The 144,179-nt window shown below is 36.7% G+C and overlaps 1 protein-coding gene across 1 annotated transcript; it reads left to right on the forward strand.

The window, feature by feature from the left end:
- The first annotated feature begins 5,250 nt into the window (after positions 1–5,250).
- On the forward strand, positions 5,251–119,494 carry adamts3.L (ADAM metallopeptidase with thrombospondin type 1 motif 3 L homeolog). The gene is made up of 22 exons (XM_041591049.1): positions 5,251–6,006; positions 12,055–12,082; positions 25,740–26,146; positions 49,537–49,687; positions 75,024–75,223; positions 77,797–77,880; positions 79,028–79,184; positions 81,204–81,309; positions 85,865–86,008; positions 87,162–87,294; positions 91,480–91,593; positions 96,538–96,683; positions 97,912–98,087; positions 98,514–98,647; positions 98,804–98,927; positions 102,934–103,014; positions 107,655–107,818; positions 110,902–111,067; positions 111,651–111,783; positions 112,199–112,406; positions 114,830–114,947; positions 117,723–119,494. The coding sequence occupies exons 1-22, from the start codon at positions 5,935–5,937 to the stop codon at positions 118,274–118,276; spliced, it is 3,600 nt and encodes a 1,199-aa protein (XP_041446983.1). The 5' UTR covers positions 5,251–5,934; the 3' UTR covers positions 118,277–119,494.
- Positions 119,495–144,179: the final 24,685 nt, after the last annotated feature.

Below are 144,179 nucleotides of genomic sequence, written 5' to 3' on the forward strand. Positions count from 1 at the left end.
GCGCTATGGCAAATGGGACTAATTACACTAATTCACTAACTTGTGCATTTTACTGAACGTTACCTCTTGTGCCAGGCTTGCCTTCGCCACCTCAGACCAGGCAATAGAGTAGATAGGGATTGCTTCAAAAATAGTCTAAATTTTTTCTAAGTCCCAAAAAACTATGGCGTTCGTTCGCCTACCGTTCGCCTCCCTGAGCGCAACTTTGGATTTTAGTGAATTAGCGGCGCCCTGGCGAAAATTCGCCTGGCTAAGTGCGGCGAAGGCGTCGCTAACGTATTTTCGCCGCTTAGTGAATTTCCCCCAAAGCCTCTGTGGTAGCAAGGAAAGAGGAAATCGTTCCTACTGGTGCAAGCGTAAGTTAATGCTTTAAATCTGCTGTATAGTAGAAATGCAAGTAGCCACTTGAACACCCATATACTCTCTAAATGCAATTAGCCCGGTTCAGCAACCTCAAAATGCCTAGAGTAAAAGAATTTAATGGCACACAGAGCTGCTACAAGCAAGGTGAAACCCTTTACACATTTAATGCAGAAAAGCACTTCTGCATTAAACGTGCAAAGATTTTCATCGTAAAACACACTTGCAGGCTGCTAGGTATTTTACCTCAGTAATAGCTGGTAAACTACTGTCTGCTGCTACAACCAGTGCTACTATCAATTCTACTATGGGAAACCACTTTCTTCTGAATAGGGAATTCCATTCCTGTTTCCTTCATATGAATCTTTAGCTACTGAAACATATTAACTGATTTATATACCGTTGCATATTTTATCTTCTTGTAAATTTAACCCTAAGTTTTCAGATATGGTAAGCTATTTTCATAGACAAATAATACATTTTTAACTTTTAATTATTCAGTCATTCAGTGGTGTTTCTGCCATAAGGATGGGTGAGAGACTTGCTTCAAGTGGAAAATGGCAAAGTTTTCTGAGCGTCTAAAGGGAGAAGTTTGTTAAAAGTCAAAACTTGTTTTATAATAGTTTATCTCTTTCTCTTTTATTGTAAACAAGCACAGCAGCATTCTGTACACAGATGATCTGTCCCTATCTCAGAAGAATGGTTCTGTCACTTTATATGCCATTATGGCCTTATGCAGTCCCCCACATAATGCCCGACAGAAATAATTTTAGACCAACTTATTTCAGTCACTGGAAGAGTGCAGTGATGGTCTCGTGTGGAGCATGTTCCTTTGAATGAGGAACAACAGACAGTGTAGGTGTCAACCAGAAAAAAAATAACCTGAGTATTTCCAGGATGAAAAGTACTCAAACTATCACTGCCAGGCATTTTCCATTGCCATATCCCCTCTCAAGGGAAGCAATCACAGCTGCTTTACAGCTAACAGAAATATGCTGGGCTAAAAATGCCCTGTGTGATGTCTACTATAAATATATGCAATGAGGGAAAGGACAATTTGAAGCTGAACAAATATGTGCGGTACTTTTCATTTACTGCTGCAAAATAATTCCTCACAAAATTAATTAATTTTTTAAATTTATCTTAAGATGCCACATGAGAAAAATAAGCACACCTAATTAAATCAAGCCCAACATCTCCTGAAATGTTTTATAATAGAAGACAATGGCATATAATTATACAGTCAGTCTTTCAATATTTAAATAAAGAAAGTTAGTGGATGGATTAACATGTTTAGTATTTCATTGTTAACATCATTTCACAGCTGATCTGGAAAGACTGCCAGCTCATGAAGAATTTTACTGACTATAAATAATTTAAACGCAGGAAACTAAACACAAAAATTGCCCACTGAATACATTAAAAGAAAGGAATTTATGAGCATGTCAATAGAAGTCATACTGTATTCCTCTTCAACCGGCTCTGTTTCTTAGAATGAATCACAAGGATCAAGTACAGCAAAAAACTAGCACAGTAGAGAATAAGTGATGTATTAACTTGGTGCTCTGGGTGACTAACACAGGGAACAGTGACCTCCCATTAATAACCCATAACCCAAAGACTGAGAAACCCTCAAATCCAAACAGTCTAAACTTGTGCCCAGTCTGCTGTGTTCTCTGCCAATACATGGATTCAATATAGGTAAATTTGGTGGTAAATAAATAAAAAGTGCAGTTTGCTCCAGGTCAGGTAACTCATAGAAAGATCAGAGGGCTCATTTATGAGCACAGTGCACTTTTGAGGTGGCAGTAACTCCAGAATCCTCCTGTCCTGTCAGTAGTCACACTTGCACACTATTTTTGCAACGAAAGAATCTATGTGCTGTAGTGAAATGCACTGTTTACACACATGGGGGCATATTCATCAAAATGTGAAGTTAGAGATCACCACAGTCCACTAGTGTGAAATTCTGTCACTCTCCATTAATTTCTATGGTTTAAACGTGTATTTATAAATGGATGAAAGTGGATTGTGGTGATCTCTAACTTCACTCTTTGATAAATATACCCCAAGGAAGCAAGTTGGGTGGATGTATCACTGCCCCCATCCCCCTAGCGGCCAATCAACAGAGCAATAGGCAGGTAACATAATAACATCTCTCCCTGAAGAATTCAACTGTCTGAACTGATAGCACCTCCATGTTTCTATGCTACCACTGTTCTGCTTTGAGCTTTTAGCACATGTTGATAAAGAAACCATCCTGTAGTTTAGCAAGTGAAGAAACGGGCAAAACTGTCCAAGCTGCCTCCAATTCACTTTAAAAGAGAACTAAACCCTAAAAGTGAATTTGGGTAGAAATGCCATATTTTATATACTGAACTTATTTCTAAAGCCTGAAGGTTCAGCATCTCTATAGTATTAATTATGAAGGCCTTCAAAGTAGTCACGGGAGTTTCTCATCTTGGATTTTGTTAAAAGTTTCTCTGACAAGCACATACTCAGCGTGCTTTGAGCAGCCATTGAGAAACCACATTTATTCTGCCTGTCATATGATCTAATGCTACACGGGTGATTATTAAATTCTGATGCTAATTTTGCTGGTTTCTGAGCTGTCATGTATTAATGATCTGAATTATATGCTAATCAAGACATATTATGACATTTAAATTATATTTATTCAGTATTAACTGAATTGGCCGAAAAGAAGATGGGGAGCTAAAGGGGCATCTTTGGAGGCATAGATCTCAACTGCTAAGAGCTGTGGTTGCCATGGCCTGGAACAGAAGCCCAAAACATAATGTGCATTTCTACCCCTCTTCTTTAGTTAAGCTTTAGTTCTCCTTTAAAGGGATTTTCCAAACACGTTTTCAGGTCAGTTGTTTTCAGATTGTTCACTAGAAATAAAGACTTGTTTCAATTACTTTCAATGTTCTATTTTTTTTTACCATTTTTCCAAAATTGAAGTCTCAAGTTTAATGTTTCTGTCTCTGGCTTTTCAGTTTGGCAGCTCAGTAATCCAGGAGCAGATTCTGAACTGTTACAATTTGCCATATTACAAGAATCCTACAGAATCTCACACAGTGAGAGACAGAGAGTAGTGATACTCCAAATACACTATATACAGTGAGAGACAATAGGAAATTTATCCCCAAAAATATTATGAGTAAACACAATAATAATATTAAATATTATAATAATAAACAGTTAGAGGCAATAATCCTGACATCCCAGATCAACCCTTATCCCTCAAAAAATCAGGTTAAATGACGCTTGGAGAAGGTTTCATAATTATATAGATCAAAATGAATAGCAACCAAGCAGGAGAGATATTAGCAAAAGCTGAGTCCTTCAAGACTGGGCGATAAGGGATGAATAGGTGAGGCAACAGCTGCATTAAAGAACTTGCATTGTGTTGTACTGGCTCTTTCTGAAACCACGGGATCATGCATAATGAATTGAGATAGCTGCCTGCACACTATTATTAAAATAAAACAATTTATTGATTCAAGATATTTTATATGGTAGAATGAATAATTTGCACAGTACACTGTAATATAGTTTTAAAAAACACCATACAAATATTCTAAGAACAATCCTGCTCATTTCACCATAACACACAAAGTGCAGTTTGAGTTGTTATAGAAAAAGGTTGGCCAGTAAAGATGAGTGCCCAACCATAACCCAGGGTAGGGTATCAGCGAATACTAGGGTTGCCACCTGTCCTAAGACAGCCAGACTTTCGGGAGGGCTGTCAGGAAATCCGGACAGGTCTCTGATATGAACGATGCAGTCATTAGCCAACTGCTGTATCATAGCCATGCCCCTGATGTCACCAAACTGCCAATGAATCATTACCATTTGCCATTTTACCTGCTCCGCACATGGTCACCTGCCAAACCCCCTGCTCGGAGTTGACTTTAAGATGCCAACCCTAGTGGGTACATCACAGGACCAGTGGGTTATGAATAGTAATATCAACAGTGGAAAGGGGTACACATGGATTTTAGCCCTTTGACCCAAATAAACCTGCACCTGGTGGTTTGTCAAACATTTATCACAAGTTTCTATGCATGGTACATACATTTTGTGTTATAGATACTACACTGTTTATTTAATAAGGGAAATGAAAAGTCATCGTTAATGTGTATTACTGGACTGGGCAATGTAGAAAATTCTCCTCATCTTTATTGAGGTCTTGGTTCCTGTAGAAAATTCTCCTCATCTTCATTGAGGTCTTGGTTCCTGTAGACAATTCTCCTCATCTTCATTGAGGTCTTGGTTCCTGTAGAAAATTCTCCTTATCTTCATTGAGGTCTTGGTTCCTGTAGAAAATTCTCCTTATCTTCATTGAGGTCTTGGTTCCTGTTAGTTGGGAACTGCAGGAGATGCTATTACTTGTTGGATATTGTCTGAGGTCCTTGCACGTCAATAATGTATGTATCTGCCCTTGCAAATATGTGGATTTTTGTTGATTTGGGGCAGCTGGGAAATTGACAATATGTTTAGCCCCATGTCAGATTTCAAAATGGAATATAAAAAAATCTGTTTTCTCTTTTGAGAAATGGATTTCAGTGCAGAATTCTGCTGGAGCAGCACTATTAACTGATTCATTTTGAAAAATTATTTTTTTCCCATGACAGTATCCCTTTAAAGGTGAACCACCCATTGAATGATGGCTCAAGTTGATAAAGTAGCATAGTGTTTATAAGCTCCACTGAAACTGATTGGAACCCCAAATGTTAAGTCATAAAAATGGCTTAGTCTTAGTGTAAAGATACTCTGTACTCAGAGTCTATGTGAGTTCTAATTGCCGGTTTCTATAATGGAAGCCCCTGTGCCCCTTCTCTCCCTTACTTCGGGCAGGATAGAGGGAGGAGGATGCTGACGTGTGAGTAGGAGGTGACTGAGCGTCAGGCCAGTATTAGATGAGTGTGAGGCTTCCCAGGGAAAGCAGATAGCTCTCTGAGCAGAGGGGAGTCACAGGCGACTCTCTTTCCCTCTCTCTCTCCTCCCTGCTACAGGCTTTGCTTCCTTTTGCTTTTTTTTTACCAATTCACTTTTAGTTCCTGCTTCTCCCTAATCACGGCTAATCCCATACTCCCGTTTAGACTTCTTTATAAACAACCTTTTTAATTGAATTGGGCTAAAGAGATCCTGTCAGAAGAAAAGCAGCAGGTTTACAAAAGTAGCTGCCTGTCTTTTATCTTAAAGGGCTAGCGCAGTTCTACTTCACACTAACCCATTGACAAGAAATCTTCCTACTGAAGATTTCCACTTTCTTTTCCTTCGGTGCCGAGAGCATGTTTCGCTAACACGGCACTCGTTTTTCCTTAAATCCGAACTAAAGAGCTAAAGGAACCCCCCCCTCCATTCAATCGTTTGCTCCTGTTTCACCAAGACTGGTCCTTAGGGACCTAAACCGGAGAGAGAGAGCGCAAAAGAGAGGAAGAAACGACAGTAACAGAGAAATCTGCCAGACTGACCTGTGTAGGGAAGTTAAGGGCACTTTTGTGCGTGTAGTGAGCGAATTTTTCCGTGCGGAACCCTAGTTTGTAGGAACTGACTGGACTCGTGATGGTTCTCCCGTCACTTTGCCTTGTAGTAGCGGCGGCGCTGGTGGCAGCGTGTGAGACTGCGGCTGAGCAAGTAAGTGACTATGTCCAACCAATACCTAACTGCCTGCTGATCAATGCTCTGCTCATTGACTTCTATGAATTTGAATAGAGATAGAAATATACATTGGGCTTTAGCAGCGGTACAGTAACTGCCATGCCCGAACCTTTTTAAATGATCCTTTAGTAAATCAATTCTAAAAACAATTATATAAATCAATTGTCTCATAATAAAATGAGTGGTTGGTGATGCTTTTGGTAAACTCATGAGTGCCAATTATGTTCCCTCAGCATAAGTATGGGACCTGATGTCCAGGATGCTTGGGACCTTGGGTTATCCGGATAAGGGATCTTTCTGTAATTAGGATTTCCATACCTTTAGTCCATTAAAATTAATTTAAACATGAATTAAACCCAATAGGATTGTTTTGCTTTCAGTAAGCATTAATTATAGCCTAGTTGGGAACAAGTACAAGGTACTGTTTAATTATTACAGGGGAAAAGGGAAATCATTTTTAAAAAAATTGATTTAAAATGAAATCTAGGAGAGATGGCCTTCCCGTAATTCCGAGCTTTCTGGATAATGGGGTTCTGGATAACAGATCCCATACCTGTACTTGCATACACAGACACAGGGCTATCCTTAGCGGGTTGATGGACCACAGCTAGTTGGGCCCTGAGTGGATGTAAACATAGAAATACATATTATGTATATATAATAGACAAAAGCCATGAATATCCTGTAAATGTTATCCTTATAAACTGTGCTTAGTGATGTCATTGGTTATAATCGGAGCTTAGTGATGTCATTTCTGTCACATGACTCACTGAGACTTGTGTATTATATAGTGGATAATGTACCCCTACTGTAATTTATAAAGATATTATAAGTCACCGAGGAGTTATGTGATCATATAAAAGCACAAGGCCGCAGGCCGAGTGCTTTTATACAGGTCACATAACTCCGAGGTGACTTCTGATATCTTTATAAATTTCTAGTAGGGGGTACATTATGCATTCTAATCTACATTTTGTGGGGGGGTCGGCGTTGAAATTTTGGTCGCCGCCGTCCGTTTTGGGCACACCGGCGTCCGTTTCCGACGTGCTGCGTCAAAATTCGGCGGCCTGGGGGCCCCTGTTATAAACGGCGCATTCTGACGTCTATAAGGATATAATTTACAGTCTGGTCCCATAGGGAAATGACCAGACTGTAGATTATATAATAAATAAAGTACCCCCTATTGCACAATATGAGGATATTAGAAGTCACCTTGGAGTTCCATGACCTGTATAAAAGCAATATGTTTTTATGTGGTCATGGAACTCCTTGGTAACTTATAAAATCCTTATATTTTACAATAGGGGTACTTAATTCACTATATAGAGAGAGAGAGAGAGAGAGAGAGAGAGAGGGGGGGGGGCAAACAAGGTCCAAACAACTGCCTCTAGGAAGGCTCTGCACAGTCACAAATATTTCACCTTTGATGTGAACCCTAGTCAGTGTTATAGCAAAGACTAGAGAGTTAATGGAAATCATGGCTTATTCCTGTAACCTGTGTATTGGTAGCATTATGCCAAGTAATATCCACATATAAAAGTGTATGTGTCACTTCCCTATTTAAGAGATATAACTGCAAAGACAGCATCTTTAGAGTTAAATGGTACATTAGAATTCAATGTCGGAGCGGTAGCTTTCTCTTATTTTTGAGATTACTGCCCCTGAACAGTGCAGCCCAGTGGTATTTCAGGGGTTAAACAATGACATTTCCCTCACTCTGTTTAAATGTATGTTTTGTCTACCACAAAGCCGGAATTCCATCCATTTGCTGTGTAATGACTTTGCTGCAGCACAGAATTTTTAAGGGTTAGCAGATGATAGGACCTTAATGTTAGGGAAAGATTAGCCCATTGCTACGCTCATGTGTAAATACAAAGGAGGAGAGCAGCGATTGTTACAAGTGTCAGGGTTAGGATGTGTTGGCGTTAGCTTGACAGACTGGAGGAAAATTCTGACAGTTATGGCTGGATTCTGTTACTGGTGTAGGGAGAAAAATCTCTGGGTTTTATCTTAAACTCTCCTTGCAGTTGGATGGGAAAACTGAAGAAAGACCCAATGATAAACGAAGTCGAGGTAATAGAATCCAGACCAGATTCTCCAGTATTAGACTTACACCTGATTCTAATTTTCCTGCCTAAATGCTTTTGTGACATTCTTTATTACTCCCCAACTGCTATCAACATTCACTGGCTCTCCACAGAGTACAGTCTTCTTTCCTCTATAACTGAATGCCTTGTTCCCCTGTTTAACAAAAATAGACACAGGCCTGCTCTTAAAAAAAACTGAGGCTTTACAGGCCTTTTTGGAAATGAAATTGAAGTTCTGTCTTAGTATTGATATAGAAATAGGTAAGGAGTGGTAAAAAGAAGGGTGCTGGATCCCGGAGCTATTCAGAGGTTGCTGTACTGCAACTCCCAGCATCTAACTATGCAGTGATTCAACAGGTCCCTTTCTTTCTGGGGTTCTCTGGTTTTCGGAGGATTTGGGTTCAGGCCTCCCTTAAATTGGTAAAGGCCCCCTACTCCATAACTAAATAACCATCTTGATAACAGTCATTGTGCTATAATTCCAAGAAGATCTGGAACAACACATAGGGGCCGATTCATGAAGCTCGAGTGAAGGATTCGAATTAAAAAAACTTCGAATTTCGAAGTATTTTTTGGGTACTTCGACCATCGAATTGGTTAAATTCGATCGAATTCGAACGATTCGAACGTTTCGAAGTAAAAATCGTTCGACTATTCGACCATTCGATAATCGAAGTACTGTCTCTTTAAAAAATACTTTGACCACCTACTTCGGTAGATAAAACCTACCAAAGTCAATGTTAGCCTATGGGGAAGGTCCCCATAGGCTTGCCTGTGATTTTTTGATCGAAGGATTTTCCTTCGATCGTTGGATTAAAATCCTTCGAATCGTTCGATTCGAAGGATTTAATCGTTCGATCGAACGAAAAATCCTTCGATCGATCGCAGGATTTGCGCAAAATCGTTCGACTTCGATATTCGAAGTCGAACGATTTTAGTTCCCAGTCGAATATCGAGGGTTAATTAACCCTCGATATTCGACTCTTGATGAATTGGCCCCATAATGTATCAATGCAGCTCACATCCTAACTGACCCTTAGGTTTGTCTTCCAGAAATTACTAGGGCAGTAAAGAAGCATTCGACCCTTAATCACCCTATTTGACTTCTCTCCGGGCCTCATGTGAACAGCGTTGGCTATAGCTCATCCACATTAGGAAGTTCGAATTACAGTTAACTTTCAATACTTTGTGGACAAAGCCATTATAACATAATTTATGGTTTGTCTCTGTTTTCAATTTTTTAATAAAAACTTTTTGATTTTAAAACTTTCATGTTTTAATATTGATTGCTCTTTTTTTTCTAGATTCATTAAGCTGCATGCAAATGCAGAGCATTGTGCAAATTGCAATTTTTGGACACAAGTTGCTTTTGTTTTCTCCCAGAATCTCAGCGTATTTGTGGCAACCCCTTAACTTGTGTCCACTGCAACCTGCTCATATGCAGCAATACAGATGCAAAATAGCTGCTCCACATAAGTGTTCTTAAGATCCTCAGTATGAACGCAGTTTCGCATACAAACTAGAGTAACACCTGTAACAGCCAGTCTGCTTTTATTGTGTGTGGTCAGTGTCCCTAAGTATTAGATTACATTATATATTTCATTTTCTAACACTGTGAAATAAGTAAGACACAAAAAAGGTTATTTGTAAGCCTATTGTGTTAACTTCATCTGAATCATACTAAAATGTAAGTTAAAGTTTAATGTACCCTTCAATGTTACAATGAATATAGCAGAGAAGACTACCCTTTGCCTGCATCCCAAAGGTATAATGCTGATAGTTAGAACTTGAGAAATCATCAGGGGCAATTCTATACCAGGATGCCTGAGGCAGACGCCCCTTTCCCCGTAGCATTTACCTTTCCTGTGCCGGGAGGGGGGAGCTGAATTTCCAGGTTAAAAATCAGAAATTGGCTCCAATTGTTTCCAGGAACGGCACCTGAGGTGAGTTGGCGCTGCCACCTGAGGTGAGTTGCTCAACTTGCTTCATTGGTGCAGCGCCCCTGACTATCACCATTATATATTCATGGCCTTGGCATTCTATCAGTGATAAAAAGTTATGTGATTAACCTTTAGGTAGGGACTGTATGAGGAAATGTTAATTTGGGGGGTTATTTATCAAAGGTCGAATGTTAGAGTTTTTTTATACCTCGAATGAACTTGAATGAACTTTAATGAACTCACAACTCAAATGGTTTCTTATTTAAAGGAGAAGGAAAGCAACCAAAGCAGTTTATTGCCAATAGATTAGCCACAATAGTGCAAGCTATAACACTATATTTATTCTGCAGAATGCTTTACCAAACCTTAGTAAACAGCTCTATAAGCTCTCTCTGTTTGTTTAGAATAGCAGCTGCCATATTAGCTTGGTGTTGCATCACTTCCTGCTCACTCATAGCTCTGGGATCAGATTACAGCAGGGAGGGGAGGAGGGAGAGGGAGAGGAGCAAGCTGAGCATGCTCATGCCCTAGCCATGGACGCTTATGCTGAAAACAGGAAGTCTGATACAGAAGCTCATGTGTACACAATAGAAGGAAAGAAATGTGGTGTTTCTTTCGACAGAGGATTACAGCATTACTTTCCTGGTGTATTTATATAGACCTTTCTGATAAAGCTTACTTAATTTTAGCCTTTCTTTCTCCTTTTAAAAAACTTTGAAAAAACTTGAATGGAAAAAACTTGAATCAGCGAGTTCGAGTTGCGAAACCCTAAAACTCGACATGACCAAGTTTTTGGGCAAATCCCTCTGAAAAAAACTCGAACATCCTGAAGGCTATTAACATCTTCAAATGGTTCAAGGAACCTCTGCCATTGACTCCTATGTTACCTCGACAGGTTTTATACGGTATTTTTTCGGTTTTCCTGGGTTGGGGTATAATAAATCTCAAAAAATTCTAGTTTTTTTTAACCCAAAAATGGTTTTGACCAAAAAAAATAACCTCGAAATTTTGTGGGAAAACACAACTTGAACTTTCATAAATAACTCCCTTAATAACATCCCATGCAAAGGAACTGCAACTGATTGCGTTCCTGTCAAGGAAATAGGTTGCTAAAACTTCACTGCAAAACAGGATTTTCATTGGCATATTACACTCATGTGCCTTGAGACATAAGTGAGTCATTTGCCAAATATAAAAGTAATACGTAGACATGATGACTTTTCCTGCTGCTGTATTTTCAGGCCTACATCAACTGAAAATACAGCACCAACTCTTCATGGAGCCCTGGAAGTCAGGTTGCTTCCACAGAGAATAATGAGCAGTAACTCAACTTCCAATGTTCAGTGAAGAATTGGGGCTGAAATTTTAGGCTGCCATAGGTCAGAAAAGACAAATTTCAACAAAACAATATGCCATCCACAGAACATCAGCTGCTTGGGGTAGCGCTTTTGCATTACATAAAAATTCAATATTGCCTTGCCTTGTCATTGTTGCTTTAAATGTGACATTTGCCTAAGATATACTACATGTACCAATCTCTATACAGTTCAGTGTCATTTATATCTTTTGATTCAACCTGTTCCTTCATACAAAAACCATCAGTATTTTAACATCAGTGTCTAAAAACTTTGTCAGAGCCTATTTTCTGTGATCGCTTTAAATTTGTTATAAAATTATCTTTGAACCAACAGGATATTATTTTTATGCAGAATCTGTAGCACCCACAGGAAAAGTTGCTTAATTAATTGTAGGGTGTTTGACTGCTGGATTTGTTGGCACAACCTTGGCTTTTACTCCTTTATCGTTTAAGCTTTTGGACTATTGGATGGTAATATATGTTTATTTAGCTATGGAAAAACCGTGCCAATAAACTTAAAAGTTACTTGAAGCAATTTTGGTTTTCTACTAAGCACAGACCATACAATGTGCGTCACTGTAAAGTACATGAACCCATTACACTGAGAAAAACTAACTGTCTGCTGTGTTTTTTTTTTCAGGCTGGAAATGTAGGACTCACCCATTTAGGTAAGATCATTACATTTTTAAAAAACCTGAGTTTAAATGAAACTAACAGTTTTGTGCAAGAAAAGTAATACATATAAATCATAAAAGGACTTTCACAATTCTGTGGCTAAAGTAACTGTAGAGAAATGCAATATACTGTATATTAATGTAAATATAGAAAAAGACATACAACAAGGCCTTTCATGAGCAGGGTTCATTCGCTATGAACGAAGCATTTACCTTTTATTAAATGACTTAATATATTTACAAGTACTGTGAGTGAATGTCTATACATTTTCCATAGTTATATATTAGCCATGAACTTGTTCCTCTATGCCATGTAATGCTATTGCTAACAGTGGGCCCAGTAAAACCCCTAAGAATTTGGGGTCCTTGTGGTTATAATCCTTTTAGTTATCTGTGGTGTTGCACACATCTAGTAGTACAGCAATTTTGTAGACCACTCTCAACTGGGTGAGTTTAGGAGCTAACTTTTTAACCTGTAGGTACAAATTAGCTTTCTGTGTAGCATGTCGTCCAAAGAAAGCTTTTTTGGGTACTCTTCGGTGTACTGAGAAAATGTTCCCATGCCCCACTGTAAGGTCTAGCAGTTGATCATGCCCCCCTTAATTTATAACATACATTCTGTAATAGATGTAAGTTTATTTAGGCCAGCAAAAAATGATCACCAAATTTCAACCTAAATCAACTTCCTTGATTACCTAGGGGTGAGAATGTGCATTCTCTACAAATTTTAATCTAACAGATTGGGCCTCTGGGCCACTTCTATAGGTCTTACTGTTCAACAGAGTTTTGGAATCTCTGTTCTATGGTCTCCTGTCCTCTCAGAAATGCCTAGTAACTGGCCAACGCTAGCTTGCAGGAAGTCTGCTGAACTGGAGAGACATCAGTATGAGTGGCTTTTACTTCTCAACTACAACTGTCTTACAAATACCTTTTAGTGATGAGAAAAACTGGCTTGTTGTACATTGGAGTCAAGACACTTCTAGTGATGTCATTGGTGTTTTTTTCCTTGCAGTTCACCAGGTTTTTCTTCCCAGTAAAACAAATCACAATGTTATTCTAGCACAGATTCACAAAAATATTCTCCCCTGTACCAGGTGAAAAAGTTTGCTTATCCCTAGTGCTTTACCAATATAAACAGCAATGACAATGCATATAAAATGACATTTTTTTTCAGTTAAAAAGCGAAATCTTATTTACACAAGCACTATTTAAAGTTGGTAGGGTCAAGCCCTTGTTTACTAAATTACTTTACTGAATGTGGTCACTCTGAGATTTGAAATCAGATTTACTAATTGCATAACTAAACACTGAACCAATAGCAGATGATGGATAAAAACAGCTGATACATAAAAGGCTGGAGGTCTGCAGAACAAAAAGTTAAATAATTTAAAAAATCATAATAAAGAATAAAGAAAATGCCTAATATAAATTGCTTCAAAATAACACTTTCTACGTCATACCAAGGGGGTCATTTACTAAAACTCTAATTTATCTAATCTTTTTATTAAACCAAGCTTGACCAAACTCCTGTCCACTATTTTATCTTGGTTATCGTTAAAATAACTTTAAAAAGTCAGGTCCGGAAAAGATTAGGCATGGGCGGTCACCTGCTCATAGGAATCTCCTGTTTCAGTTGTCTACGTGTTTGAATGATTGGGCGTGGAGTGTTATCGGGGAATTATGCAAGGCATTTAAGAATATTAAAGGAACCCCATTTTGATTAGGTTTAGAAATAGGTAGAGTGAGAATAGTTGTGCCCGTATGTCAGGATAAAGACCTGGTTATTGGAGTGAGTTTTTTATCCTCAAATTTTTTGCATTCCCTGGTAATCCCCAGATATCTAAAGGACTGTACCACCTGAAGTAGGCCAGTACCTAGCATGTGCTGGGGGGGTCTAAGGGCAAGATTACGGACTTGCCTTGATTCACCCATAATCCTGAGTAATTGCTGAATTCTTTGATCAGGACCAGTTCAGAGTCCGGCCCCCCTCTAGAATTGGCAAAATACAATAGCATATCATCTGTGTAGAGTGATATCTTTTCTGTTATTCTGCCTACCTGCAGGCCTAGTACATTTATTAAGTCTCGGATTAGGATAGCTAGGGGTTCTATAGCTAGAGAAAAGAGCAGAGGGGGGCCACAGTTGTATGATTTACGAGATCATGCTGTTGATTAGTACTCTAATTTGGGGGTTGATGTATAAAGCTTTCACCCACGTCACAAAGCGAGGTCCGAACCAGAAGCATCTAAGGACCTCCTATAGGTAAGGCCAGGAAACTGTATTGAATGCTTTAGTGGTGTCCAGTGACACTACTATTCTATTCCCCATATTATCATGGTTGAGCTCAAGGTTGTTGAACAACATTCTAATGTTTATGTTGGAGGCATTGTTAGCCATGAAGGCCATCTGATCGGGGTGGACAACCTCTCTCACTGCCAATCTAAGCCCATTAATCAGGGCTTTAGCGAAGATTTATGAATTGCAGTTGGGCCATGAAGCACATTTCATGGCATGGATATGCGTTTGATACTTTGTTGAGAATGGATCCAAGCTTAGAGGACAGCAGTTGGGAGTGGGTTTAGTGACCGGCCGGTATTGCTGCTATAGCATCTCCTATTTCCTCATCAGTTATATCACTTTCTAGGTACATTCTCATGTCTAGGGGAATGGAGGAGAAGTCAGTCTTGCCAAGGTAGTCTGAAGCTAGCCATAGATGCAAAGATCCGATCGTACGAATCAACGTACGATCGGACTTTCCCATCTCCCGACCCTCCACTAATAATTCAGATCAAAGTCTTACCATTTCGATCAAATAAAGTAGTTAAAGAACAGATCAGCCAATGTTCTGCCCCTGACAGCAATCGTACGATAATTATGTCTGACAAAGCTAGTGACAGTCTCCCACTGAAAATCGTACGATCGGCAATACATGCAGAGATATCGGCAGGCGACAGAAATTTTCTAACCTGTCCGATCGACCAAACGACTGATCTCCGCTGGGCGAAAAATGTCGGGGACTCTCCACACATGGTCTGAAAATCGTACGAATCCACGATTCGTACGATCGGATTGTTGAGTCTATGGCCAGCTTTAGAGCTGGTGGTGGGGAATTGGGGATATATGTGCATAAATGCTTTGGAAGTACCTCCTAAAACACTCCACCATTTGCTCGATGTCTGTAGTTAGAGCCCCCGTTTCATCTTTTACATCAGCTATAGCTGTGCAGAGAGTATCGTTCTTAGCTAATATAGCTGGTGGTTTCCCATTCTTATCCCCCCTATAAAACCATGCGGCTGAGCGGTACAGTTCCTTTTGGGAGAATTTTACTAGGTACAGTAGGTCTAAGTTCGTCTGTGCCACAGTCATTACCTCTCTAGTGCTATCATTAGGGTTGTCAGGAAGTTTTTGTTCTGCTTTCCCTAGGGCACATTTAGCTTTGTCTAATTTGGACTCAATTTCCCTTCTCGCTGCTGTGATTAATGAGGTGTAGAGGCCCCTAGTGTGTCCTTTGCTGGCATCCCAAACTGTTTACTCAGTTGCAATGTTTGAGTTCAGCTCCCAGTACCCCTCAAGCTGTGCTACATAGGTGTCTTCCATCTTGGGGTTAGAGATCCATTTTAACGGAAGACTCCATTTAAGAGGGGGGGGGGGTTCTCATTTAGTTTTCAAGGGTCAACAGTATAAGACCATGGTTGGAACAAACCTGGGTGCCATAGTGAACTTTGGTGATCACTCGGAGAAGCTCTGAAGTGGTTAGTATCAAATCAATTCTGGACAAGGCTGAGGTAGCTGTAGTGTAGCAGGAGTACGGTCTGAGATGTGGGTTTTTTCCATCTCCAGACATTTGTATAGTTTGTGGATTCTAGCCAATTGTGGAAGGCAATTGAGTCAATCGCACATAGCAGGGTCTGGAACCATATTGAAATCTCCACCCCATTTCGTTGGAAATGTACCTAGTGTAGCTACTGTTTGAAGTATTTCAGGGTTAGTAGCTCAGCAGGAGGCGTTCGTAAACATTGAATAGAATATGCAAAGTCCCCTTGATCCTACATTTCAGGATAATATATTTCCCCATCCTATCAGTGACAAGGTTTTCTGAGCTGAAATGGGGAAAAGGTTTTTCCTGATTAGGATTGCTACCGCCTCTAGAGTATGTGGAGAATTCGGCATAATACACTGATGACACCCAATAGCGTTTCAGGGCACGCTGCTTGAAAAGGTGATTTTCCTGGAGCATAATCAGTTCGCACCGGATTTTCTAAGTTGACCCATAACTACTGAGCTTTTGATTTTGTCATTTAGATCTAGGTGTTCTAATATATTACTGTCAATCATTTCTGACAATCACAGTAATAATACTATCGGTGAGGAATGGTGCCCAGGGGCCACCATCCTTGGGTTTGATTACTTCTGAGAGTGTGTGGTGCATGAAGGCAAGTATCAGGCCCAGAGCGGCATATCCCCTCCAACATGTGCAAATAGCATACCATAATAACAAAGAGTATGAACTTTTGCCCTCCTCCAATTCCAGTGGAAAGGAAAGAAAGAAGAAAAAGAAGTGAAAATAATCCCCCAACAAAATTTCCTCCCACCCCAAACCCCCCGAACATGGAGATACATTTATCCAGAAACGTAACCTTTAATAACCATAGTGGTTGGAACAACACCAGTCTATGCACCAATTAGCGGGTGCGCAGAAAAATATAGATCAGTCTGGGTGTGCGATCTATAAGTAGACTTTTGGCTTCGTAATCGAAAGTGAGTGTCAGGCACTGCTGATAGCACGCGGAGGGGAGTATTTCCCTGCACTAGAGGGGAGTATTTCCCTGCATTAGTTGTTGCAGGGAAAGGGATTTCGCCTGCTTACATGCCGTTGTGTTCAAAACAAAACACAAAACCAGGTATGCCAGGCTCCCCTGGCCCCATCATTGCATCACTGTGAAGTTGCTGGCTGTGGCATGGATTAAAAGATTGCCATTCACAGCTTGCATTCAGCAGGAACCCTGGTTATGGATGACCTGGATCTGAGGGTGCCTGATGCGGTATGAGTTCGTGTTTGTGGTGCTGTTCCAGCCTTACCAGTTGGTGCCTGTGTAGCTATATTGTGTAGTGAAGAGGTAGCTCAGTGTTCGGGATGGTGAGGGTGACAATTCACCAGACACTTAGGCTCCTCTGGTACAGTGCTGAATTGGCTAGTAGTGAGCAAATGTGCAGTGGATGGGCTGAGTGTAAAAGGGCTTTAGGGTTAGTGTGCGTGAGACCAACAGTGTTATGTCCCTTAGGCCATTCTAGGTTGTCCACAGCTCTGCCCTAACCAACTGTGCAACCATGTAATGGTGATATACTCATAGGTTGTAAGGAAAGTGGTTCTCTCTGGGTCTGCGTTCAGGCCACTCCAGCGCATCCTCCAGCTTGTTGAAGAAGAGAGACCTGTCGCCCTCTATAACTCTTAGTTTAGCAGGGAATAGCATGGCATATTTGATGCCTAGGTCTCTGTTTCCTCTTGACGACTGTTTAGGATCCTCTCCGCTTTTGTACTGCCGCCAAATAGTCAGGGCACAGCAAGACTTTGGATCCAGAGTATTTGGGGTCACCTTTATTTCAGACTTCCCTTAAAGGGGTACTGTCATGGGAAAAAACATTTTTTTCAAAATGAATCAGTTAATAGTGCTGCTCCAACATAATTCTGCACTGAAATCCATTTCTCAAAAGAGCAAACAGTTTTTTTTATATTCAATTTTGAAATCTTTCATGGGGCTAGACATATTGTCAATTTCCCAGCTGCCCTAAGTCATGTGACTTGTGCTCTGATAAACTTCAATCACTCTTTACTGCTGTACTGCAAGTTGGAGTGATTTCACCCCCCCTCCCTTTCCCCCCCAGTAGCCAAACAAAAGAACAATGGGAAGGTAACCAGATAACAGCTCCCTAACACAAGATAACAGCTGCCTGGTAGATCTAAGAACAGCACTCAATAGTGAAAATCCATGTCCCACTGAGACACATTCAGTTACATTGAGAAGGAAAAACAGCAGCCTGCCAGAAAGCATTTATCTCCTAAAGTGCAGGCACATGACCAGGGGCAGCTGGGAAATTGACAAAATGTCTAGCCCCATGTCTCATTTCAAAATTGAATATAAAAAAATCTGTTTGCTCTTTTGAGAAAGAGTGCAGAATTCTGCTGGAGCAGCGCTATTAACTGATTCATTTTGAATTTTTTTTTTTTCCCCATGACAGTATCCCTTTAAGGACGGATTGCGGTCCCTATATTGGTAGCCTGATCAGGAAGGGGGCGCGGCGGTGCACTCAGGGGACCGGGTCTAGTGAGGACTCATTGCGGCAATCTAATAGTTTAGTAGGTGGTATCACTTGATAGAAAGATAGGAAGATAGAAATAGCCTGAAAAGTTACCTGGATAACAAAATTAGAACATGAGGTACATTTATACTGTGTGCATGAGTGCAGATATATAGGAATGGTTCACTTTTCAAAACAAAAAAAACTATTAGTCCACTCAAGGTTAAGCATAAAGAAAATCCCAGATCTTTTGTCCACTGGATCTGTATTTAACACTCTATTAAACAAATGGAACTTTCCATCCTTGTACCTTATATATTATTGCAACACATTTGCTTTGTTAAAAGGGTTTCATAAACGTTCAATGGTTGCTGTAGTTGTTGCTGAATCTTGGACAATTGATTAAGGTGACCTTACATGTGTTTTAGCTAGATCCACAATCCTCCATTACTTTCACTATACATATTTATTTTAAAAATAAATAGGGACTTAACTCTATCTAGAGACATGCAAGGAGATAATAGGGCTTACGGTTTGGTAGGCAAGGTGATAAGCTATCCATGTAATGCTGACAGGAGCTTATCCTTAAGGACAAAAAACATAAGCTCAGAACACTGGATGGCCGCCACATAGTCTTTTGCTGTCACTGGGTTTTCTATACTTCGTAAGAGACCTATTATCCTATTATTAGTATTTATATTTTGCAGCAAAAATGTGATTAGAACCTTTTTTTTGTGGGGAGGCCAATGTCCAGGGAGTCAGTTCTAGTGTTCTTTTTATTGTAATGTTATAAGAAAATGAAACAATAATTGTTTTTTCTTTATTTATTTTACTTTACTTTCTTTTGTGCTTCTCTGTAATCTTCAAAAAGCAGAGTATGAAAGAATAAGATTTAAATAATAAAGAAGGAATATATTTTTATATTGTAATTAAAAGTAATTAAAAGATATTGTAAGCAAAATTTTAATTTTGCTTTAAAATGTAGAATAAGGGAGTATTTTCTTTAGCACTGTATATTACCAATAAATGCCATGTTTGGTCATCAACAACAAGCTGCATTTATGTAGCGGCCTTAATCCAAACATCCTTGAACTTTGGTTATGCATCAAAAAGTAAAAAGAGCCAACCCAAGCAGATAATCCTTGTTTTTAAACTGTTTTCTCTCAGTACCAATGCAAATTATGTTACCCAGCCTAGAAGCATGGCACCAGTAAAAGCAGAGTTTGCCAGGATGTTATAAATCACCTTTGGAAATGTTCATGAACATTTGAAGTGGAAAGGAAAATTAAATGCCATTATTTGTGATGTCTAGTTTGCTCAGTTGTCAGTGAGTTAAAAATGTAGGGCTTCTTGCCACATAGGGGCAAATTCACTAAGATTCGTAGTTGCGCCAGGCGTAACTTTGCCGCACTTCACCACACTTCGCCAGGCGTAGTTTCGCCAGCGCTCCGCAAATTCACTAAAATCCGAAGTTGCACTCAGGGGTAGCGTAAGGTTGTGAAGTTGTGCTAGCGTTGATTCGCTAAGCGAAGCGAAGTTACGCTAGCGATGGTTAATTTGGATATGGCGCCAAATTTAAATTTCAATGGAGGAATACGTACAATCACTACAAATGCCTGGGAAACCTTCAAAACATCAAATAAAATTTTTATTTTGCCCTACACATGTGCCCACTGTATAGTTAAGTTGCCATGAGTTAGGAAATGTAGGGGGGAAGTTTTCGATCTTTTTCAGCCTATCACCCATAATATAGAAAAAACGCCAGCGTTTTTTGGGACTTAGAAAAAATTTTAACTTTTTTTGAAGAAATCCCTATCTACTCTATTGCGCTTCGCCTGGTCTGAGGTGGCGAAGGAAGTCTAGCGTAAAAGGTAGCGTTCAGAACAATGCATCCGCTAGTGAATTTGCGAAGTAACGAAAATGGCCAACGCTAGCGAATTGACGCTAGCGTTAGGCGTTTCGGCGCATAGTGAATTTGCCCCATAATGTTACTAATACCAGTAGAAAATTGCAGTATATTAGTGCCATATAAAATCTGAGCATTTATATATATACACACACACACACACACACACACACACTCCTGCAGAGTCACACACCATATTTGTAAATATGTTAAAAAGTAGTGTTTATTGTTCGTCATAAAAGATATATAGCTTAGATCAAATACTCATCGGTACAGAAGTATTGTGATGTATCCGCACCCTTTTTCAGCTTATCTTCGTGTGAGTAACGGTAGAATCGTCTTTAAGCTTCTCGTGTTTGCAAGCGGCATAGCCAACTTGACCGGTCACCAAGGCGACACAACGTGCAACCCTATGTCACATCATCTGTGATCTCGGCACCTCCGCCAGTCACAACAGTATGAGCCATATTGTAGAAGGGCATTGTACCTCTTCCTTTTATAACAACATTACAATATCTCCTCCTCTTCGGGGTTGTGGAATATGCTGAATAACCCTTAATCTGTGATCCTCAACAGAGTGACCTTTTTTAAGACAGTATTTAGAAACAGGAAGTGTATAATTACGAGTATTTACTATAGATCTCTGTTGGGAGAATCTATCTCAAATTTTTTGGACCCTTTCGCCAACATAGATGAAGTTACACAGGCAAACCAGCATACATACAATGAAGTTGGTATAGCAACAAAGGTGTCCTCTAATCTTGAAAGTCCTGTGAGTAACAGGACTTTCAAATGAATCTCCTGTTAAAACAAATCTACATTATGCACAACCTCTACACCTGAACATACCATCCGTGGGAGGACCCAAGAAAGTATATTGTGTATTTCATGTGTATGTGGGGGGGGGGGGGGGAAGCACAGCACTGGCAGTTTTTAATTTCTATGCAGTCAGTAAATAGTAAAAATTATCCATATAATTAATATTGTGCTTACAAAAATGAACAGTATTCTAAATAATGATATGTAAAAATCTTCAAATGATCTTTAATATATTAAAAAAACTTTATATCTTAATATGTGTCTGTGGATAGACTAGAGCTCTAAAACTTAATTTAAATGAATAGGCTAAGCCTGTAAAAAACTAACAGGCTGGAACAATGGGCATCGCAGGTTTATGCAATACTTTACATTTATTTGCTTTTTAAACTTCTTAACTTAAATCTTTTGTGGTGTGAAAAATGCCAAAGTGTATCCTAGTTAAATTTCTTAATGTGTGTGTTAAGGTTTGCTTTCAGCAGTGGAAGTATATTAATTTATTGCTTTCAGACAATATTTAACTATTTACGAAGAAGGTTTGAAAGATCCTCCAAAGAAGGTCTGGAAACAACCAAACAACCCTTGACTGGAATTCTATAAGAAGAAAGGTTTACTGGCACACTTTTGTCACGCTATTTAGGTCACATGACAGAACAGAATGCATAGGTTAAATGATCATTGCAAACATATGTTGAACAGTCACGCATAATATAAACTGAAGCAAAAATGTTCTTTTCCCAAACTGTAAACAAGCTACAACACATCTATTTTTCATTGATGATTCTTTTTCCACACATTTTAGTCTGACTGTACACATGTAAATGTAAAAATACAGAAAATACCTAGCCATTTACTTAGTCACATTGGTAAAGTAAAGGAAAAATTGCTGTAAAAGAGAATACTGTACGAGAACACTGCGAGCTATTCACCGAATATTACATTTGGTGTTTGCTATGTAAATATGGGTCAGCTAATTTTAAAATATAATAATAGTGTAATAATACTTTTGCTACAAGAATTAATGCACACATTAGCAAATGAAAATAATGCCCATTGGAGTTTTTAGTTTGTCTCTTCTGTACTTAAAGCAGTTTCAGATCTAGGCAGAGGTAAATTGTTAATCTGCCTCTCTTCACATGTTTGGTCAATTTCAGAAATGAATGGGCCACACTTCTCCTAGGTGATCTAATGTTGATCTGTCTAATTTGTGCATTATTGTAATCTATGCATGGTCAACTTGCACTGATATTTGGCTGGTCCTACCCTAGAACAATTGGTTTAGGAACCTGGCAAGTGTGTGACCAACAATATCTCTTATTTGTCACAATGTGCTTTGTCACAGTGTGCCACATACATTTGTTCTCATAATGTTGCTATGTAGGGTTAGATAACTGTTGGTCTGTTTATAAATTTAACATCAGAGGCAGGTGAGTGACTTGCTTGCATTGCTGTAATATAGGTGTAAATGTCTGACATAGACTCCTTGCTGATACAGCAAAAATGCTGAAATGTTAAGGTGCCATATCTGTTATACAATAGGTTGTCTCTGAAAATGGATCATAATAACCAGTAAGAACAACTGCTATATTTGCAGCCTCTAACCCTTATAAGGACAACACATGGTATATCCTTGTGGGATCATCTTCCATCATTGGTTGTAAAATTAAATATACAACCACCAGTATGCTGGCAAATTAAGCATAATTGTATCTTGCATCTCATCAAGGCATTATTAACAGATTGGCCTGTATTTGGCTGCTAAATCTATTCCCTGTTTTCAGGCTTAAGGAAGCTGTTCAAATTTTAGGGAATAATAGAAATATATATCATTCCAGGTTCCAAAAAAGAAAGCCTGTCTTTTACCTGGAAAACATTCATTTGAAGGTGAACTTTACCTTTCTTACCTAAAACAATGGCATTCCTGGTAAACACTGGCTTCCTGTCATACCAGTATCTTAAAACTCTGAAATCCGTTTATATTGTAAGGAGCCAACTTCTAGTAAAATAGCAATCAAAAGAGCTATCCACTTGCACCAATCCTAGTGCAATCCTCAATAATCTATGTGCTTAATAGCCAAAATACCCTAGGCTCACTTACCAGTTCTGGGCAAATTTGTACCTGGGCAGTAACTGTAGCAACCAATCAACACTTTGTTCAGCCAGCTGCAAGTAAAGCAATAAAAACAAACAATCAAATTGGCTGCCTTGGTTTACTGTCCTGAAAGTTGTCCAGTGTTAATGAATAAGCCCTACATTGTGTAGCTATGTGTCCATTGTGACTGCAGTCACTGGCTACACATTGATCTGTTTCTAAGGGCAATGACACATGGTGCTATTTGTCAGTCCATATATTGTTGTGGCAACACAACACCAGAAAATACCCTGCCTTAGATAATACTGAAAACTTGTCTCTGCTAAAATACTCATATTGCAGGATTTTTTGAGTTTTTAGCCAATTTTTAGCCAATTTTCAGTATTGCAAGGTACTACTGGCAGTATATTTTCTAGCATTATGTAGCAATGACAAAACATGGGCAACATATAGGACCTTGTGCAATTGCCTTTATCATTTGCTCTATCAGTTTCCACCAATAATTATGGTGTTAGCTTGAACAAGCCCCATCTATCCTTCCCTCACACATTTGCCAACAAAGTATTGTGAGTACCATGCTCAGTTGGAATGTACAGCCATTACACTCCAGCAGAATCTTCAATTGACTTATAAATTGGATGTTTTCATGTTACCTTATTAGTGGTTTCTTCATGTTTCTTTTAATTTCTCTAATAGATATTATTTTATCAGACACTCAGGGCACATTTACTTAGGGTCAAAGTGAATTCAAAGTGAATTTTCGAATTCAAAAACTTCGAATTTCTAAGTAATTTTTGGGTACTTCGACCATCAAATAGGACAAAATTCTATTCGAATTGAAAAAACTTTGAATATATGACCATTCAAAAATCAAAGTACTGTCTCTTTCAAAAACGTCGAATTCGACACTTCGCCACCTTAAACCTGCCGAATTGCTACGTTAGCCTATGAGGACCTCCTAGAACCTATAGCCAATATTTGGCTACGTTTTTAGAAGTCAAAGTTTTTTTTTAAAATCGTTCAATTCGAACGATTTCTACGATCGATCGAACGATTTTAATTAGATTGAAAACAGCTAAATTTAATCAAAAAAAGAAACTTCGACTATCGATTTTTTTTCTTTAGTAAATGTGTCCCATACTGTACAGTATAATTAACAAGAGTATGCTCTGGCATTGGAAAGTTTGTATTTCCCTACCAGATATTTCTCTTCTCTTTTTTATTTAAACATAATTGTGGAATTACACATAGAGACCTTTTCCTTCAGAGGTCCCTGTCACTGAATAGACTTCATTGTAACTTGGGACTCTCATTTTTTCTCACTTTCTTCACATTCATGTTTATTTATAAGTATGTTAGACATAAATGATGCTTATTGGCCTTAGGTAACCTACCAATTCCCACTGTGAAGCCAGATGTGGTTTACTCAAGTCCAAGATGGAAAATGTTGAATTTCTCATCTATAGTTTAATTCATATATTTATTCTACAGTTTGAAAATGGAAGATGCAGCTACAGCAACATGTCGTATATGTGTCAGAGCCATGTCATGTTGTAGATAGGTCCCCTGAGGGACCAAAACTAAATAAACCTTATTATGCAGTCCCATGAGTGTGCCATTTATTTTTCTTTATTCAAAATTTATTTCATGGCAGTAACAGGGCCATCAAATTTGAATGATTTGACATTCATTATAATTTTCATGATTAATACATAAATATGTTGTGTCACAGGTTTTTCTGTGGATTATCAACAAGCCTATAGTACTTGCTGACTTAATTTACTTGCTGATATTTGGGTGTCCCTGTAAAAAAGTTCCATTGTGCTCAGGCAATGTGTTTATTGCAAGTTTCTTTGGCAAAAAATCAACAGGATTCCTCCTTCTTAACATAAAGTTAAAGCATGATAAGTAATTCTGTATTGTTTTCATTTGCCTTCCGTTGTTCACTTCAGTATAAATTTGAATTCAGTTGTATTTAATTTAAATATGCAGTATATTGTGGACAATGTGGCAAAAAGTTAACTTTTAGTACAATTCATTATGGGTAGGAAATGTTATTTGCCTCTATAAATTAGAGGTCCTTTAAAACTTAAAGATACTGAGACCTGCCTGTTGGACTTAACAGATGCAATGGTAAGATTATTGGCCAAATTGACCGCTACAGTTTTGAATCTGATTGTTTGATTGGAGACGAAAACAATCATATTAGGCAGGATGCCCTATCTCCACTTTCCAAATAAATCATATGTGAACAGCTTTGCCTATGTGTCATAATCAGATTTTATTGTCATCTCAACGGCGTCTAAACATACACAGTGGGAAAAAAATTAGCAATTTGTCCAATTAGAATTTGGTTAATTTTGACACACAGGTAAAATTAAAGGTTCTTTTGGCATAAATTAGTTTTTTTTGTTCTACATTGCTATTTGAAGCACACGATATGTTGATGTTTAGTAGATATATGTGCGAGCATTAACCAGATCAGAAATTTGGAACGCAAGCTAACGAATAAGCATTTGTATTAATTTTTTCGCCCTCAGACTTATTAAAAAGAAAAATAGGAGAACATGAACTTACAACACCCATGAGCACTGATGCTGAGGGATGTCATATGTCAAACATTGTTTCAGTCAACCACAAGAAAAGGTTTACAAGAGATGCTTCCCAAGTGCAACACGCCATTTATTTCAATGTCACTGCTTTTGGAAGAGAATTTCACCTTAAACTGAGACCAAATACAAAACTCATAGCCCCAGGAGCTGTTGTAGAATGGCATGAAGACCCAGCAAATCTCGGTAATGGATCCCATTTTGGGAATCAGAACCCTGATGATGATACCACTCAGCAAATATGGAGAAAGGAATCTTTATGGACTAATTGTGCTTACGTAGGAGAAATAACTGACAGTCCGGGTGCTTTAGTTGCTCTTAGCAACTGTGATGGTCTGGTAAGATGTTTTCATTACACTAATTTTTAATGTTTGATTTTCTTTCTTTACCTGTACTTACATATATATGAACAGTATTGTTATTGTTAAATGCACACTGAATATTTCAGCACAACAAAAGCAGACGTGACTAAATGGATTTATTAATCTAATGGTGTCACTAATGAGCAAATTATGCATCGATATAGTGAACCCAACCCATGCAAAAGTCTCTTTCTCTGTAAAATTGTGGGTACTCTCATCTGCTTGTTTTATCAGATATTCATGTTAGTACTATTAGGAGGACACATATCTGAGAAAAACCTTAACAAAATCAAATAATGGTTTGCTTTCTATCATTTAGCTTTGATTATTCTTTAGTAAATTAGAGTAGAGAAGATAAGCTTTTAATTTTACCTAATGACACAGATGGTGTTGATAAAATTCACAAAGTATTATATGAGAGGTAGTTGCTCTAGTTCCCAACATACAAGGTTAAAACTTGAAGCACTATTCTAGAATTGCCAATGCTGCGTTATTAAAGCAGCAACTTTATTAAGTGTATTCACAACTAAAGTTTTCTTTTGATGCTAAGATAATTTGCAAGCTTTAGGCTTTATATATGTGCAGCATTGCAGTTGAAGGGTTCCAGCAGCTTGCCACTTCAGTTGAACAGGGTGCAGTAAATTCAGCACCACATCCTGCTTAAATGCTAATATTTGAAACTTTTAAGACTGGCTTTTAGGAGGAGGAGGTTAGATGAAATTGGCAGGTACAGATATGGGATCCATCATCAGGTTGTCTCCCATAGACCAATTTTATCCAAATAATCAACATCTATAAAAATGATTTACTTTTTCTATGTAATAATTAAACAGTATCTTGCACTTGATCCAAACTAAGATATTATTAATCCTTATTGAAGGCAAAACAAGCCTATTGGGTTTATTTAGGGGCAGATTCATTAAGGGTCGAATTTCGAAGTTAAAAATACTTCGAAATTCGACCCTCGAATTGAAATCCTTCGACTTCGAATATCGAAGTCGAAGGATTTAGCGCTAATCCTGCGATCGATCGATCGAAGGATTTTTCGTTCGATCGAACGATTAAATCCTTCGAATCGAACGATTCGAAGGATTTTAATCCAACGATCGAAGGAAAATCCTTCGATCAAAAAAAGGTTAGCAAACCTATGGGGACCTTCCCCATAGCCTAACATTGACTTCGGTAGGTTTTATCTGCCGAAGTAGGGGGTCGAAGTTTTTTTTAAAGGGAAAGTACTTCGACTATCGAATGGTCGAATAGTCGAACGATTTTTACTTCGATTCGTTCGATTTCATTCGAATTCGAACGAATTTAACCAATTCGATGGTCGAAGTACCCAAAAAATACTTCGAAAATTCGAATTTTTTTCATTCGAATCCTTCACTCGAAGTTAGTGAATCTGCCCCTTAATGTCTACAAGATTTTCTAGTAAACTTAAGGTACGGAAATTACGGAAATATCCTTTATCCTGAAAACTCCAGGTCCTGAGCCTTTTGGCTACCTGTACTACCTGTACAACACCTAAAGAGCACTTATTTTCCTTCTGATTGTTTATATTTTAGTAATAATGGCAAGCAATAATTGTAACCTAAGATGTTAAATAACAACAAAGTGACTAACATGGTACTGAGATGAGTCTCACAGAAAAATCCTTTTGCATAATAAATTGAATTTGGACTGCCTAGTTTGGATAGCTAGGGAGTGGAAATGAGTTTTAGGGAAGTTTTACTTCTTTTAAGTGATGGGCGAATTTATTCGCTAGGCATGTATTCGCCGTGAAAAATTTGCTGCGACAATAAAAAGTCCGACACTGGTGCTGAAGTTAGTTAATAGTAATGTTAACTTATGTTTGTAATCATCAACATCTACTGAATAGCAGACCCAAACCTTTATTATGTATACACGATATAAGGTCAATTTGAATTGTGGAATGCTGCAAAAAAAAAAAAAAGAGAACATTTTATTTCACTATAGTGTGCAGCCAGCTTCTCTAAAACTCTGTAACAATCTGTCCTCAAAATACAAAAAAAAAAGTACAGAAATAAAAAAAATATGCACTTAATTTTAGACATTAACATTAGTGCATTCAATCAACTTGAAATCATTTTTTAATTGAAGTTTAAAGTTTAATGTTCCTGTGCTAAGTATCCAGGTGCAGATTCTGAACTGTTTCAATTAGCTACATTAATTAATACATTTCTCACCAGCTTCTGTGCAACATTAGCAATTATTGTATCAATTATAACAACTGCCTGGATAAGAAATGTATCAACTAATGTATCAATTTAGAACAGTTTACAGAATTGGTGACTCCCCCCCTCCCTGAGCTGCTTTAGAAAGATATAAGAAGGTGAAAAATTTAATTTTACACTTCAATATTAGAAAAGTGATCACAAATAGAAAACAGAAAGTAATTGAAAAAAACTAAACTGAAAAAGGTGAAGAAAGGAAATTGGAAGGTGAACAGCCCCTCTCATTATCTATCTATCTATCTATCTATCTATCTATCTATCTATCTATCTATCTATCTATCTATCTATCTATCTATCTATCTATCTATCTATCTATCTATCCTCTGTACATTTCAATGTCTCTTTTATAATTAAGTAAATAGGATCATTCAGAGACCAAAAGACTCCATAGGAAAAACGCCATCAGTTAGCATTACATGCCCTCTTTTTCAAAAAGCAGACCAAAGCTTAGAAGCACAGGCAGAAAAAATGTTTTATTGATGATAATTTCCTTCTCAACAGCAATATTTAAAAATATGCTCAGTGGAATTTCCATGGGAGACAAATGGGGGCCCTTTAAATTACAAAAAGGTTCTGTCTAGCTCAAGGTTTTTGGGATAAAATCAAATGTAAATCAGTGCCAAGTATCCTGGAAGACACTTTGGCCTGAATTTGTATGCCACACTAAACAGTATGTCTGCACAACAGCAGGGGCAGGCAAGTATTTACTGTGGTAACCCTGTGGTCTACCAGGATAAACACTTTGCATTCCTAGATACACACTGCTTGAAAACCCACATATGCTACAAATACTAATTCAATCAGTGCTGTAGAAAAAGTAACACAACAACAGCTGTTTTGTGTTCATTTAGTTACAGTAGAAACTCCCTTTCCTACAGGACCACATCTGGAAACTGAACTTCTTCACTGGCTCTTTCTTCTTAAAGAAGACTTTATGTGAAACATGCCCATGCTCTTTTTTTGCTTCTCAACCTTTCAATTAGAACAAATCTTATTACTATTTCAGTGTGACAGTATATTTACAGTAATTTGCTTTTCCCTGTAAACCTATCATTATTTGCTTTATGTAATTTTCCTATGGATTGCATGACCTGTAGTGGTCACTGTAACATAACAACAAATACAGAAATGTATAAAATTATACCGAAAAGGCAGGCACCTCTATGTCAAGTACCAGCCTGTATAAGTTTAAGGTTCCACAAGAAAGACTTTGCCTTATACATACATACATTTTTACATATTCTACAAATGTGATACATTGCTGAGGGTATAGTTACATTTATTATTATTATTTGTATTATTATATATGGCATACAGCCATTCTGTAATTCTGAGCTTTCTGGATAACAGATCCCATACCGGTATATATATATATATATATATATATATATATATATATATATATATATATATATATATATATAGTTTGTGTGTGTGTGTATATATATATATATATATATATATATATATATATATATATATATATATATATATATATATATATATATATATATACCGGTATGGGATCTGTTATCCAGAAAGCTCAGAATTACAGAATGGCTGTCTCCCATAGACTCCATTTTATCCAAATAATCCAAAGGATTCATCTTTTCTTTGTAATAATACAACAGTACCTTGTACTTGATCCAAACTAACATATAATTAATCCTTATTGGAAACAACCCCAGCCTATTGGGGTTTATTTAATGTTTACATGATTTTCTAGTGATTTTCTAGTAGACTTAAGGTATGAAGATCCAATTTATGGAAAGATCTGTTATCCCAAATCCCAAGCATTCTGGATAACAGGTCCCATACCTGTATACACAATCCTATGTCTGTGTCGTCTACACCAAGTGGGTAAGACTTCATCACAGATTAGGACATGTATATCACAACATTGGTCTACTAATAGGAAGGGTAATACCAAATTAAGAGTCTCTAAACATTTTGTGGAGAAGGGACACTTGGAAACTGATTTAAGATTTTTGGTATTAGAATACTTATGAATACCCAGTCGAGGGTCCAGGAGAGGACAGTGAGGCATTGTTGCAAAGGCAAGAGTTATAGTGGATGCACCACCTGCAAACATTGTGGCTCTGTACAAGCTTAATAAAGATTATTATTTCTTTTTATATTATGTAGTTCCCTGTTTATGCTGGTTTGCTTTTTGAGCCACAATAGCTCACTCCTAGATCTCCCAACGAGCTCAATCCTGAGATTCCTATACAGTAAAATTGTCATTGTATAACAGATTTGGTCTGTAATGAAAAGCTAAGGTGATTCAGTGGATAGTAGGGAATGATGGGAGATGTAGTCACTAGGAGGTTTTTTTATGATTGGTGAATTGATCATGGACATGCCTACTCTTATGATTTTAGAAGGGAAGTTCTAATATGGGCTTGGAGTATCTTGAGAAAGGCTCTAGACAAGAGCAGAAACATTGATACTATATATATATATATATATATATATATATATATATATATATATATATATATATATATATATATATATATATATATATATATATATATATATATATATAGTACAATCCTAGGTCATGTACTTGAATCTTAGTAGTTTGCATGTACCCTAATCCTTCCATTACTGTCCTATATGTGTAAAAGAGCAAGGTCTATCTCTACTCATTCACATCTCAATCACTCAGCCAACAGTTCACTGTTAATGAATGACGGGTGAATAAATTCATCAAGCATGCATTTGAAGCATATTTCCTTGTTTTGCTGCCCATAAATAAATCCACGAAACTGCGCCAAAACGGCGTAACAAAAAAAAAAATTCAGCTTGTCAAAATAATCCAGACACCCATTGATTTTAATGCATTTGGACCAAATAGTCACGCGTTTAAAAATCTTTACTCACGCATCAAAATTATTTTGATGCCCATTTACTTCAATGCATTCCACTCTATACCACCAAATGTAAATTTTGTGATTATCTGTATATCTTGAATATAAAATTAGCTCTGTGCCTGCCTGGTAGAAAGGGTATTTGTGTAGGGTACTAAATGCACATCCACATCACAGCCCGGCATACAATTTTATTCCAATTAGGATACTGGAGATAAAAATGAGATTTCAAAGGGCTTAATACTGACTGCTGTATGTGCAGTTTAAGATCATTTAGTAAATGAATATAAACCTTATACAGGTATGTAATGTCCTTATTGGAAGCAAACCCATTCAACTTAATGTTTGCATAAGACTTAAGGTATGAAGATCCAAATCAGGGAAAGATCCGTTATCCTGAAAACCCCATGTCCCGAACATTCTGGATAACAGGTCCCATATCTGTACTGCAATTTTTAACATTAAATTCATAGGATACATGTCATTCAGTCATACAAAAGAGCTAGCAAAAAAGATTCAGATTATATGTCAAATTCTTATTCAAACCAGCTGTGAGTTTCTACTGATGGCTAGACTCTTTTCTATATTATATAGAAGATTCAATTATATCTAGAAACTGTGCCTTTGTAGCAGGGAACTTTGTCCCACATTTTAACACAAGATAATACCTTTTTCATTACAAACTTGTTTTCATTTATGCTAATGTTCTAATCACATTTTACATAGCAACACAGCACCAATTTGTGTTGTATCCAGTAAATATTTTACAGACATTTGATGCACGTTTTTTCCAGCGAACTGATAAATGTGTAATTAAATGGATTAATGTGTCACCGACTTATTGTGGCCTTAGTAAAATACCACAAGAAGGGAAAAGTTCTGTGGGCCAGGTATCTATTTTTTATTCGGTAACCCATTTGACGCATTTTATCAGCAATGAGTGAAAGCTCTTTTCTGTATACATTTTCAGTGAGTTTTAAAATCATTTAGTTTATTATTAAGTCAGCTCATTTACAGACTGTGAAAAAGCATGCACAACATTGTGAGAAATGGAGTTTTGGCTAGAGTCAGAGGGGTATATTTGTCAAAGAGTGAAGTTAATAGTGAAGTTCCGCCACTAGAGTGAAATTCTGCCACTTCCTTTTCATTTCTATGGGGTTTTTAAAGGCGTATTTATCAAAGGGTGAAATTTCACTTTCACCCATTGATAAATACGCCTTTCAAAATCCTATAGAAATGAATGGAGAGCTGCGGAATTTCACTCTAGTGGCGGAACTTCACTCTTTGATAAATCTACCCCAGAGACTTGGCTTCTTCTATATTATTGACCCTAAAATGCTTCCACTGAAAAGCACACTAATTGCACATGTAAATGGTTGAAACATATCATAAATTTTTTTTTATCAAATCAAGTATACAGTGACATTTTTTAAATAATGTACTTCGGAAAGTTGCTTGCATTTTCTTAAATTTGGCAGAAGTGACTTTTTGGGTTTAATTAAATGCTGTTTAGTATACACAGTTCTGCAGACCCAAATGAATCCCTGTTACAATCTATGCAGAATTACATTACTAGATTTTGCATTACAAGAGATCTAGCATAATGGAACTTGCCCAGCTTCAGAAGCCAAGGGGAAAGAGGTACTGACACAGGTAAGTAACATGGGAGCATTAGATTAGTTAGCAAAGCAAATCTACTAGGTTTTTGTACATTTTTTAGTACCATTACGGTTTGGTGATCCAAATTAGAAAACTCCATAAAACCGCTGTTCCGAAGCATTGAATAGATAGATCCCATAACAAAATGTTGCTATATGTCTTAATTTAAGAGTTCTTGTAATATCAAAATAGTGCCATAATTAGATCAAGAAAACCAGAATGAGCAAGCTTAAGTATTTCATCCTTAATAATAACTACTGTATTGCTATAGAAACGCCTTTGCTAATTAAGGATTTGGCAATTATTGGACAAATGTTGAGAGTTGTGCCAATGTAATAATGTTTGGTATTCTCATAGAATGTAATGAGAAGTTAATCTCTATTAATAAGCCCCTCTTTGCTTCATATTAATGACTAGGATCTTGCCAACAGGGTACTGGCTCAGCACTTAATTAAAATATACTTATAGCTCTTACTTTATTATACCTTGATTTGCTTTAGTGCCAGTGAGACATAAATAGTTAACCAGCACTGCAAAACTATTTCTTACAATTATTTTGTATTACAAGAACCCCTTTAGGACTGCAACTTTCAGAGTGAAGAGAGAACTTTTTTGTTATAAGAAAAATCAAAAGTTTTGTTAATTTGTCCCAGTTTAAACCAGAAAGTTTTCTAGGGAAAGTAAAACTAAGGAATATACCTGGAAATAGCGAACACTGACTTTACTGGCAATTAGGAATATAAAATATGACATATGTATTGGCTAAAGTTGTAAATAGTGTAAAACAATTTATTTTTTTAATGCTTCATGCCGGAAGTGACCCCATTCCAATATAAATACAGGAGAAATAATGTGAGCTGAAATATCAAAAATGTTTCATTTTTCAGCACTTGGTTTCATGGATTTTTTTGCATGATTTGCTGAATGCAAGTCTGCTCTGTGTGTTGACGCATCCTGCATAGGAAAGACTGGAACAACAGGATGCATCAATAGGTTCATTTCAGAAGAATTAGGCAGGATGTGTGGTGCACAACTATAGGGAAGTGCAAGGAACATCTTGAGACACAAGTAAATGAATGGTGTGAATACTGTATGCACACAACAGGTTGCATCAATTGCAGCTGCCGTCATAAATTAATGTAAATGAGTGTCTGCATGAAAAAAGCATGATCTTCAAAAACAGTAGTATCTGTAAGAATTTAAGGTCCACGATACCTGAAAATATTGAGGTGAATTTATAATTATGTTTTATTCTATAAAGGTAAGCTTCCATCCTGACCACATTGTCTTTATGACCCATTATCTATTGTAAAATTACACTATAACTATACTGTAACTATACATCAAGGCTATATATTGGCCAGCCTTAGGGTTATTAAACTGAATGGGACTTGGTGGGTGATTTGGCATACAGATGGCCTTAATGCATTGATCCAAATGTGTGTATTTCAAGTTTGATAACGCCCCCGAAACCAAATGGACAACATTTCTGCCACACCTTTATATTTAAGATTTGTTTGTTTTTTAACAAAGCATAATAATGAGTATAGAGTATGAAATCAATTATTGTATGCGTTGCAATGATTTGTGTTTGTTTGAAGGATAAATATGGTGAAAATATAGCATTTTCTCTTTGCTTTCGTGGAAATTCCAAATAGCTTGGGAAAACATATATTAAATTCCAGAAGGAAGCTATATAGAAGCTAAATGGACAGTGGCTACTAAGAAAATTTGTGTCCCACAGTAGCAAATTAAAGGGAAAATATACCCCTTTTATTGATGAGCTCATTCAGTTGGGCTTATGTTAAAAAGAACACTGGCTGAACTTCCAGAAATAATGTTTTTTTTCAACACAGACAAACCAAATTCCACAGACTGAAAGCCAACTATGATCCTCATAGGAACAATTTACCAACTCCCCCTTTGGCTTACAGTGTCATGCAACTCCTCCCTCACCTTGTTCCAATGGAAAGGGATTGGTTTTGGCAATTACTTTCAATAGTGCATGATGCACAGATTAGCTGGAAAGTAGAGGGAATTCAAGGCCCACAGTAAATCACTTCTGTTATATATATTATAATTATAATATAATATATAATTATGATATTAAAAAAAAATGTTTTTTTTCTTTGGGAGTTCAGATAATATGCACAATTTCCAGCTGAATGAATTAAGTTTTTCTTTTAAAGACCTAAGCAGGTGGTGTACTTTCTACTAGCAGAAGTCCTTATGCCTTATCTTGACAACTTCAGTTTCATGGTTAACCCTCGGTTGTTGACAAGTGGGTTAACAGAATGCTGGTAATGTTTTGTATAATTCAAATTAGGGATGCACCGAATCCACTATTTTGGATTCGGCCGAACCCCAGAATCCTTTGCAAAAGATTCGGCCGAATACGGAACCAAATCCTAATTTGCATATGCAAATTATGGATGGGAAGCGGAAAACATTTTTTATTTCCTTGTTTTGTGACAGAAAGTCACGCATTTTCCCTCCCGCCCCTAATTTGCATATGCGAATTAGGATTCAGATTTGATTTGGCCAGGCAGAAGGATTTGGCCGAATCTTGGCCGAATCCCGAACCGATTCGGTGCATCCTTAATTCAAATTAATGAGAAAATTGTGTTATTTAGCAATGCTCTTTTTGACAGAGTGTCTGCTGGCAGCAAAATAATTAATAGCAACTACAGATATGTATACAAATTGTGGGTATATACTGTAGAATAAGCATTTCTTTAAGCTATCATAAAAAAAAATCATTTTAGAAAGCAGATTTTATTTATGTTTGCATTTATGATTTATTACAAATTTGTAATGTTTTGGGGCCTGTGCTGCTTGCTGTCTATGGCCATCCTTTTAGCTACCAATCTCTCTCTATCCTCTTCTCTGTTCCTCACTGTATAAAGATATTATCTAGTCAGTGTAGAATGCCATTGTTGCCTAAATAAACCAATAAGCAGATTTCTCTGTGCCTCCACTGTACAGATTGAAGTTGCGGAGTAAATAATGAAAATTGATTTCTAAATAAGTGAAATGGATGTGCCCTTTAATAGATTTTTTGCATGTGTGTGCTTTAGTGACATCAGAACTATGGACAGCAACATAGGGGCATTGACTAACCAGTGGGGTTTACACATAGGTTAAAAAAGTAACTCCTGAAAAATCATTCTCCCATGGCTTTCTGCTTTACCAGCTATACCTCCAGTGAAGTCTTTCAAATGTTTTGTAAAAATCCGTTGATATTACACAAAAGGTGAAATATGAACACAGGATTTGAATTTAGTATGATAATTGATTTTTGTGGGGCAATGAAAGGTTTACTTTTGGAGTAAGAATAGGTAAGTTTTAGCTCACTTTCTAATGCATTCCATTAAATGAAAACCCAGGTCAAAGAACTGGATGCCAGCAAACTTAGATCTTTATTACATAATGTGTTACCTATTATTTTACTGGATGATATTGTAGATCTCTGTGTGACATGTATTCACACTCAATTTACTAACATGATTCCCCTCTGCCTCATACCAGAAATGACTTATCTTAGAAGTCAAACTTTAGTTTTATAGAAAGCCTGTATTTGAAGTCTTGCTGAGCTGAGAATGTTACCAAAAACAATATGTTTTAGGGTAAGGCCACACGAGGAGATTCGGGGAGATTTTGTCGCCTGGCGACTAAACGCCTCGTCTTTTGTGCGACTATCTCCCCGAACTGCCTCTGCGTTTTTCCCCATAGGCTACAGCACAAAGTCACCTGCGCTAATGCATACGCGGCGATGCGTTTTCAATAGTTGCCCAAAGTTGCCTCTGTGAGGCAAGTTTTTAATTTTTTATAGAAACAACTCTATTATGGGTGTCACTACTGACATTCATTTTTATTACAAAATAGAAGTCCAAGTACCATAAGAAAAAACTGTGTTTCTCTACTTTTAAAGGTTTTTTCAGATAACACATGAAATGTATTGTGTGTTATAATTATGTATTTTTATTATGTTTAGAGGTGATTCAGATTAGTGTATCAGTTGCAAGCATACAAAATTGTATTTAAATAACTAATAAAGGTTTCTTACCTCTCTTCATAAGCTTCCATTAAACTGTGCTAGCCCACTTCTTCAGTCGAAATCTCTGGAAAATGTTCTTATCTAACATATATGTGGTATATGGGAACAATTCAATCATAATGAACTAGGGTTGCCACCTATCATAACACTTGCACACTGTTGCAGACTGCACATAGTAGGCTGAACATTGACTATACAGATTTTCTAATATGTTCAGAGGACATTTTGTGCACTCCAAACCACGCACTTTGTACAGTGTAACTAGTAGATGACTGGCAAAAAACTAATGTGGCCAATTTAAGATGATTATGGGGTCTTATCAATTCAAATGCAATATACACAGTACGCAAAATACACAGTACACAAAATTGTGGCAGGTCCGGTTGTCAAGTTTTATGAGACATCTTAGGGGCAAATTTACTTACCTGCGAAAATTCGCCAGCGCTGGCTTTGCGCACATCACAACACTTCGCCAGGTGTAAATTTGCCTGGAAAACGCTAATTCACGAAGATCCGAAGTTGCGCACAGGGTACCGAACGCTGGCGAAGTTGCGCTAGCAAAAATACGATCAGCAGTTCCAAGTTGCGCTAGCGTTGGCTAATTTGCATACAGCGTGCAGATAAAGGAACAGTAACACCAAAAACTGAAAGTGTTTTAAAGTAATGAAAATATCATGTAGTGTTGTCCTGCACTGGTAAAACTGATGTGTTTGCTTCAGAAACACTACTATAGTTCATATAAACAAGCTGCTGAGTAGCAATGGCGGAAATTGAAAAGCATATCTGCTGTGTAACTGGAGCCTTTTCTCCTTTGAATGGCTGCCCCCATGGCTACACAGCAGCTTATTTATATAAACAATAGTAATGTTTATGAAGCAAACACAGCAGTTTTACTAGTGCAGGGCAACACCGCATTATATTTTTATTACTTTAAAACAATTTAATTATTTGATGTTACTGGTCCTTTAAAGTACAATATCCGTATATGCTGCAGCAAATACATTACACTACACAAGGCCAGGGAACCTTAATAAAATTATATAGAGTTGTTATAATGCCCTACACATGAGCCCACAGTATAGTTTAGGTGCCATATGTTATCGAATGTAACGGGGGAAGGAGGGGACCCCAAAAACAAAAAATTCAGCCTTTCACCCTGTAAAAAGGAAAAGACGCCAGCGTTTTTTGGGACTTTTTCAAAAAAAAAATTTCAACTTTTTTTTGGACCAAGTCCTATCTACTCTATTGCACTTCACCTGGTCTGAAGTGGTGAAGGCAAGTCTGGCAGTAGAGTTAACGTGCAGTAAAATTAAAAACTTTGCGTAGTAACGCTCGTTCACCAGAGCAAAATTCGCCTGGCGTGTGAGTGTGGAGTGTGAAGTGCCAAAATGACGTCACGCTGGCTACCTTTCTCTACCAGCTCACTTAGCCACTTTGTACTAAGTGTCACAACATGGTTCCCCCAACCGGAGTGCGGGACCTATTAGCCTGCACCTCTGGTGGAGGAAACATTATTTTTATGATAGGTGCCTTTTAAGTACAGGGTTCCCTTGTGCTGTGCTCAACACCTTGGGACAAATGCATCACTAAAGGGGTTGTTCACCTTTAAATTAATGTTTAGTATGATGTAGAGAGTGATATTCTGAGAAAATGTACAAATGTGTTTCATTATTATTTGTGGTTTTTGAGTTATGTAAGTTTTTTATTCAGCAGCTTTCCAGTTTGAAATTTTAGCAATCTGGTTGCTAAGGTCTAAATTACCATAGCAACCATGCACTAAAGATACTGGATTGTAAATAGGAGAGGACCTGAACAGAAAGATTCATTTGAAACTGGAAACTATACAAAATGAGCCAATGGAAAAGTTGTTTAGAAATAGCCATTTTTTAAGAAACTAAAAGTTAACCTAAAGGTAAACCACCCTTTTAAATCCATTACATGTTTTTTTCTGTTTTCTGCAGGGAGGAGACAGCAGTAAGAATGCTATTTTTAATTTTTTGTACACACTTTTATTTGTTTTCCTTAGGTTTTCATGATAAGTACTACTTGTTAAATCAACATCTCCTTTAAGAACTATGAAAACGAACTTATTATTTAAAACAACATACAAATAAAATTAATAATTGGTTTGTACTCTCGACACATTTTAAGTTTACGAACTTTGCAAACCAAAAAAATACTGACCCACAATTTTTTCAAAATATAACTTGTGCCAATAGTTCATGCTCCTTAACTTTGCTTGTGTATGAGGAGCTTATGATGACCGGCTTCTAGTAAAAAGAATCCTTTTTTTCTGTAGTGTAATTAGATGTTTGTTGGCTGGCTGCCATTTAAAGAACTGGTGGCATAAAAACCAATTTTAGCACACATTTGACACCACTTACCAGCAATGGAAAACATTTCCAATTCAATGGGATATAAAATAATTGTGTTGCAGAATTCCAGAATCAAATAACCAAACATAGAAAGCGTAAAAATTCCAATTAGCATATGTTAATTCTTTCAAGAAATGGATACCTTAATGAATGGAATAATATTTGAATTGAAATAATGGGTGGCATCTGCATTACAGCTGCTTTATGGAATCTAATACATTTTCAAATGTCTATTTTCTGCCTTTACATTCCTTTACCAAATTAAAATAGGTACTCTTTTTTTTATAACATTTATGGGGTTATTTAATAAAACTTGAATTTTTCTGGTCAGGCTTTTTGGGGCAAAAACTCACATTATTCGTGAAAAAAAAACCTCACATTTTTCGAGATTTATTATACCCCAATGCTACAAAAAGGCCAAATCTGAACATCCACCATCTCAAACTTGTCGAAGTCATGTATAAATCAATGGGAGATGTCCCTATCCTAATTTGAAGATATTGTGGGTTGCTCTGAGTTTAGCCCGATAATCTGGAAAATTCTGGGTTTTTGGGCAAAAAACACGAAAAAATCGAGTGATTCGTGTTTTCGCACTAATTTATCGAGTTATTCCGATCCAAATTATTTTAATGATAAATGAGGCAATATCGTGGATGGGTGTTTGGTTGAGCTTTTTTTATTAAAATTATTAGAACAAAATATCAAATTTTAGTAAATAACCCCCTTAATGTTTATAAGGGCTCTGCTAATTTCTCTTTTGCTCCCGTCATGCACCCCTGGAACATGCAGTTTAACTCTAGATACAGTAAAGTACTGCACTGAATAAACAAGGCAGATCAAAAAGTCATTACTGAATGTGTCTTCTGTGTTTCACTCCTTCAAAATACACTTTCATATTCAGTCTAAGCACCACAGTCAATAGGAACTTTGATTCAGGTTACAAGGATTAACCTGTAAGGAGACTATTTCATTTACCTGTTTACATCTGTGCATCTACAGTATGTCCCTGTACATTAAAATAATACTAGGGCCCACTGTTTTAATGCTCAATATTGCCTTTCATAGCAGCAATCTAAAGGGTATGTTTAAAAGCAGAGAATTTATGCATGTTTTATTTTCTGCTGCAAATGTAGAAACCTTAATTTGTGTACACTCAGACGGTGCTGAAAGCCAGTGTCATTATCTAGTGCATTGTCTCTATTCTTTATTACATAGTTTAAAATATATAAAAAAAGTTAGATATTAGAAATATGGAAACAAGTAAAACAGGAAAAATAAAATTATTAAAAAAAAAGTCTATTTGTGGAGAACTATTTGAAAACAACTGAACTAAAAAAGGTATTTGGAAGGAGAACAACCCCTTTAAAGGGGACATGTCACCCTAAGAAATAATTCCAAATGATTTTTTATGGTGCTAGTCAGGCAAAATAAACTTGACTTACACTCACACAAACTGTACAATCAAATAAAAATCTTGCTTCCGCCAGCCTCAGAATTCCCAATCACAGCAAGCAGGCAGGGGAGATGTTGCACACTGTTATTAAGGCATGCTTTGCATCATCCCAAAATATGGTTTATGTGCCAGAATTAGGACTTGATAAGCATGCCCATGCACAGGAAACACATACTGTAATATAGAATGAGGGGAATAAGAGAAGTGCAGTGATATCTATGAAATGTAGAATGGAAAGTGAAAGTAACTGCCAGTCTGAGTAGCGGTGTATGGCTGACAACTGGGATTTTTAAAATAACAGGTATGGATGTTTAGGTTTCATTTTTAATTTGAAAATTCCCTTTATTATACAGCTTTTTATGTTGTCGTGTTCCAAGGCATTTGCCATGGTCTAGGCAGAGGGACAGTCCCAAAAGAGTTGCAAAGCTGTTTCCTTTTGGATGATGCACCAGGGGCAAAGTTTGTACTTGTACAGGTTTTGGGCATGATTGTAAGTCCTGAGAAAGTCCTCCTTAGATAGAGATGTAGGCAGTATTCTTGTGCATGTTGGTAAGCTTGCTGGAAGACAAATTGATGAGCTTGAAGATTTTTTTTTTGGTTTCTACAACTCTGGCTTGACTCCCTTGATATGGTGTTCCATTACAAACTTTATAACGTCCAAGTGGTAGGAGCTGGTATTGTGGAATGTGTTTTCATATATTGCTGAGTTTCTAACTTTGACTTCTGCGGTGCTAGCTTTTAGCAGCAAACTATTGTGCCTGATCTTTATATTATACCACTGGGGAGTAATGAACCAGAATGCAAACAATTTAACTGGTTGTTTAGGTTCAATAAATTGAGACTCATCTAAACTATCAAGCTACTTAACTTTGTTAAACATAGCACTTTTGCCAAAATATCTGGAGTTTAGGGCAGAGATACACACGCTCAGATTAGGGAAGATTAGTCGCCCGGCGATGAATCGCCTCTTCTTCTTGTCTACTAATTTCCTTGAACTGCCTCCCGCCGACTAGAATCCATTTCGCCAGCGGAATGACACTCAGAGCGCCGGCCAAAGTTTCCTCGTGAGGCAACTCAACCCGAGCGTGTGTCTCTGCCCTTACCTCAAAGTTTGTATTCTACAGCATTGTATCTTCCACATTAGATATGAATAAGATTACGAAAGTATCTGGCAAGCAGAGACCCCAAAATAAAAATAGTGCATACAAATTGAAGTCTTCAGCCAGAGAACCATATATTTGTGGAAAGTACACAATCTGCCAAATCAAAAATGGGTAAATAAGGTTTACTACTCTAAAATACCAAACTGCAAAGCAATGCTAAACTTTTTCATGGTTTTATGAAAATTTTTACACCATTATTTATTCCATATTCTAATTTACCAACAGTAACATCCTAAATATGAACACCAGGGCTCTTCTGAACAGTTTGATGACCAGTATGCCCCAAATAAAAATAGTGTATATGAATTTTCATCACTTATACTGTGGGTGCTGCAAATTAAGCAACCTGTTTACATCCTGTTATAAAACCCCCCTAACAGTACAAAACTCCCAGAAACCTAATATTCTTGCAAAGTACACATTCTGACAAATCCAAAAGGGGTAAATATGTCTTTCTACTCCAAATGACCAAACTGCAGAGCTACACTAAGGGGCCTATTTATTATTCTGTGTAAAAAAATTAGCATTTCTTTAAAAAGATGTGTAAAATAAATGGTGAATTTATACACGTGTGTTATTTTACGCCATGAGAACACCAGATTTGCCGCCGTTATTTTACAGTGATTGCGGCAGAAGTTGCTCAGAGAAAAAAAAGAATTACGCTATTTTTACGTGTTTTTGTGTTTTTTTTTAACACAAATTATTTCATTTTATAGTTTTTTACACCATATAATAAATTTGCCCCAAATTGTAGTGTGTTTATGAAACTTGTACAAATGGCTTCAAGCTTGCGTTTTTCACCATCATACACCTCATGTATCCTAATCTACCAATACAAAACATCCTTACCTTAATATGAACACCAGGCTCTGTTAGAACAGTTTGATACTTAATATAAATAGATCAGATGTTTCCAGACAATAAAACCAAAGCAAATTGTTTACCCTAGTGTGCAGGCAGTCTGGAGAGGGCCCCTACATCCAGAGGAGGGTCACCATCATGTACAGGATTACATGGGGAGGCACACTGGGAGGAGACATGTTGTTTCCATGTGCCTTCTGCTACCGTAAGCCTCTGGGCAATTGGGCCCAAGAGCCCACTCCTTTGTCCAGTGGTGCTGCAGAATATATAATCGATGTGCTGTGGCACTTAGAGCATTTTAGAAACACATATGGGTCAATGTATCATGCACTAAGCATTGTCTTTATCCTGTGCTTATACATTGTAGTATCAACCCTGTTCCTAGAAACCTATCCTTTGTATTTTACTTTCTTTTGTGTGTGCAAAAGTTACCAGTTATTCTGTACATGCATAGCCAATGGTTGTACAACTTGACTCCACCTGTTGATAGCAAAAAGATTTGAGCATCCTGTTTCCCATTAAAACATACATTTTCACATCTGATACAGTATGTCTGTCTGTTTTGTAAGAATATTAGTGTTTACTATTGTTAACCTGTCTTAAAGGCCCTATATGCATAAAAACATACTTTTTATACATTATTACTTGTATACACAGCAATGTAATTGCAATGTTTTGCCTAGTGGCTTATTGCAAGCTAAATATATACATCTATTTTCTTTATTTATCTTAATGAAATGTGAAGGTGCTGTTAACTTATCTTTAGCTTTGCATAATCAACAATTGTCTCCCATATAGATCTTATCACCGCTTAAAGGGCTCCTATTGTGTTTGTTATAATGTTACATAAGGCTGCGGTGTGTCAGTCATTTAGGAAATGTATGTCATCACGGGGCCAATATTCATACCAAGGACAGCTTTTCACTTTGTCTATAGCCTGTATGGTATTCTCCCTTACTAAAGGTGGCCATACACGGGCCGATAAAAGCTGCCGACAGACCGAGTCGGCAGCTTATTGGACCGTGTATGGGGCCCCCCGACAGGCTTCCCCGATCGAGATCTGGCCGAAAGTCGGGCAGATCTCGATCGGATGGGACTAAAAATCCAGTCGGATCGCGCCCGCATCTGTTTGTTGATGCGGTCCCACGATCCGACTGCCCGTAAAGCCACCGTTAGGATCCGATCGTTGGGCCCTAGGGCCCACGATCGGATCAGCTTGACATTTCCCACTTCAAGGTGGGCATATCGGGGAGAGATCCGCTCGTTTTGGCGACATCGCCGAATGAGCGGATCTCTCCGTGTATGGCCACCTTAAGCTCAATTATAAAAATGTTACCTTTAACAGTGCTCAAAAGAACATGGTTTCTTTGGGGGACACGGCAGGGTTATATCCATAATTCCCCACTTTTCTCCACCCTGTGATGTCTTGAGTGTGTTGTATTGAAGAATCAACTGAATAATACCCTTGCACACTTGAGCTGTGGTGTTGCTATTAATGTAAAGGTATAATTGGTTTCCTAGCCAGGAGGTGACTGTAGTCTTTTTTACCTTATCCATTTCTCTTCTACCTGCCAGAAATAATTTGTGGCAGGAGGTAATGCCCTGTGTATTTGGTGTATGTGGGCTTAATATACAAAACATATTTCTTAAATCCCACTGTTATTTCAGAAGCCACCTACAATGCCATCGTTACTACAGGTATGGGACCTGTTATCCAGACTGCTTGGGACCTGGGGTTTTTCAGATAATGGATCTTTCTGTAATTTGGGTTCTTCATACCTTGGGTCTACTAGAAAATCACACAAACATTAAATACACCCAATAGGCTGGTTTTGCTTCCAATAAAGATTAATTATATCTTAGTTTGAATTAAGTACCAGGTACTGTTTTATTATTACAGAGGAAAAGGAAAATGTTTTTTAAATTTTGGATTATTTAGATAAAATGGAGCCTATGGGAGCTGGCCTTTCTGTAGTTCGGAACTTTCTGGATAAAAGTTTCTGGATAGAGGTTCCTATACCTGTATACTTTTTTTTCTGGTGTTTTATACTTGGATTTTTCCTACAGAGGCATTATCCACAAAACTATTAGTATAGTTATTATAGTTTCATTTTTACTCATTCATTAGTTATTTCCATAAGCATGCAGGTTAATGGGTTGTTATGATTTTCCTAAGTCATCCAGGTTGTTAGTTATATTCATTTGATATTTTTAGTCACATCATTTCCAATTTAAGTATCAACTCTGAGGCATGAAGATTCTTGTGCTTTAGGTTCTTGTCTGCTTAAACTGTTACCTGTCCCAAAGGTTTCATACAACCCAGAATTTTTGAATGAAAAACTGGGAAGGTTTAGACCACTCACATAAATTACTTTGGCCATACCTGTTTATAACCAGACAACTCAAATCTGCCCTAAATCCTGCTTATTAAAATCATAGCACAGATTAAGTTATTCGTACATGAATAAATACTAAATACTAAAATTATATAAAATTGATCACTGTCATGTCGAAATTTAAATCACAAATAATTTTGACATATATTTTGTTCTTTGAAAGCTCTACTCATTAAACTAGCATTTTAAGAATCTGTCCTTTAATTGGATTCTATATGTTGCGCAATAATAGTTACGGGAAGTAGAATGCTTGAAGAGTATGAAATGTTTATGTTGATTGTGTGCACCCTCAAGGGGATTTTTTATGCCAAAGTATCAACTGTGGACCAAAGAGTTTCTACTGTTTGGGTTAAAAAAGGAAAAAGTAGAAGAAGAAAATTGAAATGCAGGTAACTATGACGCAGCTATTGAACTAAGCACATCTTAGAGCAACAGTGAGGGTGAAAGGTGGCTGTGTTTAAGCAGAATTCTGTGATTTTAGACCAAGCAGTACATTTTGAATGAAAGCACGTTTATTCTGACTCCTTAAGAAGTTTAGACTAGAGAACTGTCTCTAAAACCAGCCCCCCAATCACTTCAGCTGAGTCCCATATGTTTGCCTTGGCAGGCAGCGCTGTCTGCTTGGCTAGCGTTAATGCTGGGATATTAAATTGATGGAACACAGAGCTCTTGATCCTTTTCATTGGGGCTTCTATTTAGGTAATGGTAGGCTAGAGTTCTGTCAGCCACCTGCAATTGTCCAAGTATTAAAAACTGAGTTAAGAAGGGTGAGGTAAAGTAGATGAGAGGAAAATTCCTGAAAACATTTTCTAAACTGATGAGACACAGGAGGCAGATGATCCTTCATTTTTGTTATATGTCTTCAGGGTGGTTTTATGGAAGTCATAATATTTCAAATTCTTAATTATATTTAAAAGTTATCTTTTTTCTCGTAATCCGTTTCAGGTACAATTGTAACGGCAGAAATGTGCACGTAAAATGCCATACATTAAGCACATGCACTAATGTTTATTTTCACTTAGAGGCACATTTATCAAGGGTCGAATTTCGAATTCATCTGAGTTTTTTAAAACTCCCATAAACTCGAAATTTGACCAATCGGAATGTATTAATAAAATCTAATTTTCTAAGCTCGTACGGATTGTATCGACCCAAAAACTCAAATCAAATACAATTTGAATTACAAAAACTCAAATTGTATTTCAAAAACTTTTCTCCAAAAAAAAACTTGAATGTCCGGAAGGCTGCAAACATCACCAAATTGATCTTTGAACCTCTCCCATTGACTTATACAGCAATTCAGAAAGTTTAAGGTGGCGAGTAGTCGAATTTGAGTTCTTAAGGGTCCTGAGTATGATAAATTTCGAAATTCGAATTAAACTCGAATTAAGTTTGGATAATTCACAATTCGATTTTGAGAGTTTGGACCAAAAAATTATTTGAATTTTCACTACGACCCTTAATAGATCTCCCCCTTAATATGCACCTTAATTTGGGCCCACGATCGCATCAGCCCGATATTGCCCACCTCAAGGTGGGCATATCGGAGAGAGATCCGCTCGTTTGGCGACATCACCAAACGAGCGGATCTCTCCGTGTATGGCCATCTTAAAGGTTGATGCTTTTCATTGCATTTAAGATTCTCAAATTGATTATATAAACTCTACGTGGCTTTATCTAATTGCTGGAGACTTTTCATCACTGCGGTAGATGCCTAACATCTCCCCACTGTGCAGAGTCACAAGGGAGCCCTGTATCTAACACCTGTGTTAACAGAGTACAGGGCTTCCTTTGTGCACTGAGCCCATGCATGCACTATTAAACCTACAAACAGTCAAAGTGTGTATGTATCTGTTGTCCTGCCCCCTTGCTGCACCTTTTGTGACCATCCACTATTTGCACTTGCAGTATTTGCCAGAATATTTGGCAGCGGTTGCCTCAGCTGCAGTTATGTTGCAAACATTGCAGTAAAAGAGACAATTCACCTTTACAGGTTACAGGTTAAGCACATTGTTTTAAATCATTTTTCTATTAAGGGCAAATTCCACTGTAGTTAGAAGCAACATCAAGACCTTAGCAGCACTGGGCTTCCAAACCACAGGTTAAGAATCTCTGCTCTAGTTGATGATTAAAGGATGCTTAACACCATGGCCTCCTCCAGATGTGACCCAACAGAACCAAACCATTGGATCCCCCTAAACTGCCTCTGCTGCTGTCCTTGGTTCTACACTAGTGCAGCAGGGTTGGCAGGCACCATCTCATTCTCTTATCTTCTAACAGGAACATGATTTCAACGGCAAACAGTTGCGGGTTGGAGATATAGAGGGGGCCAGATATTAAGCAAGATTTTTTTTCTCATATCATTTTTATGATATTATTATTGTGATTTCTCAACCTATGTTTTCCTACTGCAAGCAGCTCAACCATGCCGTTTGTTAGTAGCACGTTGCAAAAAGATGGCTCACGCTGCTGTCAGCAAGTTAAACTAGGTGAAATCTGCCAGTGACTCATGCTGTGTGTGTGTGTGTTGCTGGCATTTGAGAAAAAGTTTAATATTATGGAAAAATTTAAATATGCAGAAAAGTCAGTGTTACTCAAGTAAAGAATTTGGTTTTATATTACATGGTACAAAACATATTCTGCAGATCACTGTGTCCACATAGTCCCCGTTAATGCATAATAAAATGAAATGGCTTTTGCAGACAATGGCTTGAATCTGCCAGTAAAGTAAAATATTCATTTGTTAGCATGGCAACCATTGGTGAAAAGTTTATTTTGCTAAGAAGGGTGACATGCAATATACTGGCAAGCAGAAACAGCGTGCAAGACTAAAACGACCTTACAGGAATGGAAAGATGACCATGAGGCAGTGTCTTTTTCCAGATTCTCATTCAAGGCTCAATGATTTTGGCTATTGGGATAACGCTAAAGAAAAGAATAAAGTCCATAGTAGCTATGGTTGGACAAATTACATAACATATAAGAAATGTGCTACTCATAAAAAAGGAGTAAATGATGGAAACAGATGACTTTATTATTTCACTGAAGGCTTAGTCATACTGTTAGGCTAGTTGACCTTAAAGAAACTTTTAGAATGAACTAGGCAAAACATGTGGTTTGGCACTCAAGTAAACAAAATATTCTTATTGCAAGTGTAGCATCCTGTAAAATCTAAATGAGAGGAATATTAACCATGTGCTTCCCAGGTCAGATTGTATTAATTGTTTTGCTGGTGGTATAATTAAGAAATTAGGGTTATTGCCTACATATCAGGCTTCAGAATTTATAAATGTCTATTATCAGAATTTTCCATTTTAAAAACATAATAAAACTCAGAAGTAAGGACTGGATTATAAATTATATGTAGTTTATTTTATCATTCTTTGCAAAATGAAGTCAGTTAATCAGAAATCCTACTTGGTGTTATCTGCTAAGTGGGATACCATGAATCAAGTGATAATCGTTTGCCGTATTCTGAAGTAAAACCTTTTTGCAACTCAGTGGTATTCCCCAAACAGCTAATCAAGGAAACAAAATTGGTCCTCTGTAGCTGCTTCAACTTTTTTCCTGTAAAACCAGTAGCCTTCCTTACTGCCTAGTTGAGCACCTCTGACTCCAGTCATTAAATAATTGGAATAACAGAGACAGCATGTAGTACAATTCATTAGATTTTTCTTCAGAGAAGCTGTAATAAAAGCAGGCCATGTTACACATTTGGTGTATAAGAAATTCAGAGAATTTGGGGCACACCACAGGACTGCAAGTGTAGAACAATTTTGGTTTTACTTTTTAATGAAGTGGAACCATAATAATTATATTGACCAGGTTTTAGGGCTGGTGGCACACCAAGAACTCAGCAGTGCTCACATAGAAAACCGCTGCATCAAATTTGGGACATTTATAGGTAGTTCTCCCTTGGCATGCTTAGTTATGCCCTGACACATCCAATCTTAAACTTCTATATGAGTCTGTGATTTAGGTCCTGGAATTGGCACTACTGAGGGATATAATTTAGTAAATGATTGAAGGTGGGGAATGGAGTTTGGACTTCCCAATTTCTTCCTAAGAGCACAACAGAAGTCAAAAAACCATATGCAGTAGGGTTGAGGGTGTGATATGGCAAAACATGCTGTAGTATATTACCTAGAATAATGTTCACTACAATGAAAACTGGGTGTGTCATGTTGCACCACGATCAGATAAGAATAAAGGCTTGGCAAACAACAGCAGAAACAAGTTTAATAAAAAGTAAAACTATTTTGTCACTTTTACAATAGGCTGGAATGATAAGAACAAAGGAAGAAGAATATTATATTGAACCACTGGAACGAGGTAAACAGAAGGATGAAGAAAATGGAAGATTACATGTTGTTTACAAAAGATCCACTGCAAAGCAGATTCCTACTGATGACTCTCACCGTTCCTCAGGTAAGTGCATATAGGCAACTAAAACTACATTACATTTGCAAGAGAATTTTTCAGTGAGAGCATTTCTACTAGTACTACATCAGACATTGTGCTATCATCTAGCATACATGTAATAAAACTGTGTATATAATGCTGTCTAGGGAAAACGTGTTTTCCCTACGCGATTGTTGTATTGGTCAGAATCAAGTGTAAAGACAGTAGCCAAGACTCATTGGAAACTAATTGTGCATCATCAGGTCTGCTATTTCTCGAGAGAGAGAGAGAGAGAGAGAGAGTAATGTTACTATGCCATGATGCTTTCTGAATTGCTAAACTACAACTCCCATCATGTTTAAGCCTTTGATAATATGTTTGAGAATATTTGATGCTGAAGTCAAGTTATATTTGGATTCTAACATGTTGGTTGTATTTTAATAAACATAAGTATACCAATAGCTGATTTCTGGCAATAAGGTCATTGCGGTACTATATAGATTTTACAGCTAAGGACAAAACATTCCGCAAGTCAGAACATGTGCTGCCTAGATTTCAGAAAGAAATGGAAACTATGTAGAACATAAAATAAATTTTATTAATCAACAAATGTATCTAAATTCCCTTTGTCTACTATTTTGAAAAACAACTACCTATATTAACATAAGAAGGTATACACACACAAATACAGACACACCCATTTGTTAATACATTTGTACAAAAAGGCAACACAAGACAAATACAGACATCTGTCAGGTGCATATGTTGTGAATACTGTATATATAGCAGCCATAAAAATGGTATAAATAAATACAATGTATTATCCAGATACCTCCAAAGTAGAAAAATGCCATTTTACAAAAAATCCCATTAAATAATTCTTAATTTTTGACCAATTTATTATTTCTTATAAGATGGCACATTGTTATTGATCTTAACTGAAGTAGTGCAGCAGAATGGTGTAATGCTAATTGCAAATTGTTTATGTGTTCTCTTAAGGTAAACAATGTAGTATATACAGTTTGGCTCAAGTACACATATTGGAACTGGAATTAAACTTTTTTTGTACAGGTTTCTTATGCACTATTTTGCATTCCACTTATAGGGGTAATTTTCTAACAATTAAATTTCGATTTTTTTCCTATGAATATCAAAAAAATTGTGGTTTTCTAATTTTTAAAAGTTCTTAAAAATTTGAGATTTATTAAGTGTAAAAAACACTAATACAAAACTTCACCAGGTAAAAGCTGTTGAGGTCCTATAGAAATCAGTGGGAGCTGTACTGATCCTATCGGACCTTTCTAAATCAGTTTGGACTTTTAGAGGTTTTTGTATTTTTTTCCGCTATGAATTGTCCGAAAAAAATTTGTATTCTTGGTGCATTGTTCAACATAATTTTCAGTTCTTACTTTTTTATTCAGATTTTTTAGTAAATCTCCCGACGTTAGTAGTTTTTGAGTTTAGTCGTGGTTTCAAAACTGCAAAATTTTACAGTGATTCTGAATATTTGCAAATGGTGAAATGCAGAATTTCACCTCAAATCCATACCTGGATACTTTCACTATTCTTCAATAATATATGGATCAGGATTCTTGTTTGCAGAATTTCACCTCAAATCCATACCTGGATACTTTCACTATTCTTCAATAATATATGGATCAGGATTCTTGTTTGCAGAATTTCACCTCAAATCCATACCTGGATACTTTCACTATTCTTCAATAATATATGGATCAGGATTCTTGTTTGCAGAATTTCACCTTAAATCCATACCTGGATACCTTCACTATTCTTCAATAATATATGGATCAGGATTCTTGTTTTCAATAGTCTTTATTAAAGTTTGCTCTGGAACAAGACCATTTTTTAGTCATGAATGATTTGATTCATGGAACTTAATTATCATTGCATTAGGAAAGTGCTGGTTACATGTCACACCAAGTCTACTAAGGCATTATGGTTTGTCAGAACTGCCAGCCATGAGTTTAAGCCCCAAGATAAAGTCATTTTTTTGTCAGTGCCTAGGGTGATAATGCCCCTGTACAATGTAGGAAAATCCCCAAATCAAACAGCATTGTCAATATTACTTTAAAACACACAGAAAAACTGTTTTCCTTACTTATTTAGGGATTAGATTATTAACATATTTAGCACAGATGTCTATATATCAGGGAACAACTATGTGGATATTTGTTTATAGTCATTATTTCCCAGCAAATTGAGGGCTTTATCACATCGCACTTCCTTTTGGGGTTTTCATTTCCTCCATGAACTGCATGCTTGTGTATTGTGTGAGGTTGTCATGACGCTAGATACTGGTGTCTTTGTCACAGGTGGGGATTATGCACAAGTGAGGGATGATTCTGGTGTTGTTCCTGGTTGCTTGGGAATGCAAGACATAGGAGCAGAAACTAAAACAATAGAACTGCTGGGCTACTAATGATTCCCTAGGGATATCAGCGATTCTTTGTTAGCTCCAAGCATTAACTTCAAACCAATTGGTGACCTTGCCTTTTTAGAGAAGATTCCTTAGTTTCTGACCTAATGTGTTCTTATGAGCAATAACAGAACTATTGAAAGAATAACACAGATTGTTCATTTAAAGAGGAACCCTTGAAATGCTCATGAAATACCCAGCAATGGTTTTCCTTTAAAATTGTTCAGTTTATAGAAAAGAATAAAGTTTACTTTAACAAGCAAATGAGAAGTCTTGAACTGTAGAGGGCCCTTAGCAAGGCATATACTGATTTTGTTAGTGTGAACTTAAATGTGCTGCACCACTCAATTCCGCAATGAGTGTTTTTATATTCCTGTGGGTAGAGGTATTGGTTAACTCATTCAATGGTATGTGGTGGAAAACACTGGAGTTTAACACATGGCACATGTAGGCTCCAATTTACAATTAAAAATTGGTATTTCACCTTTATGTTAACTTTTCTTATGTTATATAATGTTCTATTTTTAACTTTGCTATTGGTCTTTTTATTTTTTACAGTTTTTAGTTATTTGCCTTCCTATTCTACCTCTTCAAATGGGGGTTAAATGATGGTCACTGACCCCGCAGCCAAAAAGCTATTTATCTGTAAGGCTACAGTTTTATTGTTATTGTTACATTTTATTAATTATACCTATTTAATTTCCCTCCAATACTTATTCCAGGATCTCATTCGAACCACTGCCTTATGGAAAATGAGACCCTAGCAATCAGATGGCTGCTGAAATACTAAACTCAAACACTTCTAACCAAAAAGCTAAATAACGGAAAAAAAATAAAGATTAATTGCAAATTGTCTTAGAATATCAATGTCTACATCATACTAAAAATTAATTTAATAGTTAACTACCCCTTTAAAGTATAAAGCATGCTGACACATGCTATCAATATAATATCAATAGAAACATGTCAGTATGAAAAATTTAAATTTTACCTGGCAATACACCTTGCCTCTGCCCAACCCCCACATATTAGCTGATTGCTGTTGGTGTTGATGTTTTAAAAGTAAAGTTGTTGTGAAAATACCATGTTTCAGTAATTTTTTATAAGATAGGGTAGTAAAATCATGATTTTTTTTCTCATATTGCCTAGAAGATGTTCTTTATTCTCCCTTAAGAAATAATAGCATTTTACCAGGTCTTTGCTGGTGATTACATTTTAGTACAGGTATGGGATCCATTATCCGGAAACCCGTTATCCAGAAAGCTACGAATTATGGAAAGGCAGTCTCCCATAGACTTCATTATAATGAATTGATCCAAATATTTAAAAAGGATTTCCTTTTTCTCTGTAATAATAAAAACGTACCTTGTAAAAAAACAGCATATTGGGTTTATTTAACATTTCCATAATTTTCTAGTCAATTTAGGGATGAAGATCCAAATTAAAGAAAGATTCATTATCCAGAAAACCCCAGGTCCCGAGCATTCTGGATAACAGGTCCCATAACTAATATTTTGGTCAAAGAGGATGCCTATGTTGAAAATGTTCAGTAATTAAACATTTAAATTTAAGTTTATACGTCTGCAAATTAGGAAAAAAGACCATGCTTTTGAATTTTTCATCCTGCCCCACAGTTTTCCTTTTTTTTTAAAGGTACATATTTTATTGATTTTACAAAACCTAAACAAACACAAAACAACAATGTCATTACAGTGTTTAGCAATACTACATGTAAGTGATATCAGGTCAATCTTAGGCTTTAAGTAACCGGATAGTTCTGTCCCTGTGCCTTGTTTAGTTGGCTGTTAGCCAGTTAAGAGCAAAGTTTAAAATGAATTGAGAAGACACTTAAAATATTCTAAAAACTGGTTACTTCTTATGTTACATCTGATGTGAAACTATGAATTTCCCTTTCGTTCAAAAACGTATAACTTATACATATTATAATACATAATAGAGAAAAAAACACAGTCAACAGATCCACAGCTACCAGTGATTAGTAAATGCAACTGAACAACACAAAGTTGGTTACTAATGGGAAATGGTTACACTGTACCCTCATAGTTTTATACATTTTATTGTTTGTTTTTTTTTAAAAAAACTCCTTTTCCTAATGCTAAAAAATATTATACTTTAGGATGCCCATTTCCATCACCCTTCATTTCCCTCTAGATTAATGAGAAAGCTGTTAGTTTATAAAGCATTTACATAGTAACCACTTGTGTGCTGTAAAATGAATGCAATGGATTTAATATAACTTTAAACAGGCAGCTTATTCATAAAGCTGCTTCATTCACCCTCTCATGAATGAACTTAACCAGATGTTCTTCTGTGCATTACAAGTGTCTTTGCTACTTTGTGTGTCTGTGTTTCAGTGCCCTTACTAGTTTCTCTAGAAACAGAGAAGATATGTGGGGTAATACTGTATGCTCCCCTGCTCCATTAGCGAGCATGTCATGCACTGGTTAACAGTGCAGACTTCAAAACCACTGTGAAAATCTGTCCACATTTAACCCTAATATATATGAACAAACTAGAGATTTCAATGACACATTTTAAATATAATTAAAGACGTTTGGCAGCTAACATTGTGATGAAGAGAGAGACCAACATACACATATATTAAGAGACAAAAAGATTGCCAGATACAGATAATAGAAACATAGAAATAATTAAAAAAAGAGGTGGTTTATTATTTTACAATAACCATGCTTCCACATATTTATATTAGCAGTACAATAACTGCAAGTACCCATAGTTGATTTGTGTGTGTTTTATACATCCATCTATCATGCTGCACTGTTACTGACATTTAGGGGCAGATTTACATAGGGTCGAATATCGAGGGTTAATTAACCCTCGATATTCGACTGCCGAAGGTAAATCCTTCGACTTCGAATATCGAAGTCGAAGGATTTACCGCAAATAGTTCAATCGAACGAAAAATCGTTCCATCGAACGATTAAATCCTTCGAACCGTTCGATTCGAAGGATTTTAATCCATCGATCGAACAATTTTTCTTCAACCAAAAAAAGCTTACAAAGCCTATGGGGACCTTCCCCATAGGCTAATATTGAGGTTCGGTAGGTTTTAGATGGCGAAGTAGGGGGTCGAAGTTTTTTTTAAAAAGACAGTACTTCGACTATCGAATGGTCGAATAGTCGAACGATTTTTAGTTCGAATCGTTCGATTCGAAGGTCGAAGTAGCCAATTCGATGGTCGAAGTAGCCAAAAAAAACATTTGAAATTCAAAGTTTTTTTTATTCTATTCCTGCACTCGAACTAAGTAAATGTGCCCCATAATGTTGTGTTAATAATATATCAACATATTAGTGTTACCATCATAATATCACATTCCCTGTTTTCCTCTGAGAAGCTCTATTATTCCTGTAAGAGGCTAAGCTGTTTAATTGTTGTTGTACGATGACCCCAATCACCATAGTGGTTAGCTCTGGCTTTTACAACCTATTGCAGCAAGATTTCTTTGAACATTATTCATGCCAACAGAGGTCAGATAGAGGATCATTTTAGTGGTACTAAACCCACCATTTAATCTGTTCTTTCCTGTGGGAAATCAGGTCAAAGAACAGACATGTCATATACAAGTGTTATACATTCTTAGTTCTTCACTGACAATGCTGTTCTCATGCAATGCTTAAGAAACATTGAACAGTTTGCTTTTATTGCAGGGGCAATCACCATATTAATTAATTCACAGGGCCTCTGCTAGCTTTAAAGAAACTTCAATGAAGTTATTTACTAAAACTCAAGTTTATATCATCTTTTTATTAAACCAAGCTCGACCAAACTCCCATCCACGATTTTATCTTATTTAATAAAATAACTTGAAAAGTCAGGTCGGGAAAAAACTAGATAAAATGGAGTGAAAACTTGAATCGTATGAATTTTTCAGATTTGACGGTTATTACCCGAAAAACCCCAATTTTTTTTGATTATCGGACGAACCCCACCACAGATCACGATATCTTTAAAATATAAAAGGGACATCTGCCATTGACTTCTACATGATCTCGAGAGGTTTGAGATGGCAGATTTTCGAGTTCTGACTTTTAGCAGCTTCAGGGTATAATAATCTCGCAAAATTCTATTTTTTTCCTCTACAAATTTGTTTTTGCCCAAAAAACCTGAACCACAAAAAAAATCGAGGTTTAGTTGATAACCTCCAAATGTTGCCCAAAACAACTCCAGTCACACTTATTTTAATGACCAAACTACTATTAAAGCCTAAGCTACTGGGAAACTATGAAATTAAGAACTTAATTTAGATGGGGCACATACCACATGGCAACTATCATGACCATATAATCTTTTTTTCTTTTTAAAACATGTATAATGTTAAGGATTATAGGATTATAAAGGAATTAAAGGCTCTTATGTCAAGCAACATGACAAACCCCTGTTTTTATTATGCTTAATGGTGTTTAAAATTTCTTATGCACCGATCCCCAGTACTCTGAACCCAAAGCTGAAAAAGGAAGGGGAGGAGACAGAGGAGATTAACTAGAGGACCTAGGGGTGCCTGCTATGAAAATCCGGCCCTGAAAACATGGAAAGCAATTGGAAAAACTCTTTATGAACAATCTGAAAACAACAGAACTGAATAAGTGTTAGATAGAGGAACAACCCCTTTAAGGCAAATGAAGTCTCGTACAATAATTAATTATTCTGAATATTTATGCTCAGAAGTTTACCTACCACATTGAGATACTGTTAATAAAAGCAGATGATTTAACAAAGTTGCATGAATGCTATTTCACATCTGGTTCACAGGTGTCATGGGCATTTTAATACTAGTCACAGTTCACCATATATCATGTCATGTTTTAGGTATTTGGCTGAAACATATAAGTAGGGCAAAAGACATGATGGAAAGATGTGGATATAACTGCACTTTGATGGCGGGGTTGGTGCTGAAATTCTTTTGTAATGCTATATTATTATTATTATACTGATTCATAATAAATTCCTGTTATCTTTACTATATTACTGCTAATCTGCATATCCGAATCCTGGTATATCCCTTATAGGGCATGCATGTTATTCATGATGGAGGTTCAGGATATGCTGCAAGTTCAGGGTATGCTACACTATACATAGATTTGTTTTACTGCTTGTATTTTAGCTGCTCAGCTATTGAAATTGATGTAGTAATAATTAGTAATTATTGGGTAACAATGTAACATGGATGACATGGGTGTCATCCAAAGCATTATATGAACAGAAATTGAAGTCTCACAGAATGACAGGCCACCAATCTTTGGCAGTGGCTTGAATAATTTCTTATATAGCTCTCATTTAGGTAGCTCATATTGTTAAATGTTATAGTTTTCATAGCAAACATTATATTTAAAGAAAGGGCACAGTGAGAGCTGTGAAGATGTGTAATTCTCTCCCTGAATCAATTGTACAGGCTGATACATTAGATAGCATTAAAAAGGATTTGGATGGCTTTTTAGCAAGTGAGGGAATACAGGGTTATGGAAGATAGCTCATAGTACAAGTTAATCCAGGGACTAGTCCATTTTGGAGTTAGGAAGGAATTTGTTCCCCCTCTGAGGCAAATTGAAGAGGCTTCAGATGGGTTTTTTTGCCTTCCTTTGGATCAACTATCAGTTAAAAGATTGAACTTGATGGATGTGCGTCTTTTTTCAACCTAACTTACTATGTTACTATGTTACATTATTTCTATATAATCTACAGTAAACTACAGTAAAAACCCCCTATTTTACATTTTTCAGGGGACCTAGAAAAAATGGTGTTATATCAGGGAGAATGTGCAATACTATCAGGACAGTATAGAAATCCTGCTAGTTAGTTACAACATGTAATAAACCCTAATCCTAAAGCTTATTAAGACTCATTGTTGCAGGCTGTATTCTTTTATAGTGAATAGGACAAAGGCATCTGTTATAAATATAGTAAATTGAGTCTTAGCAGACTAATGTTTCAGTTGCTGTATTATAAAAAGCAGGGGCCTCAGTACTGAAAACTTGCATTTTATAATCTACTAAATTAGCCAGTAAGAGATATCACCGACCCTAAATTTTCTAGTTTTCATCTGTAGTTAACATAGTACAGAGACTGTCAGAGAAAAGAGCAATTTATTACTTCAAAAATCAGTTGCTGGTGAACACTCTAACCAGGCTGGAGAATTTATAATGCAGTGTTTACATTAGTAAGTGTGTGTCATTGGGAGTCATTTGTGTCATTTATGAGTGGCAGCCATGTGCTTAATGAACACCTACTGACCTTTTGGAAAATATTTTCTGATTCACCCAGTAAAGCACAAATTAACATGGTATGTGTCACTGCATTTACCAAAGCATTAGGAGATAAGGTTTAGCTTGACCATTAGTCAGCAATATAGGTATTCTCACTGCAAAACTATGAAAAACTTTATGTTCTTGCTGTGTTTCCTTTCAGAAGGAAACTGATATTATTTTCTAATTATGGGAAAATACCGTAGACAGAGTAATAGGATCTATTATCCAATGCATGCTTTGATAAAGGGCTTTTGTGCAATTAACATGGTAGGGGGCAGATTTACTAAGCTCGAGTGAATAGTTCGAATAAAGAAATATTCGAATTTCGAAGTATTTTTTTGGGTACTTCAACCATCGAATTGGTCAAATTCGATCGAAACGAATGATTCGAACGATTCAAAAAAAAAATCGTTCGACCATCCGATAATCGAAGCACTGTCTCTTAAAAAATGTTTTGACTTCATACTTCGCCAGATTATAGCTACCGAAGTCCAATGTTAACCTATGGGAACCTTCCCCAGCACTTTTCTACGTTTTTTTTTAACGAATAAAAATCCTTCAATCGATCGCTTAAAGTCGTTCGAATCATTCGATCAAACAATTTTTATTCGATTGAAGCTTTTGTGCTAAATCCTTCGAATTCGAATTCGAAGGATTTTACTTCGACGTTTTTTTAACCCTCGAAATTTGACCCTTAGTAAATCTGCCCCTATGTGTCACTACATTTACCAAAGCATTAGGAGATAAGGTTTAGCTTGACCATTAGTCAGCAATATAGGTATTCTCACTGCAAAACTATGAAAAACTTAAACTATAAATGTTCTTGCTGTGTTTCCTTTCAGAAGGAAACTGATATTATTTTCTAATTATGGGAAAATAGCGTCGACAGAGTAATAGGATCTTTTATCCAATGCGTGCTTTGATAAAGGGCTTTCGTGGCCCAAATCATGGCAGCTTAATATTATCCAAGATGTATAATCTATGCTGAATTTATTAGTTACAAAGTATTCATTTGTTATTACACATGAACAGGATAGCCTTCATGAATAGATACATTTTGATTTGAACAATACACTGAGGGGAGAGGCATTGCTGACTTTCAAAGTGGGTCTCTAGATAATAGATGCCATATCTGTACAGTTATTTTCTTGCATTGCTTTTTTGTATGAGTTTGTGGCAGCAAATAATATGGCAGATGGAACATGAGGAATTAAAAGTAATACACATTAAACATAGCACAGGTACTTCACTGAAAAACTGGAGCTTACACTCAAGAGATTGCCATTCTAGGAACTCAGTTCTAGCCCTCTGCCTATGTACATAAATACATAGACAGAGGGCTCACTCAATGCAATCAATATCTTTTCCTATACTTAACTCTTGAAGTAGGAATCTTCCTGTTTTTACATGAAAAGTTAATATAAATTGATTTTCTATTAATATTAACACGTATGTGTTTTGATAAGGCATTGGATACTTTAAGGGAGAAGTATACCCATACCTTCACAAGCCTCCTCTCTTTGTCTAACCACACCATACAGACGCCCCAGAATGTCCCCCCCCAAATCTGAATGGAGAAAATAGAGCTGTGCACCAAGGTTAGTGGCTGCTACATTTGCCATTTCACTTTCTGTCCCTTGCTTCCTAGCACTGATCACCAAAACAGAACCATCTTGCTTTTTCAGTTCAGTTGGGAGCAGGACTTTTCTGGGGTGTTTGTTTAATGAAGTGGGGAAGAGCAAGATTGTGGCCAGTGGAGAGGCAGTATAATTAATGTTGTGTTTACATTTGCTTTAATATGCTTTTAGAAGCTGTTTTATTCACTTTCATAAGTAGTTTGATAGGTTGTTATGTGTTATTAGACATGTTCCAAACTTTGCATGTGTTATTACATCCTCTTTGCTGTTTTTGTAACACGTTCAGACATTTATTTTAACACAAGACTGGTCAAAGCTAACGGCCAGGGGTTAAGCAAATAGCAATTCAGTGGCGTAACTAGATATTACTGCGCAAATTATTTTTTAGGCCCTCAAAATGTCTAGAGGTTGACAAGTTTTATCAATATTTTTTGAAATGATATATGAAATAAGGTCTCATGGGGCACCTATACCTCCTGGGCCCCTCTGCAGCTGTAGGGTCTGCTTCCTCTGTAGTTATGCCCACAGAGAACCTCAAAGATCAGTGCAAATTACTAATTACTGTAGTTGTCAGTCCCATCTTTTTTTAATGCCCTTAGTTGCTAGTGTGAATGGCTTCACTTTTACCTTCACTGTGGATCCATAATACAGTATCTATTAGAATTAAATCAAAGGCAACTGGACATTTAGAGTTTCTCTTGAAAACATTTCACCACTCTTCTTTAGTTCAACTGAACTGGTAGGGAATTCCCCGTCACAGACATCCATCCATCCATCCATCCAATCTCAATGGTTCCATTGAACTTCAGTAAAGTATTGGCGGAAACTCACAGATGTGTGTAAACTGTTATCCAGTCACAGTGGTACCATGATTTTCATTGAGGCAGGTGTTAGTCATGTATGTACATGACTGAAAGTGTGAATTGTTATGAGTCCCCGGGGTTAAGATGTCAAAACGGCATTGTAGCTTAAAGACAAGCGATGTCGAGGGCTCCTTCCTCTGTTCAGGGATGGTTTCTCCACTTTGGCATAAACCGCCTATCTCACACCTTGTTCAAACCACCTGTCCTCTCCATCCAAAATGCGCACATTGCTGTCCTCAATGGAGTGTCCCTTTTCTTTGAGATGCAGATAGACTGTGGAGTCTGTGTCTGGCCATTCTCTAACAAAGTGATTGTTTTGTCTCCCCAGTGTATAGAATGGAACACTCTTCACTACTATGGACATCATAGACCACATTGCTCTTCATGTGCTTTGGTGTTGGGTCCTTAGGGTGCACCAACTTCTGTATTAGAGTGTTGCTGGCTTTGAAATACACAAGCATGTGATATTTCTTGAAAACTCTCTTGAAAAGTTTTTTTTGATGTTCCAGCTATTATGTTGCTTCGCCTACTATGCTCCTTCCCTCTATTTCCTGGTTTGGTCTTTTTGCTTGGCTTTGATTATGTCTTTATAAAGGCCCAGTCAGGGCATCCATATGTTTTCAGAGCTCCTTTCAGATGTTGGCATTCTTTCTCTTTCACTTCTGTACTGATTGCCACAGTTTCAGCCTGATGTTGTAAAGTTCTTATAACTCCCAGTTTATGTTCCAGAGGGTGATCAAACAACAAATACTGCTCATGTACAGTAAACCCCTGTCTTTGATAACTATTGCACAGTCCAAAAATGCCAGTTCGCTGTCTTTCACATCTTCCCTAGTAAACTTGATGTTTTTGTGAACTGAGTTGGGTGTTGAATGAAGATGAGATCTCATGTGCTTTCATTTTTACCCCCCATATCTGAACCAATGACTTGGTACTGTTGCCTTGAAGGTATTCAGGGATTTCTTTCCGACTTCTTCCATGTAAAGGTTTGCTATGATTGGAGACACAGGTGAGCCCATGGCACATCCATGTTTTTGTCTATAAAATACTTCCTTGTGCCTAAAGTAAGTGGTATTAAGGCATAGGTCCAGTAAGGACAAACTTGATTAAGGTTCAGCTTTTTTCTGCTGCTGAGCACGGTGTCTTGTTTCAGCTGTTTCCTCACTGTTACAATTGCCTCGGATGTGGGTATGCAAGTGAATAAAGATGTAACATCATAGGACACCATAGTCTCATTGGGCTTCAGTTTTACCTCATGCACTTTGTTGACAAAGTCCATGGAGTTCTGAATGTGGTATACTGTGTTGCCAACCAAGAGAGCTAAGATGTTGACCATATATTTTGCAATGTTGTATGTTACCTAGTTAATGCTGCTGACAATTGGCCTCAGAGGGGCTCCTACCTTGTGTATTTTTGGAAAACGTTTTCAAGACAAACTGTAAATGTCCATTTGCCTTTGATTTTCCTTTAATTCTACTAGATACTGTATATCATGACCTGGATAAATGAGAATCTTCATAGACATGGATCCATAATAGAGGTACAAGTGAATAAGAACATGGCTTGGTCGGAGTATGGCATGGACACATATAAACCAGTTTTCTAATCCCAAATAGTAGTGAGTCTGGTCTCGAACCAACCTGTTGAGGTCATGTAGACATCTGTGGCATATGTCCCTGAAGAGGTTTCTTGACAACGTGATCCACGCTAGTTTTTGGCAGATAATCTAATAAAGAATTTTCGAGGTGACAGTTTGATAAGGTTGAATCAAGCTCAATCATAAGATTCGAATTGGCACACTAATGTGTTGTGACATTTTTTTGCACCAACTTTTTCAAGAAGAATTTTTGATAAAGTAGTTAAATTCGTGGATGGGAGTTAGGTTCACTTTGTTTTAATAAAAAACTGAGATAAACGTAAGTTTTAGTAAATAACCCCATTAGTCTAATTGTACATATTGCAGCTGAGCTTTTTGGGAATAACGATTATAGATGCATCAGTGCTGAAGCCTGTTATAATGATTTTAATGGCAGATGGAAAACTTAATAAAATAGGTGATCAATGCATTATTACATTAGAGTTGTTTTAGTTTTAAGCTAATGTGCAAACTTAGTTTGCAAGTTCATTAAATATTAACTTGCACTCTTTCATATCACAAGTGGTCATCTAGGGTTGGGACTCCTTAATGGGGCAGCCCTTAGTTTCAGAATTCTCAAGGGCAACAAACTGTTTAATCTATAACTACCATTAAACTGACTGTCATTTATAGAATTCCACAGCAGGCATTGTTTGAAAATAATGTAACTCTTATCTTGTTATCAGTGATTGATGTGACAAAATATCTCCTCTCCAACGAGATATACTAAAGGCCCAATGATCAAAGTTAGATTTGGTCTGTGGGTTCCGTTAGAGCTGTAAGTTTCTTGCAATACCCCTGTTCAAAGCACATAAAGGCATTTTTTAAATGAAGACTTCCTCACACTTAAAGGGGTGGTTCACCTTTTAGTTAACTTTTAGTATGTTATAGAAAGGCCCACTCAAAGCAACCTTATTTTAATCATATAATTAAGATTTTTAAAATGTATTTCCTTTTTCTCTGTAATAATAAAACAGTACATTGTACTTGAGCCTGTATAAAATCTGACATACTGTGCTGAGGGCACACAGAGGCGTAAGATCCACCTGCTATAAAAAGCAGATAGAGAGAAGATTCTCTCCTGTGTATAGCTCCACTGGTAGACACAGCATAAGCCTGAGTCAGGGTTGAACTGGGATGTTAGGCCCACTCGTACGGTGACTTGCAGGGCCGTTCATATGAATTGAAGGGCCCCCTCTTTGCTCCCGGGAACCCATCCTCATACCACTCCCGCCACCTCCCCCCCTCGTGTGTGTGTGCGTGCCACTGCTATACTTCCATCCTTGAGGCTGTCAAGCCAGAGCAGGCCTGGGTTGGCGGGGTCCATGAAGGGTTTTTTCCTGGTGTCCTGCTAGCCCAGTCCAACACAGGCCTGTAAGCAGCTACACAAGCGGAGATCAAGCCGAAAAAATTCAAAAAAATTATGGTTTCATGTTTTTTGAGCCGAGTAGCTGTACTGAGTCCGGCATTGTTCAGGTGTTTGAGAGTCAGATTGTAAAACCATTGACTTGGGTGCCTTATATCGGTACTAAGACCAGACTCTAACCTTGCCCTAAGCTTTTCCAGTCATTATGCACAGTGAATTTTACTTCTTAAGCTTAATACAACAAACCTTTTATGTTACAGCAGATCTTTGTTTTATGAACCATCAAAAAAAATCTACAAGAAGCCTATTTCGGGGACTTCTCTGGCCTTCAGTGAACTGTGGAAAGTCATTGGTTTTCACCATTGACTCCAGAGCCCAGAGAGACCCTAGACATGGCCCACTCCTACAGTGGGTGGACTGCTGCAGGTACCTAGGAATAGAAATATACAGTATAGTGATCTCACAAAATATGTGGATGTTAACCTGGCCCCGATTCTTAGGTCTCTTAAACTCAAAACACAGAACCAGGCGCATACATATTCTAAAATGTTTTTTCTGCCCAAATTCCTTTATGCCTTCCATAATTCCCAAGTTATACCCCTCAAAAAGTGGTTCAAAATCCTAGATGTCATAGTATGGGGATTTATATGGGCAAGACAGATGGGGCCCACGTGGTTGTGGACAGGGCCGCCATCAGGGGGGCACAGGGGGGACAGTTGTACCGGGCCTGCAGGCATTTGTGTATAGGGGGGGCCTGGCCATGCTTCACTTACTTTATTAGTCGGGCCCCCCTGCAGTCAGTGTGCTGAAATCTTCAGAAAAGAGCAGAGGAGCTCCGTGCGTGTATGTCTCCTTTTCATTTCTCTGTATCCTCACCGGTAAAGCTATACAGGGATCAGATTGGTTAAGTAGGATCTTCCCCTTTCCTCCTCAACCAATGAGGATACAGAGAAGTGAAAAAAAAACTTTTATGGGGGGCCCTAGCACCACAGTTTTTTTTAAAAAAATATTCTCTAGGGCCCTAATTTTTTTTAACTTGTAAGGGGGGCCCTGGCACCAATGTTTTTTTTTTTTTTTAACTTATAGGGGGGCCCTGGTCACCAATTATTTTTTTTAACTTGTAGGGGGGCCCTGACCACCAATTTTTAAAAATCTTTTATGGGGGGCCCTGGCCATCAATAGCTTTTTATAAACTTGTGTGGGGGGTTACCTTTTTTTAGTTACCTCTTTTAACTGTGGTGTGGAGTAGGTTGGATCTGGGGTGGAGCCTGGGTGGGTAGAGCCCGGCGGGGCCCAGGGGGTCCCGACAATTTTGTTGTTCGGGGCCCCGTGATTTTTTATGGCTGTCCTGGTTGTGGAGACCTCAATGGAAAAATACCTAAGATGCCCTGTGCTCTCAAAGCCGCTTAGATGGATTTACACCTTTCTTCTGCAAGATGCTTTCAACCTGCTCAAATAATCATAAATGCCAGTCTGAATTCCTTCAACGAGGCAAAGGGTCCTGGAATGAAATTCTGAGTCAAATTCCTGAGATCAATATCTCCAGTAGAGATACATACACACAAAGTTTCTAAATCACGTAGACACTTTACAGACTAACCCAGATCTACCCTGGTTGTACGGATGTATGCCCCAGATGTTACCTAGACCAAGGCAATGACATGCATGTATTCGGGGACTGCCCCAAAATCCAGTGCTTTTGGGTAGGGGTTTGAAAGTGGCACTGAGGCTCCCCAAGATACGCTCCACGGAGCTCTGTTTATTTGGTTATTTTGTATGATTCACCCTGATACTTCGGGGCTTATTTATCAAAATCCGAATTTTTCTGATATTTTGAATAAAAAATGTCTGACCAAATTAGAATTTAACCTTATTTATCATTAAAAATCCAAGAAAAAATCTGATCGTCAAAAACTTTAATAAATAACTCCCTTCATTGATTGGTGTCGCTGCAGGTGCAGCTAAAGGCTATATGCATAGAAAATACCTTTTTTAAACTTAGGAATCCTATAAGGTTGGAATCCCCTTAGTGACAACTGAACAATTAAGGGCAATTACACTATGCTCCTATTCATATGCCTAAATTGATCATTAACTCTGTGTGGTATGCTGGAATGAAATGATCCATTGTAAAAACAAGAGCAGTTTATGAGTCATCCCACCCCTGGGAAAGCATTTGATGTCCCTTTTGTTTTGGTACCAAGTTTCCCACAAAATTCTGTGCATTAGGTTCTCTTCTGGGAGTTTTTGGAGTAGCTGGCTTACTTAATGCATCTTACTCCACATACTCCAAAGGCATCTTTCCTTTTTATTAAAGCTGTTTTATTAAAGTTTATTTTCGCTTTCATAGCTTCTTTAGCTTTCAAGGATATTGATTACAGCCTAATACTGTAGTTCTTTAGTTTCAGGAGCTCTAGTGATGTTTGTTTAGCAAAACTGGTTCTGCGACTGAGATTCAACAGACTCCCAAGGCATTAAAACCCAGATTTCTATTTTTTCCCTCTGAAACCCCAAAACAGATGTGAAATGAAATAATTTCTTGAATTCTGGTAAACCTTTTTTTATCTTCATTAAATCTATTATTTGTACTGTTTTAACAGTTGTGCCAAGAGGATATAATGAAAATCTGAAATTCACAAGAAAGTAAACTTTATTTAAAACCATATGTATATATGCCTTTGTCCTTTGTATAAAATGAAACTTTGTGGCCTACAGTAATTGGCACTCGGGGAACTGCAAACTGTTGTAGTTGTGGCATACTAGGATACCCTAAGCAGAAGTGCTTTTATGCTCATATTTTGTGTCATATTTTGGATACTTCCTCTCAAGTAGGCAGCATAATGTTCCAGTGTTTAGCACTGAATCCATGCATCACTGGGGTCCTCAAGTTTATGCCAAAGGTTTGTGAGTTCTCCCAGTGTATGTTCTGGATGTGTTTCTTCCAACTACTTTTATTTGCTCTCACACTCCAAAAAACATACAGGTAGGTTAATTGTCTCCTGATGGCAATCAGAGAGCTTCGTTTTCCAAAGTCGCCCGAAGTGGAAACTTTGGACGACTTCGGTAAACGAAGTGCTCTGAGTGCCATCCCGCCAGCGATTTAGATTCATGCCGGCGGGAGGCAGTTCGGGGAGATTAGTCGCCCCCGCAGAAGAGATTTGTCGCTGTGCGACTCATGTCCCCGAATCTGAGATGCGTGTCTCTGCCCTTAGAGCATCATGTATGATAGAGACAGAGAGGGCGTGTAACTGTTTAAGAGAAACAGAGATATGCATGAAAGCCATCCACGTACACTATCTTGGCCATTGTCAGATGCTGCTATGGTGTATTCTCATTTTTTTGGTGGCAAAAGGGGTTATTTTATTGGGAGCATTTACTGCTTCTGTTAAAAGTAAATTGGCAAATTATCTATGCTGTTAACCATTAATAGAAACAATTCAGGTTAGGTAATATATTAGTATATTAATATACCAATATTACAGTGTGCAGGCATTTTGAACCCTATGGATAGAACTAGTCTAATATAGTCTATATAGCTCCTGAGGTTGTGGTTTAATCAGAGTGACAAGGCCCTGTCAGGTTCCATTAAATGATTGCTCTACAGAACTTATTCATTATAAAGTGATTATTGTGTTTTCTTTAACCAAGAGTTCTTATACACAGGCATAAGGGTAAGGCCACACTAAGCGATAGCGCGGCGATTTGACTCGCCGCGACTATTCGCCGCGACTTTTAATCCTCAATCGCTGGCGAAACTTTGGCGCTGGCGTCTATGGGGAATCGCTGCGTATTGGCTTTCAGGATTTTTTGGCGCTGGCGTCTATGGGGAATCGCTGCGTAAAAACACACGCGGCGATCTTTTTTCTATTGTCGCTCGAAATCGCCTCGCTAGGCGATTTCGAGCGACAATAGAAAAAAGATCGCCGCGTGTGTTTTTACGATGGCGATTTTGCGCGATTTCCCATAGACGCCAGCGCCAAAGTTTCGCCAGCGATTGAGGATTAAAAGTCGCGGCGAATAGTCGCGGCGAGTCAAATCGCCGCGCTATCGCTTAGTGTGGCCTTACCCTAAGGCTATGTGCTATTGTTTATATTATCTAGTGATCTGATAGCTCCAGATAACCTATGCATGTTTACCCTCTCTTTTCTGTGGAAATCGCTTTTAAATGCTTTGATGACTTTTAAAACCTGTTGGAATGATAAACAAAGATATACTTTTTCAGCATGCTTTTAGTATGTATAAACATAGAGACACATTAAAGACTGTACAAAATAACAATAGTGCCTCAAGCTTAACTTAGTTAATCTAAAATATGTATTAAATCATTGCTAAGGGTAAGGCCACATGAGGAGATTCGGGGAGATTTTGTCGCCTGGCGAATAATCGCCTCGTCTTCTGAGCGACAATCTCCCCGAACTACCTCATTGTGTTTTCCCATAGGCTACAATGAAAAGTCGTCTGCGCTAAAGCACATGCGGCGATGCGTTTTCAATAGTCGCAAAAAGTAAATTCACAGAGGAAACAGAACAGCAGTCAAATTATCTGACTAAGCTTCCTAGAAAGTATGTTTTAGTTGGACATTACACCATACGACTGCTTTTAAAACCAATTTTTTTGTCATAAGGTCTGACATAATTGCTAGCAGTGAATTTATTGGCCCAAACTCTTCTGTGTACTACATTACTCCCTTTTCCTTATAATTCAGTATTGTGTTGTAATGGCTCAACACTTCCATATAAAGGAATATTTCTGGCACTTAAATAACAGCATTCTTTCTCCAATATGTAATAATAGGCACAGGTGCAGTAACTCATAGCAGCTAATAAAGTCAATTACAGGTGACAAGTAATTATATTTTTTGTATTTTTGCTTTTTTTCATCAAAGTTTAAATATGATTTTAAACTATCACTGTGGCTGGTGATATTTCTTTGTCTGCTGGCCCATTGATTTATTTTGTTTTTTAATTACTATAAGTTTTGTATTGTTTATCTTTATATATTATTTTCTTAGAGAAGAACTCCATATAAAAATGTTGTTCTATCCTGAACTTTTTGTTTAGCCATGCAGTTAAACTAAAGTTGAGACACTCTGATCAGTGTTGCTTCACACATCTGCTTCATGACAATAATGTGTGTAAAAGGTCCCCATAGACGCAAAGACTTCTCTTGCCAAACAACCGATTTTAGTGAAGTCCGACCAATCCTTCGAAATTATCGTGCAGTTAGTGGGATTCGAGCGATCGGACATCTTACGATTTTTCGGCCGACATCTGTCAGAAAATTGATATTTATCGGTCCTAGTGCAATCTATCTATGTTTGCAGGGACAAGCAGGCAGCTACCCTTTGTTTTCCTGGCAATATCGCCTGAAATGGTCTTTTTAGTTGATGGACAATTCGTACTATCGTTTCGAGATAATCGTGGTCTCACGATGACGATCGGATCTTTAAAAATCTTTACATCTATGGCCAGCTTTAGTTCCATGAAGCAGCACTCTCTGTATGACTGTTGGTCTGAGACCATGGCTATTTTAATTATTTTTATCTCCTTTGTCAAGGTCAGTAGTTTCCCTACCAGTGAACCCATCACCACAAAATGTTCTCTTTAATATCCCAGTGTAATTCAAAAATTACATTTTAAAACTACAGTTCTGTTGCCTTTGCTTATCTTTTGTGGTTGAACTACTTATTACATGACCACTTAACCTAACATAAAATATTCTCATATCGCATTTTGTCACAGGTACTTTAAGTGGTAAAAAAAATGTAGTTCCAGAAAACAGAAAGAATTGTCACAGACTGCCTTCTAGATTAAATCAATATGGTTTTTGAAACAATACTAGGAAATGGAAAATAGTTTATTTCCTATCAATACATTCCCCCCCCCCCACTTTATATAAAACTAAACACAGTACTTCTTTCTTGGCACAAACTATAGTTTACTGACTTTGGTTCCGGCAAATGAAAATATTTCATGAAGATTTAAGATGTCAAGTATTACATATACAAATTGCCTTTTAATAGGGCTGATGATAAATTGATTGCCAATGTGTTTCTATTGCCTGAAAATATATCCAAGTCCTTAAAATATATCCAGCACACTGTATACTGTATATTTTTTAAACGTGAGCCACTAATAAAACAAGCTTGCACTGTAGATATAATGGCTCTATTCACAACTTTCAATGAACTAAACACCTGTAAATGTTCAGTCACGTATAAGCCAAGAATTTAAAGAGCATCCTTGATTCAATTCTCCGAATGCCATCTGGAATCGCTTTCCCATCAAACATGAAAAATGTGTTATTGCTAAGCTTTGTACGTTCAATGCGTAATAATTAGTGTGTAAAGTGATACTTCTAGTGTACAGCATCACTTTGTAGGTTAACATAACCACAGAAAACATATACTTATTCATTACAACATGTTTTTAACCTGTTAAGTACTGAATCTAATTTTTGTAATTTTTAAATGATTCAGCGCAGGCTGTATAGTAAGATGCTATGCTGTTCAGTATTAATGTATCTTTGGGAAAGGGTAAAAGATGATTGGCTTTCTGAAATGCAATCTTCAATGTTTGTCTTGGTCCATAGCAACCAATGGGATGTCTACTTTCATTATTCCAAGTTTCCTAGATCTGTTGGTTGGATTTTTGATGAAGGTTATAGTATGGGGTATATTTTGACTGTTTCTGTATAACCCCTCCAATCCTTTATATTTTGCGTAAAATTTAGATATGTTGCAGTTTCCATAAACATGTGTTGGGATGGGGTTGGTTCTGTCATATTTGGTTTTGTCAAATATCCAAAAAACTGGCAAGCACTCCATAGTACACTCGTAGTGGGTTATTTACTAAACTCTGCAAAAATCCCGAAAATGTTTTTATTTTTTTTTAATAATATCGGATCACAAATTTTTCTGAAATTATTAAACCCAGAGGATGGAAAAGTCTGAATCAGAAAATCAGGCATCTCAGACCTGTCGAGGTTGCATATAAGTCAATGGGAGAAGTCCCAATGATTTTTTGATGTGCGCTGGGTTTCGGGCAATACCCCAAAGTTAATTTTTGGGAAAATGTAATAAGAAATAAGCGGATTTGATCAGAGTTCGTAGCAGAAAATGTTGAGATAAAATCGGACTTTGATAAATAACCCCCGTAGAGTAAAATGTTTAAGTTTGTCAAATATTCCCCTTTTTTATCAAGCCTTGGTTGCTCCCCTCATAAAGTCATGTAATCAATTCTGCAAATAGGGACATGCTGAGATTCCAGAGTCAAGGCACAGCAGCTTCTACTGGGAACTATAACAATGCAGTATGACTGCATGGTTGCCAATCGATTTGAGAGTGGGATCCCCCTGCCCTTACCAAATCTATATAAAAAGAAGTTAACACAGCAAATATATTATTTTAAGGGGGAATGTAATTAAATGTTGCATACGTTATATAAAATGGTGCCTTTGCGAAAATTTAGCACTGCTTGCAATGTAAAATCAGCCGCTGGTGAATATTATATGCTAAGCAAAGGTTTAGCATTAACACCTGCTCTGGAGTTTCATTAAATATTTGGTCACTGAAAAATACTTTGCGTTTGTGAAAATGAATTATATACACTGCGAATGTTCGCAAAAGCCATTTGGTCGTAAACTTTGCAATTAAGTTTTCAAGGTCTTTAATCATGGTCGCTAATGTTCACAAGCATCTTTGCGCAGGTTTTTTTGCTGTGGCGAAACATATTTCATTCCCCCTTAGTCTTTTACTTTTAAAATGCATAGAGGGAGGTGGATATGTTTTTCCTCTGGTGTCACTATAGATATTATGCTTCTAGTTTTGTTCTATGAAATTTTCTATTACCGCACACCTCCTTCCACTTATCTGCGTAGTGGTGCTGGTCTTCCGTTGACCCTGCCAGTTCTCCTTACTGCTTTGTAATTTTGAAAAACGGTCCGCACACACCAATGTTGCAGTCGGGGATTGTGCCCCTTTTATTAATGCCACCAACAATCAATAATCATCTAGTTTTGTTCTTTCATCAGTAGAAGTTTGACCATCCTGAGTATATTTAGAGAAAAGTGCATACAATGGTATAGGATATGGCCTACTATTAATAGACACAGCTAAATAATGAGAAAAGATGTGATTGAAGCATTTATTTTCCCAAATAAGACCTGTTTCTGAAAGATCAGTAGGTTCAGCTATGGTAACATCATGTAAAAAGAAACTCAGTCAGTAGACTAGATGGGGCAAATTGGTCTTTATCTTCCAAGAACTACAAAATTACTATTTTAGGTTACTACTAAGCACTTGGTCTGTGAATCACAGAGGGCTTAAACTATGTAACATCTCAGCTTCAAAATTGAACTACATTGAGATCAAAGGATCAAATTCCTCAAATACCCGCAGGTAATAACAAATCAAACAACTCTATAAAAAAACAAAGAAAGTACCAAAAGCAAACAGTAACAGGGTGCTTTCCTCTGCAGTGCAAAGGGTGCACTATTTATTGAATGTTTTTTTTATTGTGTTTGATTTATACCTTAGTCAGTAAGACAGACAGGTAGAACAATAATATTATTATGCAAAAAGGGACTGTGTAATGCCAAGCATATATTTAAAATGGTAGAGATAGGTAGATGATATACTGTGTTATTGGTACCTCTCGTTTTTGCACATAGCTGTGACATATTATTGCCGCTGTAAAGGTTTAAAATGTACAAATGTGTAAAATGTACACTGTAGGAGGCCTTTCCCAAGCTATAAAGGCACATTCTCTCCCCTTTTCATCACTAACTCTTAATCCCCTTCCCCAATCCCCTTATTTTACTTTTAGGTCTCTACCTTTCACTTAACTTTTGTGACCCTTTTCTTACCAGAAGATCTTTGATCTGCTGTACTACATGATGGCATTGGCATCAAATAGAGCAATGATCTGGCCAAAAATAGAATCTACAGTGCTGGAACTATGTTACTTTATACAATAGGTTGAGAGTACTACAAAGCAAATCCCACAACTGTCTTGTGCCCAAAGGAACTTTTCACCATCAATAAAAACAAATCAGCAGCCCTCCAAATAGATTCCATGACCCATGATGCTTAGTTCATTCTTGGTTGTCAAGACTGAGAATCTAAGTATATTTAGAAGTGCCTATGATTCACTTTAGATTGGTTCATAAGTGGGCATCACCAGGAATAGCATTTTAGTAAACAAGTGGTTGTGAGTGTTCTTTTAAAACTACAAGTACAGCAGGCCCATAATGGTTAGCACTCAGTTTGGAAGGAGCGAGGAAAAATCCCGAACATCTATTAGTTAACAGGCCGCATAATGCTCACAAGGCTTATTATCTATGAAAAAATGCAGAAAACATAATAATAGTAAAAGCAGTAAAACAAAGATAAATCAGGCCAAGTAGATCATACTTTATTACTTTTGCATTTTTATACCTGAAATGGGGCCAGTATTAGCACTATTCCCTAAAAGTATAACTGGAAACAGAATTGTAATAATGAGACCCAGACATCATAAATTGCATTTTTCATTGCCAGAGAATTGTGGAATTAGGTATTGCAACTATTTCATCTCTTCTTTGAATTTGCATTGAAACCCATGTAAAATATCCAAAGTTCAGTTCCTGACCCGGCAAATGCTTTTGAGCCATAAGCTGAGAGTGATGGGCATTATAATAACATAAGCACAGCACTTACTGAATCTGCTAATTGTGACTGCCCTTTCCAGAACAGATGTGAGCTATGGCCGCAGAAACCAAGCGAATGAAAATATCCCTTGTGAGTTAATTCACTGGGAAAACTCTGGCCCATTTACTATGTAATTTCCATAATGGATTTCTGGGAACATCCAGGGATGGTGCTCAGAACTTTTGTACACTTGCATACAAGTTATGACACCAGTACAAACAAACAGTGGAGCACATGGAAATTCGTGTACATATATTAGTACTTGATCTCGATAATTTTTGCACAACAGCCTGCAAGAAATTAGGTAGAATATTCGTCTCCAAGTTACATTTTCTGGGCTTCTTGCATTTTCGAGCTTTCGTTTCTTGCAGTATTGTTTTTATACTAAACATGCCAGTTCCCATCAAAAGAGTCTGAAATGTACTCATGTTGAGTGTTTTAGTGACAGACATATCCACAAATAGTTGTGACGAGTATACTGTTCATAACAGCAGGTTTATCACACAACGACAGCATATTTCCATCGCATGTTTTTACTCTTTTACTCTACCTGTTAGATCAGCCAGTGGGAACCAATTTTAGAACAAGACCGAGCATATGAATTTATCACCTACATGCTAACACAGTGTTCCCACTTTTAAGTCAAAACCTTGAGGTAGAACTGTAACATTGTGGCATGTCTGGTGTTTTACCCGCAGTAACCATATTGCTGTTTTGAATGAGGCATAAACAAACCTTTTTTTTTTTTTTTGATGTGGAAAACCAAAAGTTAATGTTTTTTTTTTCAAAGAAACATTCCTGCTGAAATACAGTAGCTTCTATTGTAAGTTATGTGTATATCATTCACATGCACATACATACACACAGGCAGCTTTCTAAGTGTGTAGTTATATCTGTGGATAACCTGTGGATTATTAAAGCTTTTATTTATATATCAAGAGAAGCTGGTAATTGATCTCAGATTCCCAGATTTCTAGATTGGTTTACGGGTTTACATTAGATGAAGGGATTAACAAAACAGCACCCACATTGTGTATCTTATTTTTAAATCCACATTCATATTCCACAGCTCTATTTATTGTATTGGGAAGAACACATTGCCTGCTGCAACCCTTGTGTAGGCAGGTGGTAGGCACTATAATAGGCTATCAGTCCTGTTCAAGTTCATTCTCTATGTATGGGAACCCTTGTGTAGGCAGGTGGTAGGCACTATAATAGGGAAGTAAGGGATGGGATGGGTAAATTTTTCAAAAAGGTGAAAAAGACTACAGATCAGCAGAGAGTAATTCTGATGCTTTTTTTTATTCAGTTTTAAGGGATTTATCAGGACATAAATAATTCTCAAAAGTGAGGAAGTGAGACTAAACTTTTAAACTCCTTGCAATTCATTATTAATGGCAACATCTAGCATATAATTGAATAGTTTAAAACTGTGTCTATTTTTTTTTTAGAGGCAGACTTTGCTGGCCTTGATAATGTGGACAGCATATACAGCAATATTGAAAAGCAAGTAAATGAAACTCTTAGACGACGCAGACACGCTGGGGAAAATGATTACAACATTGAAGTACTCCTGGGAGTAGATGATTCGGTTGTCAGGTTTCATGGAAAAGAGCATGTTCAAAACTACCTGCTTACCTTGATGAACATTGTGAGTGATTTGGTATAAAATGTTGTTTTAAATGAATGTGGCATTCACTGATATACAGTTAAATTGTTGTTTCTTTTGCAATTAGACCTTTGCCTTCAGGAACTGTAATAAATTAAAATAAAAGAAATAAGGAAATCTTTATAAACTTTATTTTGGGACAGATGTATAAAAATGTGAGATTAGAGCTCACTGTCAAAAAAAACCCCACTCACTTTCTATTCATTCCTGTGGGATTTTTAGAAGTGTATTTATCAGTGAGTGAAGAGTTCACCATTTGATAATTCTGAAAATCCCGTAGGAATGAACAGAAAGTGAGTACATTTTTCTGTGATGAGCTCACATTTCGATAAATCCGCTCCTTAGTCTTCAGTAGTTATGCTCAATTGTTAAATAGCACTCTTATTTCTTGTATTTTCCCTCTTTCCAAAATACCTGAAATGTTGGGAAGAACATTTGAATTCCCTTAACATAAATAAACAACTGTTGATTTGTTGTTCTGTTTAAATGTTCCCTCTAAAGGTGGCCATAGACGCAAAGATCCCCGAACAGATGTGCAATGGGCTCCGGCGATATCGGTCGGTTCAAAATCAAACCTGACCGATCGACCAAACGACCAATCTCCGCCTGACAAAAGCTGTCGGCACTCTCCACACACGATCCGGAAAAATGTACGAATCCTTGATTCGTACGATAGGATCTGTGTGTTTATGGCCAGCTTGAGGTGTGTGCTTGTGTGCGCTCACACACATTTTAAGGCCAGCGATCACAACAAATTGTGGTGCGCACAAAGAATTTTGTGTGAAAACACAAAATTCTCTATTAATTCTGACTTGAGCAAACAGTTTTTAAAAACTGAGCGCACAAATTTAAGATTTGCGCACAAAATAATTTTTTGTGTGCACATAGCCAAGAAGGGATAAGAGGGAACATTGATCTGTTCATATCTGAGCAAAATACATCAAGTGTGGCCAGCAATTGGACAGCTCCTATACAGAACAAAATAATAAATAAGCTGGGCCTGAGCACTTGAAAAAAAAATAGAGCTTTATTATTAATAATATGAATATACAGTATACAGCACCAGCATACAACAAAGTAGATTGTAACTGGCTTCTCAAGTTAAGTTATTCTATTTAGCATTCTCTGGTTTGCTAATATTGAGCTGTGTTTACAACAAAACATCTCCCACCAGTTCCACTATACACAGGTCACTGGCCCAATTCAGGGAATACAGACATGACAGTAGCACTGCTTTCGGGAAAAGCCATACTCAGACTAATCAATTGGTTTTAAAACTTTTTGTAACATTTACAAGAGGGACTTATTAACAAAGTTTCCTTTATATTATAAGTTGTTGCTTTCCCAATGTAGGGTCCAGCCCGGTCCTAGTAGAGGTGGACGTTGCCAAGCATATCAGTTTTATATATTGCTTCTTCATTTGCACAGCATGAATATCTATTGCCGTTGCAAGTGGAATCAGTGAGGGATAGCTTGGAACCCTCCAGTAAGCAACAACTTGATTTGAACATTTAAAGGAAACTTTTTGTTAACAAGTCCCTGCTATAAACATGAACAGTGCCTCTGAGCTAAGAGATTAAATGCAAAGGTTTTTTTTAAAAAAAAATTATCTCAATCATGGTAAAGATGTAAAGATTTTTGTGACAAAAGCTGCTGGCTATGAACCCTAAATTACACCATTTAATGAAATGCTAGATAAGGTGCATGGTTTGTCTTTAAATCAAAAGCATCTGTTTGATCGAAGCAGTGGGTCAGTGCTATACCCAGCAAGAACAGACATGGAGCTGTACAGGGAAAACATGTTTTTCTTATTTGGTTGATAATCAGCTTTTTTTCTCTTCTTGACAATATTTATTAACACACAGACATGCATCCTATCCTAGCACCATTATAATAAAAGAATGTTGTGAAAAGTCACTAAAATGTGTTTTACAATAACACTTTTTAGTTTGTACTTGCACTAATTACAATAGATTTCTATCGAAAAATAGTTTTTGGGATTGTTAGTAAATAGGGCGCTAGCTTTTTTTCCCAAGAGTAATGTAAATGTTGGCCACTACATTTTCAGACTCAAGTCTGAAAAGTCACTTTGTTCCAAAATTATCCAAGTACTTATGTACTTGTAATGAAACGTTGTCTTTTCTTGAACTCTTGCTTCAAGTTAAGCATCTCTCTCTCTCTCTCTCTCTCTCTCTCTCTCTCTCTCTCTCTCTCTCTCTCTCTCTCTCTCTCTCTCTCTCTCTCTCTCTCTCTCTCTCTCTCTCTCTCTCTCTCTCTCTCTCTCTCTCTCTCTGAGCATTTCATTATATATTATACATTGAAACAAATAAATATAAAAATAACTGTCTGTTTTCATTCAGAAATGACCTCTGCAATTGTACCCAGAACACACATATGCAGTACATATATATATATATATATATATATATATATATATATATATATATATATATACACATACTATACACATGTATTATATATGTATGATATATTATATTGTATAGTATGTATTTTTATATGCAGTGACAGAGTACATTTTCTTCTCTCTTACTCAGGTAAATGAAATTTACCATGATGATTCAATTGGTGTCCACATCAATATAGTTTTGGTCCGTATGATAATGTTGGGTTATGCAAAGGTAAGAAATTTTACTTTTTTTTTTATTTCAACAGCAGGAAAAATTAAAATGGAAACAGTATAATGAAACAGCATAATGAATTTGCATAACGCTTGTAGAATACCAATAATTAGTAGGTTTATAGTCTATACTGTTTGAGTACTTGAGTTTACTTAATAGTAATTAGTAGTAATGCATAACAGAAGAAAAGGGAAGTGTTATTTATTAATGCAGTGTATCCAGCAAAACCATTTTGCATCATTCAGTGAATACTGACTGCCGTGCACAGAACCTTGATACTTTCAGATTTTTGAGTGACTGACAAATCACCAATATGTCAGCCACCCACACATCTGGCAAATGGCCTCATTAATAAGGTGAATATCAGCTTTAAAAAAACACTTCCTAGCGGTACCTGTTAGAGGAGGTAAAGTTCCTAATAAGGCCTTGGGATAGTATCTTCAAATAGAATATATCTATTTAGACATACAGTACTCCAATGTGTAGAAGATAATAATAGACATGGCCCTATGAGGAGTGTGGTGCTAGAACCGAAATCTGATTCCAATTATGCACAAAACCGATTATACTGTTGAGAATTGAGACTATATGTGATAATGCTCACTAGTGAGGTAGTCTGTATACTTGCCATATGAGATAACAGGAAAGGTAGACACGGGCAAGAAAAGCTAGCACTTGTGTGAAGCAGTTACTGGTGCTTACAGAACAGCTAGACACCCTCGCGCTGAGACTTGAAGCTGAAGGTACCCATAGGCTCTAATTGATAGGAGATTAATGTACTCAACAGCAACTTCATGGAAGCATTAAAAATGAAAGGGATTTAAACTCTGTGGTGTACTCTCCTCATGGCATTGCAAATAAACCAGTTGATGTACTGGGAAAGTAAAAATGAAGATAGAGGTCTTATTGGCCCATTTATAAAGAAGTCCCAGTGGCTGAAAAAATAGCTGCATAGCTGGGTGCACACGGGCAAGCTGAAAAGGTCTTGTTTGGAGAAGCACGTGTATGTCAAATTACACAGATCTGACACAGCATTATGGACTGAATGACAATAAATGTGAAGTAACAGAAGCGCAACAAACAAAAGCATTTCATTATATCTCATCTATAATATTGTGTCTTACTGACAACTTTACTCTTTCTTAAGTCTATTAGCTTGATTGAAAGGGGCAGCCCATCAAGGAGTTTAGATAATGTGTGCCGCTGGGCAAACCAACAACAGAAGGCAGATCCCAACCATTCTGAACATCATGATCACGCCATTTTTCTGACCAGACAAGATTTTGGCCCAGCTGGAATGCAAGGTAGTGTATTAACATTAGTATACAATATGTCAAACACAATGTAGTTGACAGGCAGTCAGGACAACCAGCTAGAAAGCTAAAGAGTTATTGTGAAAGGCTAAAAAATCTGAATCACTCTGTACCATCCTCACTGATAAACTCTTTCACATATCTTATACATTTTACATTAATACTACACTGAAAGACCACAACCCTTGGGCACAAATTTAATTAGGTCTCTACAAGTACTACCTTTAGTACTACCTTTTCCATTAGCCAATGTGCAGCATAAATGGCAGACAATTTTGAACTATATATATATATATATATATATATATATATATATATATATATATATATATATATATATATATATATATATATATATTCTCCACTAGAGGATTTTAAAATCCTTCACCATTACTACTACACACTTATTAGACTGCACAAGGTGTTTTCAGACAAATCCACTTCATGCCTCTGCTGTGGATTTTCTACACATCATAGGGGCTTCTCTAGAAGAAAGTGACTATTTTGACTATCTTGCCTTGCCTCAGGTCAACTCTTTCGAAATGTACCTACTGGGTCTCTTTTATGAGGCCCCTTGTTTTCTTACTGTTTGAATTTAGTCAAACCGTACACTTCATTTATAGGGATCACCTTCAAGTTAACTTTTAGTAGGTTCTAGCAACTTTGCAGTTGGTCTTCATTGTTATAGTTTTTTTCTTATTATTTCTCTTTTTCTTCTTCTGCTTCTTTCTAGCTTTCAAATGCCACTGCCACTGACCCCAGCAGCCACAAACCTATTGTTCTGTAAAGCTACAATGTTACTTTGTCTTCCTTTTTATTACTTAACTTTTTTTTATTTCCTCTCTTATTCATATTCCAGTGTCTCATCAAATCAGTAGCTGGTTGCTAGAGTCTTTTTTACCCTAGCAATCAGACAGTGGTTTGAATGAGAGACAAAAATATAGCTGCTGAAATTCTAAACTAAAGCAAAATATTAAGACCAATTCCAAGTTGCCTCAGAATATCTACCTCTGCCTCTACAATTCCAGATGTTTGTATAGCTTTACATATACCCTTATGTTTGTATGGCATTAATATGGTGTAAGTTGTGATATTATTGTTCATTATCCCTTTGTTACAGGGGTCTATCACTTTGCTGCAGTGGTCTGTACACCTTAATCTTATTCACACAGACTCCTTAGGAAAAGAAAGATTTGAAATTACAGAAAAATAATATATAGTAAATAAGGATATTTTTAGCTTTGTAGTTTCATACAGGTCTTGTAACTTTAAGGGCTGAACCACACGGTACGCCTTCTTCAGATCCGACACGATGCGAGATGGATGCTCCAAATATAATGTAAGTAATAGGAATGTCGGACCTACAAGCTGTGTGCATCCGACATGACACGACTGCCAGATAAAGAAACTACGTGCAGCGTTCGAATCCGACAGTAGTGTAGTTGTAGATGCACGCAGCTTGTAGGTTCAACATTCCTATTACTTACATTATATTCGGCGCATCTGTCTCATCATGTCGGATTGGAAACAAGCCGCACCGTGGAGTTCAGCCCTACAAGGCACATTTAGGTTGAATTTCGAATTCATATGAGTTTTTTTAACTTTAACAAATTCAAATATACTCGAAATTCGATTGGGGGGGGGTTATTTGATAAAAAAGATTGAATATCTAAACTCACACTAATTTTACCGACTCGAAAACTTGAATTCGAATCAAAGTTTTTTCTCCGAAAAAACTAGGATGTCAGGAAGGCTAGTAACATGTCTAAATTGGTCCCATTCGAATTTGAGAGTTTTGACCACAAAAATGTTTAAAAATTTGAATTAGAATTTTCAATTCGACCCTTAAATGTAACAAATTCATGGATGGAGGACTCCAAGGAAATGAATGGAAAGTAAGGCTGACATACAGAGAAACCTGACCTTAGGAGGATTTAGGGGTTTTATTTTGATTAGTGATCATTTTAGTGTGTGTAAGTTCTAATATTCATGAAAACCTCTTTGATACAGGATATGCCCCAGTGACCGGCATGTGCCATCCAATGAGAAGTTGTACTCTGAATCACGAAGATGGATTTTCATCTGCTTTTGTGGTTGCCCATGAAACTGGCCATGTGTAAGTTTTGCTTGCTGCCATACACATTTGTAAAAATCATGATGGCTCTGTAGATTTTCAGGAATCCATGGTGTGCTACTGTTTAAAAACGGATTGCCCTACATTTTTCTACAGTTGTAGACTATTATTACATATGGCAGCATTTCCATCATGATTTATCATTGAGGGGTCAGTTAAAAGGATAAGCAATCACCCATTATGAGTTGTCACATGAGAGAGAATCTTTAGCAGACAAATGTGCGTATGGATCTCCATGAATGTATCCCCTGCAAAACAATTTCCAGTCACTGGGAAGATACAAGGAGGGCAATGTTATTTCCGGGCTGCTGCTAGGTATATGGAGCTCACCTTTTCACCTTCTAGAACACGCATGATTCTGAGGCCATGTATGCATCCCCAGGTTGCCCAGCTTTTATTATCACAGAGTGCAAGGAAGAAAAGCTTTATCATTTTTTTTCATTATCCAGATCCACAACTTCTCTTTGTTTTTTTTAGTGCCACCTTTACTTTTTATTGGGGAAATTGGGATAAGAGGGTTTGGTTGACTATGCTGAAGGGTCCTTAGGTGGTAAACAACTATCCTTTTATTTTATTTATAGAGAACTTGATGGACCCTCACCCCAAGACTTAGGAGGTTAAGGTCCCACCTTTGACTCCTAAAACCACTGGCACAAAGAGGTGAGGAGTCATAGTACAGGGGTAATGTTAATTATATCTTATGTTAAACCCCCTTACTTTGCTTATATTATACAGGACAGGGGCACATAGGAGGCACCAGTTTTTTTTCCCCATCCACCTACATTTAACAGAGGGTATATTTGTATGGACCCACCTCCCCTGTTATAGAAAGGGAACCAGGAAACCCCATTTCTGCTTGGTTAAAGGTGGGTTAGGTCTGCGCCATTGATCACTTTTACATTAGGGTAGGACTTGGTAAAATGCATTAACTCACCAATATAATGATATCTTGGAAACGCCTGTGTGACCTTTAATTAGCCCCATACTCTGCCAGGGAGTGTCGGATTTCCACTAACTTTTTTTTCCATCCTGTTATTTGAATTGCTGTCATTAACAATTTCATGACAAAATCATGAATACACCTTTGCATTAAAATGAATTACTGAACCACACATAGGGGTATATTTATCAAAGAGTGAAGTTAGAGGTCACCACAGTCCTCTGCAGTGAAATTCCACCACTCTCCATTCATTTCTATGGGATTTTTAAAAGAGTATATATCAATGGGTGAAAGTGATAGTTCTTCCTTTAATAAATATGCCTTTCAAAATCCCATAGAAATTAATGGAGTGGTGGAATTTCACTCTAGCAGACTGTGGCGGTCTTTAACTTTACTCTTCGATAAATATACTACGTGGAGTTTCAGTTGGGTTAATGTAGACTTTATTTAGCAAGTTAATTGACCAATAAAGAAAATATAATAACATGCATTTTCCCAGGTCTAGTAACCCATAGCAACCAAAGAGGTGACCAATAAATGCAAATTGGTAATTGGTTGCTATTTGTTATTAGAGCTGTAGCAAATATTGTATCATTTACAGGTATGGGACCTGTTATACAGAATTCTGGGGAGTTTTCCGGATAATGGATCTTTCTGTAATTCAGATCTTTATACCTTAAGTCAACTAGAAAATCATGTTAACATTAAATAAACCCAATAGGCTGGTTTTGCTTCCAATAAGGATTCATTATATCTTAGATTGGATCAAATACAAGGTAATACTTTATTATAATTGAGGAAAGGGAAATCATATTAAAAAAATTGGATTATTTGGATAGAATAGAGTCTATGGGAGATGGGCTTTCATAAATTTTGAGCTTTCTGGATAACTGGTTTCCAGATAACAGATTCTATACCTGTACTATATTATACTGTACCTAATAAAATCTCCAGTTTTTTGAGACAGGGTCAAGCTGTGCAGCTATTCTTAGATTGCCTCTACAAATATTTTTAAAAAAAAGAACGGATAAATTAGCAGTTTATGTGAAGATATACAGAGGCCCGGATTTGCGGGAAGGCCTCCAAGGCCCGGGCCTAGGGTGGCAGGATTTTAGGGGGCAGCTTGCTGCCCAATCACACCCACATTGGTTCAGAAACACTGGAGATACACAGGAGATACAATAGTTTTTTTTACATTTCCCATGCGAGCCCCATTGCTCCAGTCCCAATAAAAATTTGTGCAAATAAAAGGGAGGGGAAGAGGGGGACTAACAGCAGCGGGACTAGTGGCGCTTGATATGTAAATCTGGCCCTGGATGTACAGGCCAAAAAAGTCTTTCCCATACCACACAAAGAGAAAAAATGAAGACCAATTGCAAATTGGCAATGGAAGCTGCAACTAAATAAGTGTTTTTTTAGTGTGCATATTACAATGACCTTTTTTTATATATGTACAGTGAATTGTACATTTTGTGCTTCTGAGTAAGAGGGTTTTTTATTCAATCTTTTTTTGCCCTTTCAGTTAAAGTGGACCTGTCACCCAGACACAAAAATCTGTATAATGAAAGTCCTTTTCAAATTAAACATGAAATCCAATTCCTATTTTTTATTAAAGCATTCATAGCTGCTCATTTAAAAATCTCCGCTGTCAATCAAATATTGTCTGCCCCTCCTCTATGCCAATGGCATAGAGGCGGGGCAGACAATTACTTTCACTTTCCATTCAGCACTTACTAGATGTCACAGCTCTCCACACATCCCCCCCGTTCTCTTAACCATTTAATTGTGTATCCAGGGCATGGAAATGGACATTGGGTCCCCCATTCTGGTGCACAAACAAGATTCTGAGATGACACAAGGCTTGCCTTAATAACAATGTGCACAAAATGGCGGCTGCCTGCTTGCTATAATTTTGAAATCCCAGACTGAAGAAAACAAGATTCAAATAATTTATATAGTGTAATTAAAGTTCATTTTGCTTGACTAATGTGATAAAATAGGATTTTTAATCATTTCGTTGGGTGACGGGTCCCCTTTAAATTTGGTGACATATATCTGGAAATCTAGGCTAGCACAGTGCATCTTCTCTGTCTAACCAGATTCTAACCATACTAGGGAAAGTATGTTCATCAGTATATTGCACCACCTTTCAGCCCCCCCCCATCCCATGCCACAATCTTTATGTTGGGAGCCAGACCATAGTGTCTTTTTAGAATCATTCAATTGCATTGCTTTTCTGTGGATGGAAGCAAGGGAAAAGATACTCTTAATTTTTGTCCTGAGAAACGGTGACAGTCCAGCTACCTATTTTCTGGATTCCATTAAATCTCAATGCATTGTTTTTAGGAAACATACTTAACAGTTAGCTTAATGACAAAATAAGCAAACTATAGATTACATGGTTATTTACTAAAATCCGATTTTATCACATTTCTTTTTAAAAAAGAAAGGTCAGCGAAATGGCCAACCATGATTTTACCTTCTTTATCATTAAAATAACTCTGAAAAAGTCAGGTCGGGAAAAAACTCAAGCAAAAATCGAGCAGAAACTCAAATCATACAAATTTTTCGGATTTTGCTCCCAAATCACTTGATTTTTTCGAAATTATCGCGCGAAGAACCCTTCATTTTTCGGTTAATTGAGCTAAACCCAGTAAAGACCATGATATCTTCAAACTGGAAAAGGGGCATCTGCCATTTACTTATACATGACCTTGACAGGTTTGAGATGCCAGGTTTTTGGATTCAAGCTTTTTCCAGCATTTGGGTATAATAAATTTCATTGTTTTTCCACGAAAAATTCACCCCAAATATCCCGACCAGAAAAAATTGGGTTTTAGTAAACAACCCCCTATAGGTGTATATGTTTGCGTGTGTATCATACATTTAAGAATAACATATGAAATAAATTCTAATAAATGGTGTTAAATAGTTTGTAACCGGCAATTAATGATGTCATATACGGTGTGTGTGTATATATATATATATATATATATATATATATACACATACATATATATATATATATATATATATATATATATATATATATATATATACACCGTATATGACATCACAAGTGAAACTTGTGCAAAAATAATGTACCATCTTCTATAAAATATAGAGATATTAAAAGCCACTTTTTTTGTGATTTTTATGTGCGCGTCTATTCTGCCGCTTGCCCAAATTTTTCAGATTCAACAGTTTTGCAAATTCGCTGGGAATTTGCACCTTGTGAATTTATTTGCCCATCACTACTGCACGCCTGCTCGATGTGGCATGCATGCAAAATTTTCTTTAAGATATCGTCAGAGGGAGGTTTTTTGGTGCTGCTGACCTATAGACCTATAACATATGTACATTATATAGACCAGGGATCAGGAACCTTGGCTCTCCAGCTGTTAAGGAACTACAAGTCCCACAATGCATTTGCCTTTAGACTCCTTCAAAAGGCTCCATTATTGCATTGTGGGACTTGTAGTTCCTTAACAGCTGGAGAGCCAAGGTTCCTGATCCCTGATATAGACTCATGGTTTTATAGTGTCTGTAGAAAAAGGTTAATTTGTGCCTAAATAATTCTGAAATATATAATCCTAGGCTGGGAATGGAACACGATGGACAAGGAAACAGATGCGGGGATGAAACAGCTATGGGCAGTGTTATGGCTCCCCTGGTGCAGGCAGCATTTCATCGATATCATTGGTCTCGGTGCAGTGGTCAGGAACTAAAGAGATACATACAGTAAGTAAATCTATTTGTTCTCTAGGAAACATTTAAGTATTTCTCTAAATTTCAGTTAAATAATTATACTCTCTGTCACTAAAAATAGCATGTTTAGACTGTAATATAAACAGAAATGTTGTTTATTTATCATTGTGTATTCAGTGCTAAACAAATATAAACTAAACAAAGAATTCAGTTTGATTTTAATTCCCTGGATTCTTTGACCCTTACATTCCTAGTATAAGGATATTGACTACCAGGAATAACTTTGTAGTTGAAGATGAACATGCAAACTAAAAGTAGGAACTATGTATCACAACTCAGATAGTTCCTTCTTTTGTTTTTGCAAGTAAATATCTCACTGTCTGTTTGTCAAATAGTAAATATTGTACTATTTTTAAAGGGGATGTTCACCTTTAAATTAACTTTTAGTATCACATAGACATTGATATACTGAGGCAATTTGCAGTTTTATTTTAGCTTTTTGTTCAGCATCTCTCCAGTTTGTAATTTCAGGAGTTATCTGGTTGCTATGGTCTTGTTTACCATAGCAACTGGGCAGAGGTTTGAAAGAGCTACTGGAATATGGAATATGGAGAGGGAATGAACGGAATAAAAAGTAACAATAATAATAAAATTGTAAATTAACAGAGCAATAGTTTTTGGTTGTTGGCAGTCAGTGACCCCCATTTGAAAACTGTAAAGATACACAAGAGGAAGTTGAATATTTCAAAAACTATAAAAAAGAAATAACGAACACCAACTGCAAAGTTGCTAGAAATAGGACATTTTATAACATACTAAAACTAACTCTTTAATAATCACCCCTTTAATGTAATTTTTTTTGATTATTGATATTATCTATCTGACCATGTTTTATTCGACTGATTCTGTTGAGTTTTTGATTTGCATATTATTCTTGTACAAATCAATATGAATGTTATGAATCAAACAAGTTCACCCATCTTATTTATTTGTAGAGTAATTAATATAAGAAAATAATAGGTTCTGATAAATTTGCTAATGACTTGTTCACTTAAGTTTCCCTGTATTACGTCTGTAATTGTTATCTTTTATAAATCTACAGGCATTTTATGGTTTCTGATTCTTATTTTAAGGTTTTTTTTTCCATTTCATTGTTTAATTCATGTGATTTATTTGAATTCTTTAGTTCATATGATTGCCTTCTGGACGACCCTTTTGAACATGATTGGCCTAAACTCCCAGATCTTCCTGGAATTAACTATTCTATGGATGAACAATGCCGATTCGACTTTGGTGTTGGCTACAAAATGTGCACAGCAGTATGCTACATTTTATATATTTTCTTTATTCTAAAACCATGTCTCTTAATATGTATCTTCTAAAACCATGTCTCTTAATATGTATCTTTTCTTGCCTCATATGCCTTCTGTGCTGTGGACCTGTAAGGCAACACAGTTGCTCACAGCTATTAAATAAGTTACTTGGAATATGTTTTCTGCAAAATGTTTGCTGTATTGGATCTAATAAACCATTAGGTCTATGCTAGAATTTACAAACTTTAACACTTCTCATTGGAAGTGACCCCTGGTGAGTGACAAGCAAACTAATCACCATTACAAATGCAGTAACACCCTTAAATATGTCTTTATCTGTACATAGAGAAGAGGAAAAAGAAAAGTTGTGAGTTTTAGAAAGAATAGTTAAAAGGCCATTATACACATCTATACATTTTTTTCTACATGAGCAAGATAAATATCAATTATTCTGAAAACAAACTCTGCCTTTTAATCTTAAAAATACATATTCATTTAGTTATTTTTATTATAAAGGATTCCCATTTTGCTTCCCACTTACTATCTTACAATTAATTAGCGGAGTTATTTTAACTATGGATACTGAGCTCTATATAAACACCACCCTCAGCCTTTTGTTGTGGCTGCTTTGTCATACGGATAAGCAGAAATCCATTATGCAGGGGGATTATCAGTGCACTGATTATCTTATTATCCACTTGGAGTACCTTCAGTTTCCGTTTTCCCATACATTTTTCAATAAGCAAAAAGAATGTTCAGCACAATTAAACTAATGTAGAACAAGGTGGTATACTTCCTCTTTAACGGATCACAAATGTTAAATACCGGGTGCTGATTTGTTATGAAATCACTGATGCTTTACCTTTGACTGGTCTTTTTGAAAAAGCTAACTGCCACAGGATGTTTTTCCGCAGAGCCCCACATGGCCATGTTTTCCCCTGTTCAAATGTTACATAGTTACATCGTTGTTTGGGTTGAAAACAGACCAAAGTCCATAAACCCCTCCGAATGAAGTGCACATATATACACATACTTATATAGACCTCTCTATACACTCACATATAAACTATTGAACTTTGTTCCAGAAATCATCCAAGCCACTCTTAATATAGAATCTGCCATTACATCAGTCAGCAGGGGATTGTACAACCTCATTGCCCTCATTATAAAGCTATGCTGCTTACAATCCAGCTATGCTACTTACAAATGAAAGTTATATTCCTCTAATCTAAAGGGATGGCCTCTGGTGCATTGATTGTTTTTTATTTGAAAAAAGAACCCCTGCTATTTGTCTATAATGTCCTCTAATGTACTTGTAAAGAGTAATCATGTCCCCTCTCAAGTGCCTTTTCTCCAGAGAAAACAACCCCAACCTTGACAGTCTACCCTCATAGTTTAAATTCTCTACCACTTTTACCAGTTTAGTTGCCGCTCAGGTTTCTAATTGCCTTTGCAAAGTGGCAGCATCCTTAGTTTTGCACAATTTATTTGCCATCCTAGAGTCAGGTTCCTGCTCACCTCCTCATAAAAGGCAATTAAATTAGTTTGGCAAGATCTGTTATTTATAAAACCATGCTAGTACAGACTCATAGTATTGTGATTTTTAATGTGTTGGCACCTTTCATTGTTGTTAAATATCTTTCTCTTTTGAAAAATATTACACAGAGCTCAGGGTAAGAGAGGGGCAGTAATCTGTACAATGCATTAATGGGTAATCGTCCTATTTAGTGACTATAGTGTACATAGTATCAGTTCCAAATTATATAGTTCTTGCAGAAGCAGCCACAACAGCCAAACTTTGATAAGCAGACCAAATATGTTGTGCAATAATGCAGTAGGCTTTTTCAACTCCAGAATTCACCAGAGTTTATGAGTTACGTTTCAGTAGGACGCACATTTTTCTATTTTGTTAATCAAACAGCTAACTAATCAGAAAAGCTGACGGCAAAATCAAAAAATATGTTCCCCTGTGTCTTTTGTAAGAGTAAAAATTGCCACAAAATACAGGTGATTCAATGATAAGGAAAGCCAAATACACTAGAGGGGGTGCCAATTTGCACTGGCCTTGGTTTCTGTCTATTGCATCACTGTGAGGCCTTCTTACCTTCTTTCCCTGGCATCCCTTGCCACTTTAGTTAAACTGACAACCCATGTGCACTAAAGTAAATTTATGTGTGCATACACATATCTTACAAAGGCACAAGGAATACCTGGAAATTAATGGTAAGATGGTGGGGTGGCACTGCAATTGATAAAACCCTAAGTCCAAAGAAAATCACTGGCTGGGGGTAAACGCTAAAGACCGTGGGTGGAATCCCTGAGGCAGCAGATTGTGTCACTGGTCCAGTTACATAATCTGACGGTGTCCTCAACTGCTTACTTCTATTATGTTCTCATGATTGCTGCATATCTTGTAAAGCATGTTGACTACTGCAAGTAAAAAGCAGCATTTGAAAAGTTCTATTTTCCTGTAATGTAGCACCTTTGTATTTGCTCTGCCTCTGGAGCATAGAGAATGAGCTGTTCTAAAAAAGAGGCTTAAATCAGGATTTCATGCCTTCCTATTAGATCAGTGAGCCATCCAAGACAATACATTTAAGGGCCCTTAGTCCTGAAACACTAAATTATGCTGCCACAAACTAGATACATTTAATTGATAAGTGATTTATCAAACCAAAAAATGTATCACATTAAATAGACCTCTTATCTTTACTTATATGTTTAGTACATATGTGACAAGATTCCCGCTCATCATGCTTAAAATAAGCTTTACACCAGGCCCTTCGATAATGCCATTATCACCAGTCATTCACTTCACCAAACATGATGGAGAATTTTCACTCACGGCTCCATGGCTTTGGCTCAGGTGCCGCCTCAAACCCATAGCTAAGGGAGATCCTCAGTTCATATGTGCGCTCCTAGGGGTAAATTTATCAAAGAGTGAAGTTCCGCCACTAGAGTGAAATTCCTCAGCTCTCAATTCATTTCTATGGGATTTTGAAAGGCGTATTTATCAATGGGTGAAAGTGAAAGTTCACCCTTTGATAAATACGCCTATAAAAATCCCATAGAAATGAATGGAGAGTGGCGGAATTTCACTCTAGTGGCGGAACTTCACTATTAACTTCATTCTTTGATAAATATACCCGTTAGTTTCTGAAAAAGTCTGACAAAATTTAGACAAATGGCAAAGTAGTCTAAATTGTAAATTGTTTAATGAACAATTTCAAATAGATTTCAGACAAAATTATGCATTCACTGATCAGATGGATGTATGCACTCACCATAGGTACATCAGGTGAAAAAACGTGAAGTTTGACAGGTTTAATAACCAATAGCAACCAATTAGATGCTTGTTTTACAGCAGACCAGTAAATGCAACCTACTGATTTGTTTCTTTAAGCAACCAGGACATTAAGAAAAGGTGCACTTCTTTTAACAACACACCCATAATCTAGTTAATGACCTTATACTGTAGTATGGATTTAAATAGATAATGCACCAAGCTGTAATTGGTATCATTCTGGATAAGGGGATTCTGGATAAGGGATCCCATACCTGTACACAGAATTATGTTGCTATACCTTCCTTTGACCTGAGGGCAGTCATAGGAGTAAATACATTACTGATAACTTTTAAACAATCCCGTTCTCCCGAATACAGTACATTCTTAGGCCAACGTGCTTTATTGACAGCTATACAGATGTTTTCCCAATACGCTGCTTGCTGTGATTAATGTATGTTTTGCATAACTCTGCAGGGGTTGCTTAGGATAACAACCTTTATATATTTGTCCATGTTAATATATGTGGTAAATGTATGTTTTTTTAATAGGAATGCTTTCTGAGAAATATTTACTAGTTTATTTTACTATTTTATTAAAAAAGTTGTGGAAGAGTGGCATTTTACCCTGCTGGATTAGGGCTACAATAATGCCTTCAATATGCATTCAGATAGTAGATTAAATTAGATACTAAAAATTAAATTTATGCATTTAAAAAGGATTTATGAATTTAGCATGTCAGTATTTGTTTTTGATCTTGAACATTTTAAGCATTATTGTATCTCTACGGGTTACAGGTTAGGAACATATGTTGAATTTCTCTGTGCATCCAGTAGAGTTGTGGTATTTTTCAACTGTGATATTGTAAATTTAGAGCTGCACTCAGACATTTAATATTTTTGTTTCAGTTCCGAACATTCGAGCCCTGTAAACAGTTGTGGTGCAACCATCCTGATAATCCCTATTTCTGTAAAACCAAGAAGGGACCCCCTCTTGATGGAACAGAATGTGCCCCTGGAAAGGTCTGTATAAATGAAAAACTAGACCTAAAATTCTTCTACTTATTTATTTGTGCTACTGCAAACAGCTTCTGTTTTTCAACAAACAAAAAAATTAACATTTCAAGCTGGTTACCCTCCCTGTGTTATTGGCCTGGTTCATGCACAGAATGTCTTCCACTAGAGTCTTGCGTGGGTCCAGTTGAACAGATCCACCTGACCCAACCCGAACCCACCCCTCTGTGCCCATTACCCTTGTGAGGAAACTTTGGAGTGACTTCGGAAATTGAAGTGCATTGCCGCAGTCGTTTTTTCATTGAAGCAGGCGGAAGACATGGGGAAGCAGTTCGGGGAGATTAGTCGCACCAAAGAAGAGGCGATTGGTCGTCAGGCGACTAAATCTCCCCGAATCTGCCCGTGTGCCCCTGCCCTAAATGTTGCAACAGTTTAGAATCTGCACCTGAATTACTGAGTTGTCAGACTGAAACACCAGAGACAGGGACATTAAACTTTAAACTTAGATTTTGGAAAAACTGTAAAAAATAAAAAATGGAATAAGTCCTATATTTTTGGAGCACAATCTGAAAAAGTGTTTGGAAGGTGAACAATCCCTTTAATCTTTTTTTTTCCATTCTGACTTAACCTGCTTCCTATAGTCAACACGCAGGACAATTTGCAACATCTAGGGGTTTATTTACTAAACTCTAAATGCAAAAATCACGAAAAATGTGTGTTTTTTTTTTATGTGCTTTTTTTTTTTTTTTTTTATAAAATCGGAATTCATTAAAAAAGGATGGAAAGTCTGAATCTGGAAATCCGGCATCTCAGACCTGTCGAGGTTGCATATAAGTCAAGGGGAGAAGTCCCAATGATTTTTTGATGTGCGCTGGGTTTCGTGCAATACCCTAAAGTTTTTTGGTGAAAATTGGATAAAAAATTGGATGGAAAAATATTGTGAAAATCAGATTTTTTCTCGCAAAGCAAATTTTCAGGAAAATATAATAATAAATAAGCCTAAAAAAGCCATACGGATTTGATCGGAGTTTGTAGCAGAAAATATTGAAATAAATTCGGACTTTGATAAATAACCCCATAATAGTCTTAGAAGGGGCTAAAGACAAATTCAGAAAAATTGTAGTTAAAATGTTGTGTGAAAGACAACAACACATGGAAACTGTTTAAAATACAAATTCAAAGAATTTGAATACAACAAATCTATGTCCACTTTTATTTTATCTCGGTATCACTACTTTTGTGAATTTGCCTCTATGTGTTCCCCATATAGTAGAGCTCAAAGTAAAAAAGCAACAGCGGCTAAAAATGGGTTTCATTAACTTTGGCAGATCTTTCATTTATTTAAAAACAGTCACATGCACTGTATTTAGCAGTATAATGAAAAAGGGATTACTATTTAAATAAATAACTGCACATGTAATTAAATACTACTTGGTTAAACATTAAAATAAATCTGTATCTGTTTATAAATTCCAAATTCTACTAACGATATGAAGTGAAAGACCTTAAACCACTAAATTACTGCTGAAATTGCTTGAGTTCTAAGAGGAGGAAAGCATATACTGTACATCTTTTTTCCTACTAATTACTGGCAGTCAGTTAACAGGAGAAGCAAGTTTATTACTGTTACTGTACAGTCAACATATATCAAATCTATGTAATGCTACTGAAGTGCAGTGATGCCCTACTTGCAGAAACATAATGCAAGCTATTTGTGAGTATTGGGCTTCACCATATTATAGCAGTTTCATGAATAACAGCCATCATTTCAGAAAGAATTTAAGGAACTGATCCATGAACAATGATGTTGTTGAACTACACCACAGATGATGCAAAATCAGTAATGGAAGTGGACTTAATGATGCAGAGTATCACCAGAGAACTACCAGCAAACTACTTTTATCATATTGTAACTTTAATAATTTAATGACTTGACATTGGGATGATAACCCTGAAATGCTGCCTGCATGTATTATGAGTTAATACAGGTATAGGATCTATTATCCAAAATTCATTTAAACATTAAATAAACCTAATAGGAATATTTTGCCACCAAATGTGGATTTATACAGCTTAGTTAGGGTCAAGTACAAGGTACTCATTTATTGCCGAAAAAAGGTAGTAATTTAAAAATATTTCAATGTTTTGCCTAAAAAGCACTCTGGGAGATGACCTTCCTGCAATCCATAGCTGGATATTGGATTTCCTGATAAGGGATCTTATAACTGTAATATTTTTTATATGTATGGAGTCTTGGGCTGTATTTTTAGACTGGTATGAATGTTGAGGGTAGTAATGATTGCCTTGAGGATTGGTGTGCTTCTGCAATGAAGCCAGTTCAGCCTGCACAGTGACAGGGCCCCAGTTAAGAATTTACAGAGCACCTATATATTTATATGTAACCAGGGTAGCTCTATAAACAGCACACTGGGATTGAGGAGGCCGCCTCCTCCTTTGTATGCAAAACAGAATGAAAATCCCAGTGTTGTTTATAAGTTTTCCATTTTCATGAAATGCCCTACATGTGGACACTCATTCAGTAGCCAGAATGGGTGAGTTGTTTTAGCCAAAAGGGTATTTTCTTAAAAACTTTATTTTGAATACTAGTGATGTGCAAGTTTTTCCGAAACACGCAGGTTGGATTGGTTCAGGCCGTCTTCCATGCAACATTTGCGGGCCGTGGGCGGTAGGGGCTGAACCTTTCCCAACCGTGTCCTTAATGTGTCCCGCTTCTCCCTCTAGGCTTTTCTTTTTATAGATTTGTGCCTGAGTGTCCAGCCCCTTCTTTACATCACAGTGGGGCAGGTCAGACACAGGACTATAAATATGGAGGCGTGCTGGGTTAGGGTCAGGTTTCGGTAACATATGGGCAGATTAGGATTGGGAGCGGTTTGACTATTTGTCAACCTGCACATCATTTTTGCATACAACTTCTTCATACCAGTGTGGAACTACTTCTCTAAATTCACACAGAATGACTTGCTCTGAAAGCCCCCAATCTGCTGTTTGGATTTGAACAGTAGCTACCCTAAACCTAGAAAATCAAAGATGAACTAGTCCGGTTCTAACTTCTGTTCGATAATAGTCTTTTTGATAATGTCCATTAAAGAACTAAACACACACACACACGGTAAAAGGTTGCTGTGCCTCTAGTATTCCAACTTTTGCATAGCTGAAATTCTGATGTATAAATAATGCATAAATTATTATTATCTATTTGTACTAGCATTTTGAGTCCATGGAGATAATATGGGCAAAGCTTGAGATTGATTAAGCACTAGGTATCTTTATATTGGAAGTTGACAAACATATTTTATATGCACTTCATGTCTGTAATATCAGAATAAATATTTCCAAAATTCATATTAACAGCTTTTGGTAAAACGACTAAATATATTTAACCAAGCCAATCTTAATGAAGCCATCCTAAAATAACAAAACTTTAACTGTGATGACATATCCTATCGGCATAAGAAATACATATCACCTGCCAAAAATCATTCAGATTTAATGACATTTTCTGAGCCAAGGTGGAATGCACTTTGTATATGTACACTGTATTTTTATAGGGATTAATTATTCTACATTGCCTGTTTTTATTGCAACTTTTTTCACAGGCTCCCTTTTTGGGTAGAAGTATTTTGGAAACGTGTTTCATTATTTTTGGAGACTCATAAATGTCCATACCTTTTACTGGCAAATCAAAAATTTTAATTCTACAAAGTCCTTCATGGGTTGACTTACCAAAGTATATCTTAGGCAGTAGGGCACAAATGTTTATGATACTTGTTTATATGCTGGCATATATTCAGAATCAAGTGCTTCTGATTATTTGATTATGCTCCTTATGATTATGATCCCTGTAGTATCCTAGACCTAGTACATCTGTCAAAATAGCCAATACTCCTACTACTACTACTACTACTACTATGCTGTAAAGTTGTTAAACTACTGGAACACAATTATTATCATCATCCATTATATACACAGAGCTTCACAAACCTTTACATGATTAACATCTGTCCCTGTCTGAGTGGCTTTTGGAGTGTGGGCAGTGGAAACACAAGCTGATAAATCATCTACTCCATGTAACTGTCACATTTCACATTAATAAAATGTTATATTTACAAACTGATGGATGGAAAATAAGTCTGGATATCCTACACCCACACACAAACAAGCGGAACACGGAATAAAAAGAGTCTTTTGTATTATACAGTATCATAATACAATGTCTTTATAGCACAATTCTGTGTCATAATAGTATAGAGATCAATTGGAATCCAGAAAACTCAAAATTCCATCTCCCATCGACTCCATTTTAAACAAATGATTCAAGATTTTAAACAGTACCTTCTACTTGATCACAGCTAAGATGTAATTAATCATTATTGGAGGCAAAACAATCCTATACAATCCTCTTATTAACAGATCCCATACCTGTATGACATCAGGTGATCATGTCTATCTAGGAGGGCACACAGTATTTAAAGCGATATCATAGATGCTACATAAAATATTCGTAAAGAATATATTTTTTTTTATAGATTCATTATCACATAAAAAGACTCATGACGCGCCTTACTCATCAGCCAACCTAGCATTTCCTGCACCATCTCTCCTGTTATCTGTCATTCCCACTGGACTGATAGTGAGGTCTTCCAGTAGACTGGTTTACGATTTGCATTTGCACTTCATCTGATTCGAGAATCACACTACTGCCAACCCAATTTAAATGGCAGATATTTGGACTTCATAGTTAAGCAGGTTGTGACATAGATATAACTGTGAAATAAACAGCTGTTTAAATGTCAAATGTAGCACTGATTTCTATTAAAGTCATATGGATAGATAAATAGAGAGACTGATAGACAGACAGACAGATAGATTATCCATTGTACTGTATGTATGTAATATTAACCACAACTACTAAATTACTATTCTTATACTTAGTGGTGCTACAAGGGTCACTGCATGTGGAAGACTATGAACCAAGTAAAACAAGATGGAAATTGGGGATCATGGACAAAATTTGGCTCTTGTTCGAGAACTTGTGGTATAGGTGTCCGTTTCAGAACACGACAGTGTAACAACCCAATGTAAGTCAAACTGTACAAAACTATACACCCAATTCCATACTGATTCTGACAATAATTAATACACTTTCACTTGCGATGCTGACATAATTCCCACTGCCAGTAGTGGGAAGTGGTAGGGGGCAATTTCAGACCACCAGTGGTGGGAAAACCTGGTGAGTAAAATACCTAAAAGTCATCTTGTATGCAATGTTCCCTTTAATTCTTTCTTGGATATGTTGAACCATAACTTCATGTGCTTGATGGCCTCAAAACATGCATGCATGCTGCTGTACCTGGTGACTTATGCAAAGAAACCCACACATTTATGATGCTGTGACACCTTAACTTGGAAATGGTCTTATTGTTCCACTACTGTATTGTGTAACCTTTAGTTTAATTATACAGTTATAATTATATGTATTTAATTATACAGTAGTTAAATGTTTTTCACATGATGTGAAATAGTAGTAGGGCTTTCCTAGTTATGTGCTTGAATAGTTATAGTGTTAGATAAGCTAGGGTGGACACAATTGAATATTTACATGTTTGAGGATTTTATGACATGATGTCAAGAACAACTGCAGTTAATTTTTTTTAATTCACTATCCATCACCATTACCTGGCATGAGCGTGTGCGTATGTGTATTTATTTATATCTGTAACTATTTGAAATTTTGTTGCTTTTTGTCATCCTTATGTACATTAAATCAAAGCACATATAATAGAGAGTATTATTGAAACGCCACTAAGCCATAATTGGAAGCTGCTGTTCCTGAACTTGCTTCCAAAACCTACCACTGACAGCAGATGGGAATGGATTTTGCATTTCATTTAAGCATTCCGTATCGTGCTACCACGCTCATTCTTGGAAAAAGTACGGGTTTTTTTCTTATTAAAAGCCGACCTGGCAAGTCTGAATATTTGATTTATTTACTTAATGCACAGCGTATAGAGAAAACATGTGAGATACATTATTTTATCTTGGCCTAATTCCAACACACACAGCTGTAGCTCCATTAACATAAATAGCCGTTTGATATATTTGGTACAGTATGTTTGTTTGGCACAGCTTCTCCTAATGACACCCAACACGAAAAGTCATCAGTGTTAATTGGTCATTGGTCACCTTTCTTCTCTACTATATTTAAAAGGAAATATTTTTTTATAAAATCTACTCCATCTTGAAAGTGTTGCTTTGTAGGGTTTTGTAATTTAATGTCTTTTTTTTTTCCCCACTAAACCTCCATAGGCCAGTCAACGGTGGCCAGGACTGCTCTGGTTTGAACTATGAATATCAACTTTGTAATACTGAAGAATGCCCCAAGCACTTTGAAGATTTTAGAGCCCAACAGTGTCAGCAACGAAACTCAAACTTTGAGTACCAGAATGCCAAACACCACTGGCTTCCATATGAACATCCAGATGGTAAGAAACTAAAAATGTCAAATTATTTTTAGAAACAAATAGTGCATCTATTACAAATTTTTCTCATGACATGATATTTAACCACCCAGTAACAGATATATAACTTACAAGCAGCTAGTATGAAGCATTAATGAGTGGCCCGTTGGAAATTTGTGTTTGATTACGGGAATAATTAATTAAATACTTCTGAAAATAGAAGTATAAAGGCAGGCGTTAAGGCAGAAGCAATGCACATAGCCTGCACAGTATGATACTTGTGCCAGTATAGCTGCACCTTTGTATTATGCAAGAAAATGTAAGTTTAGAGAGACCGCTCAAACATAATTTATCATTAATGTGACTGATTCCCTTATTAGTCATGATCAATTATTCTATAGTAGGATTCTTTCATGAGCTTTGTTTTCCCATGTGTTCTGTATGAAACAGCCAGCAAACGATGTCAGCTCTACTGTCAGTCTAAAGAAACTGGAAGCATTGCATCAATGAAACAGCTTGCTCATGATGGCACTCGCTGCTCCTACAAAGACCCACATAGCATTTGTGTGAGAGGAGAATGCGTTGTAAGTTTTCTCTACAATATCTTTTTTGCTAGCACAAAAACATCAAAATATTAGTTTTACTTACTTTTTATTTAGACACATTTTATTATGTATTGAGATATATATATATATATATATATTTATGATTAATATTTTCTCTGAATTTCTCTACTACAGAAAGTTGGCTGTGACAAGGAAATAGGTTCCAATAAGGTGGATGATAAGTGTGGTGTTTGTGGAGGGGACAATGCCCATTGTCGAACTGTAAAGGGAACATTCACAAGAACACCTAAAAAATCTGGTAATAACATACATATTTCTATATACCTAATAATGCATATTAACAATGCGTTGTTTGGAAAACTGCCAAAAGCAATATTGGGGGAAATGTCTCAACCTATTGCAATTGAAGACTATTTCTTTTTTCTTCTTGTTTCACAATTTCTTTTGCTGAATCAGTAAAACAGGTTATATATTGCTTGTAGAATAACGTTATTGATAAACGGTAGACTCAAATACCAACATATTTTAATTAATCTGAACTACACTTTAACATGGTATAAAAGATATAGAATTGTTGCCAAATTGAAGATTCTGTTGAAATCTTGATTCCATCCAAGTACAGGTATTAGGACCTATTATTCAGAATTCTTGGGGGCTGGGGTTTCCAGATTAGGGATCTTTCTATAATCTGGTCTTTGAAAACCATTGAAACATTTATTTAACCCAATAGGATTGTTTGGCCTATAAGGATTCATAATATCTTAGTTGAAATCAAGTGCAAGGCACTGTTTTATTATTACAGAGAAAATGGAAATCAATTTTAAATATGTGAATTATTTGATTAAAATGGAGTCTATGGGAGATGGATTACCCGTAATTTAGAGCATCTGAATAATAGGTTTCGGGATAACAGTATCTGTACTGGAATTTTGTAAAGAAATTATTTTCTTTAATATTTTGTCAGTTATACCCAGGCCTTCAATTTAAAGCATCCCAAGCTCTGAGATCTAATTATTAGTGTTTTGTTAAATTATTTAGCTTTTTATTCAGCAGCTTCCCAGTTAGCAATTCCAGCAATTTGGTTTCTATGGCCCATATTACCCTAGAAACCATGCACTGGTTTGTGTAAGGGGCTGAAATATAAATAGGAGAGGGCCTGATTAGAAAGATGAGTAATAAAAAGTATCAATAACTAAATTTAAAGTTTTTTTTAGATGGGGACACCCCCATTTGAAAGCTGGAAAGATACAGAAGAAGGAGGCAAATAATTAAAAACCTATAAAAAATGTAATGAAGTCCAATTGTAAAATTGTAAAGTTGGTTAGAACTGCCCATTCTATAATATACTAAAAGTTAACTTAAAGGTCAACCACCCCTATAAACCAATGAAAATTAAGATGGAAATTGGTTTTCTTTTTAGTCCTGGAGTTTTGAACATATCATTTGAAAAACCTATTTAATTACCATTAATTAGTTTAAGATAAAATACATTATGCATTCATTATTACTAAACCTATTGGTAGATATATAATTTGCATTCAAAGCAATACATTAGTCTTGGAATACAGATATAGGATCCCTTATCCGGAAACCCGATATCCAGAAAGCTCGGAATTTCAGAATGGCTGTCTCCCATACACTCCATTTTATCCAAATAATCCAATATTTTAAGAAATGATATCCTTTTTCTCTGTTATAATAAAACAGTAGCTTGTACTTGATCCCAACTAAGATATAATTAATCCTTATTGAAAGCAAAACCAGCCTATTGGGTTTATGTAATGTTTAAATGATTTTCTAGTACACTTAAGGCATGAAGACCCAAATGACAGAAAGATATGTTATCCGGAAAACCCCAGGTCCCGAGTATTCTGGATAACAGGTCTCATACCTATACTGTAGTTCCCACACATTGCATAAAAATCAGGTCTATCTCATGCATTCTTATAGATGAAGTTGATTTGCATTTATTCTTGTTTATTGATTATTACTAGTCTAGACACAACACGGTTTATTTTAAAATGTAAAGTTGGTTCGCACAACTGAGTTGTTTGATTCCTTTTGTTAATAATCTGAATATAACTTATATCACTTAAATGTTCATCTTACTATTCTATAAAAAAATTGTATTTTACTCAGGGCATAGGCCTATTGTACCCTTGTATTCTGATTGCTTTGACCTCCTTGGTCTTTTGTTTGAATGGTATTTTAACAGAAATTAGATGTAGTGTACTTTGTCTTCTTTGAAACAGCATCAGTTTTTCTTTAACAGTAATCTTATTCACAGCAGTGGCACCCAGCATCCTTCTGTACTGAAAAGAAAATGTTCCAGTATTTTTTATTGCTTTACATAAGTACTGGTGGTGCACTCATTAAATAGTTTAATTAACCTCTTCCTACAGGAAAACAATTAAGCAAGAGATGCGAAAAAGAATTCGAGTTGCTGGAAAATGAAATCTGCAAGTATCTAACAACAAACCTCCCTCCACTACATTTTATTATCTTTTCATTGACTATTAGTACTGTTGTTTCACATAAGCTATGGTGACATAGACTATAAAGGTCATTTCTGACCACAAGTGCGGTATGCAAAGTGCCATTTAATATGCAAATCACCATTTTTTTTTACCCATGATGCAGCAATTTTCCCATTATTCCAGCATAATTGTGGCCATGCCAAAATTGCACCCAGTGCAACCAAGTGCACGTGCTTGTGGTAGCATAAAAAGCTCAGAATTGAAATTATGTTTGCATCTGTCTCTGTGGGGGTTATTTATCAATATCTGAAATTTTCTGATTATTTAATTAAAAAAGTCCAACCAAACTAGAATACATTATTTGACCTTATTTATTATTTAAATAGCTCGATTTAATCCGATCAGGGAAAAACCCAATATAATTGAGCGAAAACCCGTATTGTACGATTTTTTTGGTTTTTTTCCCGGAATTGCTCGAAATAGTCAGATTTTTGAGCTAATTCCAGAGCAGACCACAGAAACTTCCAAATAGGATAGGGGCCTCTCCCATTGACTTATATACAACCTCGGCACGTCTGAGATGGCGGATTTCCTGACTTTTTGCAGCCTAGGGGTAAAATAAATCTCAAAAAAAATTATGTTTTTTTTCTACTAAAAATTCAGATTTTATAGTAAAAAGTTTTTGGCATTCGGACGAATAATAGCCTCTAGTGTCAATAGGTGGTTTAGCAGAAGAGGCATGATGAATGCAATGGCCCTTGCACAAGTGCAAGTAGTTTGTTTTATCAACAATGAATATTGTCAATATGCACAGCTATTGCCTTCCATTTTGGTGCGACTGCACTTGCGGCTGTGTTCATAAATGACCTCACGTGTATACTTCAGGAAAATGCCAAAATGCAGACAAACCGCATTGTAATGCATTATTATGATACAAACCTAAATTACCATACTTCTATACTGCTGATGTTGCATAATGTGATGTGTGAAAATATTTAACTACAATTACCCATATAGTTTCTCTATTTAACATATGTGGTCTGTTTTAGTGCCATACAGACAAGAATTCTTTGCTTGACATTTTTTTAATTTATCTGTCTAAGAAAATGCCACCAAAATAAAGGAAAAGGCCACAAAATGCTGTTATGAAATTTTGGCTATCTGCATCGAGCACAGATATTAGGTACATAAAATAGTCGATGAAAAAATAATACTTGTTGCCAGTACACTAATTAATGATGTTCTGTTTAAGGGAAAACAAGAGGAGCATTCACATTGCCTAAGGGAGCTCGAAACATCACCCTGTCTGAGTCAAGGCACTCTAAAAATCTTGTGGGTAAGTGGCATCCCAGATTGCAGATAATCTGTGATGCGAATAGAGGCCAGGGGTCGAAGCTCCCACAGCAATACCTAACAAACCTTGATGCAAAAGCAAACAAAACATTCATTTCCCATGTCGGAACTGTGGTTAAAAGAGAATAAAAAATCTTTGCTTCAACACCACTAATGTTTTTTGCAGTTTTCCTAATTAATGAAATCATGGACTGACATGAGAAAAATGAATATTTTGTCCGATTATGTTATTTTCCGCATCTGCACGGAAAATAATCATCAGATTTTTAACGAGTGAGTTATTTTTTTTTTAACTTTCTCTAGGTAAAACAAAACACTGGACTGAAGCTTGTCATAAAACAATACTTCTAATTTTCCATTGTCTGCACTTAACCATTTTACCTCCTGTGCCTATTGCTACGATTTAATTCTGTGCTAACCTTAGCTATTATTTTCTTCTTCTCTATTTGTTCTGTGATTACAACACATGTATAGGGTACCTAAAGATGTTTGACATCCCCCCTGGTGCTAGACATGTGTTTATCCAAGAAGACGAGGCCTCTCCTCATATTCTTGGTAAGTGTTCCTCTCCTGGAGATTGGCCTCATTTCTCAAAGTTAACACAACAATATGAAGCTAAATAAATAACATACAGAATGTGATACATGGAGAAAGCAGCGTTTAGTCGTTGCAAAATGGATATTTTATGCATTTTACAATTTCTTGCAAATGAGCATTTGCTTTCACAGACCACTTGTCATGAAAAAAATGCCCTATTTATAAACAGTGTTTATCTTACATTTATTTTTCCTTAAAGAGGATCTAACCCCCCCCAAAGCTACTCTTCACAGTTCTATTCCTCTTTTATTAAAATGTTAAGCTTTATATTGTACAAAAGAGAGAGAACTTTGCAAGCAGTGATCTGCAGGCATAGCTGCTCATCTCTGCTTGGAAAAAAAACATATCAGTAGAGTAAATATACTGAAAATGCAACAGAATAAAAAAAGAAAATATATGAAAATATCAATCCTTTTTCAAAAAGAAATCTGTGCAATTTTAGATTTTTTTTGGGGGGGGGTTAAGAAAATAGCTTGCTGTGTTCACATAATATTTCCATGCTGAAGATTTATCTTTTTGAGTGGATACTGCCATTCTGCTTGACTTGGCTGAGGATGTATCCATCTATGGGGCAAATTTACTAAAGGGCGAAAAGGGCTGGTGAAAATTCGCTAGCGAATTGGTCGCTGGCGTAACTTCGCTAGCGAAGGAGATAGACTCTAATGGTACTTAGCTCCCTAACACCTCGTAAATTTGCGCTCTGGATGTAACTTTGCAAATTCACTAATATGTGGATTTTACTGAACGTTGCCTCTTGTACCAGACTTGCCTTCGTCACCTCAGACCAGGCGAAGTGCAACAGAGTAGATAGGACTTCCTCAAAATTTAGTTGAACATTTTTAAGTCACAAAAAACGCTAGCGTCTTTTCCTTTTTTCAGGGTGATAGGCTGAAAAAGAGCGTACATTTTTTTTGGGCTAACCCGCTTCCCCCTACATTTCCTAACATATGGCTCATGTGTAGGGCAATATAACAACTCTATTTTCTTTTATTAAGGTTTCCCGGGCTTGTGTAGTGTACTGTATTTGCTGCAACATATACGTCCATTGAACTTTAACTTTCCGCCGTATGCAAATTAGGCAACGCTAGCGCAACTTTGCTTCCCCTGGCGCAGTAACGCAATCAGCGCCCTGGACGCAACTTCAGATTTTAGTGAATTAGCGTTGTCCTTGCGAATCTACGCCTGGCGAAGTGTTGCGCTGTGAGCGAAGCCGTCGCTGGCGAATTTTCGGAGGTTAGTGAATTTGCCCCCAAGTATCTTCAGCTTATTTGCAAATACTGTCTGTGCTTTTCTGGTGAATACATTCAACCTCTATGACAGCTCTCATCCATAAGTGTGTTTTCCGAACTCAGTAAGCTATACATTTATCGTTTTCTGTAATGTTAAGGGAAAATAATGTTTAAGATAACCCTGCAGTATAAAAGGAAATTATTTTCATCTGAGCAGGTTGCTTCTGAGAAAACTTGCATTGATTTAGCTTCTATAACCATAAAATTCTGCTATAATTGAAGCGCAATCTGTTTGTAGCACTGCAGACAACTGAACTAATTTATTTTATGTTGTGCGCTGTGAGAAAGTTAAAGAGAAAAAGGTTTTATGTGTACAATAACTTACATGTAAAACTAGTTGGCATATTAAACAACTCACTCATATTTTGAATGGTTTTTAGATATTCAAGTAATTATTGATTTCAGAGCTATAGAGGTGGAAAAGACATACACATATTAATCTACATATTCAGTGTTTTATCTAAAGATTTATGGGCACTGTGCCCGTCAGGACTTGTTACTCCTTACCTCCCTATTTTACTATTGTTATTATATCCCTAAACACTGACAAATCTGATGCAGAAAGGCCTTTTAGAAACCCTTACTTTCCCCAAACACTTTAAAGTGGCAAGTATTGCCTAAATGAAATAACTGCTGCCTAGCTCTTGAAAAATACCATTGTTACCAGTGAGTGATTGTAAGTGGTCTAAATGTCAAAGCCAAAATGTCAAAATAGGCAGATTGTTTCATATACACTTTAATGGAAAGCAGTGACAGGTGGATAAGGTTGTCATGACTATTCTATCTGAAAACACTGGCAGTCAAAACTCCCAATGTTGCTCTAGCCATAAACCTACACACCCACTTGTTTGGCTGGTGCAAATATAAGGGCAGATGTAAGAAACTTATGGATTACTTCTCACCTGCAGGAACTATGGGTAAATAACCAATTTTGCAGGTATATAATAACACTGTATTTTATTCTGGTCAGATCAATTATCAGTTTGATTTTAGGAGCCAATGCCTTCTTGCTATAAGGATTTAAGGATTAACTTGGCTCTTCATGGGAGAATTTAAGTGAGAAACAGCAAAAGACCATAAAGTAGATAGAGCAGATATAGACCATAAATGGGAATTAGCATAAAAGCACTGATTTAGGCAGCATTTTCTCTGGTGTAGTAACCCATAGTAACCAGCAGTTAATATTGAGTAATCTGCTGCTTTTTAAAAAATGAAAGCAAATGTTTCTTTACTGTTGGTTAATAGACCTGTGTAGATTATACTTGAGTTACTATATAACCTTTATACAGGTATGGGGCCTGTTATCCAGAATGCTTGGGACCTGGGGTTTTCCTGATAAGGGATCTTTCCATAATTTGGATTTCCATACCTTAGGTCTACTAAAAAGACATTTAGACATTAATTAAACCCAATATGATGATTTTGCCTCCAATAGGGATTAATTATATCTTAGTTGGGATAAAGTATAAGGTACTGTTTTATTATTACAGAGAAAAACATACATTTTAAAAATGGTAATTATTTTAATAAAATGGAGTCTATGGGAGATGGCCCTCCTGTAATTCAGAGATTTCTGGATAAAAAGAGATTTCAGAGATTTCTGGATAACGGGTTTCTGGATAACGGATCCCATATCCATATCCCATAGCATTTTGGGGGTAAGTTAACCATAGTTCAGTTCTTATTAGCATGTATACAACTGGTGAAAGAATGAAGGGCAGTTTTAGATTTAAATTTTTTTTTTCTGGACGGTAACAATTCAGTCCAGCTCAGAAAACAAAAGTCCATATGCTTTATCCTGACATTGTGGAGCAAGGATTTGCATGAATGTATAAGTGTCATAGTTAACCAGTAGAAATGGTTAAAATTAGAGTGGATCAGAAATATAAAGTAATGGTCACTAATAAAATAAATATACCGTTTGATTATTCTGTAATGTATCACAGGCATGCCCTCTGCATTTATTTAGCATTTTATTTGTTTTATTTTCCTTGTTGTGCGTTGCTACACTGGGGTTTAGATTATTTGCAAATGCAGTGAGCAACAATATTTGCAAAAAAATATAAAAAATGGACAGAAAATACACCATAAAAGTAGCAATAGGTAATAACCTTTTCTGGCTAAAAAATAAAAGATTATGGCATCAGAAAATGGCCGTGAATTTGTCTCCAAATATTTTTCAAAAATACAGTATGTTATCTGAGGTCACCTACTAGTTATTGCAACCTATTTAAAATCCAGCAGGAATTTAGGATAATAAAAATAACAGTCAAAAGTTTAGGCTTGTCGTAGTTCTGCATATATTCCATCCATGTCATGGAACAGAAATGTTTTTGATGACCCCTATTGGCTGCTCAGAAGTATGCACTTAAGTAAAATAGATAACTCTGACATGTAAATACTACAGATAACTAAGAAATGTAAAAGAGATATGGGAGTATAGATTGAGGAAAGTGTAGAGAAAGAAAATACTGATAAGTAAAGAGCAGTAGAAAGAAGTTGAGGAGGGATGGAAAATAACCATTTCAATATACAGAACAAATTTGCTGCACTCAGTATTTCCATCTTTACACTGGAGTAGAATAACCCTTACATTAGTATTACTATACCACAGAACCACATAATCCTCTTCTTTATTTGTTTTCATTGTTAAAATACAATAAAATCCATTTTATTTTGTACTAATTTAATAAAGTTTTAAAAGTTTTTCATTATCAGTGGTGGATTAATAAAATGCGTGGCCCCTAGGCTACATCCACAGGCCCCCCTTCTAGGCTACTGCTGGGTCCGGATGCATGCAGATACAGGCACACATGCGGCTGAGCTCTCTACTCTGGATTATGTTCAGCGCACACCACACTGGATCTGCATGCGTCTGGGCACCCGACTGGACCCAGCAGCACAAATAAAAAAATATTAAAAGACAATAGAAATAATAATTAAAAAAATCTAGATGGGCCCTAGGCTATAGCCTAGGGGAGCCCGTACATTAACCCGTCCCTTCGCATAATTTTTTGAATCCACATTAAAAAGTTAATTTAAAAAGATTTCCACCTTGGTACATACTGTAAAATCATGTAAATTCATAGTTATAGTTTTTGGTGTGTGTGCTTTTAACACAGCATTTTACAACTCTTTTCATGCCATACATTTTAAACCCCCTCCCTCCTCTCCTGATTTTGTCCCTTTGACATCCTTGGGTTATGTTAAGTATGAGGAAGTTTAAAATAGCAGCCTGGTTTTCCTATATGTATATTAAAGTAGCTGCAGTACAGCATTTGGTTTGACAATATCTATTTTTTTCTATAGCTATTAAAAATCAGGCTACTGGACATTACTTACTAAATGGAAAAGGGGAAGAAGCAAAGTCCCGTTCGTTTATTGACCTTGGTGTAGAGTGGGAGTACATAATTGAAGATGACATTGAAACAGTGCACACAGACGGACCTTTGCATGATGCCATTGTGGTTTTGGTATGCTATACTATACATATATTAAGAATGTTATTTTTTCATTTATATTCTTACTTAGGAATTGCTTGGGAAAGCTATTTTTGATGTCACAAGTCTGTCTGCCAGTGTGTTTCCCAAAACAATGCTCACAATGGTGAGCAAAATAATCGTATTGCTTAATTTCATCCCTAAGTAAGATAAAGAGCCATATTGTTAAATGGGCAGGGTACTTGGGCAGCATCAGTTTGAATTTATTTTGATTGGTAGGGTTACCCCTATCATAATATAATGGTATGTTATAAAGAGATCACTAGAGCTAGTTGTTGTTGATCAACAATGTGTCCTTAACTAATTTAGCAGTCCTTCTGATATCTTTATAGTGCAAAATAATAGGCAGAATTAAAAGTATGGTTCAGTCAGTACTAGCAGTCATGATTTCCAGATGGTTTCTGTGAACTTTTTTTTAGTGAATTATACATTGTGCACTTATATACAGGAATTATCAAGAGAATCCTCTGATTCTGATTAATAGCTCCCAGTCCTTTGGGTTCTAGGAAAGATAAAAAAAGAGAATAGCCAGTAACAGCTGTACAAAAATAAGTCCAATGAGCAAAATGAGTCTTCTGATATAGATTACTTTACTTTACTCTCACTAAGTATCAGTTATATAAAGTAATGCTTCCATTCACCTTCCATTCATACTTGTCCAAATACTTGTACTGCAATTTTATTTAGGGGACTGTAGTTTAATCGAAGATATAGTTGGTGAAACAGTCCAAGGTAAACGCAGAGCTTTGCTGCAAAAAATCTTTTTATTCACACAACATGTTTCGAGCAAAATTGCCCTTTGTCAAGTGTACCCTTGACAAAGGGCAATTTTGCTCGAAACATGTTGTGTGAATAAAAAGATTTTTTGCAGCAAAGCTCTGCGTTTACCTTGGACTGTTTCACCAACTATATCTTCTACTGAACGTTAGTACCAAGGACGAGGTACAGAAACAGACCATACAGGTTAGAAAAACTGAGGGGACAAACACCACAGCCAGTGGAAACAATTTAAAGGAATTGTTCAGTGTAAAAATAAAAACTAGGTAAATAGATAGGCTGTGCAAAATAAAAAATGTTTCTAATATAGTTAGTTAGCCAAAAATGTAATGTATAAAGGCTGGAATGATTTGATGTATAACATGTCAGTCAGATCACTACTTCCTGCTTTTCAGCTCTCTTGGTTTACACTGACTGGTTACCCTGGCTACCAGGCAGTAACCAATCAGAGACTTGAGGGGGGGGGGCACAAGGGTCATATCTGTTGCTTTTGAATCTGAGCTGAATGCTGAGGATCAATTACAAACTCACTGAACAGAAATGTACCATGTGGCCCCCCTTCAAGTCGCTGACTAGCTCTGAGTTATAGAGCTGAAAAGCAGGAAGTTGGATTCTGGCTGTTTTATTAGACATCTGTTCACTCCAGCCTTTATTTATTACATTTTTGGCTAACTAACTATATTAGAAACATGTTTTATTTTGCACAGCCTATCTATTTACACAGTTTTTATTTTCACACTGAACTGTTCCTTTAAGACTGTAGTTTAATCATTAGAACTGTTGTATATAAATACAATTCTAAATAAAACCTGGCATGGAAAATGTCAAAAGCAATCCTAATTCCTTGACCAAAAAGAACATTCCTTGCAATTATTCTGATGTGAAGACTCAAGCTGCAGCACCTAATAAGTGAAAATGAAAAACTTGTACACATGATAGAAACAAATACTGATATGCTGTCATTTATACTAGAATTATTAAAATCTTAGAATTATCAATATGTGATATTGATTGTTTTCACAATATTTTTTTGAAAATGTATGATTATATTAAAGAAAATAAATGCAAACGTTTGTTTGAGAAAACTAGTCTGTTGAAGCTGTCAGTTTTCTATAGAAATCAATGGGAATTGACTCAAGGAACTTTATTTCCCAGTGCATTTGAGATTTTCGGCCTTGTTTAAAATCAATGGAACAATTTGATTTTCATTTGTGTGCGATTTTTCATTCCGAGACAAAAACACAACTATGACTATTCTGTCTGAGGTGCCTTAAATATGATAATTCTTTAGAATAAAAAGGCACAGTTGATCAAAAATAGTTGTGTCAGTTTTGTTGCTGTGAGGTACAGTGCAAGAGATTAGTATAAAGGCCAAACATTTGTAAAAGATTGTCAACCTTTTCCCTAGGAAAAAATGGTGTTTTACCACAGTTGACTACTATTAGCAAGCATACTGTATGTTCCCATGGGAATAGGAGGTGACAAAAATGTTCTCTCTCATGGGAGAGTTCTGTAGATGACAATTCTTTTTCTCCTGGTTCAGAAAAAAATGTCATCTTTTTGAATTGAGATTTTTATATATTGCTAGAAATGTGCTACATATTGGCAATAGGTTAATTTGTTTTTTTCATAAAATGAAAACTTCTTTGAGCTTGGGGTAAATAAATTTACAATTCCTACAGGAAATAATTTACTTTAATAAAATATATAAGGATAAACACCGGTATATTGGTAATAAAAAATTGTTGCAATATAGCAGTATAGCAACATATTTCACATCTCTATATGCACTCATATTCCCACTTGACTGCCCCCACAGCCAGACTGAGTGTTGTCCCCCTGTATGTTATCTCCCATTGCTATGTTATCTATAACACCTGAGTGAAGATTTATGTATTTTCAACTCATTTATAACCAATTAGATAGGAAGGATGACTATGTTGATGACATCACTGCAATCGTCAAGTATGTTTTAAATGATAAGCAATGTTTCTTTGTGGTTTACAGGAGTAGAAGAGAAAGCTGGGACAAACAGATCCACAAATAAAATTTTAACGCCATATGGAGTAGTCATGTATATTTTGGATGAATAGACACGATATAAAAGAGAAATGTGAATCTAGTAAACTCTTGGCCATTCGTAGATTCTTGCTTGTGAATATTAGTGGAAAAACAATAAATATTTTTGGAAAGGTGTTTATTTATGTAAAGTTATGTAATCTTTTGTATTGTATGTTAATCTAAAAATACACTTCTGTTCTGTCCTGTCATTTACAAAGGTTATTCCTCAGGAGAATGACACAAAATCCAGTTTAACATATAAATATATCATTCATGAAGATTCTGTTCCAACAATAAGCCACAACAATGTACTGCAAGAGGAATCAGACACTTATGAGTGGGCATTAAAGAGCTGGTCTCAGTGCTCAAAACCATGTGGTGGAGGTAGGTTTCCTAAAACAAACAGGTAGGGGTATTAAATTGAATAATCACATAATGTGTATGCAGTTAAACTCTTGAGATTAAATCACACTGTTGAATTTTATCCTAATCTTCAATTTGCTTTTCTTTTTGCAACCTATATTGCAGAGAGTATTTCTAAAAGCAAATTACATAGTCTCCTAAACAGCTCATTCAACTGCTTTTCAGTGACACTATGTTTGCCATAGGGTGTCTCCAAAAGGGCCATACAAGTATCATTGAAATTACAGTTACCTCTCTGAAAAAGGTTTAAACCTGAAAAAGTTAATTTTTTTTTTACCGAAAATTCAAGTTTTGACTGAAAACTACCCTAGAAAAACTTATATTTTTAAGAAAAACACAACTCAACCTTTGATAAATCTGCCCCTTAGTTTCTTTTAAAAAATCATAAATTTGAATTTTGTTTGCAATTTTTGCAAAGTTTGAATTAAGTTTTCAAATAAAGGTTTTATAAGTACATCCTGTAGGGTTTAATGGTTCGGTAAAGTTAGCATTTACCATTTACCTGTACATTTTACAAGTAAAGCTTATTTTAATACATTTCCAGGCTTTCAATATACAAAATATGGATGCCGAAGGAAAAGCGATAATAAAATGGTTCACCGCAGCTTCTGTGAAACAAATAAGAAGCCTAAGCCAATTCGCAGAATGTGCAATCTTCAAGAATGCACACAGCCAATGTGAGTTTTAATCCTATTTGTTTGCTTTTGTTTTCTTGGTCTCATTATACAAGGGAGTAATTAATTTGTGTAATGCTTAAGAAAATCACAATAGCTGGTAATATATGTAGTTGCTGCTAGAGAAGTATTTAACACTGTTGCCACCATTTCTGTTGTTACAAAAGTCTCAACATTTACATTTTACACATTTACAGTATTTCAAATGCCTAGGTGGGAACCATTTTTGTTTCTATAGTCTTATTAATTATGTTTTGCTTTTAAATCATATAACATGGTTTTCTGATTCTTTTCATTTCACTCAAAAGGGTGTTGTATAGCAATGAAGCAAAGTGTATATTGTTAGCAGTGGCTGTAATGAATTTGGTTTAAATAATATTACAATGGGACTCTTGCCTAAATTATTTTTATTCTTCAGCTGGATAGCAGATGCATGGGAACACTGCACGAAAAGCTGTGGAAGTTCTGGCTACCAAATTCGTTCTGTGCGATGCATCCAGCCCCTTCATGATGGTACCAATCGTTCAGTTCACAGCAAGTACTGCAATGGAGATCGTCCTGAAAGCAGAAGACCTTGCAATAGGGTGCCTTGCCCAGCCCAGTGGAAAACAGGTGCATGGTCTGAGGTTAGTAATATATTCTTATATTGTAAAAACATTAACACACATATTGATTCAGGATAATTTATTATTGTGGCACCTCCACTCTTTTTCTTCACTGGCTTAATGAAAATTAAAACTCTGTTCTGGTGGAAGTACTAGTTGAATTTCTGGACAGCACTCCAAATGAACATCTTCATACTGTGGAAGTGATTCTTCTCCCTTGAGTTAACATTTAGCATGATGTAGGGAATGATATTCTGAGACAGTTGTTACTCATTTTTATTCATTGTGGTTTTTTAGTTATTTGGATTTTTTTTTCAGCATCTCTCCAGTTTGCACTGTTTAGCAATCTGGTTGCTAAGGTCTTAATTACTCTAGCAACCATGCATTGACTTGAACACGACACTGAAATATGCAGGCCAAGATTTACAAATCTGGTGCCCCCAAGCCATTCCTTGCTGCTTCCTCTTCCTGTGCATGCGCACATTGTCGGGTCTAGAGTACTAGGACTATCTCCTGATGTCACCAGTGCTGGTAACTAATTACAATATGGCTGGGTGGCATACCACCTCATAAATTCTGCCGCCCTTAGGCCAGGGTCTGTGTGGCCTTGCCACAATTCCGGGCCTGGGAATATGAATAGGAGAGGACCTGAATAGAAAAGTGAAAAAGTACAGATAAACATAAATCTGTAGCCTTACAGATCATTTGTTGTTAATAAATAATGAAGACCAATTGAAAAGTTGCTTAGAATTGGCCATTATATAACATACTAAAAGTTAACTTAAAGGATCTACCCCTTTAAAATGCCTTTATTCATTTGTTTGGCAAATACCAGCTTTACTGATCTAGTGCATGACCTGTGGAGAACAAAGTGAGGTGCACAGCCAGTATAAAGAAAGCTGGTGTGGTGCAGACTCCCTGCCACAATACTGGTGGGAGTACCAGGCAAATAATTTTTGAACAAATCTAATACTCTGTCCATGGAAAAGCACCCCTGCTTAGCTGACCTGAAAGTGCAGCAGAGCTTTAAACCAAACACCAGCCAATAACTTTCAGCATATGCTCCCTATTCTTTGTGCGTCACACTGGACTGTACCTGTCTGTCTCACCAAACATTTGCTGTCACATGAATATGTCTGTTCCTTCTGGTTATACTGGGTACATGGTGCTAATAACATGGTTTTAGCTGTACCTTTATTTAGAGGTTTAGAGCTGCCCTGTCATTGTACAAGACACCTAACAGTGTGCATTGGTCCCCTAGTTCTAATATACAAGGAGTGCTTTAAATGATATCATGTCATATGTTTAGAATCAAGTCATTATTGATGAAATAAAATAGCTCAATTTGGCAACATCAGCGTAATAATGAAAATGTTCCACTGTTTTGCAGTAAATATACATTCTGTTTAGGGTTCGCTCTCTGTTTTCCTGTCATCTTACAAGTGGTGTCTGTGTTAAACTCATGCTGATTTATCAGTCGTGTTTATTGATTCAGTTACAAAATTGATGCCCCATCTGTCTGTTTTGAGTTATTATAAAAATAATTCACTTTTATCTTGTTTTGTTTTTTTCAACATAAATTCCCTAATGATACTGAAACATTGCTTCCATTACTATATTGGCAAATACATTACATTTAAAGCACACTTTCAATTAAATAAATGTTTCATGTGCTATTTCTAAATTGGTTACATTTTATTGGGGAAATTTGGACTTGTCCATCAGAGGCTTCTTTATTCGCCTATAACATGTTCATATTGCAAATAATGTGCAAAATTCTGTTCAAATCATCAAGTATTTATTAAGCTTGAAAAACTCAGCATATAAAATTTTGAGAGGTCACAAAGAAGTCTATACAAACTGCAGTAATTCAGTTTTTTAATTGTTTTTGAGATTGTAAACTCACTAATTCCAGGTATTTAAGTTTTCGCTATGATTTTATTAAATCGTGTTTCTTGTTTTTTTAAAATGTCAGTTTTTTCAAAGTAGAAAAAACCTCTAAAATTACACAAATTCAAATCTTGATAAAGGCCTCTGTGTTTCTCTTACAGTTTCTAAATATAGTTTCATAGCATCTCCCACTCTTCTAGTAGCACAACCACCGATATAAGGCTTAATAATTCCTGGATACCATCTCCTCCTTCCATTGTTTTCTCCCTAACAAAATATATATATCTTTTTAAGCATTATTCCCGTTGGTGATAAAATCGTGTTTATTTTCTAAAGCTTAATTAGTGAATAATTATGATCAAAACAAATATACTGCAGTATAAAACTTATTGCTTAAACATAATTTATGTAGCAATAAGTCTTGTTTTTCCAGATTTCCTAGACGAGTTTAGATCATGAAAACATATGGAGCAGTGTAGATTGCCAATATTAAGAAAGGAAAGGCACATCTGTGTATTTGGTGTTTGTATTAAGCAGTTGCGTTTTTCATTCAGTGCTCCGTGACATGCGGCGAAGGGATCGAAGTGAGACAAGTTCTGTGCCGAGCTGGTGATCAGTGTGACGGAGAGAAACCAGAGTCTGTGAGGGATTGTAAACTGACTCCTTGCAGTGGTATGTTTGCCAACAATTTCAGCCCCTAACTTTAAGCATAAGATTCTTAATCCATTTTAAAGGGGCATTATACCAGTACAGACCCTTCTTTGATCTGAGTTCGGAATTGTGCTGATCAGATTTTTTGTCAATTATTTAAATTTAAGGAAATTACATTTTGGTTATTGGTTTCAATTTCAATTATCAGTTCCAATTGAAATTTTTGCTTTCCAACTGTGTAGTACTTGCAAGGTAGTTTATCATATTACCAGTGTACAGATAATCCCCCAGAATAATGGATTTATCCTTATCTCAAGGATAGCGACTTATTTATATAGAGCTCATTAGCTTTATTTAAACTAAACTAAAACAATAGGCAGAACAAAAAAAAAAAGGTCTATATAGGGATATACTGACTCTAAAATAACAACGTCATTGAGGTATTAAATAAAGCTTTTTCTTTAATTCTTATTTGGGACTTGAGCATTCCCATAGAGAGGTTACATAGAAGTTGGTTTATCTACTTTTTGTAGAAGGAAACTTCAGAATTCCCAACGATATGTATGCCATCCTGCTGGTGATTCACATTCTTGCCAGCAGGAAGGCATTTCGGGAAGATTAGTCGCCTGCAGTAGAAAAGATTTTTTGCTGGGCGACTAAGCTCCCGTCTGCCACCACCCTTACAAATTACCCCTAGGTGATTTTGATACAGAGAAAGGGACAATATTTGGATTTCATTTTCCCCACTAAGAGGGACACAATCACTACCTAACATGAAAGTTCCAATTATATTTTTTTGATTGTTGGAAATACATAAGCTTTTGTGTTTTCATTTATGTTAATGGATTATAAATGTGAGTGAAAAGGATAAACTAATTTATTAACAGTCACTAGATGGCAGCACAATATTTGTTTTTTTTTACAGCTCTAAGGAAGGACTTGAAACTGTCATTTAACTCTTATTACTTTTATTCTCATATAGTTCCACTTAGCATTATACATAATGTAGCATTATACACAGAATCTTTTCAGATACCGGAGTGGTCATTAAGGCAAGAGACACAGTGTGCAAAGTGCAAAAATTGACTGCAGTTGTTTTTCCTTTGTATACTGTGTTCTGCTCTTATGATCATGTCTCTGCAAACCGCCACTTCCCCTCCAAATTTAGCGTTGAACGCGTAAGTCAGTGCTGTAACAGGGAAGGGGAGAGGTAAGTAGGCAGCTGCCTGGGTCAATAAGGGATGTACTGCAAGATGACAAATGTTTGTAATACCCAGTGTTTTACTTCTACTCTGAAGAACATATTTACCCTCTTCATATTAAATGCAATTTTCTTAACTTGAATATTTCCCACCAAATAATGTATTTTATTTAAATAGCATTAGCATCTATTGGTTATCTCATGAGTGTTTTTGCAGAACACATTTATTATGCCACTGTGCTAGATTCTTTCTAGACTAGAAACTCACTAGAAAATTACTGTATTTGGTTACACGGGGTATCTTAGAATGCATCATTTTATGACTTAATTCTAGACAAAAAAGTATAGCTTTCAAGGTCTAAAAAAGCTATATGGCATAGATGGAAGCAGCTCCTTCAGAGATGTCAGCCTCTCTGCGATAATTTCTGGGAGGCTTTTGGACATGCTGTAGAACTCCCAGGCATGCCTCTAGCTCTGCCCCCATAGGGACTGATATGTAGTGCATTGCATTGCAATTGCAATAATGCAGTGCATTGGAGATGCCTCTTAAATATTTCTTTTAATCCTGTGAGAGGCTGCAGAGCTAAAAAAAAAAGCACAATTTAACTGCTAATCACTAATAAACAGATGAATACAACATTTAAATGAGTTGCAAAATGGCTTACAAGAGGACTGTGAGCAAGTTTACTTGTGTATTTGTGTAAATTACTTTAGCTCCCCTTTGAAACATGACACATAAAATGTATATCCCCAATGGCAAGTAAAGGAGAACAAAACCCTCAGCCTCCCTCCATCGCCCCCTCCAAGCTAGCTCCCTTAAGTTGAAAAGTGTCGCTATGTGTGAAGATGCCATAAACATGCACAGACACTGGGGCTTTATCAACACTGGGCAAATTTGCCCATGGGCAGTTACCTTTAGCAACCAATCAGTGATTAGCTTTTTAAAGCCAGCTACAAGTAGAACAATGAAAGCAGCAATCTGATTGGTTGCCATGGGTTACTGCCCATGGGCAAATTTGCCCAGTGTTGATGAATGACCCTCACTGTCTTTTTCCACTTCAGATCTTCAGAGAATTTGGAGGAGCATGCACAGTTGAATGAGATCCCAGGCCTAGTTTCCACTGCACATGCTCCTGCAGACTGTCACCAAACTGACTGACTGAGATGGTGCATGTGAACTCTGCTGCACAACTCTGTATGTCGATGGCAGGTTGATACATAGAAACAGTAGACAAAAGAGCAAAAAAGGACCGCAAACAGCTCACCGCTCTCCCCTCAGGCCAGGTGCTCAGTCAGACAGTGTCCCCACTGTACACACAACAAAAATCGAAAAGCGGACGGCACTTCTGAAAATGGGGTTTATTGGAGTTCCAGCAGGAACTCCAATAAACCCCATTTTCAGAAGTGCCGTCTGCTTTTCGATTTTTGTGATACATAGAAACACTTTTCATGTTGTGGGGAGGGATACTGAAGGGGGGCAATGGAAGACAGAGGAGGTTGGCTGAGGTTTGTGTAATTTGTACAGCACCTTTGTTAGCGTGTTTGGTCTGTTACTTTATGTGTCATGACTTTTAATTATTGCATTTGTGTTGTAGATGAACCATGCCTTGGAGACAAATCTATATTTTGTCAAATGGAGGTGCTTGCTCGATATTGCTCCATACCAGGGTACAACAAACTTTGCTGTGAATCCTGTAGCAAGCGTGGCACCCAACAACCTCCTTATTTTACCGAAGCTGCTGAAACGGAAGATGAACTCTTTTTTGACCCTAGTGATTTGTCCAAGGCTGGCATGACTCCAACAGTTTTAGCACCCCTTGATGCAGAAGCTACATCTGAAAAAAAGAAAGCACTAGCAGTCCTTTCCCTTGCTGAAAGTGATGCAGAAATAAGCATTTTATCTGGACCAGAGAGTAGGTCAAGATTGTCAGATCAACCCCAGAGAAGATCACATTTAACTCTAGGCAAGAACCTTGCTAGGATTGTCGGTATGCCACCACCAACTCCAAATACCAACATTCATATACATAGACCTGCCATGCAAGACATGGACACAGGTCATCTCAGCTCTCCAGGCAGAACCTCAAGGAGAAATGATAAATCCTCTGAGAAAAGACATTCTTTGCAGTCGTCTACAACGGAACGATGAAGCTTCAAAATCAAAAACTATATTAAAAATAATTTCTTAGGACACCCTGGTGCATTCTGCTTGTAAGAGTGGAACTTTCTGCAGATCAACAACTCATTTTAACTGTATATAACTGGACATAAAAAGTGCTGGTTCACTTATGAGCTGATTTAATTCTCTATCCATTCTTTGCATTCCGGTTAACTTGAATGAAGGGAAACACCAAAGATTCTCCAAAATGATAACCTCATATTATTTTGCTCATTTCTTAGTTCATGCTCAGACGGGTTTTGCATGGCATCATGATCATACAGTGCACCTTTATTAAATTTGTTAAATTTACAAAATATACAAAAACACTTCCAAGATGGCTAACTATACCTATTGAAATTGCAGCTGAACGATATATATGTTACAAAGTCAGTGTTATTTGTTTGATCACATTATTGTTTACCAACATCATTTCTGGGTGCTAACAGGAGCATGTCAATGCATACTGCCTTATTTTTACATTCCTTGAAGGGAATCTCCAAAGGAGTTTCTTCTTTCTTTATTTTAGTATACAAAAACACAATTATTCAGCAATACAGCAACGTGGTTCATTTCCCCTGGCATTGGAAACCTTTATCGAACTATGTAAAACAACCGCACCTTGGGGCAATTAGGTGGCACATAATGTCTAGTTTATTAGACTGTTTTAGATGTCATTTTTAGGACATTTTAGTGTTCATTTTTGTATACAGATGAAAATGGAGGTGGCAGACAAAGCATCATCAAAAGAAAGCACTTTCAACTCCAAAAAGTAGATAAAGGAAATACTAATATACTAAAAAAAACTTGACTCAGGAGCTATTTAAATTAAAAATAAATATATGTTCCAGTGGTAAAAATGTGCAGGTGAATGTAGACATTCCTAGAGACATTTCCCTTATGCCAAAGGAAATGAGATCGTTTAGAATCTAATCATGCAATAACATGTTTTCATAAACTGAATTAAGAGGTGCTTTCTAAATGCTGTCGTAACCCATCTTTCACACAGCCCAAGAGGTATTTGGAAATTTTAGGTGGACTTTCTTTATTCAGTGCTGATCAAAGAGAGGAGAGAGATATTTATTTTAACATAAGTCACCTCATTTTTCACAACCACAGTGCATCTGACTGCAATAATGTACAAGTGATTTGGAATACAAATCACATTTTCACAAATACGCCAGTTTGTCTCTCTCTTATACTTGTAAAGTACTTGTATATAGAATAAAAAACAGAAAGTATTTATTAAAAAGTTGATTTTTCTTGATAGAATTTATGTATTGAATATACACAGTTATAGCATTTGTCATTTCTTCTGTTACATACTTAATACAAATGCATCCCTAATATGCATAGGTTATAAGCTATTTACTACTACTGTTGACACAGTATGGCAATATACGTACATAGGCAATATGAAATTTAAGATACAACCAAAACTCTTGACAAAGTTTTTCAAAAAAAGGTATATAGTTAGCTTAGATAGTTAACAAATGACTTGCAATCTTCTTGCAATCTGCCGGCAATAACCCCAAACAACATTACACATGAATTATGTGTATAGAAATATTAAGAATTAGGAGGATGGAATTTTGATAAATTAGAGAAAACATAGGAACAAATGAAATTCACTTAAACAGACATAGAAAATAGATTTTTGATTAGAAACGAATGGGTTTTCCATGTCAGAATTTGTTAGTTGTTACTTGTACACTAACCTTACCATAAAATATTGACTTGACGCTAAAGAAGTGCTGTTGCAAAACAGCAAGGCTTTGGAAGGTCCAAACAAAATTAGATTTTTTTTTTAATAGTTTATTTTGACAACCCCTAATCCACAAACAGATGAATGTCTTTCTAGAGTAGAGATGACAAAATTGTCCCTTCCGCTGCTAAGCTGGACATAAAAGTGAAGTTGTAGGTCAACAAAAGTTTGAGGACCACAGAATTACCATGCTTGCCCAATATACATTTACTGTATACTATATACATATATATATAGTGAATAAAGTACCCCCTCTTGTAAAATATAAGGATATTATAAGTTACAGAGTAGTTATTTACAGGTCATGGAACTCAGAGGTGACTTCTAATATCTTAATATTTTGCAACAGGGGTACTTTATTTATTATAATACACAAGTATCAGTGAGTTATGAAACAGAAGCTCTGATTATAACTGATGACATCACTAAGCACTGTTTATAAGGATATCATTTACAAGATATTCATGGCTCTTGTGTATTATATAAATATATATTCACTTTATATCCTATGTAAATGGAAACACTATTTAAAAAATGGGATTATGCCAAAATCAATGCATAGCGGAGGTTGGGATAATGGTTTTACCCTAGAATCTGCCAAATGAAGTCATTATTATTTTCTTTTTCTGTTCATGTTTTGTACCATTTAGGTGTAGATATTTCTAATGCTGGATATCCCTTTTCTTTTTAATATGTTTCATTCCAAAATGTTTCCTTGGCTATTAAGTGTACACTACTGATGCTGTTTGTTGTACGGGGGAGCAATAAAAAAAAAGCTTTTAACATATATTTTCTGGCTGCATGTGTTATAATTACTTACACTAACTTTTTAGAAGAATGAGTTAAACTATTTTTAGAAATGGGCAAGTTGTATCAAGGTAAGTGCATCTTGAGATTCATTAAAATGTTATATTATTAATCTTTTTTTGTTATTGTTTTTATTTGTTCTTCCAAATCAGTGTAAACAGTAGCTCCATTTCCAAATGCAAGAGAAGGCAATCTGTTCACGGACTGCATGGGAAACAGTATGGTACCAGCAGAAAGTGGTTTAGGAAACAAGGTTACACTCAAATAAAGTGCCTCATGGTATTTCCTAATTCGGATATTTTTTAGTGTATAATCTCTTGCTTTATCAGTTAAACTTATCAACAGAAGGACCTTATTGACCTAAACCAACCAGACTACAAATTACATGGTCTCAACCAAAAGAACATAATAGTCTTGGCATTAAAAAAAAAATTCTGAACATTTTGTTAAGCAAGGTTCCAGTATCTGCCTTCCAATAAACAAACTTCTGGCATGTGCAAGATTATCTGACAGGTAAATTGTTACTTTTTCTCTAAAAATGAGATAATGTTGAAACTTATTTTCAAGAGGAAGAAAAGTCGTTAATGGGGAACTATTGCGAAAATGAAAATGTAATATAAGCTTCATCATACTGACATAAAAAACTTTATACATACAATAAATTAAATATTCTGCATTGTTTCATAAATAATCAAGTTTATCTATACCTCTCTCAGCATCTGTTTCTCTTCATTCTCTCTTCTTACAGCAATTAAGTGTCAGAAATTCATTGAAAGTTAGATCCAATATATCTTATAGGGGAGCTTCCTTTCCTAGCAGATGTGTTAAAGCTCACTCAAATAACTGATTCCAGTACAAACAAAATCTAACTGCCTTTTGCACAAATCCTGCATGTAGAGAAACATGATGTCTGGTGATTTTAATAGATTGAGCTCTAATACATCTTCTAGGCAAAAGGAGCGCCCTTATAAGTTATATAACTGTCAATGAATATCTGACACCCAACTCCTGCATGAAGAGAGAATGAAGAAAAACAGATGCTGAGTGAAGTATAGTAAAGAGAAACTTGATTATTTCAAAAACAGTACCAAATGTTTAATTGATTGTACTTCAATGTTTCTTATTTCAGTATGATGAAGCGTATGTTACATTTTCATTTTCACTATAGTTCCTCTTTAAAACAATAAATATGCAGAACATGCATTTGTGCTACTTAATTCAGCCATTTTTGCATAATAAAATGTCTTTTTTTCATCTCTTTGACAGTTGTTGCAGCAATATGTGGCTACTTTGTCTCAGTTTAATGACCTGGGGGATGGAGGTCTTCCTATAAAGGAAGGACTTCCTTCACAAGGACTGGTGGTCAAGGGGTTAAACCCCTACATGTATAATATTCAATGAAAAGCCTCCTGCATAGGTTGCCAATATATAGTTTGTGAGGTTTTTTTATACCCCTAACTCAGAACTCAAATGTTTTCTAATTTAAAAAAACTTGAATGGAAAAAACTCAAATCAGTGAATTCCGGTTAAAACCCCGAATTAATAGAGTTTTCCTTGAACATAAAACTTGAATTGTTCAAATTAATCGAGTTTTTCAAGCGAAACCCACCGAAAAACCTGAAATCTTGAAAAAGTTTCTTAATAAAAACCTGAAAAATTCAAGTTTTTTTAACCTAAAAATTTACTTTTTGACTGAAAACTTTTTTTTTTTGGAAAAAAAAACCTTAAACTTTGATAACCCCCATAATATATAGTTAGGAGCTGTGGGCCTGACAACTTGTAAATATGGCTTCTTCATGCTCAACACACCACCCTAACTAGAACCTTATAGTTGGGAACCTAAAATAAATCAACATAAAGCCTACACTGCCTATTCCTTCCATTAGCTAGAATAAGAATATATAATATACAAGAGCCATAAATATCCTGTAAATGATATCCTTATAAATGCTGCCTAGTAATCTTATTAGTTATAATTGGGGCTTAGTGATGTCATCTTTGTCATGCAACTCATTGAAACTTGTGTATTATAATAAATCAGGTACCTCCTCTCATAAAATATGAGAATATTAGAAGTCACCTCAAAGTTCCATGAATTGTATAAAAGCACTCTCTGTGACTTATAACATCCTTGTATTTTACAATAGGGGGTACATTATTTACTATATATTTTTGATGGAAACTTAATATGAAACATCTGCATTACAGTTCTGCATTTCCTTAATGTAGCAACAGAAAAATAATGGTTTATCAGTTTAATGGTCAGACTTAGTTTTTAATCAACTGTAATTTAGCCAATGAATTTTTAAAAAAAATGTTGTACACGGTTATAGTATTTGTGTCCCACACTTCAAAAAATATATAATCAGTACATTAATGCTTACTTATTTGAATCCCATTTCGTAGTTACCAATTATGCATCAATCAGTGTCTCATCTTTCTCTCCTTGTAGCACAATATCTAATAGGGATTTAGCTACCAAATTAGCTTTAGCTTTGATAATGTAATTTACCAATGTAGGTCAAGGAAAAAATAGGTCAACAAGTCCTAAGTCACAAAGCCTAAAAGCTGTCTGTATTTTGAGAGAAATATATTTTTTCTTACAGCTTATCAAGAAGTTGTGTGTGTTTCATCAATTTTACTGGGCATACTCATTGATAATGCATGTAGCAAATTCAGTAACTACTATTTTTGACTAAAATCTAAATAATAAAACTGTTAAAATTTTAAAAATCAAATATTTTATTTTTTAAGTGTCTATGGTATGCATCATACAAATACAGTAGCTTTATGTAAAGGAGCATAGTTTATGTATATCTGTTTATGTTCTAACTGGTGTCCCCAACCTTTTTTACCAATGAGCCACATTCAAAAGTTGGAGAGCAACAGAAGCATGAGAAATGTTCCTTGGGGTACAAAATATGGGCTGTAATTTGCTATTGCTAGCCTTTATGTAGAGTGGTAGCCTACAGGAGGCTCTGTTAGGCAACAGACATGGTTTCTATGCCACTAAAGCTTGCCTTCAAGCTAGGAATTAAAAAAGAAGCTCCTGCTCTGGGGCCACTGGGAGCAACATTCAATGGGCTAGAGAGCAACATGTTGCTCATGAGCCACTGGTTGGGGATCACTAACTATTAATCCTTGAGGTGTTTCAAGGTTTTAGTTCTCCTTTAATCTATCTCTTAAACCACCTTCAGCACAGGAGCTATGGAAAGCCTAGGGAAACCCCGGATGAACCCGGGTGAAAGTGACCCTCCAAAACCATGAGGTGAAGGAGACTCTGAAGGTCCTTTTTTGTCTTATGGCTGGGGTTAAAGGGGCCCTCCCTAGATTCTGTGAAGGAGCGCCCGAAGACTTGATCTTTTTGTGGAGACTTTTGGCCATGGACTTTAAGAATGCAGAGCCTTTTTCTTATAAGGGTGGTGTCTTTTGGGCACCCTTTGTGCACATGTCATTTGCTTTTGCACTTTTGGGCTAGAAAGCACTGACCTGGAACTTTCAATAAAAAAAAAACAGTCTAGGATTACAATGATATGACAAATGAATCGGGGGCAACAAGTCTTTTAGTGACGCAACACGCCTATTTTCCCAGCGGCTCGATAAATCCTATAATTTCTGTCCCTTTTAACAGAAATTGTGACGAGCGAAACTGGTCTGAACAGCACTTCAGAAAGTACTGTTACTCAAGTTTGCAAACAGAGACAAATACACATTTTTCTTATGAATACCAGGAAGTACTGTTGCTCACCTTTTCAACAAGAAAACATTTTTGTTTGTTGTAGCCCATATGGAGACATTCAAAAAAGAATGTTTTATGGACCATGCTGTTTACAGTAATTTACTTTGTTTACGGGGACATATTTTCAATCTGCAATTTATATTTATAAGTACAATATTCTAAAGCTTTATACATCAGGTGTTTTTGCACTGAAGCTTTAATGGATTTTCCATTAGCGTGGGAAGTAAAAAACACCAATTTCAGCTCTTTTCCCATGGGAACTTATTGTATTCTACTTTTCAGACTCAGTTTTTTCTTGCCAATTACTTACTACAATTGGTAGCCAGGGCTTCATACCAAAAGAATTTCTTTTGTTATGTTTATTATTATTCAATTATTTATGATATTCACCATGCAACAATAAAACCTTTATTACAACCAATCTCACATTTCTGAAAGAATATTGTCTTCCTGAAAGTTAAATTTTTTAAAGTATTCCTGGTTTTTGTTTGTAGGAAAAGGCTACGTTTTCATGCATAAGCATGTATTCTGAAAGCTGTACTTTCAGTGCCCTGTAGAGACAAATAACTATATTAATTGATGCCTTATTTTTATCAGTAATTTTATATATATTCTAACATTATTCTGTAGTGTTTAGCATTATCATACATACACAAAAAAAATTAAAAAAAGTTGCCTTAGAAAGGGGATTCTTTATAAAACAAAAAACTTAACCAATACTAAATAATGTCCTTGAAAGTTAAATTATCACTTAGGTATTTCATATAAAACTTGTGTTAGATCTAATAGCAGGCAAAAGAAAGAAGTTCTCCTCCTCAAAATGGCAACATCTGTTTAAATATATGTGTACATATATATTTCAGACATACTTTTTGCTCTTACATTGATCCCCAACTCATATCACCTGCGGAATCCCATCTACCAAACACCATAATAAACTCACACCCTTATTGGAAGTAATTGTATTATAATACACAAGAGTCATGAATATGCTGTAAATTATATCCTTATAAATGGTGCTTAGTGATGTCATTGGTTGTAATAGGAGCTTAGTGATTTCTGAATTTATTAAGCCCCAAGGATGGGAAAGTCTGAATCTGAAAATCCGGCATGTCAGACCTGTCGAGGTTGCATATAAGTCAATGGGAGAAGTCCCAATGATTTTTTCATGTGCGCTGGATGTTGTGCAAAACCCCGAAGTTTTCGGTTGAAAATTCCAGAAATAAAACGCGGAAATCGTGAAAATCGTATGAAAAATTCGGGAAGAATTGTGAAAATCTGAGCAAATTTTCAGGAAAATGTAATAATAAATAATCGTAAAAAAAACAAGTGGATTTGATCAGAGTTTGTAGCAGAAAATATTGAGATAAATTCAGATTTTAATAAATAACTCCCTTAGAGATTAATCATACCCCAAAGCTGCGAAAATACGCCATCTCAAACCTGTCGAGGTCATGTAGAAGTCAATGGTAGTTGTTCCTTGAGTTTCTTGACATCATGATCTGTGCTGGATAATCCGAAAAAGTTGAGTTATCGCAGTGAAAACTGCTGCGACTCAACATTTTATAATTATAGGACAAAACCACAACATTTTTCGGATTATCCAATGCAGATCAAACATTTGAGAATTTATGGACCCCCTGCCCCTGGCTTATCATCAAGACATACTGGTTTCCTTGCAGGTGGCTTACAGACTTTGCTCTAACTATTTTAAGACCCACCAAGTTCACTAAGATATGTGCATAGGTATATTTGTTCGAAACACTGTCTTCTACTAGTTACCATTTGTACTTGTTTCTATTAACTTGCAAATGGTTAAAAAAAAAACAGTATAATTGCTTTGCTATGAACATGGATCTATGCTGTAATAACATCAATTACTAAGCAATGGAATAGCAACTAAAGCAACAATGGGTTTCTGGATATAAGATCTCATGCCTGTATTTTAATGCCTTACCAGCTATTACCATTTTTATGTGTGTGTATTAGTCAAAGAGTATGCATGTTCTCTAGGTGCTTGCCACTCAGATTAAGGTTCCACCCAAAATGTGGAAATGGAAGTCTATGTGCATCTGAATGTCTTCTTGCTTCCAATCTCTTTTATTTGATGATTAATACAGGCATGGGGTTATCTGGAGGCCTGTTATCCAGAAGGCTCTGAATTATGGGAAGACCATCAACCATAGACTCAAATTTTACCAAACATTTTAATGTTTCTCTGTAATAATAAAACAGCAGCTTATACTTGATCCCAACTAAGATATAATTAATTGTTTTGGAGGCAAAACTATTCTATTGGGTTCAATTTATATTTAAATTCTTTTTCATAGACTAAAAGTTATAAAGAGCCAAATTATGGAAAGACCTGTTATCTGGAAAACCCCAGGTCCTGAGCATTCTGGATAATAGGTCCCATACCTGTATGAATTCCTTCAGTTCCCAGTTATTCTCTTAATTACAAGATTACACTGATGCCACTTCTTAGCGTTGTCTCTGCAATTGAACCTGAAACGGCCAGTTCAGTGTTTATTCTCTCTAGATCTTCAGTGTTGATTTAAATTCTGGCAGGGTATTATAGATCAGCAGCTGCACAGTTGGTTCTAAAAGCTGAACGTCTCATATGATTAAATCCAGACTGCTTTAATTTAAAATGTGCTTACATTTCTACATGAATCCATGGACTGGTGATAAAACAGTAATTTCTGAGTTCTCTTGGTATCCTTTTTGCCTTTAGGTATTCAACAAGGGCAGACTTGTGAAGTGCCAGGTTTAATTCATGTTTGTAATAACCCTTCAAGTTGTTTTTTCCAGATCACTGTCCAGCTGGGATTGGAGTGACAGTTCCTTCTGTACTGAGGATTTTGTATCTTTGTTCCTTGGAAATATCAAAAGCATTTTGCCTTTTTTTTCTTGAAGATTTGCTTATATCATCAAACAGCACATCTTTCTATAGAGCTGGAGATGCTCAGATGCAATAGCCATACTGAGAGCAACTAATCTTAAACAGCTCAATCCTCCAATTTGTCTCAAATCTTCATTTATATAAATGATTCAAATATACATAAGCAGCTGAATATTATCAGTAGAAAACAGTCATCAGCAACATTAGCTTCAGGCTTTATGATTGACTGCACAAAGGGAATGCATCTAAAAAATGCTACTGATGCTTTGGTTATATATCACCTTGTTTTTCCTGGAACTCAGGGGTTCTTTGCTGGTATGCAGTTGGTTAATGATAGCAGTAGAATAGCCCAGAAGCTAACGTGGCCCGGTCCTACCTCTGAATGGGAAATAGATTATATTCCATTCCAATAGCATTGATAGCTTTGTTGTTCCAACATCCAGTGAAACAACTGGGCGGCTAGGCTGATTATGGCTTAAAGGAATTGTTCAGTTTAAAAAACTGGGTAAATGTATAGGCAGTGCGAAATAAAAAATGTTTTTAATAGAGTTAGGCAAAAATGTAATGTATAAAGGCTGGAGTGACTGGATGTGTAACATAATAGACAGAACACTACTTCCTGCTTTTCAGCTCTCCTGGTTTACACTGACTGGTTACCCTGGTTACCAAGCAGTAACCAATCAGCGACTTGAGGGAGGGCCACATGGGTCATATCTGTTGCTTTTTATTCTGAGCTGTATGCTGAGGATCAGTTGCAAACTCACTGAACAGATGCTCCTTTAAAAACTAAACGTTCTAGACCCAAACCACTTCAACCTTGGCATACTGCTCATACAAAAGCGCTCCAAAGACACTCACGTGCACTTGAGCGTCGCTGGCGCAAATCCCGTTCAGAGTCAGACTTTTGGAGCTACAAATCTGCCCTGCGCTCCTTTAACACCAGCCTCTTCCAAGCCAAACAAACATACTTTACTTCACTCATTAACTCCCTTTCTAAAAAACCAGCACAACTTTTCTCCACCTTTAACACTCTCCTTTCCCCTTCTCCACCCCCTCCATGCACATCTGTCTCTGCTCAAGATATTGCTGAGCACTTCAAAAACAAAATTGACACTATCAGAAGGGACATTACACTACTCAACCCCCCTAGACTTCCACCACCCTCCCTCCACACTCCCCAGTCCCTCCTGTGCTCCTTCACCCCTGTCACTGATGAGGAAGTCTCAAAGCTTCTGGCCTCTTCTCACCTTACCACCTGCCCGCTTGATCCAATTCCCTCAAAACTTCTCCGCAATACCAATCCGTGTCTAATCAAAGCCTTAACTCACCTATTTAATCTTTCCCTCTCAACTGGACTGTTTCCTTCTCAACTAAAACATGCTCTTGTCACCCCCATCCTGAAAAAACCCTCTCTTGATCCCTCCAATCTTGACAACCTCCGACCTATCTCTCTGCTACCTTTCATCTCTAAACTACTTGAGCGCCTAGTCTACAACCGACTTACCTCATTCCTCTCTGACAATAACCTGCTGGACCCCCTACAATCTGGTTTTAAGCCACAACACTCCACGGAAACTGCCCTGACTCGACTGACTAATGACCTTTTAACCGCTAAAGCCAACAATCACTTCTCACTACTAATACTGCTTGACCTCTCAGCTGCATTTGACACTGTAGATCACCCTCTCCTCCTCCAGTCCCTCCAGTCACTTGGCCTTCGTGACACAGCCCTGTCTTGGTTCTCTTCTTACATCACCAATCGTTCCTTCAGTGTCTCCTACAATGGAGTAGCATCTTCTCCCCTACCTCTTTCTGTTGGAGTTCCCCAAGGCTCTGTCCTGGGACCATTACTATTCTCCCTCTATACTTCCTCCCTTGGCAAATTAATAAATTCTTATGGTTTCCACTACCACCTCTATGCTGACGATACTCAGATCTATCTCTCATCTCCTGATCTCAACCCAGAACTCCTAACTCGCGTCTCCTCCTGCCTGTCCGCTATCTCTACCTGGATGTCACAACGCTACCTTAAATTAAACCTCTCTAAAACTGAAATGGTTCTCTTTCCTCCAACTAACACCAGTAGCATCCCCGAAGTATCCATCATAGTTAACAATTCCACTATCACCCCCTCTCCCCAGGCCCGGTGCCTTGGGGTTATCCTAGATTCTGCCCTGTCATTCACTCCTCATATCCAGTCACTTATTAAATCTTGTCACTTCCACCTAAGGAACATATCCAAAATACGATCATTTATCACCCAAGACGCTGCCAAAATTCTTATTCACTCTCTCATCATATCGCGTCTAGACTACTGTAACTCTCTTTTAATTGGCCTCCCCCTCCAGAGACTGTCACCTCTCCAGTCCATAATGAACACTGCTGCGAGGCTCATACACCTCAGCAACCGCTCCTCCTCTGCCTCGCCATTCTGTCAATCCCTGCACTGGCTTCCGTTACCTTTCAGAATCAAATTCAAATTAATGACACTGACTTTCAAAGCACTTCATAACTCTGCCCCACCCTACATCTCTAAACTCATCTCTATATACTCACCCACTCGCTTACTACGCTCCTCTACTGACCTGCTACTCAACTCTTCTCTCATTACCTCCTCACATGCTCGCATTCAAGACTTTGCAAGGGCTGCACCCCTCCTCTGGAACGCTCTCCCACGGTCTGTCCGACTTTCTCCCAACCTTTCTACTTTCAAGAAATCTCTGAAAACGCACTTCTTTCGAGAAGCCTACCCTCACTCTGCTTAACTACCAAACGCAATACCACATTTCTCACCCACTTAATTCGATCTTGCCCACTCCCACACCTTGTGTATTACTCCCTTCCCTTTAGACTGTATGCCTATGCATAGGGCCTTCCTCACCTTTTTGTACCTGTATTGATTGTGATGTTTGTTACTCCATATATTCTATGTATGTAATTCATGTGATGTAGTTGTATAATCACATTTACTTTACAGTGCTACGCAATATGTTGGCGCTATATAAATACATGTTAATAATAATAATAATAATAATGTGGGCCCCCTTCAAGTCACTGACTAACTCAGAGCTAGAGAGCTGAAAAACAGGAAGTAGTGTTCTGGCTATTATGTTACACATTCAGTCACTCCAGCCTTTATACATTACATTTTTCGCTAACTATATTAGAAAACTTTATTTATTTTGCACAAACTATCTATTTACACAGTTTTTATTTTTACACTGAACTGTTCCTTTAACTGTGCAATTATTGTTGCTTGTATAATTCTGATGGGAGTTTCCATCTTGGGATAAGGAGACTAATATTTTGCTTCCACAGCAGACTACTGAAGTAAAAAATAGTAAAAAGCATTATATATTGTGTACACTCGTGATGTGTGTATTATTGGGAAAATCAAGAGTTTTAGGGGCAGATTTATCAAGCTTCGAGTTTCGAGTTTTTTTGAACTCCCATAACTTCGAAATTCAAATAAAAAAAAGACCAATTGAAATATATTAAAAAAAAATCAAAGTTTTTACTTTCGGGTGAATAGGCTGTATTCGAATTGTTCGAATTTAATTTTTAGCACATACAATCGAATTTGAATCGAAGTATTTCCCCTATGAAATGTAGATTTTTCAAAGTTCACCAAATGACTCCAAATAGGGTTTAGGAGGTCCCCCATAGGCTAAAACAGCAATTCGGCAGGTTTTTTCATAAATAACATATCATTCGAATTGTGCATAAAATTTAATTTATTAGAGTTTAAAAAAATTCACATTACTCTATGGGGCCCATTTACTTAGCTCGAGTGAAGGAATAGAGGGAAAAAACGTAAAATTTTGAATGTTTTTTTTGGCTACTTCGACCAATGAATGGGCTACTTCGAACTTCGACCTTCGAATCGAACGATTCTAACTAAAAATCGTTCGACTATTTGACCATTTGATAGTCAAAGTACTGTCTCTTTAAGAAAAAACTTCGACCCCCTAGTTCGCCACCTAAAAGCTACCGAATTCAATATTAGGCTTTGTAATGTTTTTTAGGTCGAACAAAAATTGTTCGATCAATGGATTAAAATCTTTTGAATCGAACAATTTAATTGTTAGATTTTTCGTTTGATTGAACGAATAGCGCTAAATCCTTCGACTTCCATATTCGAAGTCAACGGATTTAACTTCGACAGTCGAATATCGAGGGTTAATGAACCCTTGATATTCGACCTTAAGTAAATTTGCCCCATATTTCAAACTTTGACAAATAACTCTACATGTATATTTATATACAAGTCTTGTGAGTGTAGACCTAATTTTAGTGTGTATAAATGAACACGCCCAGTGGTGCTGCACCCAGACACGGATTTGTTCACAATATTACTAAATTAAATTTTAAGCCTACTACTAAACACCTCAATAATGAGGTATGAAATTCTATACTACAGTATGTCAAGGCTTAGTGTGCCAACCCAGAGGCACAGTACAGTACAATAGTTCCATGACAATGAAAATCCATTTTCCTGATGTTGTCATAACTTTCTGATGTTGCCCATGCCTATTCAGGTGTTGGACAGAAATTAATTTGTACATAAGCTGTAGGTGCTAACCAAGCCTGGCCAAGTACTGAGTCTGTCCTAGAGACTGGATAAGGATTCTAAGAGAATGAGTTGGCCATTTTGAGTCCATGAACCTTCCGTCTTATAGGGTTCTTATAATACCAAGTGGGCACAACAGGCCAATTCATCAGTGGTCAAGAACAAATATTTGATACGTTTTCTTGTTCGAGAATGCTGGTATGAAACTACAAGGTATGTGCTCTTGCAATACTGTATACTGAACCATAATGTCTGTGCCTTGGCGTGCAAAGTGAGCAGGCACAATCATCAAATACAGACCATCAAGAACTTCATAGCTTGGGGTTCCCCATGGCTGATAAAAATGTAACAGACTTGTAAAGACATTATGACATCAGGCATTCAGCTATGAATCCAACAAGCAAATAAATATCCCCCTCAAATCTCCATAATGAGAACTAACTTGAACACATGGTAGAAAAAAATTATTAAGTTTCCAGTTGTTGGTAAGGTTTTTGAATTTTTTTTCATTTGGGTTTTAATCAATTTCAGATTTCATTAAGGCTAGTAAGTCAGGTTTAATGCTTATAAATCACACGGAGATTACTGCTCACGTCCTGTAAGCAAGGTCATAAACATGGCCATTCTTGAAAAAGGGTCATTAACCACTTATTCATTCGTACATATTCATACACAATATGTATCATTTTTGTACTTGCCCCAAGTAAATTCACCCCCAGCATGAATAATTGGCATGCATGTTTTGTTTCATGAATGATACTTCTTTTGGAAACACCTGACATGGTGATATTGGGGATACTGTCTAACAAGCCATGCCAACCAAAAGATCAATTGCCTGTTTTGATATGCAGATGTATTTTATAGCAGGCCTCTGCTAATAAGGCTGGTTAACAACTGTTATGCCCATAGGGCTTAACTGCTGATTTTCTTGTGTAAAGTAACTTCTTCTGTTCACTTTTATCAAAAAAGTTGATCACAAACTGTGGGATTCCTCAGTGTGGGGGGTTGGCTATGATGTGGAGGGGGACAATCAAAAAAAGGAGGTTGATTTCTGATTTACTGTTTTATATACAACTGTTAGGAACATCTTTTGATATTACTCTTAGCTAACCTTATTATTGTTAATGGGGAATCCAGCCAAACATTGTCAACAAAAGTGTGGCCTTAATCCAAAAAGGCTGAAAACCTTTAAAGGTTACAGTAATATAAAATCTTCAGAATGATTAAAAGAAGCATTCCCTTGAATATGTTTATACCTCTGATGTGAACTTACATGACAAGTAACTTGAAAATAAGCTGTGGTTGTGTTAGAACAGGCAGGATCAAAGATTTATTTTAAGATCAGTGTGAATCGTTTTTTCCAGAGATATATTTATACAATATTTCATAACTAATTAGTAGCAGTAGAGAGAGATCTGAAGTGGGTACAGACATAATGGCTTACAAGGTAAGTATCTGTAAACAGTGTGTTTATGAACTTATAAAAAAAATGCATACTGGTGGGCAACATTTATCTGTATTTAATTTTAGAAGCATTGCCAGGTCTAATAAGCTTGACTTTATGAAAGAAGCTAGATGGATACTAGGATTAGAGATATTCAGGAGGGGATAGTTTATATATAATTTGGCTTATGATTTTCAGCATTTTAAAAAGTACTGTATATAACCCATTGTACTCCAGCCCCAAATATAACACTGCTTTGTTCCTGTGGCGCAGCTAAGTAAATGGAAGTAACGGTATGATAAAAAACAATATATGGGTTGATTATTCTTTACAGAAATGATCTGCATAACTCCCAGCTAACTCACGCGCAATGAGAATAAGGAGTTTGTAAAATACGAGCTTTCAGGACTTCTTAGGTCATTCTCTAAAGCATGGTATTATGGCTAATCAAGGAATCCATACCTTCCCTTCTCTAGTGAGTACATTTGAATGTTAGAGAGACTTCAGAGAGCACTACAACTGCCTAGACTACTACCTACTGTATATTAACATTTCATGACAGACTGGGGATGGGATATCTAATAAGACATTCTGTAAATAATAGCAATATCTGTAAGCAATATTTATTACAGAATAACTGTATGGATGCTAAATTAGGGATTACTACATCCCTACTTTAAAATATGTTTTTTTCATTTCTTAGAGCTTTACATATTCTACATGTAAACTGACCTTTAGTGAAGGAACACTAACAAGGCAATTTGCAATTCAAGCAGACTTGTGCTGTATTTATTCTTTTGGAAAGCACGAAAAGAAATAGAAAAGGAAGCCGGTAAAATGAGCATCTGGAAGGACTGTAAGCTGCAGGTTACAGTAGCCCTAATGTATGACAACAAATAACAAAATCAACAAAATGATTAAAAATATATTATTTATGTATCTTTTTATTTTTTTATATATATATATATATACTCCTATATTTTAACTTTTTTATGCAACACATATTTTAGATTAAGGGGGTTATTTATTAAGGGCAGATTTATCAAGGGTCGATTTTGAAGTAATGCTTCGTTTTTTTTTAATTCGAATTTTCACTTCGACCCTTGATAAATCTGCACCTTAAAGTCTGAATGCCAAAAACTCAAAAAATTTGAGTATTTTTAACTATAATAAATATAAAAATATAATATAAATCGGGATTTATTATATCATGAAGATTGAAAAAGTCCAAATATGAATATGATCTCAGACGAGCCGAGGTTGTATATAAGTCAATGGAAGAAGTCCCGAAGATATCCTGATCTGAGCTGTGTTATATGCAATAATCCACGAACCACGAAAAAAGATTTTGTGGTTTTCAGGCGGAAAATCTGAAAAATTCATATGATTCGAGCTTTTTCCCACACAGGATATTATCGGGAAAATGTATTGACGAATAACCTGTGCGGATTTGGTTGGATGTAATGAATAATGAGATATTTTTGGATTTTGTTAAATAACCCCCTAAATGTTACATTTCAGTGTGTGGTGCATTGCCTAAATACTGTAAACACAGTTAGTTAATTGGACGCACATCACGGCTGAAATTTTTGGGGATGGTGTAACTTCTGAGTTTTGGCATTAATGCTGCTTTATTGTGTGATTTTTGTATGCAAGTCTATTGCATTAAATGATGCAGCCACCTGAGGGAACCCTAAAATTACCTTGCATCAATAAGCCTATTTGCACAGAAATATGCATAACAAAGAACTGATACAACAATGTGGAAGTGTAAGGATCATGTTTGAATGTTAATGAATAGTGCCAATACACACAACATTGACTTTCATTTTAGCCCAATGCACTTGAGCTCGTAAATGAGCTCCTACATTTTGAAGGAAAAAAGCACTACATGCCAATGCCAATCCTAGCTGTCAAGCATGATGGTGGAGTATTGTGTTTTGGGTTTGCTTAACTGCCTTATTGAGTAGTGATGGGCGAATAAATTATTATTGATTATCAGAAATGAACATTTTCAAGTGTACACGTGAATGAAAAGGTAGAGGTCCTTCACCTACAACAAGACAATGACCTAAAATAAAGGATGACTTACAAGAAAATGTCTGTTTTGGAATGGCAAAGTCCTCAGTTTACTTGAGATGCTATGGTCTGACCTGAAGAGAACCTAATGATATCAATGAAAGGTTTAAAATTCCTCCTGAGCACCGTGCAAGTCTGATCGGCAGCTCTATGTAACATATGGTGGGGGTTATTGCTAATAATTCAAGTTTCACCCGCTGCAATGGACAGTGAATGTTTAAACCACCAATATTGACTAGAAGAACTGCCTTTGTTTTTAGCTTAAGCAACATTTGTGTTTGTATTATTATATCAATAAGTTGTAAAATACATTAACGTAGTAGTTAACATAGAAATCCAGACACTGTTAAAAGGTTTCCAATGCAGCTGTAGTCTTAAACGGGCAGTATAACCCCTTGTTCAACGATTCAGCACGAGCCCTGTTCATGGAACTCATTTTGATCAAAAGGGCACAGTATATTGTATTTTTAATTTGCCTCTGTGATGAGAAATATATTGTATCTGGATGTATTAGGTCATGGGAACTGAAAGACAAATACAGTATGGAAAATGTAAAATGACTTTAGTATAAAGCTCACTGGGAAAATACTGTAAATTCCTAACACCAGAATACAAAGCTTTTGTACTTACTCATACCATTATGATGCCTCATTTAAGTCCTATAATAATGAGAATGTCTGTGTGCTACATTCATAGAGCAAGCTAACAATGACTAACTTTGCTTTAGAAAATGCTAAGAATTCATTTTAACTGAAAGAATATAATCATTCTGCATGTATTGTATCTTCCCACTAGTTATACAGTATGGCCATGAATTCTGGGGACCTTTTTAGTTTTTTGATTTGTCATTTCATCAAACTAATGTTTCTAGCTGGTGTGCGCTGCTATTCGAAGACATTTATCTGTTACTTTAAAGGAGAAGGAAAGTCTTTTTGTGTTTGGGGGTGCCAGAAGTTAGGCACCCCCAAGTGATTGTATTTATTTACCTGACACCCATAGCCAGTGCTCTTATCAGCAGAAAACTGCACCAGCCCAGAGTTATTCCAGTGAGCACCACGGAGCGCTTCTCTTCCTGATTCTTCTTGCTGCTGCGCATGCGCAGTAGAGTAAAAAGCCAAACATTAATGAAAAAGTCAGCTATTTCATTCTACTGTGAATGCGTCTGCCCCGGGAAAGTTGAAAAATTAGGACACAAAGAAGATGATCTCACTGTGGTGCTCGCTGGAAGAACCCAGGGTTGGTGCAGTGTTCTGCTGATAGGAGCACCAGCCGGGGTGTCAGGTAAGTAAATGTTATCAGTTGGGGTTCCTAACTTTTGGCACCCCCAGGTTAAAATGACTTTCCTTCTTCTTTAATATTCTCCAACTGTTCAGTCTCCAATCTATTGTGTTCCGTGGGACTTATATATTATTTATGTATGATTTAGGGAAGAAACCATATGAGTTTAAAGTGATGGGATTTTTAAACAAATAACATTGCGCTTTCTAGAAATGATGCAGAATATTGGACTATATAACCAAATGTATGAATAATTATAGGGTATTTCCATTTTCACAAAAATTATATATTAAAACATGTCAAAGGTCATTTAAAGAGCATAACTCAGCATGTCTGTGCCCACAATCCCTCAAATTAACTCTATTTGCTCAGTCTCTTGGTTTCACTCAAAGATCATGGAGGTGGTGTTCATGCCGTGAATATAAGGTATATGTGAAACAGGGGGCCTTTCCTCCCCAAAAAGGTTTGTTCCCCAGCAGCTGCCCGATCCTTCCCTTTTGGAGAGATTATCTCTGTCAGTTGATTGAGATAATAGAAAAGTGCTTTCTGCAGACTTATGTACTAGTACAGAGTGCAGCGCTCTCTTTAAGCACTGGGCATGCGGCATTGTTGGACAAAAGATTCAAGTATCAATGTCCAATCATGTTGCATGCCCAGGACTGGGAGAGAGCAGCACTCTGTTCTAGTTCATAAGTCTGAAAATACACTTTAGATAAAACAATTGTTGGGGTATAGAATAGGGGAATGAAGATACAAGGTCAAGCAGAGGACTGAAAGAAAAATGTAGACCATAGAATAGAAGGGAGTGTGATATAATGCAAACAGTGGAACTAAGGAGAGAAAGAAGAAAATGGAGAAGTGGTAGATAAATAGTGGGATACCAAAAATAAATGTAAGTAGAAGGGGAAAACACAAGAGCAAATGCACAGAGTTTAGTGTATGAGACAAAGAAGAATCAAATTGCGAGATGCTAGACTAATGTCATATCGATCTGCTCCAAACTGCTTTATGGTGTCTGCATTTGTTTGGCTTTTGGTCTCATAGGCTAATGTGTTCTGCTGGAGGAAAAACGCCAATCCGTTTCTACTCACTCTTTTGGCAATGCATACTGGCAGGAAAGATATCTACCTGACCACAGGGTGCGTAGCAGCTGATTCGCTTTTTCTCTTCCAGCACAAAACACCTGGGGGCAGATTCACTAACCAGTGAATTTTTGCCAACGTCCGTTTTGCACCCATGGCAACACTTCGCCAGGTGCAAAATTCACTCAGACTACGCCAATTTAATAATATAGAGAGTTTTGTCCTGGGCACTGAACGATGGCGACTTTTCGCTAGCGTTACTTTGGCAGTGCAAGCATTTCAAAGTGAAGATGCGCTAGCATTCATTTCTGCCTAGCGAAAATTTACTAGTCATCTTGCACTCAGGTCAATTTGCATACGACGGTTAATTTAAAGTTGTATGGAGGTCTTTATTATAAATATTACACATGTCCAGGGAACCTTAATAAAGCTAATAATAGCTGCTTTATAGCACTTAGCCTGGTCTCAGGTTGCGAAGGCAACTCTGTCGAAAGAGCAAAAAGTCGCCTGGCGTGCGAATGACGATAGCGATGGTCTGTTTCGCTAGCAAATTGGCGCCTGCACCTGTAAGTAAACTGGCGATGTCCCTGCGGTTGGCAACGCTGGCGAAAAGTCACTAGCATTAGCCACTTCACATTTTAGTAAATCTGCCCCTTGGTGTGACATTAGCCTATGAGAACTAAATGAAAAATAATCATTGCCAATGATAAAAAGACTAAGGTTTATAGGAGAGGAGAGAAGAAGAAAAACATAAAATGAAAAATATTCCTTTAAAGATAATTGAAAATTGAGATGGAATGTAGCAGAAATAACATTTGCAATGCAATAAATTGTTCAATGAACATTACTGCTTTTAAAAAAGTACATTTTTATACTTCACTTGTGATTTTTCATTCCATTTATGTATTATATTACATAGTGGTATAATGTGCTGAATATGACAGTCTGTCTGTTCTACCAAAACATACTACATGTCAACAGAAGGTCCCAATGTCTTGTCTTTTGCTGGCAAGTTACCATGCACCACTATATCTTGGAGAAGATGTTACTAATAATCAAAAAGAAGAGAAACGTGAAAGCCTTGCCCTGCTGTATTTTTAGCTTTTTTATATGGGATACAGATGGATGTTCTTAGACACTCTGAATACTTGCATGGTGAATAATTTACCATATTATTTACTACTGTTTTTCCCCAGAACTCCTGCACATTAATGAGCACATACAAAAAAACATGCTGCACAACTTTTGCGGAAAGTTGATAAATCACACATCCATGTGTGTTAATGCTATGACCAGGATCGCCATCAGGGGGGCACAGCGGGTACAGCTGTACCAGGCCCGGCAGGTTTTGAAGTGCAAAGGGGGCCCCTTCACAAAGAATCAAAAGTCGCTGCCGCCGAATGGACCCGCTGCTGGTTATAAACCTTGCTTCAAGCAATGCTGCCATCTGTGCCTGCGCTTAGAGCTTTAGTTTAGTTGCTAGCCTGCCCTCCTGTAGGAAGAGCTTATGGTGCATTCCATTCTGTCCCAGGAGCGTGCATGATAGGATGATGCAGAGTGGGAGTGGTTAGAAGCTGAGCACTTGGAAGGAACTGGACTGTAGTGCACAGTGTGTTACTCTACATGGGGGCATGTGGGATCTACGGTAACTATAACAACAATGCCAACACTAGGGCCCACATCTCCACATTTACTGTTTTAGCTCAGATGAATGTGTGGCTTTTTTACTGTGGTGTGGGGGCCCAGAAAATGTTGTTGTACGGGCCCCCCGTGATTTCTGATGGTTGCCCTGGGTATCACTTCTAGCAATCTAATGCCTGTTGTACTGGAAACTGTGTTATTGGTAAATTCATTTTGTGCAACTCAGTTGTATTAATTACAGGGCTCACTTAAATCCATGTGCCCTGCGTTTTTTTTAACTTGATGACAATTCAACAAAGTGGTCTGAACCAGTGTTTTGCTAGTTTCAAGGAGTCACAAACCCCTTTTATAACTGCTATGTTTGCACAGTTTTGCAGTTTGTAATGAGCCCAAATATGTCAGGCTTCTACAATGATATTTTTGCAAAAGATCATAACAAACATTTACATTTAGGGCCTTGTTTATCAAAATCCGAGTATTTACGGTAAACAAAAACAAATATCAGACCAAACTAGAATCCACAATTGGATCGTATTTATTATTAATAAAGCACGATTTAATTTGACAAACTTGATATAATCAAGTGAAACTCCGAATCTCTCGAATAACTCGATTTTGTAGTTTTTCCCTTGATTTTGTAGTTTTTTCCCCGAAAAGCCCAAAATAGTCAGATTTTCTGGCTAATTTCAGAGCAGACCACAGAAACTTCCAAATAGGATAGGGACCTCTCCTATTGACTTATATACAACCTCGGCAGGTCTGAGATGGAGGATTTTCAGATTCAGACTTTTTCTATTCCCAGGCAATAATACTTTTTTCCACTAAAGATTCGGATTTTAAACTCATGTTTTTCAAGTTTTTTGCATTCAGATCTTAATAAATAACCCCTTTAAAGTACAGTGACATTTATTGGCTCAAATGAAAGAGTGTGACAACAAATTGTCCACAGTTATGAAATAAATGTCAGATGTATTCATAAATGCAACTTCTCGCTTTAGATGGCTCTCATTTATTACACAGAACCAATGAACTGTTAAAAATTATATGCAAACTACATCAGCTCAGAAGGGAAGAACATAAAGTAAATCGATATTACACAATCAATTTTTGGATAAAGACAATATCCATGTTGTACAATTCTTTGGCAACTGACATTTAGAAACATATAACTGATAATACTTAGGGGCAAATTTATCAAGGGTCAAGTGAATTCGAGGGAATTTTCGAAGTATAAAAATTAAAAATTCGAAGTAATTTTTTGGATGCTTCGACCATCGAATAGGATACTATGACTTCGATTCGAAGTAAAATAGTTCGAATATTCGATTATCGAAGTACTGTGTCTTTAAAAAAACTTTGACCAATAGTTCACCAAATTAAACCTGTTGAAGTGCTATGTTAGCCTATGGGGACCTTCTAATGCATTTTTCTAAGTTTTTTGTAGTTGAAGTAAAATCATTCGATTGATCGCTGAAATCGTTCGAGCGATTTTACTTCGACCACAAAACGGTCAAATGCAGTAAAAAAACTTCAACTTCGATATTTGAAGTCGAAGTATAGCCATTCGATGGTCGAATTTCGAAGTATATTTCGACCTTTGATAAATCTGCCCCTTAATGTTAGTGATGGACGAATAAATGCTCCTGATGCGAATTTGTGGCGAAATTCTGTGTCTCGCTAGAATAAAGTCGAAAAACTTCTGTGAAGATTCGCCGGCATCAAAAAACTACACTATTCAGACGCCCATTGACTTTAACGCTGGCCACAAACGACTTTTCCGACGTGCGTCCAAAATTGACGCGGGTGTCAATTTTTGAGTTTCACGAGTTCTTCACGAATTTTCGGGCGAATCGTAATGGGAGTAATTCGCCCATCACTAGCTAATATGACCATTCTACGTGTACGCCTTTTTAAAATATAGTTTTAAAAAATAAGCTATTCATAACAAGACAAACCCATAAAGTGGTTCTCTGAGTTTGAAAGCAGTTGTCAGTTTCAGTTATCAGAAGCTTCCAGCAGTGCACCTCTAAACCAATAATATCACTGGGGATCAAGCATTATTTAAGCTTTCAGAAAATTGTGTAAAGAAGTCTGGGTTTCTATGCCCATGACACTGCCTCTGGCAGTTTTCAATTTTCTTAAGACTGTAAAAATCAATAGAAAGACAGCAACAAGGAAACTTAAAATCCCTCATCTTTTTTCTATTTTTCTATGGCATCACAAAAAATTCATACTGTCACCACATCAACCATGTTTTTTTTTTAAAAAAAAATTTAATTGTAGACACAGGGGATTGCATGTCAAAATGCAGCAATGCAAATACAATCTTCATATTTTCAAATTGGGTCACATAGGGATGAATGCATAACACAAAACACCCCACACACAGGGAGACAATTTTGTAAATTATGATTCCCAATTACCTAGTAATCCTGCAACATGACCCTGGGAAGCTTTATCAAAATTTACATTTGTGAATTTTAGCGTTTTTTAAAATTTGAATAAAAAAACTTGAATGTTTGCTTATTTATTAAAATGTTACAAATTCATATTTTACTCATAATTTTCAATGGCTCTACAAACTCTTGAGAAAAATGTGGAAAATTGCAAAAAACACTTATTTTGCTAGGACAACTACTATATGAACTTGCAAGTTTCAGATGCTAAGATGAGAGTTTTTAGAAAGTTTTTGCTCTTAATAAATATCAAACATTCGAGTTTTGAAAGCTCTTATTTGAAATTGTGAGTTTTAGCACTAAAAAAATATAAAACACAGTAAAAATGTGAATATAATGTTAATATAATGATAAATCAGCCTCTACTTCAAATTACAATTTTTTAAACATTTTCTTTTTTGGTGTTATAGAAAAACAGTTCCTTGTACTTGATCCAGACTAAGATATAATAAAAAAATTAGAGGCAAAACAATCCCATTGGGTTTATTTAATGTTTTTTTACTATGAAGATCCAAATTACAGAAAGATCCCTTTATCCAGAAACCCCGGGTCCTGAGTAATTTGTATAACAGTACCCATACCTGTATTAGGACTGGAGCAGTCCAGGACCATACCAAATTCCATTTTAATGATTCAAGTTAGTTATTATTCAATATAATCAGTTTTCCATAACCAATATTCAGTGTATTAATAGCAAAGTCTATAGCTGGCTGTGCACGCCTAAATGGTAGGCCATGCTGGGGTTTGATCCTGGGACTTCATGGTTGCTGACTGCCTGCCGTAACCACCAGGCCAGGAGAACAGCCAGCAAGCTCCTATTTAGTCCTCTGTTGGGTCCCAGGATTAGTCAACTCACCCAGCATCCTAATTGCTGGGTTGGTGTCAGCCAATCAGGGCTGACCCTGCCCTTTATAAGGCCAGCCCTCCTCACATCCAGTGCCTGAGCATTGGTCTTCCTGAGCACTATGGCTTGTCTGGCTCTGTACCCTGCCTTGTCTGCCTCACCTGAACTTGACCTTGCCGTGCCTGCCTTGTCCTGTCCTGCCTTGCCCTGCCTCAGTAACGTAACTGCAGGGGGGCAACCCTGGTGCGGAACGTGCCGCCGGGCCCCCGCCCCCCTCCGCACCAGATTTTTTTACCTGAAATTTGGCCGATGCGGCCAGAAATCTGCAGTGCGCGAGCTGCCGGGGGGCCCTGAGGGGGTGCGGGCCCTGGCCCAATTGCACCCCCTGCTCCCCCGGTAGGTCCGCCACTGCCCTGCCTATTCTAGTTATGCTCCTGTTCCAGTCCAGCTTTCTATGCCTGCTCTGTCCTGTCCTGCCCTCTCTGTCCAGTCCAGCTCTCTATGCCCGCTCCATCCTGTCCTGCACTGTCCTACTCCTGATCTGTTCCTTATTCGACATTTGGCTGATTTTGACCATACTGCCTAAACACCTGGGTATGCAAGACTAGTCAGAGGGCAGTTCAGTCATTCATGATCTAATTGGCTCATCTGAATATTGAAAATATCCCAGTGGGACCCAATGTTGATGGGCCCCTGCTTACGACTGCAACTTACATCCTATATCACAGCATTCCCAGAATACCTTTGGATTTCCTTTTCCAGTCTTACACTGATCATTGTCATACTTACTATAATACTGGCAAACGGCTGTGCCTCTCTCGCAACTGGTAAAGCTTGTACAATTAACCCATTGTTGAACCAATTGCCTGGGTTGTTGCCAGTATTATAGCAAGTGTGCTGATGATCTTGCTTTTGAACTAGAATAATTTGCTAACAGACAGCAAAACAGGCATATCAAAAGCTTCAGCGGCAAAACAACAGCAAGAGAGATGCTGAGATTTTGTTGGATGAATGTCTTGCAGATAAGAATCATCAGTTGTTTGTTCTTCTCTGTCTCACACACTGTATCATTTTCTACCATTTAATCATTATTGTTAACCTTTATGTCACAGGAGAGAGAATAATACAGCATTACAGTGTGAATTAGACCAGTGGGAAACTGGCTGGCTCATTGAGATAGACCACTTACTAATTCAAAGTGGCATTATATTCTTTCAGTCCCTGGCTGCTCAATTACAAGAAATACAAAATGTAACAGATTTACGAAGTGCATGGGTCACTTGTGAC

The sequence above is a fragment of the Xenopus laevis genome, chromosome 1L, assembly GCF_017654675.1.
Source record: "Xenopus laevis strain J_2021 chromosome 1L, Xenopus_laevis_v10.1, whole genome shotgun sequence".
In the NCBI taxonomy this organism is placed as follows: Eukaryota; Metazoa; Chordata; class Amphibia; order Anura; family Pipidae; genus Xenopus; species Xenopus laevis.

What these genes read in the sequence shown, in the direction of transcription:
- adamts3.L (XM_041591049.1), top strand. Translation starts at nt 5,935, where the DNA reads ATGGTTCTCCCGTCACTTTGCCTTGTAGTAGCGGCGGCGCTGGTGGCA. An exon ending in TGACTCTCACCGTTCCTCAG is followed by an intron (nt 49,688 to 75,023) that starts GTAAGTGCATAT and finishes TTTTTTTTTTAG; the next exon opens with AGGCAGACTTTGCTGGCCTT. An exon ending in CAGAATGTGCCCCTGGAAAG is followed by an intron (nt 91,594 to 96,537) that starts GTCTGTATAAAT and finishes TCTTATACTTAG; the next exon opens with TGGTGCTACAAGGGTCACTG.